This window comes from Scomber scombrus, chromosome 4, assembly GCF_963691925.1.
Source record: "Scomber scombrus chromosome 4, fScoSco1.1, whole genome shotgun sequence".
Taxonomy (NCBI): Eukaryota; Metazoa; Chordata; class Actinopteri; order Scombriformes; family Scombridae; genus Scomber; species Scomber scombrus.
The window spans coordinates 299,475-443,653 of record NC_084973.1 but is presented as its reverse complement, the minus strand read 5'-3'; the positions used below and the strand labels follow the sequence as shown (position 1 = coordinate 443,653).

The 144,179-nt window shown below is 39.2% G+C and overlaps 4 protein-coding genes across 7 annotated transcripts; 2 read left to right on the top strand and 2 right to left on the bottom strand.

The window, feature by feature from the left end:
- Nucleotides 1–45,309: 45,309 nt before the first annotated feature.
- Nucleotides 45,310–58,718, bottom strand: ydjc (YdjC chitooligosaccharide deacetylase homolog). The gene is made up of 6 exons (XM_062417395.1): nt 58,515–58,718; nt 56,993–57,168; nt 55,840–55,999; nt 54,722–54,821; nt 52,049–52,226; nt 45,310–48,122 (listed from the first exon to the last, which is right to left on the bottom strand). The coding sequence occupies exons 1-6, from the start codon at nt 58,656–58,658 to the stop codon at nt 47,792–47,794; spliced, it is 1,089 nt and encodes a 362-aa protein (XP_062273379.1). The 5' UTR covers nt 58,659–58,718; the 3' UTR covers nt 45,310–47,791.
- Nucleotides 58,719–59,779: 1,061 nt separating this feature from the next.
- Nucleotides 59,780–72,960, bottom strand: ak6 (adenylate kinase 6). The gene is made up of 6 exons (XM_062417396.1): nt 72,845–72,960; nt 72,690–72,765; nt 72,086–72,178; nt 70,864–70,922; nt 62,602–62,747; nt 59,780–60,416 (listed from the first exon to the last, which is right to left on the bottom strand). Exons 2-6 carry the CDS (start codon nt 72,724–72,726, stop codon nt 60,227–60,229), a joined length of 525 nt encoding a protein of 174 aa, XP_062273380.1. The 5' UTR covers nt 72,727–72,765; nt 72,845–72,960; the 3' UTR covers nt 59,780–60,226.
- A 30-nt stretch (nt 72,961–72,990) lies between these two features.
- Nucleotides 72,991–113,145, top strand: rad17 (RAD17 checkpoint clamp loader component). 3 transcript variants are annotated; one of them, XM_062417390.1, is made up of 17 exons: nt 72,991–73,028; nt 73,585–73,680; nt 74,112–74,342; nt 81,606–81,680; nt 82,075–82,213; nt 82,500–82,636; nt 83,084–83,136; nt 83,504–83,629; nt 83,924–83,993; nt 84,081–84,192; nt 87,724–87,921; nt 94,002–94,105; nt 94,191–94,337; nt 106,266–106,394; nt 107,270–107,390; nt 108,811–108,868; nt 111,853–113,145. In XM_062417390.1, exons 2-17 carry the CDS (start codon nt 73,639–73,641, stop codon nt 112,037–112,039), a joined length of 1,929 nt encoding a protein of 642 aa, XP_062273374.1. In that variant the 5' UTR covers nt 72,991–73,028; nt 73,585–73,638; the 3' UTR covers nt 112,040–113,145. The 3 variants fall into 3 exon arrangements, with proteins under 3 accessions (XP_062273374.1, XP_062273373.1, XP_062273375.1); XM_062417389.1 differs by lacking the exon at nt 72,991–73,028 and adding an exon at nt 73,037–73,162; XM_062417391.1 differs by lacking the exon at nt 72,991–73,028 and adding an exon at nt 73,100–73,116.
- Nucleotides 113,146–113,586: 441 nt separating this feature from the next.
- On the top strand, nt 113,587–133,043 carry ccdc125 (coiled-coil domain containing 125). Of its 2 annotated transcripts, none has more exons than XM_062417500.1 (12): nt 113,587–113,754; nt 114,429–114,681; nt 115,465–115,523; nt 115,614–115,700; nt 120,808–120,885; nt 124,907–124,992; nt 125,090–125,172; nt 125,280–125,392; nt 127,299–127,403; nt 128,093–128,267; nt 130,306–130,418; nt 131,343–133,043. In XM_062417500.1, the coding sequence occupies exons 2-12, from the start codon at nt 114,441–114,443 to the stop codon at nt 131,730–131,732; spliced, it is 1,530 nt and encodes a 509-aa protein (XP_062273484.1). In that variant the 5' UTR covers nt 113,587–113,754; nt 114,429–114,440; the 3' UTR covers nt 131,733–133,043. The 2 variants fall into 2 exon arrangements, with proteins under 2 accessions (XP_062273484.1, XP_062273483.1); XM_062417499.1 differs by having other exon boundaries at nt 115,462–115,523.
- The last annotated feature ends 11,136 nt before the right edge of the window (nt 133,044–144,179 follow it).

Below are 144,179 nucleotides of genomic sequence, written 5' to 3'. Positions count from 1 at the left end.
AAAGGAAGTTTTAAGCTGGATGTCTCCATTTGAAGTATACTATGGAAGAAAAAATAACATGGTGATGCATCCCCTGGCAGGGTCTCCATCCAGTGTCATTGGTGAACAATCCATAAATGATCCACAAAGTAATTAACCCTCCCTGAAACAGCGGCTTAGATTTGAAGAAAAATGAAGAAGACAAAGACAAATGGCAAAGAAAGCAACTGAGCATTGCAGTAAGCGAATGATCCGGCATGCATTTAAAAAAAATCCTCCATTTGTTTATCATGTAAGTTAAACTGTTTTGGTCAGAGTAAAAGATGGCGCCCATCGAGTTTCAAAAAGGTATCTTGTGTTGCCTGATAGGATCATGATACGTAACCTGAAGCTTTCAAAATACAAAGTTCAGTTTCAGATTCCTGCTAATGCTATAGTGCAGAAAAACGGTTCTTTGTGACTGATGTGACCAGTGTAACACGACAGCAAGAAAAAAGTCTTCAAAGTCAGTGCAACATTTACATCCACTTTTGATGCCATACACACATGAAGACAGACTAAGGGACTATAACTCCATGCAACTGAGTGTGCGGTTTGACCCAGCACCTGATGGAAAATTCATTAGGAAAATTCAGATTAGCAGCAACAACAGGGATGAAATAGTCCAAAACACAGAAAACAGTCTGTGTTAAAACACAGAGGCTCCGCTGTTTGAACAGGACGGCCACACATTTATTACTTCACTTTTCCGATCACACGTCATTCACTGCGCATCCACATCCACTCACTTCCGTTATACTCCTTCAAAATAAAATCACATCTTCACTGTTTGAATGCTCAACAGGAATAAACATAAATGTATTCTCTAACCATGTGTTTGTTATCTTAGCTCAGAATCACCATATCATCCTAAGCATCCGGACTTTGAAAAGACATGGCAAGAAACTGGGTCTGTTTCGGCGAAAACCCATACAATGTCAGAGAATATACGAGTTTATTTCTCATGAATTTGAAGGAGTATAACGGAAGTGAGTGGATGTGGATGTCCAGCAATTCATGTATGATCAGAAAAGTGAAGAGTAATAAATGTGTGTCTGTCCTGTTCAAACAGCGGAGCCTCCGTGTTTTTATTTTATGACCTATGTAAGTATTGGTGTCTATTTTATCTCCCTATTACTAAACCCAACTGAAAAGCACAATTAGATCAGTTCTTCCACGGCAGCATAATGCAGGAGCGACTTCTCTCCAGTGTTGTAGAGGTGATTGCTTGGCAGAATAAAACACCTTTTTTCCGATTTCTTTTCCCCCCTCCTCCAGGTCAGTATTAAAAAAAAAAACATTTTAAAAATACATATATGGCCCTAATACTCTGGTACAGATTGCATGTGTGTATGTCTTCCAACATTTCAGTGCACCGGTAATGTTCATGTCAGTAACACTCATTTCGTGCAGTTTTTGTCTCTATGAGCTTTCAAAAACATTCTCTATTATAATGAATACAGTAATATTTGACCAATGAAACATCCTACCAGTTTTTTAAATGAATTCTTATTTACGTTTCATGCTGGTATGCTTAAAGTTAAGTTAATGTTCTGATGGTATAATGTTTTTCCTAATTAATACATTCATTTTGGTGGTTTATTACATAATGCACCAAATTATTACATTTTCTTCATAAAAAAGTGCAACACCCGCATTTATAATAACTGATCCAATATGTAACAACTTATTACAAAATGCGGCAAAGTTTATTACATATTGCGTTCAAGAAGATTATTACAAAATGCATCATTATTACATATTGAGATGAACATTTATTACATTATTACATAATGTGGCGCTACAAACCTTCAATGAGACCCATAGTATAGATGGATCCACCTACCCATTGTCATTTTCCTCAAGGTATCTTTTGATTTCCAATTTAATGTCATTAACAATTTTCTTATTATTTAGTATATCCACATTCAATTGCCACAATGTGTCCCTCTTTGTATTGTCCATTTGAATTGTTAGATATATTGCATTATGGTCCTGCAGTCTTTTACCCTGTAGCAATCACCTTTCTGCATTAAGAAATAATCTATTCTAGAGTATTCAGTGTGGTATTGAGTAGTGTGATAATCTTTTTCTAGAGGAAGGTAATTCCTCCAGACATCAATCAGGCCAATTTCTTCACAAATTGTATTGATTAGTTTTGTTAACTGATTCTTGTTCTTCTTTTTACTCGTATTGAAATTGTGATTAAATACTAGATTCAGATCCGCTCTACACATACAAATTCCCTCTGTTTCCATTGCAATGATATCAAATAGGGATTTGAAAAAATGTTTATCACTTTCGGGGGGTGCATAGATATTCATCAATGTCTCTCTCCCCCAATACCCTTTGTAACCTGAGGGGGGAAGTTTGCCATCAGCTGTCGATTTATTTCTTATTTGAATTATGAGAAATCTGCTTTTAGTTGTGTTCTCAGGTTGCCAATTTGTGCACTTACGGTTTCCAATACCACACGAAGGGCTTCCGTTGTTCCATCTCCACCATGTTCTTTACCTTTGTCTTAATTCATGCTGCTTACAGCCATTGCTTCTTTTTCTTGATTTCCAAAGTTTGTCTAAAAGGAATTCAGGGTGGGTTTATTTTACCAACTGTAGGGAGCTCTCAGTCTAGCCAGCCATTTTGCCTGGTTGCTTACCTGAAGTCCCAACCTGCCTGGATAACATTTTGGCAAAGGTAGTGTTAAAACAGTTGCATGAACGTTTAGATCCATGAAATAATTTCAGTCTGTTTTTAGAAGAGAACATAGTACTGAGACAGCACTTAAATGATCGCACAGTGAGCGCAGATAATATGTTAAAATGCTTATTAATAAATAAAACATTTCAATCCTTGTTCTTCTTGATCTAAGTACTGCGTTCGATATGATCAACCATGAGACCATTCGACTCTGGAACCGCACTGAACTGATTTAATATTTAGCTCACTAGTAGAAACAATTTTGTTAGCCAAGATTTTCTCTTTGGTGTTGCTCAGGGTTCAATTATTGGTCTGCTACTGTTTTCTCTGTATATCAGCGCTGATAGTGGAAAAAAATCCTGAGCCTGAACTTTTTTCCGTGCCCCGGGAGGTGGGGAGGGGTGGGGGGTGCTGTGTATGCGGCACCATTTTAACACATAACATATATAACATTATTTGAAAATAACCCTTTTAACTATCTCGCCACACAACTATCTGCCATATTGTCACATTGCTCTTAGCATACTCTGACTACAGATTATACTACAGCAATACAAAGAAAGGTGTTTCTTGATTTTAGGCTGCCAACTCACATCTGGCCAGGGACAACAGATGAAAACTAGCCTTTGGGCTAATTCTGGCATATTTACAGATATATTTATTAATATGCACTGTCCCAGGCATATAAACTAATACAAATAAAAAGTAGGTGGCAATAGTACTCCAAAGTAGAAAAAGATTTGATTAGTAGCCCAACCATTGACTTAAGGGCATGAACAAGGACACTGATTCACTTTTTTAAACATAAGTGCAAAATATGCATCATTTAATTTAAATACAGTTTTTAAACAGTTACAGTGCAACAGTGAACTGTAGATAATACTGTAATCCTAAAGTTGTTTCTTCAAAACAACTAAAAGTTAAGTAAATGACAGGAAATCTATAAATACCTAAAAATAGAAAACTAACAAATATAGTTTACTTCAGAAAACGACCATTCAGTTCCATAAAACGTGAGGTGTGTTGAATGGCACAGACGGTTGCTTTATGACTACGGTCTGACTCGCGATGTGAGAGCACTTTTTTGGCCAGAAGGTTCTAGAGCATTACGAAAAGCAGGGATAAAGTTGCTTGGACGTCATCTCATTCAGTGGGATCATTGCTCTATATGGGTTCTTTTTCACCCGAAAGAAAGTCAGCAATTTTGGATTTCCTTTGTTAATTTAAATATTGTGATTTGATATCACAGTTGGGCTTGGGCGTTGCAAATCGACTCCATAGTGCCCCCTAATTACTTGGTTTACTTGGGCTAATGACTGGGTCTTCGACTCGTGTTTTGAAAAATTGCTCAAGAAAATTTCAAATCCCCCACCTTTAATTTTCATGTAGATGCAAAATTTGTTAGGAACCTGTATCATCAAGACTTTTAAAAAAGCTTCTTGGAACCCTCAGTCCACTAGGAAGTCAGCCATTTTGAATTTACTGTGCATTTTTTTCAAAAAGTGAAGCCAATGACAACCATTGTACAGGATTTTAATGAGATGCTCCTAGAGCGACTTCAAATTTGGTAAACGTAATGTCACTCATCATTACGTACATTCAACACTACACTCACTACTGCTATTATCAAAAAGAGTGCATGAAATTCCTGCATTTGCAACCCCATCTGGCCTGTATTCTGTGCTCCCAGCATGCAGGCCTACTTGTGGTTCCTAGTATCTCTAAAAGTAGAAAAGGAGGCAGAGCCTTCAGTTATCAGGCTCCTCTCCTGTGGAACCATCTTCTATTTGGGTCTGGGGGGCAGACACCCTCTCTATGCTTAAAACTTCCCATGATACACTGAGCTCCTCTCTCCCCTTCCCTCTCTCTATCCATTTACTTTTGTATTAATGTATTAACAGACTTAAACTTCTTCCCCAGAGTTCTCTGTGCCCTCTCGTCTCACAGGTAGCCTGGGGGCGTTGACGTCAGGATCATGGGGATGTCTGGATGTCCGATTGCAATCATGACTCCTATTATTTTTAATGTTGATTGGTTGTTTTGTCACTGTGCCTCTCTCTCCTCTCTCCTTCTTCCTCCTCTTCTCCCTCTCCTCTTTATTTCTCTTTGTCTCCCTCTAACCCTAACCCTCTCTCTCAACCCCAAACAGTCAAGGCAGATGTCGTCCACTTAGAGCCCGGTTCGGTCTGAGATTTCTTCCCATTAAAAGTTTTTCCTTGCTGCTGTTGCCAAGTGCTGCTCATGTGGGAAGGTTGGGTCTCTTTAAATAAATTAAAGAGTATGGTCTAGATCTGCTCTATGTGGAAAGTGTCTTAAAATGACTTTTGTTGTGATATGGCGCTATATAAATAAAGATTGATTGATTGTTGGTCATGCCTTTTGGCATGCACCAGCTACATTCCAGAATTTGTTTAGTATGGTGGAAGTTGATTTGGAAGGTTGTGCTGTTTATTTAGACATGTTTATCTACAGTGACCGTTGGACCAATCATGTTTTGTGCATTGAATATTTGGCTGCTGCACAACTGAAAGTTAATCTGGCAAAATGCGCATTTGCTCATGCAACAGTAACACATCTTGGATATTTTGTGGGACAGGGATAGGAAAAAAAATCAATCACTTGCTATTTTTGACAACATGCATACACTACTGATTTACTGACTGCCACACCTCATAGCATTTTGGACATTTTATTTCGGTTAATTCAAATGAATCATGATTTTCTTGTTTGAACTTGTGTTGCCTCCCTTAATTTGTCATGGTTTTGAGCTGGTCATTACTGGATTAACATTTATTCATTATGTTGAAAGAAAATTTGAAGAAGGCGTTTTTGCTGTTGCAGTTCAATTTATGAAGATGAGGTTGCGATGAGCAGCACTTTTTTGATATTTTGTGGAAAGGATTTATTGTAGGTAATGGTTTATAACCTTTTCAGAGCAGGGCTTAAAGTGACCATATAGCCCACTAGCCTTCCTATTGTCAAACATGCTGTTTTTTTGATACCCTTGCCTTTGGGCACCTTTAGTGCATCGTGCAACATGTTTTACACATCACTCTCATATTTGAACAAGTAATGGCTTAGCTGCTAGGGCTGTTGTAATAGTGTAATAGGGGACAAACTGAAGCATTCAGCTGAAGGTGCTATGCAACCTGGTGGCTTAATGGCATCCTGACAAACAGCTGCTAGTCCTCTGTCAATTATTTGCTCAGCCTTGCTATTTGCCATCATGTCCCCTTATCATTATTCAAACAGCTTATATAAACGCCTTTACCTTGACGCTCATCAGGCCATTACGCATGAGCTGTTTCAGGCAGGGATGCTTAATGGGTGCAGGTCTTTTAACAAATCAGAAGCAATATGAGTTCAGAACTTATTCACATGCAGTGGAGTGGGAGTAGGAAACAAAAAGGGACTCGGCTATGAACGCCAAGACAAGAAATGGCCAATTGATAAAAAATTATTATTTTATCAACAATTCTGTCATTTAGAAAACTGTCGTGTGTTAAAATATTATTATTGTTATTATATATACATATTTTTATAGAGCTCGGTTGCATAACCCATCTCCAAAGTTTCCCCAGACACCAACAGCATGTAAATACAAATGTACATGTAAGTCTTGTCAAATGGACTCTCCTGTTCCATGACATCTATAAAATTGTCTTCATTGCCAGAGAATGGCTATCCATTTATTTGCCACTTCATCCATGAAAAGGGGCGAGTCTATGAACTGCAGTCTTTGGTAGTAATAAGGCAATATTGACCAGTGAAAAATTTAGCATAGAATTTTGTCATTTAGTGCGCAACAGGAGATCTTGACACCTGCTGGCTAGATTGCCATGTGATACATAGATATTCATGGTCCCCAGGCCTTGATTCCTTATGATTTAGTTATTTTATACTGGCTACCTCGCTTAGCCTGCTGTCACATCAACATGGAGCTGGATAAAGAGTGGAAAATGGTAAGATATATTTGGAATTGGTAACCCACCTGACGCCTCCTCTATGCCACAAGGAAAATTGCCTCAATGAATAAAAAGGTGCTCCATCACTGTATAATAAACAGTGCCTTCCATGATCTTCACTTTAGATATTCATGGTCCCATAGGATGAATGCTGTTTTCTGGTGGTCCCCTGACTGTTCTTGTTGCCTCACTTGGTGCATTGCAGTGGAGGGGTGAGGCAAATTAGTTTTTAATTGCATTTTTATTTTTAAAATATTAGTCATTAAGAATGACCAACTGAATAAATAATTTCACACATTTTTGTAACTTAACACAATATTAGAACTCCTTCTATATGGTATAAATAATGTGTAATAGCAGTAGATCATTGTGTCTTATATTGTGGTGCACAACACTGCAGCTTCTGCCGGAACCTTATGTGGCTTTAGATTTTTAGCTTTATTTCTCTATTGATTTGTGGTGCCTCATCCAATACATCGAACGAGCAGTTCAACATGTATCGATGTGGTGTGTGCAGTCATTAGGTGGATATTTTAGCCCCTTACTTTTGCATTGTGAGGAATTTACCTGATTGTATCATCTACACAGCAGAGCTCTGTGGTTAGGAAAGCAGCCATCTGTTCGAGAGAAATCTGACCTGGACATGATGACCTGGTACCCCAGTCTCTGAGGTCTAGACTCAAAGCTGTTGCCACATTCTGAGGCAAATTTAAAAACACAATAGAAACACTGGGCTGCTGACATTTCATTTTATGTATGAAAGTCTGTTTCTAGAGGTATTTTAATACCACAAAAAACTGAAAGCAAATTATTGTTACATTCACACACATACACATATACACACACGTACGTTTACCAAATCCATCTATTGGCAATCTGAAAGAAAAGAAAAAAAGAAAAAACAATATCATAGTAACATAAATACATTAAAATAAATTCAACTAAATCAAACCATGTCTTACCTGGTTCTCAATCACTGTCTGTATCTGCTGTATACATAAGACTGGTTCAGTGATTCAAATAGGTCTGGTCCCCTATGCTTATTATGGGAAAACAGTTGAGCCAATAAAAGCGTTGCAGACAGGATTAAGAACATGAAGGTCATCTTTGTGTTTCAGAGACAGGGAAAAAAATGGCAACATGGATAGACTGATGCACCTGTGCAGGTTGTTGTATGTTAGCTTAAAGAAATACCAATTTTTCAATTATTAATAATTAAACTGCCTTTAATCAGTTTAATATATATATATAATATTATATATCTATAAAATAATAAAATAATATGAATATCCTCTGGCTACCACTACTCCCTATGAACGAATGTTTTGTGACAGAAGAAGATGGAACATTTGTAGTTTCATGGTTTTTATATATATGAACTACAGTTCATAGCCATGAAAATAAATCACTGATTCTTGAGACTGGAAAAAACATGTCCCACTAAGAATAGTGCTAATTTCTTTGAAAATGAATCACATTTTCTTATTTAAAATAATCAGAGTTGATCATCTGAGGATGTTTTGCACAAATGTAACTTTTTTTCAAATGTTTGTTTATAATTGTATAAATTATTTGATTATATGCAAGGCCAGTACCCACAAACGCATGTGTCCTCAGACAAGATCTTATCATTTCAATTTGATATGAAACTGTGAAAAAATGATTTAAAATGTATAATATATAGTATGCCAGATGAAAGAGCATTAAAAACTAAAATCAGTTCATTTCAAGAATATTTACTATAATTTTGCAGTTGCCAAAAATGTGTCCCAAGTTTTTGTCAACACTTTCAGATATTTATGAATAATCAATAAAATCAGACAACTACATGGTCAGTTATACTCCTGAGGAAACTCTTTCCATTCTACACATCTGATAAATGAAACAAGTTAAAAACAAGCTCCTGTAAGTTTGTTCTTTTTACAATAATTGTTACATATTTATTGATGTTGCTGGTGTCATAACCATGACGTGCCAACACTGTCTTTTTTGTATGTGGAGAATTCTTCTAAATTATGAAATAAATGTAAGCAATTTAAGAGGAAGTCAGAGGTAGCTAAGAACAGAGGGAAAACAAGATGGCTCCTGTAAAGAACTCATGCATGTCATCTAAAAAAGTGTGTTTTTGTCAACACTGTCAGGTTCTCTGTCTGACCATGGTGATTATTAGATGGTGATTTATTAGGAGTTACTCCTTGAGATATATGATCCAATTTTCAAGTGGCTTCTCATAAAGCTGATCTTAAGTTGTCTGATGTTTAAAACAATACTAGTTTATATTTTGCTGTTCATCATTGTTATTTGATACAGAAGGATAACATTTACATGGTTAATTGTTATTTGTTGCACCAAATTGGTAAATTAAGTTGGTAAACAAGGAAGCATGGATTTGAGTGGTGAAAAGATTGGAATATTTTGTTGACACTGTCACCACCGTCACCACTGCCACAGTCTCTGTCACCACTATCAGGTCTCAGTCACCACTGTTGGATGGAACTTTTTTTGTTTTAAAATAGTATGCTTTCAATCTTTTTCTCCAAAACAGCTGATTTATTAAAGTAATTGTTTCTTTAAATAAAAATGTGGCTTCATTTATGTTCAAAACTGTTATTTTTGTATATTAAATGCAAATGATGAGACTTGCATGATATAAGAATTTTCAAAAAGCACACATGAAACAGCATAAAATGTATAAAAGGGAATATTCAACATTTAACAACATATTTGTGTCTTTAAGGTGAAGACACAATGGTTTAAATGCTCCAAATCTATATCAGACCAAATAAATAGGTATAATTAGCTTTTTATTGTGTCTGACTGTGTTGACAAAAACTAAGTGATGACAGGAAAAACACACGTTTTATGAAAAGATTAGAGTCAGTAGGTTGCATTGAAATATTACTTGATTTCTGAGAACTTGTTCTATATAAGTCTATATAAGTATAGATTTCTTAATATTAGATTTTTTTTATCCAAATTCTCACGAATCAGTGAAATACAATATTCATTATTAAAAGTATTCACAATCATTCTCTTAGTTGTGATAGAAAAATATAGCAGTGAAGCACTTTAATGTTAAAGATATTAACTAGTCACATTCACATAGTGCAATTAAATAATTAAATAGCATATGGCATGAACAGTCATCACTATCCTTACAATAGAACAGGAATATGAACATGTCTACTGACTTCCTGCAGAGATGCCAGTGTAAACATCAAACCCAGCCTGACATTTCCTCTGCCCCTGATCTCTCCTAACCTATACAGCCACCAGCAACAGATGCTGCACCACTGTCAAATGGCCTACAAAGCAAACTGCACTACTTTAGTCCTATGTGTCACAAGCATTAAAAATTGGATTGAGACAGATAAGATTAGATTATGCCTACAGGATTTAAAAAAAAATGTAAAAGCCTCATTTAGGCTTTAACATAATCTCCTTTCACTCCCAGTGAGCATCAGGCCTCCCAGCAGATGCCAGATACTTTGTCTTGTCTTGTCTTATTTTATCTCTTCCTCTTTTTGGATTTGTTCCTTTTTTATTATATTGTAGGTATTTGTAGGTTTCCTTTTCATAAGGATTGTGAAATTTCATATTGGGAAAAGCTTTGGGTGCTTCATAGGGCAAATATTTTTGGAACTTTGACCTCTACAATGCAGCTTCATTGGCTGAGGCTAGTAGCTTTTATATTAGTTTATATTTCTTCACAGCTAGAAATCTGATTCATATCAAACCCAGCTACACCGCATGTAACCAAATAAAACAAAGTGCTTTTAGGAAATTGCCTTCTTTCCATCTAACATCAGTCTGCACTGCTGGGTATTATGTTGGACTACAATATATTGTTTATTTTCAGATAAGTCTGAAAGGAGCCACATTATTTAGTAGCATGGGAATCCTAAAAGAGAGGAAAAGCGACATAAAATAAACATTTATTTTTTTTACATACATCATATGGTGCAAGATTTTACATTAAATTAATCAAATGTTTAAAAAAATAATAATACACAAAGATAAATAAAAATGTAAAGAAATATAGCATTTCTACATTTTTCAGAAAAACTGACATTAAAGATGTTAAAAACTACTTAAGATGCATTGTCCATTGTAATAAACGTCAAATATTTATTATAAGTCAGCCAATGCAACATTCATACACATTCACACACCGTTGGAGCAGCGACGGTAGCAATTTGGGGTTAAGTATCTTGCCCAAGGACACATCGACATGTGGACTGGAGGAGCCGGGAATCGAACCGCCAATCTTCCAATTGACGACAGCTCTACCTCCTGAGCCACAGCCTCATCCACTAATACCTCTTTGTTTTAAAATATCATTTTTGTTGGGTTTACACTTAGCGTCCAACTTACTCCGGTGTTTTCGAACCCCTAAAAAAGAGACTTTTGAGGTTTTGAGTTTGAAAACTTCTGGACAGGCAGAAAACTAGACACCCACTTCCACTTCCTGTTTGGGTCTTTGCACTCATGACTTATGTGTAAAAGTTATACCTCATCATCAGCCCAGGCAAAGAACTTACTTTTTTGCCATTGCTGTTCTTCTTCTGGAGTATTTTATGCAACTAAGCAACCAACCCCAGAGTATAGACCTATATGCCTGCAGTTTACATGAATGGTCATGTAATGTGCATTTCAGACATATTATTATAATTTCTGAAATGGTGCTAAAATGCTCATGTGCACAGAGATTGTTTTCATTTTTAAATTTGTTTTATTAGTGTAGACATAGGATTAATCCATTATAGTTATATTCAAAACATTTTTTTCCTGATTTGGTTGAAACAAACACCCATTGTATAATAAAGACATGAGAAGGCTTCTTTTTTTTTTTTTTATGTGATTCAGCCTTATTTCCACATCACACAAGGGAAAGCAAGAAAGGGAGAAAAATCAGGTGTGAAGGGATTAAATAGTAAAGATGCATGCAATTTGATAAACTATATATTATATGGCAACGTGTGTGTGTTTGTGTGTGTGTGTGTGTGTGTGTGTGTGTGTGTGTGTGTGTGTGTGTGTGTGTGTGTGTGTGTGTGTGTGTGTGTGTGTGTGTGTGTGTGTTCATGTGTGTGTGTTTTTAGATTAGAGAACTGACAGATCTTAGGCAGCAACAAGCGGCACCAGCCGCTCTAAGTAGGACCCTGTTAAAGTGGCCTGCTGGTAATACAGTCAGTATACAGTCAAAAGACAAAATCTCTCTCCCTCTCAGACACACACACATACTGTATACATGCACCACACACCAGGCAGCCATTTGTCATTTAGGCCATGGCCAGAGCTCTTGGGTAACATCTTTATCCCTCCAGCTCAATCTGGCCTGCATCTGCCAGGGAGGAATTACACTGATCTAATGTCACACAGTCCCCTCCAAGCTATACTAGTATTTGCCCACCCATGATTTTTTTAGATTTTATTCTTCCAGCTGAAGCATTATCTTCAAAAACATGGGATAATATATTCAAACTGCAGTCTAAACTGAAAAAATGATTCATAGTGCTTGACAATGACGGGGTAAAAAAAATGTGTTTTATATACGAAAATCTAGTTCTACAACACAAATCTCCTGACAAAAGTTTGGATTTGAAAGAAAACAGGTTATGAATGATTAATGAAATTTGTGAGAAAGGGGGGAGGGGTTCTGTTTGATTTTATCCTGGGCACCCGGCCCGAAAAAGTATTCAACTTCTAACAGCAAAAAATGATCACAGTCTGGTTTAACACCACAAACGCTGAATATTGAGCAATGGAGAGAAATGGGTTTATGATCATGGCAAAATTTCCATTGAAAACAGAACTTTTCATCCACCCCAATCCCTCAGCCATCTGATAGCTGAGGGATTGGGGTTACTTTTGAAGAGCTTTCCTTGCAGCTCGCTATGAGCCAGGGATAAATACATCCACACTTTCTCTCTTCATCTCAGGCTGCTAATCCACCAGCAGCTCAGCCATTTAGCAGTAGCACAGGACCTCTCAACCTGACAAGCAAGCATACTGAGAGGCAACATGTGTGTGTGTGTGTGTGTGTGTGTGTGTGTGTGTGTGTGTGTGTGTGTGTGTGTGTGTGTGTGTGTGTGTGTGTGTGTGTGTGTGTGTGTGTGTGTGTGTGTGTGTGTGTGTGTGTGTGTGGTGGGGGCAGGGGGGGCATGTTAATAGTTGAACAGCTGCTTGTGGAACAAGACTCGACAAACGCACACACACACACACACACACACACACACACACACACACACACCAACAGACTCCACACATACACATACACACACCAACCCCCATATGGCAAGGGGCCAGATGACAAAACCTCAGCCAGGGTCACAGTGAATACTGCCTGATCTACTTTCAGGGGTCCACACACCAAAGGATTAAGACCACACTGTTTATGTTTTTGAGTATTTATTGGTGTGTTTTTTATTTCCAGTTCATGTCTGTTTTCCATGGGATGTAAAGTGAAGAAAGAGTGTCATTAAGTGAGTGGATGATATTGATCCTTTATTATTGCAAATATAATTCTACATCGTGAGCTGGATATATATGTTTATATGGAATCAAACCATTAGGAAACTTAAAATATAATACATCAATAACCTGTAATAAAATGATCAGGAAGAAATGTGGCCAATCCAAATAAGATACCTGACAAATCAAGTTACTTCATTAAATTGATGCAAAAATCATGTAAAAAAAAAAAAAAAAAAAATTGTCTTGTTATATTGTAATATCTGTGCAAAAAGTATAGATGCTGCACTATAAACATTATGGCAAAGTTGATGATGGGTGACAATTTTCCATCTCACAGTATATAAAGCCAAGCCATTATTTCTATAGTGTAGGTTGCTCATCATTTGGTTTAGACTAAGGAAAAACTTGACTTCACACCAGCTTTTCACAAACCAACCAAAAACTATAAACATGCAGTCAGTGAAAATTTTTATTTTTTAAAGTTCACAGGCATGAGTGTGGTAAATGGTTCCAGGTCAGCCCTTAGAATTTTGCTAATTAAATGCCCCGACCTTTAAATTTGATGTACACAAACAACATTTTTAACAAACTCCTCCTGAAGACTAACCCGACCAGCTTCAAATTTGGACAGTATTATCTAAAGATCTTTGTGATGAAAAGCTATCAAAATCTAAATCAAATTAGTTATCAAACGATGATGCTTCACCATAAAACAGGAAGTACTTTGTCCAATCTGCTCCAATTTCCCATGCTTGATGAGGGTCCCATCCTGAACACATCTATGTGTCAATATTGAATCATAGCCATGGTGCCACAGGTGTTACTTGTGCTGTATTTTTATGACCTATGCCTAGGAAGATGAAAAAATCCACCTGAAATTTGGTCAAAAAGGACGATAGAGTATTAGGGCAACATGAGGAAAAAACCGCAACAAGATTAAACTCGATATGACGACTCTAAAGTCAGCACTTCGACATTAAACTCGAAATGTCGAGAATAAAGTTGAAATATCATGCCGACTTTAATCTCAGCCTGTCGACATTTAAGTCGACATGTCGAGATTAAAGTCCAAATATAAACCCTCTGTACTGCACAAGGTGTAACCATCGATATTCTTGCATCTGCCAGGTTCCAGCTATTTCAGTTTGCAGGAATGCAGCCACTTCCTCCAAATGTGTATGGTTTATCCTTCTGAAAAGACACCGTTTTCAGCACAACCTTTTCAACGTTCTCACACTTATGATAACATTGTGTTTCGGCGCTAAAAGAGAGAGAATTTCTTTGTTGCTAAAACCAGTTCTGAAGTACAGTTTTACCAATCTACACAAGGCATTTCTGTGGGCCAGCTGCGTCTGAGGCTGACTGTCTGGATTCAGCATCTGAGGAGTGCTCGCGCTCTCTCCTAGTTTTGTCGAGAATAAAGACGACATATCGAGAATAAAGTTGACATGTCGAGATTAACGCCATATTGTGAGGGTAGCTAGTCTTCACTGAAAGCCTTGCCATGACAGCACAGTGAATTTCAATCTTTCGCCATGAAAGAACAAAGTGTGGTTACTTGACTCCATATCATCAGACCATTCCCAAATTCCACATACTTGATAAGTATCACTCTTGAATCATAGCTCCACCTTCTGGAAACAGGAAGTTATAGGCCCCATACTATTGCTTACTTCTGATTATTTTGGTCCGCTTGTTGTACCTTGAATATGCTAAACAGTGAAGCTTTTGTGGGGTCTCAGGACTGTGTGTCTGACATGGTCATCTGCAGTATGGGGGCCCCACAGGAAACTTTATAGACTGGGGCCTGAGGGACCATCTCCAGATCAATGCCGGGAAGACCAAAGAGCTTTCCAGCTTACCATTGAAAAACCAGGGAATGGACATCGAGATGGTGACATCTAACAAGTACCTGTGTGTTCACCTGAACAATAAACTGGACTGGACAGACAACACTACTGCACTTTATACTGTAAGAAGGGCCAGAGCAGAGTCTACCTGAGGTCTTTTGGAGTGCAGGGGGCACTCCTGAGGACCTTCTTTGACACTGTGGTGGCATCAGCCATCTTTTATGGGGTGGTCTGTTGGGGCAGCAGCATCTCGGTTGCGGACAGGAAGTATATCTATCTATCTATATACACATATATACAGTACTGTGCAAAAGTTTTAGGCCACCACCATCATACAAATGTTTTCTTTTTTTCTGTTTTTTTAATACTGCATACAAATTTCCTGTATTTTCTGGTATTCTAATAAAGACTGAGAAATAATTATATATGGTCATTATAGCGTTGTTAAACCAACAAATCTAATGGTGACCTAAGACTTTTGCACAATACTGTATATCTGGACTATAAGCAAAGTGATGAGGGACTTTGAGGTCTGTCAGCTGAAAAAGATGATGTGGAATTGTCAGATTTTTAACTGAATTTGACAGATTTTCCTGCTATTTACAGATAATGTGGGCTGAAGACACACATTCCTCTCTGACAAGTCTTAGGCCACCATTAGATTTGTTGTTTTACCAATGCTATAATAACTATATGTAATTATTTCTCAGTCTCTTTATTAGAATACAACAAAAAATACACAAATTGTTTATGCTGTATTAAAAAACAGAAGAAAAAAAATAGAAAAGAAAACAGCTTATAGGCTAAAGTGTGTAAGTATTCAGTATTCAGACACCCCCTTACACTTGAGCAACAGCAGGAACCTTGCCTCAATTAATAATAATATTTAATAATTCATGTTAAATGTTCTGTACATATTTCTTGTATTTTCAGTTTGTATGATGGTGGTGGCCTAAGACTTTTGCCCAGTACTGTGTGTGTGTGTGTGTGTGTGTGTGTGTGTGTGTGTGTGTGTGTGTGTGTGTGTGTGTGTGTGTGTGTGTGTGTGTGTGTGTGTGTGTGTGTGTTTCTGTGTGTGTGATAGATAGATAGATAGATAGATAGATAGATAGATAGATAGATAGATAGATATATAGATAGATAGATAGATAGATAGATAGATAGATAGATAGATAGATAGATAGATAGATAGATAAATAGATAGATAGATAGATAGATAGATAGATAGATAGATAGATAGATAGATAGATAGATAGATAGATAGATAGATAGATAGATAGATAGATAGATAGATAGATAGATAGATAGATTGTTGATTGAAGTTTTGTTATTTTACCTGTTACCAAAACATATTAAACATACAGCTATATAATATATATGAGTGTAAAGTGCAGACTCTCAGCTTTAATTTTTTTTTTAGGAATTACAGCTCTTTAATATGTACTGATTAAAACTGATTTAAAAGCTGTTTCATGGACAGGTGTGGACAATTCCTTTGTTATTTCATCATCAATTAAACAGGAAATTGTCTTGAGTTGATTCCAGGTGTGGTCTTTGCATTTGGAAGTTGTTCCTGTGAACCTACAACATGTAATCAAAAGAACTCTCAATGCAAATGAAAAATTGGACCGCGCTTCACAGTACAGATGGACAATGACTGGACATACTGTAAAGGCAACCCAGGAGTTTTTTTAAGCAAAGAAATGGAATATTCTGCAATGGGAGAGTCAATCACCTGATCTCAACCCAATCCAGCATGCAGTTCACTTACTGAAGACAAAACTTAAGGCAATAAGAACCACAAACAAACAACAACTGAAGACAGCTGCAGTAAAGGCCTCACAAAAGCATCACAAAGAAGGAAAACCCAGCTTTTGGTGATGTTCATGGCTTCCAGACCTCAGGCAGTCATTTCCTACAAAGGATTCTCAAGAAGGTTTTAAAAATGAACATTTTATTTATGATTATTTAGTCCATTTACTTTTGAACCCCTGAAATAAGTGGACTGTGTATAAAAATGCTTGCATTTCCTAACATTTTTAAACTATATTTTTGTTCAACCCCTTCAATTAAAGCTGAAAGTATACAGGGTACAGAGCCAAAATTGTGTCAAACTATGTCACTGTCCAAACATTTATGGACCTAACTATATATATATGTATACATATATACACACACACATATATATATATAGCAGCCCTGTCAAGCAATAGTACATAATGTTACGATTATTATATTATTATTATCACTGATTTAGCAGCCGGAAAAGCCATGCAGTCCTTTTGTGAATTTGGCCCTATGTTTTATGTGTAAGCAGAATATGTGTCCAAACACACAGGTAACAGAATACTGCGGGGATATACAGTGATCCCGATTTTAACCAGTGTAAGCCTTGTTGTCATCCATGGAGATATCAAACAAGCTACTCAGATTAATAACAAGCTGTCGGTGTGGCCAGATCCTGGATTTATGGGAGAGAGTTAGAGCAGTGTTGTTGCCTGTGGGCAACAGTCCACTGGGAGCACTGCCATTACTTTGAAGTCGATCTTGCAGAGAGATTAGTCCTGGAGAAAGACCAGCAACCAGCAGTGACACGCCCCACTGCTACCTCAGTTGTGACAGGCAGATTTCCCCTGTAATTAATCACTCCCTGTTAGCTGCTTGAATGAACTGACACACAGGCGCTGTGTGTCTCTGTGCAGAATACTACATATAGATTCCATCTGTAACAGTGACACACAGCCTCTCGTCAGACATTCTGGTCTCATACTCATATATTTGGACTCAGCTTGCTGATGGACAATTTTGTGGCAAAAAACAAACCAATAAATGTAATCTTTTTTAAATGTTTAGTCTTTCTACCTCAGCTGAACCATGTAGCATCATCAGAAACCAAATACCCATAACTAATTGTTATGAAGAAATGTGTCTAAAAGTCTGTTCAGCTAATTGCCTATAGTTAGTTGAGGCTACAAGACTGTAATGTTGTTACACTGCACAAAACATCATTTTTTTCATCTTTTCATTTATAATTGTATTATATATATTTTTACTGTAAGTGTCATTCATTCAGAAAACATAATAACATACAAACACATTGGAGCGCCCTGGTGGTGGAGTGGTTAGAGCGCATGCCACAATAATCGCAGCATCCCTGGTTCAAATCTGGCCAGATACCTATGCTGTAGATCATTTCCCTCCCTCTCTCTCCTGTTTCCTGTCAGCCTGTCTGCCAGCTAACGTCTGAATAAAGGCATAAAAAGACTATAAATAAATAACATAAAGACACATTAAGGACTTTATTTTCCTAAAATCAGGCACAGGCACAAACACAGATCTTAATTCCTGGCGCATAGCTTGTGATGGTCTGACCAACACATTTTTGCAATTTCTAACCCAGCAACTCAGGTGCAAAATGGAGGAGAGACTGAACACATCATTAGTGGGAGGAATCATTCCCTTTAAACACAACGATAGGTGAAACAGGAGAGAGAGACTGAATGAGAGAGAGAAAATAGTTCTCTGTTAAGCACCTGAAATTCCAGAATCCAAATTCAGGACACCCGTATTAATATACGTCAAAGTTCTATCACTATTTCATCCAAATGTTTAAATAAAGAATAAAGGTATTCACACTGCACCATACACGTGTAAACTGATGCCAAGCACTTCTCTCAAATGAGAGATTGTAGATGAAACATATCATTCCTGCTGCTGTGTGATTACTGCAGCTGTTTGATAAACACAGAAAAGATCCGACATTCTACAAGTTGTTGTAGTCACTTATTAACCTAGAACTTCAGTTATGACATTTCTTCATAACTCCAGGTCACCTGATTATGTTCATGTAGATATTATTGGTAAGAATCCTCCTTTAAATTTGTGTTTTGATTCCTATCATGATCTGCAGTCAATGGAAAAACGTGTGGCAAAATGAAAGGTGCAAAACTGTTTTGTGCTTCTGGAGATGTCTGTTTGCTTGCTCTTCTGCCAACTGAAGCCACGAAAATTGGGCAGCATCTGCCTGTGCAGTAAGAGGTGGTCTGAGCAGGTTCTATTACAAACCAAATGTCATGCTAAAATGCACCAAAATTGTTCTGCGCCACCAAATCCGAATAAACACAGACTCAACTGCGCCACTCTTTCCACATTGGCGCAAGTGCCCTCATTCAATGCCAGAAAATTACCAAACAAGTGCAGATGCAAAAGATAGACTTGCACTTGAGGAAAATTCCATAAAGACTGTGTTTAAGAAAAAAGGTGCCCTAAGTCTTGGTGCTGTGCCCAGCTGCCCTGCCAGCTGCCCTGCCAGGCTGGCACTCAAAGGAGAAGGCTGTGTTTATTAGACTATTAGACTGAATGAAAGACCACGGGGGTTTGTGTGTGCAAATTTAACTTTTTGGCACAAAAGTAATCACTTTTGTTTGAATTTGCACGTATTGAATTTGAGGGTCAACATAAGGGTCAATGACGTGACGCCTACATTTTCAGTCCGACTGCATTTTATTCAGTTTGAAAAAGGTTTAAATGGATAAAAAAAAAATACCATACATATGTAGTAGCTTTCCTTTATATGTACTCACTTTAAGTTTTCAAAAACCACAAGTTATTAGTAATTTTTCTGTTATTTAAAGTGACAAAATATCATGTGGTGTGACCGTCTGGCCATGACTGCTGTTATGAAAACTTATTTGAAATTACTCCAAATCTATTCAAATGTATTTTCTGCCCTGTTTGGCATGATTTCCAGAGTGTTTTATAGAACTGTACAACATTGCAAACCATTTGTATTTATTTTTCCATCATAATATAAAAACAAACTTTGTCTGACGATGATGATTTTATGAAATATCATATGGTGCGACCATCAAGAAACAACCACTCTGGGACTTTTATGATGAAAATCATTCAAAGGCAGGATGCTGCATCATACACTAGTTTGCCAAGGACCCATGGATGCAACAAGCAGGTTTGTAACTCTTTCTAAAATATGGAAAAAATTAAGCTTTTCAGTGGCTCGTATGTAGTTGCCATATTTGGATATCATGTGGTATGACCTCAAGAAAACAATAAATATTACATTATTTCTACAAATATATATTTTGATTATAAATTTCATAGTGACCTTTTGTGGCAAGCTAGCTTGTTTTATTTTGGTGGTCAATTATGTGCCTGTAAATTTTGACTGAACTTGAAAATATCATTTGGTGCGACCAAATATCATGTGGTGTGACCATTGCAGAGTGTTTTCAATGAAAGATATGTCCTAGATTAGAAACGTTTATATTCAGTCAATGATTTATTTAATTAATTCTTTTATTTTAGTATTATTTGGAATATATTTGTATGCAATTTGAGTCATTTTTTCTAAGATTTCAGAAGCAACAGTTTATGTTTAATTTTTTTTTTAATATCATGATTAAAATGCAATGTCACTATGGCAATTATGCATTTATTTGTAATGCATTATTTATTTCTAACTGTTATAATCTATTTTACCAGAATGACTCCCATGCAAGGTAAAAACTGCTTGCCATTGGCAGTGTGTTAATTCTGAGCCTGCAGCAGGAGCAGTGTACCCTGCTAGGAGAAGAGAATGATTCAATAATCAAAATTGACTTATTCCATTGTCAAGTTAAATGAAAAGTTTGTTCATGACAAAGCCATGAATGCGTGCTGCACTTATGTTTTAAAAAATGTTCATGAAATGTTTGAGTTTATTAAAATTCTGTGAAATTGTAATTGTAATACAAAATTCTATTTTGTATTAAAGTCATTGTTTTTTTATTTCTTTCAATAGATTTTTAATGATATGAGGTCTTTATGTCATTTGGTGCAACCATTCATCATGGGGTGCGACCAATAATACCAATAACTGTATTAAAGTCAGAGTGAAATATCACTTTTCTGTGGCAGTAATATTAATCACTGATACAGTATGCTTAACTGAATTGTATTTTTTAATTCTTAAAATCATTTTTAAGCAATTTACAGGAAAAATAAGTCTTGCATACATTTAAGAAGTCAACTGTGACATTATAGAACATAAATATGAGATTATTATTTACAAAAACTCAAAAGACATGCAAATAATTTGTTTCTAAACACTTTATATTACTCAAAACTTGTAAAAAAATATTTAAGCATGTTAAGGAAATTCATTTATTTTAAGATAGATCATGGTCGCACCACATGACTTTTTTTAAGATCAGTTCTAATTCATTGAGATGAAAAAACACATAAAACACCTAATTTACTATTTTAATATGAATTTATGTGTACTTTACATTCTTAATGTTTGAACTACTGCAATAGATATTCCCATTTTAGTTATTTTAAAATTGACCTGTTGAAAATCCTTATACGTCATTGACCCATATATCAGAATTCATCCTCTGGGAACCATGACTACCCATGGTAAATATTGTGGCAATCCAAGCAATTTTTCTAGATTATTGTTCAATGTATTGGTTAAGGGGAAGTTTTGACCTGAGGGTGGCACTAAAATGAAGGTCACGACAATCATTATACTTCATCCTCTTGGGACTATGAGTACCCATACTGAATGTCATGGCAGTATTTGAAAATATCTCAATTTGTCAAAAGATTGAGATAACAGCTAGATAGACTGATGGCCTGCTGCTAGTAGGGTAAAAGCACTGCTAAATTATTACTTGCAAAAAAACAGCTAAATTATTAAGGGCATGCATTATATATGCAAAGTTATCCAGACTTCAGCAGTCAGTGTGGTCAGACAGGAGCATCCATCTCATCAGAATGAATAACGTGCCTGGCCAGCATGTAACATTTAATAAAGGGCCAACTGCTATATCAGCACAGCACTGGTGAAAAGAAATGCAGCAGTGAGAAAGATCAATAATCACATCCACCCAACTGGAAAATTCTCTCATGTCACGTTCAGACAGGGCTTCAGACTGCCTTGACTAACTTGTCATTTCAATTTAACCTTAATCTGAAATTCACAGACAGTCATCCAGACACCGACTACTGCACAATTACTCTCAGAGTGAATGGTGAACATCAGTCACGTATGCATGTATATTTTCTTTGTTTATTTGTTTTATTTTTAGTGTTATGCTTCTCAATGAATCAAGAATTCAAGACCAAACCTGAAAAAACTGCTGATTAGATGTTTCAATACACTCCTCTACATATATACAACAGCATTTGTCCTAGTTAAAATATCTTAACCCTTACATACTGTTCATATTCTACACCCTCACAGTAAGTTCCATGTCAATTTTGACCTGGTCTAAGAACCCCCTCATAGAAAGTGTCTATACCAGATTTTGAACCACAGATCTTTTTAGAAAGCATCATAGCCTGTCTGGCTGATGAATAAAAATGTGATTAAACCTTGATTAATGTTTCAGAGAGCAGAGAGAGTGTATTTTTTTAGGTTTTACACCACTCCACTTTGGAGAAAAAACAGCTACTATCACACAATACCATGTCCTATTTTACCTAAGACATGAAAATTTAACATTATTTAATGATTTAAATGTATTTTTCTGTGTGAAAATGACAAGAACTTTATGGAACTGTGGGGTTTATTGTATAACCATGAGAGCCATCAGTCTTCACTGCTACATCATAAAAAGAAATCCTCATAACTACTATCTTATTAAAACTATTAACTATTCATCTAACTAAAAGACGTCAATTGATACGTCAATTGATACGGCTCAAATTTGACCCAGAACAGCCTCAATGGACAAACATTTGTAGCTCCTATACAAAAGTATAACATTTTAAAATACACTGTCGCCAATAATACCTCTTTTCATGAAATGATTGTGACAATGTGATGTATTCTTGATAGATAAAGTGTATATATTCTCAAAATTGTATTGATCAATCTCATTATACCTGGTCAAAGGTGATTACTGATGTGTATGAATAGAAAATAAAAAGAGGAATGTGTCTGAAAACTAAATTATTCCAACTTTATGGGCGACCGTGTATTTTCATTTTGTGCATTTTGGGCCACTTTAGGAAAAGTCATCAAATTCCAGGGTAAAAGATCGACATTTGGGGTGTTTTTACAGCAGTCAAATGTCAAAACAGGTCAAATTTGACCAGAACAGTATGTAAGAGTTAAACAGCAGAGGGCAATGGCCAGTCCATCCAGATTTTTTTTTTTTTAAATACCAACAAAAAAAGTCAATTCCAATCACATACATTGTGTTGGGGCAGAGGTAGAAAAACTTTTAAAAATGAACTAATATGAATGTTAATGTAAAATGTTACAACATTAGAATAGAATATTAGAATATATTGAGAGATAACAGCTTTTTGCAGAGGCAGTACCATGGCAAATTTCCAGCAGAAATTCTGTATTATGGGTAGAAACAAACATCAGGTTTGTGGCAAATAGAAGAAGAAGAAGAAGAAAGAAGAAGAAAATACTTTATTGTCATGTCCTGCATGAAAATTGTCTTTGGTCTCACTGGTAATAATAATATAAAACACAGAGGACCTGATTTACTAAAGGTTTGCGTGTGTAGAAACGTGTGCAAACTTGACATCATCGCAAAAAAAGTGCAAGCTGATCTACTAACGCAGCGCACTGAGGTTTGCGTCTTTCAACAGTGAAAATAGTACACGCTGTCCATTTAGTAGTTTACCATAATGAATGTAATATGAGACGTTTTAACTCCAGTGTGCAAAATACAGGGAGGAGAAAATGTTAATATGTTATTTAGCACACACATTGTGATTTACCAAACCTGAAGGTATTTTTTGTGACGCTAACTGCTTCTATAAATAAAACCTTTGAAGGACAGGTATTAACCTGCTGATGACTTCTGTCACAGTAGAGAGGAGGAGACGGAGGCACAATGACAGAATACACACAGGACGGAGTTTTTCCACCTGTGTTAATATTTTTGAAGTGGAATATTTGTGGTTTTACTAACAGCATTGACTTCATCACTAATACTCTCCCATATGTGGGTTTCTCTGGTAATATTAGTTGTTGTTATAACTCAATATATTAGTTAACCTCTTCCACTAGAACCTGATCACATTTCATTTTGTTCTTGCAGCTTTCTGCTCGTCCAAACTCTCCATAAAGACACAAAACCCTCATTTAAATACTGCTGTCTGCACCCTGTTGCACCTGTTTTCATTTACACAGTTATTCTAGTAGATCACCTGCAAAACACACGCAAACGAAACGCGCAATCTATTGCACTGTGCACGCAACTTAGTACCCACTATTTGGGATCTTAGTAAATCAGGCCCATAGAGTACATAAAATAAACACATTCATTCCATTACACATAGACATATGTCAGTGAGATGGACACAGCACATGTACCCCCTCCCTCCCAGCCCCCACACATATGCATAAACATCAGGTATAAGGCAGAAAGCACCAATTCCAGCCCATTTATAGTGCTCTTGGTTACACCTCCCTTTCATCTAGCTTTCCATAGTTTGTTGACCATGGAAATTGCATTTGGAATAAAAGAGTCTTTGTAGATTTTTTTCCCTTGCCATATGTACTTTATAGCGCCGCCCTAGGGGAAGCAGCTTAAACTCAGAATGGAGGGGGTGGGTGTCATCATCTAATATTTTCATCGTTTTTCTGTGCACTGCAATGCTGTCTAGGTTTTCTAGTGTTTTTTAGTGACCAAACATAACAGCAGGAGTTGTCTGTGAGAAAGCTGTAATAAAAACTTCCTGCTTAGAACCAAACACCAGACAGTCACAGTTACAGACTAGCTGGTGAGCATGGCAGAGCATTTAGTAACTAAAGAATCAGATATTTTTTTTAGGAGTTGGTAGAGACCAAAGCAGAGCTAAAAGGAGATTGAAGATTAGACTTAAATTCATGCTGTTTTAAAAAATAGCTCAAATGATATATTCTGTCTTTATGGATGTCCATGTCAAGCCCAAAGTTTTTAATAAAAAAGTGTTAAACATGAAATGTATAAGTTTACCCACTGTAGTATAAATAGAGCAGCTTGTGCATCCATGTGCACAACCTTGTCTATTTTTGGACTGTCTTGAGGCCTTGAGACCTGTTAACTGGAACAGTTTCTGGTTTGTGATAATGATGTATCTATAGTCATTGCTTCTATTTATAGCATTTCAGATTGATACTCCTCTTTTCCTTTTACTGTTCTTCACATCCACATGAATTATTTTAAGCAAACATTAAACTGTGCTTCCATGATCTGTACATTTGCTTCTTCATTATTATCCACATGATTCATTGAGATTCCAAATGTTGTCAATGTTATTTATTTCCATCAATACAGCTGATTTACAGAGAAACTGCTTTCAGTTCCACCACCTTTCCATCATGCTGCACCATCTGCTCATTGTGTTTATGAGTGATGATAATGGAGAGAACCTTGATGTGTGCTGTCATGGTTGACCTTTATGTTTACCAGTGTTTTAGCCGGAGCTTTTAGTGAAGTGGTATATTCCAAGGAGTAGAGCCTTGATTGATGGATTTACTGAAATAGTCAGTATAGATACTTTCAATTATGAGCATGATTCTGGATACTATTGGAAGCTCTCCAACTAACCAGTTTATTGATTTGAGAAAATGAAAGCTTACTGTCTGTGTTTTTGCATATTTAATGGGTTACTGTTGTAGATTTTGAGTTGTGGTCTTTCCACCTTCCAGGCAGCAATTGAAAATCAACTTACACAAACATAAAGTTCACTTAGGTTAACAGACAACAGTAAATCATCACAGTGAACAGAGACGTGCACACTGGTCACACATATGACCTCACAGTAGCAGATCTCTCTTCCCTTCTTCCTCACAACACAACATAGATGTGTATGAATGTGTGCATGAATGTTAGTTTTGTCCTGATGACCAGGATAGCACCCTGCACGGCAGCCCTTGCAATCAGTGTATGAATGTGTGTGCTAAGTGTGTGAAATGCGCTCTATAAGTACAGTCCGCTCCATTCAACATAATTAGTACAGATTAATAATTGTTTATTAATTTATTAGTCAACAACTATAAATAGTCCCATGGGAACCTTATAAGTGTTTACTGCTGTATGAACAGATAATGACTGATAATACAATAAAACATAAAATATGTCTTCATAGGAGAAGTTATAAATGTTGGCCAATACTTACATTAATAAAATAGAATTAAAACCATATCTGCTTACAATTACATCATAGTGTGTTATGAACCATTTTTTAACTTTTTAAATGTTAAATAGGAGGAACTGAAGTAAAGCATTTACCAAATATATACTATATATACACACTTGTAGAACAACAGGAGAGAGAAATTGCAAATGACATAGATTGACAGCAATGGAAAAAATGTACAGAATGTTTATGTTACAAAAAATGTTTTATGTAATATCTTTTGTTTTATTTAATTTTATTAGGTTCATCATGTTAAATTACAAGCATAGATATATGGAGTATGAGTGGAAATAATATTTAAACATTCAGTCACATTTACATCTTCATCTGATCCAAATGTTTATACATGGTTATAAAATCTATATGCCAATGATCCGGTCTGCAGATGGTCCAAAATACATCATTTTAAATCATTTTTAAAAAATGCAATCACATCATCCCTATCCTTATAACTAATTATGTTCAAGGGTTAACTGACTCTTGCTCCAAACTACATCTCTGAACTGAGCTGAACTGAATTGCAGCTGTTCCTAGATCAAGACTGGCAAATACAGACGACAGAGTTTTCACTGTCAAGGCCTCTTGACTGCAAAAAACACTGGTTTGGTTCTTAAACTGAGAGCTAATAGTCTTACAGTGACTGGGTACCTACTGCAGTCAGAGCAAGCAGTGCAGTAGGTACCCAGTCTTAAATTATTTAACATTTCCAGACTTTCTGGGAGCCGACTCTGCCTTGCCATAGACATTAAGGCTCACCACATCAATGTCAAACCTTAGTCACCTCTCAAAACACACTTTTACCGACAGGTATTTTCATGCTCACACTCTAAAGCCTGGTGCTGGCTTCTGTCATTTATTCTGCTGAGCTTTCCTGTATTTTATAGTTGTTTTTCCCCTTCATCTTTATTATGTTCATTCTAGTGTTTTGAACATTTATCCTATGTTTAATTTATTATAATATTGCGTTCTTTTGTGAAGCACTGTGTAACTATTCTTTAAAAAGTGCTATACTAATAGTTATTATTACTGTAATTATATATAAACCAAATACAGTAACAGTGCAAAAAAACTCAATATGGGGTACCAAGATGAGCATGAATGTTGATCTTGAGGAAGGCTGGAGGGCTGAAACATCATCGTCTGAATAAAGAAGTACACATAAAGCCACAGTTTGTGACACTTTTTTTCTGTTCTCGGGTCTGCTTCTGGTGATTGGCACCTCAGTACTTGCGCAATACTTATATATATATATATATATAAACAAAAATAATGCATTAGATGTACCTTGTATACTTGAATTGTTTTGTGTTTGTATAATATTTGAGAGTGAAACACACTTATCATCATAAAGTCTATAAGGAAGATCCACATAATTAATAGATGACCTGATGAATATCCAACTGGGATTAAGATGTTTTCTGTGTAAACACAGCATGCAATTGTTATTCTTGTTATAAAACACATTCTTTATTCTTGCCTCCCTTTTCCCCAGTGAATTCTTCCTTTTCTTCTATCCAGAAAAACAAACAGCAGTACAAAACCTAAGTGCATACAGTACATGAATATGTGCCTGTGTGTGTCTCCTGTTCCCCTTCATTACCCCAGAAGATGCTGCAGGGAGGAATCATCTCATCTCTTCCCTACATGGAAGAGGACATTCAAAAGAGAGATGCCTCCAAGGGAAATGTTTGAAATCCACTCAAACATACCCTGATACATTAGAAGATAAACATGTGGCAACCATCTCTGTTCCCTCACCTACCATGGCTTTATGAGCCGTGTGACCCTCTAAGGTGTGTGGTGCTACTGCCCCCTCTTGGCTAAAGGTGGGACTACAACACTTCCTGCTAAGGTGAGTAATTTGTTGATGAACAAACAGTACAATCACAAATTGCAGCTTGCCTGTATACATGTGACACTTGGTTTCTTTAATTACTCTGTTTATTAGTTTTTTCGCTTCAACTCATTTGAAAGCTTCATCAACAGCAGGACATGTCAAGGAAGGCCCAGCCCAATCACAAAACTCCAACTCCATTAAATGAATAACCAACAGAGCGTCTGGACTTCCTAATGAGGGGGACAGTTATATGCAGGGGGCCACTGTGTGTGTGTGTGTGTGTGTGTGTGTGTGTGTGCGTGTGTGTGTGTGTGTGCGTGTGTGTATGGTCTTAACTGATAAGTGGTCAATTTGGTTTTTGATGTGGATTGTGGATAAGTATTTAACAGCTTAGCCTCGTTGACCCTTTAGTGATAAATATTATTTGAGGTGTATCAATTAAATAATTACATCAAGATGTTTACAACAAATGCATATTTTTTTGTGGGATGATCATCGACTATATGTATATTTATATGCTGTGGTCATGTTTTATACACTGTCCTTCTTTGTTTGCTGTATTTAGTTTGAGGCATGATTGCCTTAAATTTTTATTGTGTATTTTTTGACAAAATTGCATATTTATTGTCCTCTCCAGTCTTGTTTCATTTGACGGACTCCATATTCTTAAATATGTCTATAAGTTATATATATATATATATATATATAATATGTCTATTAAATATCAGCAGCAAAAGTACTGTAGTGATTCAGTCCACATTTTTCTCTTCAGGTTTCTTTTGATGTTAATTACAAATTGGAGAGAACAGGACAAGTTGGATCAGTGAGTAAGTTGAGCCAACTTGTGTTTCTAGGCAACCATATAGAAAGATATTGGGAAGATTCTGAAAGGTCAACTCCATTATTTGGCTCAATCTGGGTCTCACTTATGTATCTGAATATGTGTTGAGCTTTTCATGATTAAAACATGTGTGCCAGACATTTATTACACCTGTTATAATCATAGATTTTGGACAGCTTACTAGCACCTTTTCCCCTCTGACACTCCCATTGACCTATGAGTGCCATTCAGATGTCTCAACCTGATAATATACCAAAATATTATTAAAACATTTTAAATACTTTGTGGGGAAAAACACATGACTGCATCTCCATGGCTGAGAGAAGAAAGGGAGAGACACATACAGAGAATGAGAGAGAAATGAGAAATGAGAGAGTTGCTGGCAGGCAGCAGTAACTTCTCCTACCTGCTTCTCTTTCAGCTCTTTGAAGAGAAGTCAAGACTCTCTCTGGAATTGTTTGATTCACTGGGCCTCTCTTCAGCTTACATTGATTTATTAATCACTCCACCAATGAACTAACAGATACTGACCTTTCTATGGTCCCTGAGCACCCCCCCCCCCCCCCACCCCCCCACCCCACCCCCAAACTGGCTGAATCGATCATTTAATGGAACATCAAGGCCACAGAGATTATTTGTCAGCATTTTGTCATGCATGCCCCCGTATCCAGATAGGTCAATACACTGACCTTCCCTAAGAAGTGTGTAAACAACTACAGACAGGATTGAGTGTCATTATTAACCTCCGTCATCACATTTAAGAGCTATTTAGACTGTAGGCTAATGAGGACAGACTGGTTCACTGCTTCATTACTGCACTGCTGTGGCTTTGTCAATATGGAAAACACATAGACATGAATAAACATGTAACACTCAGCAAAGTTATATATATATATATATACATAAAACGTTTTTTAAACTTGGCTGAGGCGGAAAATATGTTATATCAATAAAAGCTAAATGCGACAAATGCAGTGGGGATAAAAAGGTTTAAATCATTACATAGATGAAACATCTTATTTAACATCCACTGAAAAGACTTTTAAAAATAGCAGCAGACTTAAACATTAGATTTGAGTAATGATGATTCTCAGATTGATACATGAAACAAACAGAATGTTTTATACATGATATTTTTATTGTTTGAGGTTTGACTAGTGCTATTATGCCATCTTGTAGTGCCTGCTTCTTCTGATATAGTTTAATGGCCCTGACTGTTTGTCTTGATGGACCAACTCCTATTTGCAAACATTTGATGTAAACACACAGTAATTCTAATTGTCTTTTGCTGATATTCTGCAAAATTGGAATTTACAGTAAAAATTGGATGTGCTGCCACTTGTCAATATTCAATATGAATAAGATGTATATTTCTATTTTTATGTCAATTATACACTGATTTATATTTCTGTCCTCTCACAACACACTGATTAAGTCTTAAAACCTAAACATTCAGAGACATTTCTCTGTTTGGTGAACCCCCACCAAAGACTAGGTACTGCTCATGGACCGGACAAACAGTATGTAAAAGAGAAGATGACTGCCCACTAAGCTCCAATGATTTCATCGTATATACGTTTCAACCACACTTTTTCTTACTTAAGTCAAATGAATTTATAATATAGTGGGAGTTCTGATTCACCAATCTTTTGACAAAGACATCTTACGTATACTTAGAGAAACCTCCTTATTTTTAAATGTATACATTCTTGTATGGGCTCCTACATTTTTTTGCAAAACCTTGAATTATACAGACCCACGTGCCCCTGTTCTTTGTAGCCCTGCTTTTGGATTGTCTTCTTTAAGCTGGGGTATTAAGACAAGACAAGAACATTTTTGTAATGTACTCCAAAAGCTCCTCATGTTATGTTAATGCAAAGAAATGTTAAGTTATTCTCTTCATTGTTTCTATTGTTCACATCATGTGATGATATGGATTAATACCAGCGGTGAGATTACTATGTAAGGCTATATCTGACACACTTGCCTTGAGAAAGACAAAGTGCCATATTAATTCAATATCAATTTTAATTGCACTATACCCCCTTCAACTTCGATGGTAGTATTATTCCTCCAAAACTGCTGCCATACCTGTTGTGCTGCTATCTGGTTTTTCACACCGCTGTATTAAACAACTTTAACGTAGTTGCTAAAACTCTTACAAAACACATTCTGTCTTCATTTCACTGGCTCCCCATTTTGTGCAGGTCAGACTTAAAGCTGCTGATGGATTTAAAACCCCTCAGTCCTTACATTCCAACCCACCTCAGATCAAAGCATGTCATGGCTTGTCAGCTCATCTTGTTATCCTAAAGGTAAATAAGTAACCCATGCTTCTTTACTTCTGTGTAATAAAACAAAAACATGACTGATGAGAGGGATAAGCACTGTTTAGATTTTATGTAAACATTGAAAACCTATTTCTTCTTAGACTGCCATAACTGAATATTTATTTCTGAGTGAATAGTTGTTACCTTCTGAAATCCAATACTTCCCTGGTTCTTTCTAATCATTTCAAATCAATAAATTGGTACTTACTACATGTGCTGTCTCAGATTTTTTTAGTGTTCTTATTAGTTTCCTAAATGACAGCTATTTCCATTTTATGAAATTATTAAGAGTTAGTCATTTCCTTTCACTCAGTTGCCTCCAGTTTAATTTTTCCTAATTGTCTTCATAACTTTTTTAAATTTTATTTTTAATTAGTACCTTTTAAGATGTTGAAAAATGGTATTTAATTGTATTTAACTGCACGAGATGAATGTTTTAAATTGTAAAGTTATTTCACAATTGCTGAATCAAAGATATCAAATATACTCCACTAAGAATACTTGACAGTGTTTCAAAAATAAAAAATATTTGCAGTATGTAATACGTCTTTAACTTTCTCCTTTCTTTCCCTCTAAGTTATGTTCTTGACGGTTGAACCCTTTCCTTATCATGTTATTTGTCACAAAAGTGTAGATATAACTGCACATGTATGTATGGCTTATATAAGCCTGTAAACCTGCCAATGCCAGTATGAAGTAATTCCTTCAAATGGAGGTAACCCAAGTTCACAGTGTCCTAAAAAACAAACAAAGTGGTAACAGGCCAGCTGGAGCTTACTGTATAGTACAATGGCTGCTGTGAGGGCTTGGAGGTTGCAATATTGTCCCCTAATCACTGCAGGCATAAACTCAACTGGATGCACAAGAAAAAGAGAAGGGGGGACTGGGAATAAAACAACAATTTGGCTACATCCCAGTACAAGGACGCCATGCTGGACTTGTAAGCTGGCCAGTGTCATAAAGCAGTGGCTTTCTCAATGGATGTCAGTCATTGCTCCACTAATGGAGGATGACATGGAACATAATGCACCAACTAGATCCTGGGCGGACAGGAGTAATGGCTCATAAATTCAGCAGCCCTGGAGCAGGGATCTGTCAAAACTCAGCAGTGCATTGTGGGTTAATGTTTTTCATACACCTCCCCTCACCCCACAGTCACTGCAGTGTGTCAATCAGTGTGTGTGCGTGTGTGTGTGTGTGTGTGTGTGTGTGTGTGTGTGTGTGTGTGTGTGTGTGTGTGTGTGTGTGTGTGTGTCTGTGCATACTGCCCCTACCCCCCTCCCCTCACTGCTGCTGCCACTCTTCACCTCAGAGTGAAATGCAGCCAGCCATACTAAAAACCATTTTCTTTTTAATTAATCACGCCAATACTATGAAGCAGCTTTAGTCAGAGTCTGGCCGTGCAGCTTAAGCTCTAATCAATGGCACAGGGTCGAAATCTCAGAGAGTGTCAATATTTTCCAAAGTGCAAAAAATAAAAGTCCTGGAGGTTCAGGCTGCCCTATATAAAGTGCCCTGAGGATGCAGGCGGCCCAAAAAGCCCCTGACTGCAGCCTGCGACTCCACTCTTTTGTTCCTGATAATAGGGTATAGAGGCGAGAGGCTGTGACCCACAGAGCTGGGTAAGGTCTGCCTGTGGCATGCCATTCAGAATGTACCCATGGCACATTTCATGCAAAGAATGTGACAAAAGTTGCAAAAGAAAATTGCAGTTATTCAATTTCATTTGATGATGTTGGAAATTATAATATGTATTTATTTATTTATTTTAATATTATTATAATATTTGAAATTAATTAGATGTTAAACTCTTACTTATTGGTAAACATGTACAATGCAATCCTCCTAGACCCTACCACACCATCTGTAAGTCCATCATTAAAAAATCATGTTATGTAGACAAGCATTGTTTCAACAGATACATTACTGGACATATGGGAGCACCTTTACAATGTAATGCAAACCATTAAACAAATTTAGGAAATATATTTCATAAATATATTTGATCATATTGTTGACAACATGCCAGATATAGGGGTGGAGGGACACTTTTAATGTACTTTTTCTTAGTTCTGGGAAGTGTCTGTGGTTGAATGTGCTGAAGCACAGAGCCTAAATAACTGTATATTGAAGGGAAAACCACACACCAAGTTTAAATGATTTTATCATATAACCTATGTTTTAACCACACTTGATCTGGTCTGTCAAGGTTAGCTATTGAACCAGTTAAAAACACTGTCAGAAAGACCAACCTACTTTTCAAGATGATTGATTAGGATATCATGGTCAACCATATTGATTCCTGTGTTTAGGTGTTAGATAATACGAGTTGAGAAGTTATTTTCTGATGTTGCTGATTATTTTATTGAGAGCAGTTTCAGTACAGTGCTTTGTTCTAAAGCTGGATTGATATTCCTCCCGTTTTCTTTAAGAAAGGAGTTTATTTGAACCGAAACTGGAAGGTTGGATATGGGCCTGTAGCTGGACTTAGCGTTACAATCTAGGTTGTTTTTTTTTAGTAAGGGTTTAACAGCAGCTGTTTTAAAGGAATCTGGAAAGATACATATTTGAAGTGATGTATTTAAAATATTCATGACGTGACTTGAAAAATGCTTAAAAAATGCTGTAAATACAGGGTAAATGGATGAGGTAGAGGAGTTATATTCAATGACGGTCTTGCAAAGCTCAGTCAATAGTTAATTAATACGGGTGAAGTTTCCCATGGATACATAGTTTTTACAGAGATTTGTTGAGATCATCAGTGTCTACATCAGCAGCAGTACTGGCTCTAATTGATGTTATTTTGTTATTAAAGAACAATGCAAGCCCGTAACATATTGATGCAGAGAACTGTGGCAGGGTGGGGACAGAGTTAAGTAGCTGGTCAATAGTGGATATTAATATTCTAAGGTTTTCAGAATTTTCTGTAATCATTTTGGAAAATGAATCCTTTCTCACCAGAGATACTACTTTGTTATATGCAGTCATGCCTTCTTTGTATATATTACAGTGAACTGTGAGCCTAATTTTCCTCTATTATCTTTCAGGTGATTCTCTTAATCTCATTAACACTGTTATTTTTAAGCATACGGAGATTCTGTCACCCAACCTCTTTTTAAATGTTAGTGTAGTAATAGTACAAGCAGGTGATAATCCATCATTTAGTGAGCAGTCACAATTGTATGGCTGAAGTGATCTCATAATATTTGAAAACATTGTTTAAGTCGTCTCATCTAGGAATCGCTTTTGAACCAAAAAATGATCTTTTAGCCTTGGATAAGGTTAGGTTGGTATCAAAGAACACACAGTGATGGTCAGAGATAGTATAATGACTATAATGATTGTAGGGTGCTTTTGTAGGTGTTTCCTCATACATCCACTCAGTAATTCAAATATGGTAATAGAAGTGATTAATACAGAATACACAGTGCTTTATGATCAAGAAAGTGCCTAGCCTTTCCCAGAACTCCAATGACTCTTTTCCCACATATTTTATGTGCGGTTTCACACAGTGTTTATGGTCAGATATCACACCCATTAATATGCTCTTTCAATGTTGATTATTGTTATCATTACTCATACTGGTATTTTACAATTTCCGAACAACATAAGTCTGGTATTTGTTCAGATTTAATAATAATTTGTTTCTGTCAAACCACATTTTACATTTTTACATTTCTGCTGTGATCAACTCCAATAGCTACTATAAATTCTCTCCAGAACAAAAAATATTTGTGTTGTATGAATAAAATGAATTTCAATAGACTTGATACCATACATATGTCATTAATATACAGATCAGTTTAGGGCGTAATACTGACCCCTGTGGGATTTAACAAGTAATGTCCAGTCACCAATCTGCACAAATTGTTTTTTGTTTCCCATATAACCTACATAAATCTATTTTTTTAAGTAATATTTTGTGATCAGTCAACCGCACAATGCTTATCAATACAGTAACTTATTTATTCTATTAAATTCATTAATGCCATAGATGGCCTGTTACGGTCCCCCGGGCCTTCTCTAGGTTGTTCTCTTTCAGCAGCTTGTTATTATTCTGTTTTGATTTTTGTGCAGCAGGTATCTGGATGATCCATACCGACTAGTTTATAATAATTTATATTAGATTAAAAGCTTCATTATACTGCAGTGCAAGACAACACAAAAATTTTGACGGCACTCCCTGGGTAAAAAACAAACATTTTCAAGTGTTAGAACATTTAAAAAACTAAATAAATACACACTCATTGAAGTGCAATAAATACTTAAAAGTGAGGAAAAATATAGCAGGATTGAACATTGTGTAAACAGTCTAGTGTGTGTGGTGGTATAGTGACGGCTTTAACGGCAGTTTAAAAGTTTTTTAACAGTCTTGTTGTGCATGTGGTAGTGTCCCATATCGCCTGCCAGAGGGGAGTGAGTGGAACAGGTGGTAGGCAGGATGGTCCAGGTCAGAGGCTCTGCTCCTGTACTGAGCCTGGTAAATGTCCCCAATCAACGTATTCTCATTATCTATTCGTATGATATCGTACGACTACTTTTCGAAAAGCTTGACCCAAGCCATCCCGGGCTTAGTTTCTAAGAGCACTTTGAAGGACCAATTGATAAAAATTAAGCTTTTTGTTTATTTGTTTGTTTGTTTTTAAATGTTTTAATGGAACTACGGGAACAAAATGATTCACCTTCAGAGATTAAACTATTGTTGACAATCTAGGGCAGGACTACAGGCTTTGAAGAAGGCCTGAAGTTCTTGATTTATGGTTAGACTTAAAAGACCAACCCATTCTCAGTCATGCATAAGCAACCCTGGATATTTTTTGTATTTTTATGATTCTTTGTTTTGGGATTTCATGTCAGCATTACATAGCCCATTAAATCAGAATCTGTTTTATTAACCAATGCAAGCACACAAGAATGTTGATTTGGCATTCGCTCCCAAACAATGCAAAACGGGACAATAAAATAGACAAAGGTAAAACTACTACTACCAAAACTACTACTAAAAAAAATGGGCTGTGCTGGACAAAGAAAAGAATATATTATATATATGAATAGAATAGAATAGAATAGAATAGAATAGAAAGTCTTTATTGTCATTGTACAAAGCACAACGAAATTGAGATGCTGTCTTTAAAGTGCAGAAACAAGAATAAATAAATAATTGCCATTATTTAATGCAGTTTAGTGCATTTATGGCTTTAGCGTAAAAGCTGTTTTTGATCTCTATTTGTGCGTACTCTCAATGTCCTGTAGCGTTTGCCTGAGGGCAGCAGCTCAAACAGCGAGTGTCCTGGGTGAGATGAGTTCCTGAGAATATGGCGAGCTTTCCTGAAACAGCGGGAACTGTACAGATCTTTCAGGGAGGGGAGAGGGCAGCCGATAATCTTCTGGGCTGTGGTGATGACCCTCTGGAGCGCTATCCTCTCTGCAGCTGTGCAGCTAGAGAACCACACACACATGTAGTAGGTCAAAATGCTCTCTATGGAGCAACAATAAAAGGACACAAGCAGTTTTTGTGAGAGTTGGTTATTCCTGAGTACTCTCAGGAAGTACAATCTCTGCTGTGCCTTCTTAATAATAGCAGTGGTGTTGATGCTCCAGGTCAGGTCTTCCTCTATGTGAACTCCCAGAAACCGGAAATCTGTGACCCTCTCCACACAGTCCCCACCGATGAACAGGGGCGGAGTGTCCGTTTTATTTCTCCTATAGTCTATGACCAGCTCCTTTGTCTTGGTAGTGTTCAGTGCCATGTTGTTTTCTGTGCACCACACTGACAACTGCTCCACCTCGTCCCGATATACAGACTCATCCCCCCCAGAGATGAGCCCCACCACAGTAGTATCATCAGCGAATTTGATGATGCTGTTGCTGGAGTGGACGGGGGTGCAGTTGTGGGTGTAGAGGGTGTAGAGTAGGGGGCTCAGCACACAGCCCTGAGGTGATCCAGTATTTAGGCTGAGCGCTGAGGAGATGTGGGGGCCTACTCTCACCCTCTGGGAGCGGTCAGACAGGAAGTCCTTGATCCAGAGGCAGATGGAGTGAGATGTTCCCAGGTCTGACAGCTTGTTCACCAGTCTGTTGGGGATGATGGTGTTAAACGCCGAGCTGAAGTCCACAAAGAGCAGCCGCGCGTAGCTCCCCTGCTGCTCCCGGTGGGACAGAGCAGAGTGGAGAGCTGTGGCTATAGCGTCTTCTGTGGACCTGTTGACTCTGTATGTGAACTGGTGAGGGTCAAACCTGGGTGGAAGATTTGGTGTAAGAGCTACTGGTCGGTAATCACTCAGGCTGCTGGTGTTGTTCTTCTTCGGGGGTGGGACAATTGTGGAGGACTTCAGGCAGGAAGGGACGGCAGAGTGAGACAGTGACTGGTTAAAGATCTTGGTAAAGACTCCAGCCAGCTGGTCCGCACAGTCCCTAAGCACCCGTCCAGAGATGCCGTCAGGTCCTGCAGCTTTCCTCGGGTTCACAGCCGTCAGCGTGCACCTCACCTCATGCTCCTCCACCTTGAGGATGTGACTGTTGTGGGCTGGTGGATTTAGTGTGGCTGCCTCCGGTGACTCCCCCTCAAAGCGGGTGAAGAAGTGGTTCAGCTCCTCTGCCAGTGAGGCGTCACCAACAACAGACGAGATGTTACTGGGTCTGTAGTTGGTGGTGTGCTGGACCCCCTGCCACACCTGCCTGGAGTCGTTCCTCTGGAGACGGTCCTCAATCCTCCTCCTGTAGGCAGCCTTGGCCTCTCTGATGCCTCTCTTCAGATTGGCTCTAGCAGCACTGTACAGCACCCCATCACCAGACCTGAAGGCGGTGTTCCTCTTCCTTAGCAGGCACTGCACTTCTTTAGTCATCCAGGGTTTCTTGTTGGGATAAACCCGGATGCATTTGTCAACAGTGACAGTGTCCATGCAGTGCTTGATGTAACCCAGGACAGCTGTTGTGTACTGTTGTAGGTCCCGATGTTCGAAAACATCCCAGTTTGTTGACTCAAAGCAGTCCTGCAGCTGTGGAGAGGCACCTTCAGGCCAGGTTGTAACAGTTCTAGATGTGGTAAGAGCACTTTTTCTGAGGGGGGTATATGCTGGAATTAAGAGCAGGGACATGTGGTCTAACTGGCCCAGGTGTGGTAATGGCTTAGCCCTAAAGCCCTTCTTGATGTTAGAGTAGACCCTGTCCAGTGTGTTTGCTCCCCTGGTAGCACATTTAACGTGCGGATGTAATTTAGGGAGCACTGCCTTTAAATCAGCATGGTTAAAGTCCCCTGCAATGATGTGAACAGCCTCAGGATACATGCTCTGCTGACAGCTAACGGTGTCATGTAAATGACCCAGGGCCGAGTTAGTATTTGCATCCGGTGGAATGTAAACAGCTGTTACCATGACAACAGTAAACTCCCGAGGTAGATATATGGGCCTGCATTTAACAGTTACATACTCCAGGTCCGGGGAGCAATAACTGGTGACAGTCTTACCCTGGATTTCCACAGGGTCCGTCAGCGGCACCTTACAGCTGCGCCACAGTTTAGCTCCGTCCTCTGCCCAGCGTCAACTCACACCGGGAGCGTTACAGCAGCGAGGCGGTGCCTTGCGAGCCAGCAGTATTCCCGCGAGATCACGTGATAATCGCGAGACCGCGAGATCCTGCGAACTGGGTGTATAAAGTCAACAACAATAAACAACTGGTTTATTTGCTTCTCGGACGTAAAACGAGACCCTCTGATCTATTGACTGCTCACCTGGGGTAATGTGGATGTGAGGTTGTGATCTGCGCATTGTGTTTTATTTTGAAAGGGGACGGAAGTTTTATTATGCCGATTCTGTGTCTGACTTCCTGTCTGGTGCAATCTGCTCTGTTGAGCTTGTCGCGAGTTAGAAACGTGTCCGTGAAAAATAGAAATGCTGCGGATTGATAGCGCTGCGGCGCGGAGAGCCGCTGCTGAGACGTTGCTGAGACGTTGCTGACACGCTCCCTGTGGAAATACTCTCATTGATTATAGTGTTACCTATCAGCTCCGTTGACCGAGGCGCAGCTGTAACGTGCCGCTGACGGACCCAGTGGAAATTGGGCTTTAGTGTTGGTACACCAACTGTAGTTCACATACATGCATAACCCCCCTCCTCTGCTCTTACCAGAGTCCCTAGTCCTGTCATGACGGTGTACTGTGAAGCCCGCTAATTCAATAAATGCATCTGGAATGGATGAATGAAGCCAGGTCTCTGTGAAAAGCAGAATTCAGCTGTTCTTCACAATGTTGTTTGTGGCAACCTGTAGCTTCAGTTCATCCATCTTGTTGGAGAGGGATCTTGCATTGGTGAGGAAGATGCTGGCAAGCGGCGGTTTGTGTGGCCGCCTCCGTAGTCTCACCAGCACACCTGCTCTGCATCCTCTCTTCTGCCTCCTCTCCCTGCGCCGTCTTCGTCGCCTTACCTCAGGGATGATTATCCACAGAGAGCCGGGACGCCTGGCTATATCCACCGGGATGTCGTGGGAGCGGAGAAACTTGACTGTAACAGCTCGCTCGCTGTGTAATCCTATTTCAAGAAGTTCTTCTCAGCTATAGATGTTATTCGAGACGAGTAATACACACAAAAACAGCCAAAAAAAGCACCGAAAAGGGGAGCAAAAATTCCTGTGACAGGAGCAAAAATTCAATGTCAATGTCATGTCAGTAGGAGTTGAATGTAATGCCAAATATAAAGTCCAATTTGATTACATATATGAAAGTGACAAGTGCAAAGAGTAAAAGAAGGATGTGAAATGTAAAGTTCAGTTTGATAACCACATCTTGATCCCATTTATATGGCAATGGTTAAACATTTAATGCACACGTGCGTGGACACACCTTGTCCACGCGTGTCTCAATATTATTCAGGAAGACTTTTAAAGAAAGATGACTTCATATTGAACATCCTCATCAACCTAGTCTTTGAAATATGAAATTAAATGAGCAACTTCACACAGACATAGTGGTGTTTGGAGTCAGGCTGCGACAGAAGAATTTGAAATGGAATGAAGCCCACTGATGGAGTCAATTAAACAGTAGTCGAACATGCCCCCAACACTGCTCTTCTGTTTGAGTTCCACTATCAAAACCTGACAAAACATTTATTTTCCAGACAGAAATAATTTAATAGAATGGCTTTAACCTAAACCAATCATATTTGATCTATCAAGGACATGTTCATGTTTTTGTGGTGCAAAATGTTCAATATATCATTCAAATAAAATCTCACATTGAAAAAATTTGACAACATTTATGCGGTGGGTCTTCTGGAATTATACAATTAAAATACATGACTAAAAACAAGAATAAATTAAAGCTGCAAGCAGCGATGATTGGGCCCTCACGCACCGAGCACGTCGGGCTGTGGTGCTGTCGGAGGGCTTGCACACGTAGACGTCTTCATACGCATGCTATTATTGGATGTTGCATGAATTGGTTAAATAACACTTCATGGGTTCACTATGTGAAGCTGGAAAACAGCCACAAAGTAACACACACAGCCCCTAATCATAAGGGAATGCAGAGGGAAGTCACACCAGTCATGAATATGATGTGATAAAGGTGTTTAGTTTAACACTGAGGAAAATGTAGGGTAGCTGCTTTAAAGTGTGTTTTGAAATGTAAACCATGTTTCTAATCATGTAGCTGGTATGAAAATTGCCCAAATGTTGTGGAAAAATTGTGGCAATTGGCCTTAGCGTAACTTGTAATAATGTATATGTCTATGTTATGTTTAGGGTGTTGTGTAAGAATGTTGCATGTAAATAAATGCGGAGGTGACAAACATAAATGTGTATGATTGAGAAAAAGTAATGATGTAATTAACTGTGGGTGTACATGTTATTAACATTTGTAGTATGTAGATGATGATGGCATTAGTGTAGTGGCTTTGTAAGTTGTTAGTTGGAGTGTGGTCTAAAAACATAATAATAATACAGTCAATAAACTAGAACTAGAAACAGAAAACTGAGGCACCTGTTCCTTATCAGGTATCCTGAATCAATACAAGTTTTCTCCACTAGATGGTACACTAAGACCACAAATGATTGGAACATGTCTGTTAGAGTTACAGCAGCTCCCTGCTTCATGGCGAATGAACAGACTTTGGCGTGGCGTCACTGTAAGGGCGTTTGATGCAGAGCTTTTAATAACTTAAGATGACACAGAGTAAATTTGGAGACGGAATTGTTAAAAATGTAGGAGCAGTTTGTTAAAATATAAAGCCTGGAAATGGCCAAAAATTTACCAGTTTTTACAAGATGGACGACTTCCTGTTGGATTTAGGATATGGCTCCAAGAGGCTTTTCTGTGCGTCTGGACGTAATACATATACCTTCCAAATTTCATTCTTCTATGTCAATTTGGAAGGCGGGGCTTCAATTTTGACATTTTTAAGGGGGCGCTGTTGAGCCATTTAGCCATGCCCATGCAATTGAACTATATAGGACTGGCACCACTCCAGATGTGTGTTTTAAGTTTCGTGACGGTAGAGGCATCCCTTGCCCGTGAAAAACATCATTGTAAGTTATGGCGTAGAATGTGTCACCAAGGCAACGGTGTTTGATTACGGATCATGAGCTGCAGAATGTAACATCAACAAGGTCTTATGTCTTAGATGTTTCAATTTCAAGTGTATTGACTTAAGATTCTGGGAGTTATTAGTCAAAGATTGACGCATGTAACTTCCTGTCACAAGTAGGTGACGCTATGTCTGTCACTAAATATGAGGCTGTACTGTACATGTCTTCAGACCGCGTCTCTGAACAAGCATATGAAATTTGGAAAAGATTAGAGCATGTGGATTCAAGTTATAAGGCTAATTATAAGGCTTAAATTTTCATCTCCAAGGTGTGTAGATGATACTGACTGAATTTGAAGTCACTGAGGTCAAATATGAAGGAGGAGTTTGTTAAAGTATGCAAGCTGGAAATGGCCAAAATCGCAACTTTGAACCAAAATGGCCGACTTCCTGTTGGATTTACATTAGTACGTTTTTGGTGTGTGTGGTCATGATATATATGCATACTGAATTTCATACTTCTACGTCCATCTGGAGCGATTTTAAGTGTGCCTACGTAGCGCTGTCGAGCCATTGTAATGCATTGATGCATGTTCTGCTACATGGAGTTTTATAACAAAGTTCAGGAACAGAGACCACGCCTCATACCCTCTCAATTTCCTCCCAAGCAGTACTTAAGTCACACCCTATCAGCTCTATCCCCCTTCGTCTCACTCCGAATACCCCCTTAGTCTCACTCCGAATACCGTCTTACCTTAGCGTACTATGGATTCAGAGATCAGCCTGCATGCCTCCGACGACGACGACTTACTCGCCGCCCAGTCGGCTCTCCCGGTCCGGATCCCATCACCTGGAGTCCAGTCATTTCGGCGACCTCGGCAGCGCGCAGCTGTCCCAGGTCCCCGGGGCTCATCCGTCCCCACCGGCTACATATCCCCGTATATAGATAAGGTTTTAGAGTCCATGTTCCTATTAGCATTCTTCGGTTTTCTCCGCTGTTCAGAATTCACCACTTCCTCTTCTCACTACGACCCATCACAACACGCCACCATATCCGACATATCAATCCACTCTCCCGACACACTCATCTTCCACCTTAGAAAAAGCAAAAATAATCAATCCGGCCAGCCTCAACCTGTGTTTCTTTTTCGTTCTCATTCATTCCTGAGCCCATACGAACCAATCCATGCCTGCATTCAATTAAGACAGACCAGCCGTTCCTCCCCACTCGATCCACTATTCATTACTGAAACAGGTACAGTAACCAAACGGTTTTGGTTCCACTTCCACCTGCGACAAATCCTAATAAAATCCGGCATACCCCCAGAATCATACTCAGGTCATTCATTCCGCATTGGCGCAGCCTCCTCCGCTTCACGTCAAGGTATCCCGGATCATATCATCAAAATTCTCGGACGTTGGTCATCACCTGCGTACCGAACATACATCCGCCACAGCACAACTGATATTAGAAACGCACATCTGCTCTTGTCCTCTGGGAGTCTCTTTGGGGATCTGCAACACGGACCAGACGCAGAGACAGCTCCCCCACCCAGAGTCTCATCCTTCCCCGGTTCCCTTCCTACACTCACCTAGGAGACGGGTACAGCATCCTGCGCCTCCTCATCAACCTGGCACCCGGCTCCAACTCGCACCCACACTACATCCTAAACCTCTATTCTTTTCTTCTCCCCCTCCCCTACATCCCATCCCTTTCCCCATCCCCACGACCCTCACTTCTCCCTCCCTACCCTACAACCCCTCGACCCTAACCCCTACATCCCCACGACCCTAACCCCAATACATCCAACCGACCCTCACCCCTCATCCCACCTCTTCAACCTTTCGACCTTCATCACTTTCGACCCTTATCCCCTCATCCCTACCCACCTACCCTCACCCCCCATCCCTACCCTTCGACCCTCACCCCTCATCCCTCACCCCCAATCCTTCCTTCCCTATCCCTCAACCCTTTTTCTAATTCACACAATAAATACTTAAACTCATATCTCAGTTGGCGTGGTCTTTGTTAGTGAACTTGTAAATAAGGCTCCTGTCTATGTATAGCCACATCACCTCCTTTCTTTTTCTTCCTATTCATGTGATTTAAGTCATTTCCAATCAATCTCAAAATCCACCTAGCTCTCATTGTTGATTCAGGTCTCAGATTGCTATGATATTGAATGTTTTCTTAAATAGTTTTAAATATTTTTTATGTGTGTATAGACTTCTGCTGTTAAAATGAATGACTGATAAACCATGTTCTGACTTAATATTCTTGTTAAATTCAACATCAAGATCAAGACAAGCTTTATTGTTCCACCAAGTGGCAAATTTGTCTCAGGCTAACCACCCATGCTGCAGCCATTGAAAAAACTAATAAATAAAAACAACCATAAAAACCATAAAACACATGGAGCAATACAAAAGATACATAATAAGTACAATGCAAAACGATATTAAAAACAGAATACCTACTCAATACCAAATAGCAGCTCTAATAAATAAAACAAAAAAGAAAAACACACACACACCACCACACCAACAGTCACAGTGCAAATACACAGATTGTCAGGAGCACCAATTTTATCTGGCCTTTACTTGCTACCATTTAAAAAACCTAATAAATGCAGGGATAATATACTTATACTAATCATTTTATTGACCTGACGCAAGGTAGCCTGTTCATAAATATTCTGCAAGGATAAGTGCTCTCTAACACCCATCATTTTCAACATGAATTTCAGAACAGCAATTACTAAGTTTTGAAAAAATCAAATCACTGTCCAAAAAGTTTATTACAGTAGATAGACAAACGTTGATTACCTTGTTGATTTGGGAGTTTCTGGTACTTATCCAGTTATGCAATTTCTCTAATGTAGATTACCTTTGCCTCTTCTGTTGACCCCTTAAGCTTGATGACTACGTTGCAGCTGGTCTTCTATGTTGATTTAATTTTTTTCTGCTTTCTCAGCCAGCAAGCCCTACTGGCAATGTCAGTTTTTCTTAGTTAAACACTCATTTATGTATACATTAGTTCCCTTCAGTTTTCTTATGTGTCCGAGCGATGCATTTTTGTATTTTCTGTTCGTAATTTGAATTATTGTCGCTGGTTTGCCCTTCTTATCCTTTCATGGGGGAGTATAACACACCTCGAAGTCCTTTGTTGTCGAGATGCCCTTGTTGTCAAAAAAGCAATCTGTTGTTGTACATCATTTTACACAGAGAAGAGAACAACATTCAACTGTAGGAGCATGAAGAACAATATATTTATGAGTGGAGGGGTACATTAAGCATATCTTTTCAATCAATGTAATTTATCAGCCTAAACTACATGGATGACACTGCAGGTGATAGATCTGACCACCAGAGGGCCCTGATACACAACAGAAGGGAAACCTCTAGAGCAGTGGTCTCCAACCCTGCTCCTGGAGAGCTACTGCCCTGCATGTTTTAGGTATCTCCTCACTCTAACACACCTGATTCTAATAATCGACTCGTTATCAAGCCCTTTGACGAGCCTCAGCTGCTTGATAACGAGTTAGAGTGAGGCGATACCTAAAACATGCAGGGCAGTAGCTCTCCAGGAGCAGGGTTGGAGACCACTGCTCTAGAGCATACTGAAATGACCATCTCATATCCAACATGATGCACTATATTTCTTCATTAAAAACAGACAAAATCATGTTTAGGCATTTCTCGGTCTTTGTCTTGTGAGTCCTCTACCATACATCAGCTACTGTGTGTTTTGCTAAAGTATTCAGATGAATGAACAAACTGGATAAAATATGGTCCTCTTGGACACCACAGATAAAAGACATTGCATTTGGTATTGGTGATGAGGTTCACTGAACATCAAAACGTTAGAACTTATAAGAACAGTCAATTTTCACAAATTTGTTGCATTGAGATTACAGGAAGAGAAATATCAGACATCAGTTTGACTTAATTTATTCATGTAGTAGCTCACACTGTTCAGCCGTTCAGTTATATAAGCTCTGAAATGATTCAGATATATCAAGCCATAAAAGGTGTTTAAACAGAAACTTATAAAAATATAAGATTTCAAAGTCCGGGGCAGCAGCAATTGAGTTAAATCACATTCACTTAGAGACACACAGTCACCAGGTGATTACAGATGTTCAGTGCTATATATGTTACATAGACCTGAGATCACTGGAAATCATTCCTGCACTTTCTTATATAAAAACCATATGTGGGTTTATTAATCTGTAAGGGCCCATCTACCAATGTTATTATAACATAGCAGTTATAGTAACATTGTTCTCACCAAAGAAATCATTGAGATCTAGGAACATAGTGAGATCATACAGGAATCAAACCTCCAGGTTAGTCAAACTAACCAGCAGTGTTGAGGAGACTTAAACTACATGTAGTTGAACTACATAGCTTAACTACAATTAGCTGTAACTTGCTGGTAGTTAAACTACATTCATATTTTGTGCTGCATCAAGTATTTCAACTACTGTTTGGGTCATTTTTTGTAGTTTAACTCAATTTACAAACTACAATTTTGGCCAATAACATGAAATATTTTTTATAAAAAAAAGACCTATATAATATACATTATATTTTACCATTATTGTGTTCTAGAACTCTTGCCAGTCTGGTCATGACATGCCAACATTGTTGTTCAAGACACACCGATCTAGAATATGTCTGCCTCTTCGTATTTTTTAATACATTTTTTGTAGACTGATTTACATTTCTGATTTGCATGTGGGTATTGGGGTAGGATTTTCATTTTCTCTGTATACATGGTCGCCCATAAAGTTGGAATGATTTTGTGTTCAGACACATTCCTCTTTTTATTTTCTATTCATACACATCAGTAATCAGCTTTGACCAGGTATAATGAGATTGATCAATACAATTTTGAGAATATATACAATTTATCTATCAAGAATACATCACATTGTCACAATCATTTCATGGAAAGAGGTAAAAAATATTTTATTCCAACTTTATGGGCGACCGTGTATTACCCAACATGTCTATAGATTACCCAACATGTCTATAGATTACATGTCTATGGTGAACCTACAGTATGTTGACCAGCTTTTTTTCTTTAAAAAAATAAAACTGAGTTGAGAGGCATATTTCTGCTGGCATGTGAATTTTTTGTAGGCTATTATATTTAGTTTCATATACACCACATGTTGATTTATTTAACGCTGAGTTAAATGAGTATAATGAGTATAAGTAGTTGCTAAAGCTACTTTTTTAGCTGTAGTATAAACTACATTTCTCCAGGGGTAGAAATGTGATTCTTGATGAGAACAACATTATCATAACAAATGGAAATGATGGACAAAACCATCAAAATATAACCCGAGTTGTAATAAATGTGTGCAATGATGGTCACATGGGTAGTGCAAAGTATTGATCTGGATCAGAGTAATAAACAGCAGCTAGTATGGCTTCTATAAAGAACACACTTTTCCTGTTACATAGTGTCACTGCACTTTTGTAGTCACTTTTACTCTACAGTGATGAGGCTTTGCTCAGCTGCAAAGTGGAAGTCCAGATATCACTTCCTAGCTAGCCTTTGTAACTGACTCTGTAAACTTCTTGTTGACTGTTTTCTTCCGTTGTTTTTCAGAAATACTGAAACACGTTCCTGAATTTTTCATAATTTTGACAAAGTTAAACAATGATTTATTAGTTAGCATTTAAATGTATCAGCTTTACTTCTTTCTGTGAGGCAGTGGACATCACATATAATGGGAACTGCTCTTTCTTTGAAACAGCTGTGCTATTGTTACATCCATTTTACAAGTCCTAATGCTAATGACCTTTAACCTATGACTGTCTCAGGCTTCTGGGAAATGGTGTTCTGATAACAAATAAATAAACAATATTATATTGTTGTTGTTTTTTTTAAATTACCTTTCATTTCTAGACCAAAGCAGCACAACATACTTGTTGCATAAGGTTCTGTTGTAGGTCTGGATTCACACTAATCTGTGTTATTACAAACACTTCTGAATTATGTGTTTTTATTTCTTAAACAGAACCTGTAAAATCTGCTTTTACTTTGGCTTTTTACAGTATACGTAAAGGTTAGTCATTTTTAGACAATAGTGCTTAAATGTCTTTGAAAGAACAGAGCTGCACTCTCTCCTGGCCATAGAGGGCCAGCAGGGAGGGGTCAGTAAGCACACTCAGCTCATGCTGCCTGTCAGCTGACTGGGAGAAGTCATCAGGTCCTTCTCCACAGCCACCCAACTGGGGGTGACTGGGGTAACCGGGATGAACCATCAGCTCTGCCGTGACCACAGGCTGATCAGAGCTGGGCATACTACAGGAAGTAGTGCCTGAAGGTCCTGCAGATAAGACGTGGCTAAGGGCCCTCTGCAGGTTGGGGACGGACATGTTCTGGCCCATGGTGGTCAATCCCAGGTACACATCTGGCCACCTGTGGAAATGGAGAGAATTTAAACCTTTAGTGTTTGCCACCCACAAACCACAAAGGGAGCTGGTATTTTCCAGTTATCCTGGCTGAATTTAGCCGTGACTCATTTGCATGAAAGCAAGGGTACTCAAGTTACCACGGTGATTTATTCTGTTCAGCAAGTCTGCTCCAGACCAGGCCAACAGCCCGGCTTGATTAATCCTGGTGTCTTATTTGATTGGTCAGCTGTCCCTTTGATCAGAAATAAATGTGTTTTACAGTTTTTTCATGGTCTTCTGTATGCATTTTGCCTCATTTTATTAGCCTGCATTAAAATACCAAAGATACATAGACTAACTTAAGTAGGTCTACTGTTATGATTTTTAATTGTAGCTGACCAATATCATTTTTATAATGAGGCTTAATGTTATATTGTCTATATGAAGACAGTGGTTCATATTGCTAAGAGTACGTATATCACTGCAGTTGTTGAGATTAAAAAAGGCTGCATTGTTCACAAAGTTAACAAACTAGCATAAACACACATGGCTGAACTAAGTTAAAATGTAGTGAACGTAACAAGTTTAGTTGTTGTCAACTCTCCAGCTCCCCCCCCCATCCCCAAGACCTGAGCCTGCTCCCTCTGCGAAAAAAGGTGCAACAAAGATACAGGTAAAAAAATAACTATTTATTAACATAACATAACCTTGTTTTTTGGTCATTCAACGGAAAACGGCCGCTGGCCAATCAACAAAAACAGAAACATCAGCCACAATCCAGTAACAACAGTGTCAAGCTAAGCAATTTTTTTATAAAAGTAACAATCTCATTTCTTCATTTTTTTGGCCTGGACAAGCCGTTCCATGCTTGTAGATTTTTGGTCGATGATGTTGTCCATGAGATTGAATGACGATTCAACCAACGGACCATGGAAGATCGACATGGCAGCTTTTACTGCTTCCTCTTTAAACTCTCTCATTCTGGAAAAGAATTGAACAAATATTATCGGCTGGATCAGGGCTCCTTTTTGTTACCATAAACGTTTGTAAAGACTTACCCTAAATGCATCCATCCATGTTAAATGATCCGCCGGATGTGCAGTTTTGCTTTATTAAGGGGATCTGGGGGGGTCAGAAAACCAGTCAGTATCTGGTGTGACCACCATTAGCCTAACCCTAACCCTAACCCATTTCCTTTGTATAGAGTTGATCAGGTTGTTGATTGTGGCCAGTTCCTGCCAATATCCAGCAACTTCGCACAGTCATTGAAGAGGAGTGGACCAACATTCCACAGGCCAAAATCAACAACCTGATCAACTTTATGCCAAAGAGATGGGTTAGGGTTAGGGTTAGGCTAATGGGGGTCACACCAGATAATGACTGGTTTTCTGACCTCTCCAGACCCCCTCAATAAAGCAAAACTGCACATTTCAGAGTGGCCTTTTATTGTGGCCAGCCTAATGCACACCTGTGCAATATTCGTGCTGGCTTATCAGCATCTTGATATGCCACACCTGTGAGGTGGGATGGATTATCTCGGCAAAGGAGAAGTGCTCACTAACACAGATTTAGACAGATTTGTGAACAATATTTGATAGAAATAGGTCTTTTGTATATATAGACAATGTTTTAGATCTTTTAGTTCAGCTCATGAAAAATGGGAGCAAAAACAAAAGTGTTGCGTTTATATTTTTGTTCAGTGTATTTATTGATATTTGTAAATTTACAGTCCAATTGACGGATATCCGTCGTAGCAACAGAGAACAGTACGGATGCAGTAGAGATAGCCTTCCCACAATTATTCGCACTGAACCGACTGACATGAAAGGTTAACGTTAACACACAATTCACTGATGTTAGCTGACATCCTAGCTAGCATTACAAGCTGAAAAGCTTTCTATTATGGAAAAGGTTACATCACGACACACGTAATGTTGCTAAAGTAGTATTATCTTTGCCAAAGCAAGTTTAATTTACACAGCATATTACATCGTTGGCAGATAACAACACTTACCTCAAAACTGTTGCAAGTGTCCATAGCATAGATCTCTGAGTTAACTGACGCTGGTTGTACGTTCATCCGTGGGAAAGAAGGATGCTGTCTATCTTGATTGTGATTTGCCAAATGACTCGTGTGTGATTGGCCAAATACAGCTCTGGACTCTTCTATTGGTTTTGTGAAGATGGCAATCTCATGTTTCTCATCCTTGATCCCTTGATTCCCCCCCCCAAAAAAAGAAACCTCTTTGGATCTAGATGAATCATGAAAACGACATATTTTGTTTGAAAATCTGTGAATTTCGCCGAAAAACTACTAGTTTGCAGGTATGAAAGTCGAAAAGCAGCTGGACAGTGACTATAAATGACAGCAAAAGCCAGTAGACACTGTCTTTAATTTTGTTATTTACCAAACTTATGTGCACTTGTTTAATTTCAGCTCAGAAATTAAACAAGTGCAATAAGTGCATCACAAGGAGAGTAATGTAATTAAATAAAAAGGTGTTGCTTTATTTCTGCTATTTTTGGTAATATTCTAGAAATTAGGTTTTTGGGACGGTAGTTTACTGTAGACACTCGTGGGGTTGCATGTGTGGCTGGCGCTTGGAGTCATGTGTTGTCTAGTAAAAACAAACAGACGAAGGAGACGTAGGCAAGTGATGTACTTCTTGTAACCAAAACTCTTGTTTTTTATTAAATAAATGTTAAAAAAAAAAGGTGTGCAAGTGGGAGGGGGCAGCGGGGCAGAGGGGTTTCCTTCTGGGAGTGCATGATGTCACTCGGGATTCCCCGAGTCATCCCGTTTTTTTCTTTACTCCTCCCAACAATGACAGACAGCTGATCAAAAAGCGGTTATGATGCGCAAAACATGAGATATCAGTAAAGTTATAAGTCACACAGGAATTATAAATGAATCTATTCATTAAAATGAGCACGTCCAGTAGAAAAAAACAGATAATTTAATGTTATAACGATCTCAAATCACTTGTTAAATGTAACCTCATCAGCCTGTCACCAATATTACTGCTCTTCTAAATCTCTTCTCATCTCAGAATATTCACAGAAAAATAATAAAGACAAGAAGGTTGTTGAATTAATATTACAGCACGTAGCCGAGTTTATTGTAGGAAAACTAAATGATGTTTAATGGAAACGTATTTAGAAAACGTTCCCAGCAAACGTAATCCACAGCAAATGACAAAACGTTGTATTTCTACAATTTTGTGGCGACACTTGAAAACTACTTGGTAATAAGTGATAAACTAGACATCATATACATTCACTGAACAGAGACTGTGAAAACAAAATGCATATTTCTCACTAGAAATGTCATCAAAACACATTTTAATGCAGAAACTATCTTAAAATATTACATTTTACACTGAGAATTAAATGAATGGCAGCCATTTTATTTGTTTTCGCAGACATAAAATTGAATGTAACGTGATGTGAATGCAGTCCTATAGAAAAGAACAGGGCAGAAAAAAAGTAGCCATCTCACAATTTTTGAGCCCAAATTGTGAGATGGCTACGTTTTGCACTGTGGACCAACGTAGCTGTGATACGTTTTGATTTGAGACTGGGTTGGTTTCTCTGAGGTCCAAAAAAAAACCCTCAAATGTGGTCCAGACCTCTTGACTAGGGGAGACACTTGCTTGACTTACCAGTTATAATGAATTGAATTTGCAGTTTAAGTATGTTACCACAATGAATAACATTTTGATAACACCTGACACTGTAAAATACTTTCATATACAATATTCTCTAATGCATGACTGTCTAACTTGTGTGTTTTTGTCATTTAACTTGAAAAAACTCTGAACTATTTTTGCATGATGCCCAATGACTTCTCCTCTAAATGTGGCATGATGCAGAATACTCAACTCATGACTGAAACTCTGTGTGCGCACAAAGGCAGAAGCCTAAATTAAATATACACACATGCTCACATACCTGATTCCATAGCGTGTGAAGACAGGGATAGAGTCCAAAGCGTCTTTCTGCAACTGTGTGTAGAATCTTTGCAGGTGCGCTGGCAGCCATGGGCAGCTGTGTAAACCTGGCTCCACTGGAACACGAGTGTATGGAATCCTGAGTTGTGACAGGACCTGTCCAAACACCTCACGCACCTCTGCAACACAGTCACAACAGTATCAGTACTCACCTGAGCCAGGCATTCACATGGCCATTAAGCTGTTAGTAGGCAACTACTAACCACCTAATATTTTACTCTGTGATCTACCTTATAAGGTTTGGAGAGTAAGACGGTGAATTAAAGCCATTTATTTTGTTACCTACAAGCCCAAGCAAGATAACCCTGATGACGATTCTGGCAAATCTCCTCCAGAGGCACAGAAGACATCATACCACTGTTTTCATAGTAATACTGCATGTAAATGATGAGTACATAAGTAAACTGATCTTCATATGTAAAGTTATATGGTTCCTGTGTGATATTGCTGCTCAAAGTAATATCTGATCAATTATTAGAAGTATAAATAATTTTATCTCAGAGATTTTGGCAGAATGAGCTAAATGGCTTTTGGAACCCTTTAGAAGCATATTAGGACTTTGTATGATTCATTTCTCAATGGACATGGGGGCGAAAAGGTCAGGTATAGAGAAACCTTCATAACCCATCCTTGGGAGACCACAGGGACAGCCAAGTGACTCTCAATTTGTGGCGAGAAATCGCCACCACACTGGGAAAAGATGAGGCATTTTGCCAGTAAGCGGGGAGAAATATGAGGGATTGCTTTGTGAAAGTGATAAAAAACGAAACATGAATGGCATGAATGGGTGAAAACAGAGGGGTCCCGCCAATTCTGGTGGAGCTGGAATGGCTGTCCAAGTTCATCAAGCATCAAGAGACAGGAAATTAAGATTTGGAGGTAAGAGTAATTAAAGAACACAAATGCAAAGTTTGACAGTAGGTTTTAACACCTACTTTCCTTTACTTCGACTCTTTATTTTGTAGTTTACTGTGTCTTTACAGTGCATGTTTTCTTTTACTTGTCAGTATGTGACCACACAACAAAACAGCAAAATAACTCTTCCCATGTTGTGATATGCAGCAACAAGTTAGAGGTAACAGAGTCGCTGTGTTTCTGTATTTAGAGTTGGCAAAGTCTGATATAACATTGTCAGAAAACAAATTCAGGTCTACCAAAACACTGCAAAGTTTGTCGCAGTGCAGAGTTTTCCCTCCATCCCTTCCCTGTCTCCATTCTCCCTGACAATCCTCACTAGGTACTTGTTGATGCTGCAGCAGCTTCCTGTCTGGCTTAGATGTTGTACCATGTTTAGTTGTCAGGCAGATGAAAATATCAATAACCAAAATGTTTTGTGGGAAATATGCTGATTGCCAAATATATAAATAAATTAATATTGTCTTAAATAGTCTAATATTGTATGACCTACAGTATGTTGCCAAGACAACTTGAATATAAACCTGCTGTTAAGACATTACATGCTCTATTCGTAAGAATAAGTAATTCCCTCTCATTAGTGACACCTGTGGCCATTAATTAAGGTGCGGTCAACATCCAGTTGATTGTGCTTATGTGGATGCTTGTGGCACGGGACTGTTGCCAGTGATGTCTTTTACCCTGCTTACTCTTTTCATAATTACATAAAAGATCTCAAACGTTGTGTTTTGCACTGTCTTTCAGAAAAGCATCTCTCAATCCCAGTTGGTCAACCCCTCCCCGCACACTCACTCACACACACTGTGGCCAGGGATCAACACGCTGTAGCCGAGAAGCAACGCTGTGGCTGGGCATCAACACATTGCAGTTCTGTTGTGAAATATTCTTATTACCAACTTTTGACAACCAACAGAAAAAGCTAAACGGGTAAGCTATGTTCTGCCATCGCTCTGGAACATCTGAGCCGACAACTTAGCCAGGCTAGGCTTTGACTTAGTCACTGCCAGGATGTTTTGTTTGTTGTGTTGTAGTTGACGGAGGCAGCTAGCCATCTCATTTGCTGGAGAATTAATATCTTCAGGGTGTTTCTATTCGGAAAGCACCATTTTCGATCTGTTGTGTTGTTGTGTCATTATGTGTTTGATGATGTTAGTGGGACAGAGGCAAAGCACTGAGGAGCAAAAATCTAGCCCCGGTTCCTCACATAAAAATCACACACTGTTACAGAAAACTGAGAAAGTAGGAGAAGGTCTTGTTTTTATGGAACATTACAACCCATTCACACATTGGCAATAAAAAAATGGTTAATAAATGTAAATTGCTTCACAATTCTCCAAATGTATAGAGGGTTTGGTCATGTGATGGCGCACACTCTAGCAATAGTCCCACTCCTTGGCTCACTAGCAGTAAACACAGCAGTGATAAGTCTTACTGTTTCCCAGAAACTATACAAAGATAAGCCAAACATTTTGCACACTAGTTGTAGAGTACAATGATATTATTTACATCAAGTATGAAGCAAATCCAAGATGGTCTGTCATGAGGTCTCTGTTGTTTTAACATGAAATGACCTATTATCTATTCTGGCACTCTTTCATTTACCACTGATATTTCATAATATAATAAGTTGTTTTTGATAATCAGTCGACGAATGTACGGTATTATAGCAGTTACAGTTAGTGTTCTTTTCTTTTATTACCTGGCAGTACGTGGACATGTTGGTGTCCGTCCATGTGGTGGGGCAAGTGTCCCGTCAGTTCCCTGAACAGCCTGACCTGGGCCCTCAACTCCAGCTCCACCTGGGAAAATAAAAACCTCCTGTAAGATCAATGTAACATTCCAGTCTTACAACAATGTCCTCATTCACTATTAGATGTGTGGGCTTAATTTTTTGTTCCTTACTGTTACATTTCTCAAAAGTTCTAATTTGAAGTATTTGAACAAATATGATGAATATGGTACTTCATTTATGTACGATGTTTCTAATATAATTTACATATTTTTGCAGGTTACTGCCTAAAATTATTGAAAAATTACTTTTCTTTTTCAGTTTTCAAGGGAAACAGTGAATATGAAAATGTCTTTGGGTTTGAGTCTTCTTTTAGCTGAAAGCTGAAAAGCCTAGCCATACATTCATACTTGAAATTTAGACAGCAAATAAAAAAAACAGCATAAAGAGGATTGATCCCATGCAGTCGTCCTGTATACAGTAACCTTTTTGAACCAGACCTGACTTCTCTATCGTAATGAAAAATGTATTTTATACTTTTGTAAATGCTTTGAATAAACATACAGAAAGACCATGTCATTGTTCTTTAATTACAGATTTCCACCACACTATCAAATGCTGTGTATTTGCATGGAAATGCATTTATATTATCGTTTCAGGTGATGGATATGATGGTTATAACTCCAATTTCTAAAATTAAGCTATATATTTATATTTTAATATGATTGTTGTGCATTTGTACAAATCAATATTTCATCGCAGATATCTGATTTATGCGATCATTCTGATTAAAAGCAATTGGGTTCTCTCCCTATTTTTTTTCTTTTTTATTTAACAGTTTACGTTATATTTTGTGATGATTTCTATACTGAATATATTGTTGCATTAATTTCATTAACTCCATTGTTTTTCTTCCATGAAAGCATGCGCATTTACACATTTTTCATCCTAAAATGATACCTTATACAGGAATCATGGATGACTTGTGTATTTCAATTATTAACAGTTCTCTGAGCTTTTTAATAAATGCATGCAATATGACTAGATGAGTTCAAATCAGTCACAAAGTGGACTTTGGGGCAGTGTACCTGTTCCATGCTGAGTTGACCTCTCTCCAGGGCCTGACGAAAGCCCATCTTCCCATGGAAGAGGCCATGCTGGTTGACCAGTGATGAGGCCTGTCGGAGGCTCTGACACACTGGAATGCCCTCTGACAGGTTGGCATGGAGACCAATTGGGATATTGTGTCTAACAAGAACAGAGAAGTCAATGCTCCTTACTTTAATAATACAGTTATTAAATGAGCAAAAGTACAAATGATATGTGTTAACTTGAGTACTGTTCTATCTATTCATAAATGTTCACCTTTCCAACTTTTTTGCAATTGTGTGTCTTTCAATGTTCTCCATGAATTAATTTATTTTGTAATTAAGTATTTAGGCAACAGCCTGGCAACTGCCTACAAACCCTTAAGCAACAAACATGTAATAATGCTTACCCAGCACCCAGTCAAATATGTTAGTAAATATTTGTATTAATACAATAACAAAAGGGTTTGCTTTTCTAATGAGGTCATAATACAATAGCTAAACTAAGTGTCTCCAGCCCATCTTTCAGATGTACTTTTTTACTAACACATTTGTCATTACTAAAAAACATCCATTTCAGTTTATCATAAAGAGATGCCCGTAAGAATCTCCCTGGAACAATAGTCTCAATTACTGTTAGAGGTTGAATATGTATGCATTAGCATTTTTCATCACACTGAACCCAGCAGTAGATTTTACATGAAACTTAAAAAAAAACCCTGGCAGAGCTTCAACAAATACTTTGAAATGTACAATGAATCTAGGTATGATATACTATATGCAGGTATTTTAAGAAAGCGACTGCATTCGGAAGTTGTCCAACTGATGTAATGTCATATTCAAACAATCTTTTGAAGAATATAAATTCATTGTTGTATCAAATCTATACTTCAAATCTGTATTTCAATTTTTAAGCACTGGCACACAATTATGCCGCCACAAAAGTAATGTTTACTATTGATGTCTTACATGACTAAAATGGTATCTGCTTTCAATTCTAATTGGAGCTGAGCTGGAGGTGTCATTGTGGTCTGTATTAGGTCCATTATGAAAAAACATAATAACAACCAATGGACACAGGAATGCCAACTACATCATCACTCTGTTTTTACAAGATTTGAAGTGTATTTTTTTATTTCAGCACCCACATTACCTTTTGGCCAGATCTGCAGCTTCTTTAGCTGCATTGGCATTAACCAACAGTGACACATTGGAAATGCCTCCAGCCTGGAAGCATTCCACAATCCCCCGGTTCCTCCTGGGACAGTAGCCGAAATCATCTCCTGTCACCACCAGCATCATTCTTGGCTGTGGCATGATTGCTGGTTGCTGTAGAGGAAATACAGGAGGTAGATTAACACTCATAATGTGGGTCAATGTGTCTCAACAGGTAATTGCAGGGCTAGTGGATCGTTCCCCAACTCATTCTGTCTACATGTTTAAGTTTCCTTGAGCAAGACAATGAAAATGTAAATCAGCCATGTTTTTAATATGTCATTGTATAAAGTCATATTTCTTACATGCACAAGAAAACTCCACATTGCCAACTGCATTATTACACAGACGATAACAAATAAAATCACATGTGATGTTTTATTAATTGGCTAAAATTCAGTATTTTGTGTTGAAACACAATTTGGTTACTTCGGATTGGTGCAGTGGCCTGCCCTAATGCATGAACAAGTGCTTGGCAGTTTTTTCATGCCCCACTGAAAGTTGTTAGTTAGATAGGAAATGTTTCAGTCTCAATCCAAGAGCTCTACAGGACCCAGCCCATGACAGTGGGTCCCTCAGAACCTTGAAGGCCAGACTGAGCCAGCAGGTATTTAGTTTAGGTTATCAGTCACAGCTACATATGAACCACCCAGAAGTGTCTCCAGAGTGGATGAAAATGCCAGATTCCTGTTTTCGTATAGATGAGGAAGAACTGACTTTTTGGAAAACAATGACATATTGGTTGTCCATTTTTAGTAAGACGCCGTGTGACAACAAAGTTAAAAAAAATTTTTTTTAAAAAAGGGGGGGGGGGGCAACTATCTGTAAACATAAAAATTAACAGTAAGCAGGCTTAGTGTACACCAAGCAACATCCTATCAATAACATATGGTACACATAAAATAAGATTTAAAATTAAAGGGAATTTATCAGGAATAGGAAGAACTATGTAACTACTTGTTCAAGTGTATTGGAGGACAGCGCTTTGCTGTGTGTGTGGAGGACCAAGTATGTCTATGTTTAGGAAAGATAGATATTTACAGCTATGGTGAGGAACATCACCAGTCTCATGTCACACAATTGAAATCTATGTAGTGTAAAGTGACCTCAAATGCATGTGACTTGTAACTGGCTATGACTCATCGTCATTATTAGAGTAATATTTCAGTTTAATAGTCACACAAACAGTATTTTCTCTGGTGCTGATCTACATTATAATTCTGGCCAATCCCTACACTACAGACCGGTGGAGAAAATACAGGAAACACCTTAAGGCAAAAGATCATCACAGAACTACGGTCACAGCAGTTACCAGCTCAGTAAACTCTTCTATTAATTGCACATTTGAAGACGCCACTGTCTTTGTATCTTTGCTTTTCAACAATGACCGATCCGCTGTAACAACGCCGGCACCAGAAACTCTACCTTAGTTTACAAATCCAAGTAAAACTCCGTCTTACCCATGGTATTACACACGTCTGTCCATGTGGGTCCGAAGCAACACAGGCTCGGTGGAAATAAACTGCACTTCCGACTAGCAAACCGCATAGGCTGGAGTCGACTTTACTAGAATTGGGCGCCCTCTGCTGGAGCAAACATTGCATCTTTAATCACCCGGCTGGCAAGAAGTACTTCCGCAGTTCTTTCAACATTATATCAAAATTTAATAGAATTCAAACTTTACATTGATATGTCATAATATTTTGGTTCAATTATCAATTCAATTCCTGGCGTATGTATTCACATCATTAAAATTAAACATAATATTTTGTAAAATTATATTCCAGTACAGTATTTTTTGAAAACTGAGCATTTAATAGTGTGCTTATTATGAAAATCTTCAAACGGAAGTCTTTTTTTCCATCTGTTCGTAGATGGTAAAAGTGGACTTTTATATTTCAACCAACGACGGCTGGTTCTGGCAGGAACCTTAACCACAAATTTCCACTGTGAACACAAACGTGTCTAAAAGCATATTGTTACTTCCACCACCACCTCATCAATATACAGCGTCCACCTCACCTGTCTCTTGAAGTTTTCCTTAACACACCTCCCACAGTGAACAGCCTGTCAATACTGAACTGTGTACAGGTGTGGCTTCCCACAGTTGTTACACGTCATGTTACTGGTCGTCTGACCAATTAGATCCAGGATTCACAGCCAGAACTCACAGGTTTATAGTCCACGACTACCCACTGATGAAAATTCATATCATGTGGCATAGCGTGATTTATGTAACTTTAACACAATAGGTACATTCTTGAAACATGTTACTTGAGTATTAATATTAAAAATGATATATCATCATTCCTGATTGGTACTGCTTTTAAAGTGAGTATGCCACATAAAAGCCCATATGAACCAACACAGTCTGGGAATGTTTTGGTCTCTTTAAAACTAAACCTGACATACCGTTTAGACCTGCTCTATGTGTAAAGTGCCTGGAGATGACTTTTATTGTGATTTGGCGCTATATAAATAAAGATTGATTGATTGTCTGAGAGCTTCAACAAACTGTGGAAAGGGACAATTCAATAGCCAGTATGAACAGGAGCAATGATTACAGTGAGGAAAACTTCTTTCACTGTTCATATTGACACCTGACAGTTGTCTTAAGACACACTTCAAAAATCATGACCGTATCATTTAACAGTAGACTCTTGGTCTTACCAAGAGTCTACTAAGAGTCTACAGCCAAGAGTAACATTTGTTTGGAGAAGTTTAATGTTGTTATTACTGGTACTTAACATGTTGTCAACACTGTTGAAAGGAGATGTAATACCTTGGGAAAATGCTGTTTCCCAGTTTTTTTTTGTTGTTTTTTTTAAATCACATGAATGCAGCAGTACATGAGTACATGATTGATTTGACTTGATACTAGTTGCACTAATAAAAAATAAAATGTTTTACCCTGAAAGATATGCATGTTTTAGGCTGATGCCAGAAGCTTCTAGTGCTTGCTACTGTGTTCTATGCCTTTCAACTACTTAAGAGTCCAACCATTTCAGAGTGAGCAGAACCAAAAGAAAAACAGCCAAGTGAAGAAATCATCATTGAATCAATCTTCATGGTGGCAAAATCTATGGCAATATAAGCAGGTTGAAAAAGACTGAGGAATCATCTTCAGTTGTCCGAATTTCTATGCGACAGTCCTGCTACAGGAGTCCAGGATCTAGTTATGGTCCTTCATCCATTGCTCAGTCCACTGCGCTATCTGCTCCAGGTTATGTTCCAGGTCCTCAGGACTATTGCTGGGGAGCTGGTGGACAATCTCCTCTCTGTAGGCCTCCATGGCCTCCTCGAGGATGGTCTGGAAGATTTCACACTGTACATTATCCTGCAGTTTCTTCCCTGTGTAGCCCCTGTCAGTCACACAGGAGAAGATAGACAGTGACAAGTATGAATTACTTTTCACATCAAGTATGGTGTTTTTATGATTTAGTGATAATAGTATAAGTGTAAAAAGACAAACTAAACTTATCATTAATGTTAGACAACAGTAGTGAAGTAAACAGGGATTTATAAAGCAATACAGTCTGAACTTTCTATGCATGTATGTTCTGTTATACATAATTGGAATACTTATGCATTTCATTTACATAATATAAACTGTAAAAATGTAGTACCATAAAACAGTGAATCCTTGCCACCTTTAATGTTTACATTTAATGTGTTTAAACTCTACAATCTTGTTTTGTTTGGAACATAAAAAAATATGTACTGACTACGCTGGGTATCGTGGCCAATTTCCTAAATCGATTCGATTTCCATTCATAAGGTTCAGAATCGATTAATCGATTCGATTCAATTCAATCTGCTCTTAAATAATGAAAATGGCTCAACTGTGTTACAAAATACAAATGTACTTTATTTTTTCTCTTCACATTAAACAACAGGTTTTAAGTGCAAACTTTTAAATGGGACAGTTTAAATTTGAGCTGTAAACAAAACTGTCTCAAGTCTCAAAAGTGCAATATTGAAATTAGAAAGGAATTGCAAGAGACAGTGTTTGAACTACAACATTCCATCACTGCACATTACATTAAGGCATTGTTTATTAAAGTAACCCCTGACGTTGTATCTGTTTGTTTCCCTATGTTCATATTACTACTGCTGTTTCAAAACATATTGCTTCTGTAAATGATGCCAACCAATAAAGCTGTATTAAAAAAAAGAAAAAAACTTCATGGGGAAAAATCTATCTCATGCCCTATGAATCGATAACGCGTAATTTAAATGAAATCGATCCAAAATCGATTAAATCGTTTTTTTTTACCCAGCCCTAGTGCTGACAACTGAATGTTTTTGTACTTTTATTTGCAGAAAAATATATTGTAGGAATCACATTAAATATCTTTTCATTCTTAGAAAAGAAAGTTAACAACTGTGCCAGCATGTTTTTGTGAAACATTGAAAGAAGGCTGTTTTACACAGCCCTAAAGTATCAGAGATGTCATTTTGATTCTCTTAATGTATTGAACAAATTTGTGGTCATGCTAGATGTGTAGATTAGGGGTTGACCGATATTGTTTTTTGGGGGATGATACCAAAAATGATTTACTAGTAATATAGGTAATCAGTTTTTCTTGATTAAGAGCTAATATATATTTGAAATAAAAATATTGGTGTCAAAATTTAGAATACACAATTATGCTACATTTATTACAGCAAAACAGCTTTTAATTCCTTTAGTTTCAATTATTTATACTTCCCCTCACATAGTTTCAAATAAATAACTGTCCAAATAAGTTAAACTCTCCAATATTTCACAAAAATGCAAAGATGAAAAAATATACACATATATATATATATATATATATATATATATACACACATATAAATATATACATATACACATATATGTGTATATATATATACATATATATACATATATGTGTATATTTATATATACATATATACACATATATATACACATATATATACACATATATATATACATATATATATACACATATAAATATATACATATATATATACACATATAAATGTATACATATATGTGTATATATATACATATATATACATATATGTGTATATATATACATATATATACATATATGTGTATATATATACATATATACATATATACACATATACACATATATATACACATATATATACACACATATACATATATATATACATATATATATAGTTGTATGTGTATATATATATGCACATGTATATATATATATACTCAACCCACAACTACTAGCAACATTATTGAGATTGATCAATCTCAATAATATATATATATATATATATATATATATATATATATATATATATATATATATTCCTACGTTATATATATATATATATATATATATATATATATATATATATATATATATATATACACACACACACACACACACACACACATATATATATATATGTGTGTATATATATATATACACAGACACACACATGTATATACATATATATGTATATATACACATATATATGTATACATATACACACACACACAAGTTCAGTATACTTGACAAATGAGATAGAAGTTACCTGCTTTCTAGTCGTGTGTACAGCTGGGTGTTGTCCGTGCGGAGGACAAAGACAATGTGGAACCAGCGTTCAGGGAACAGGTCACAGCCATGATAGTCAATAATCATACCACCATCTACCATCTTCTCATCCAACTCGTCCACCACCTGTATGATCACAATATTTACATTTAAAATCCAGCCCCTCTTAAATCAATCTGTAGTAGGGCTGTGCAATATGATAATATACAATATATCATGTGACAATGAAAAACGTCTATCTAGGGGAGGGCGATATGGCAAAAATATCATGTCACGATTGTTTCAGGCAGGATCACAACCCACGATCTCATGATTATTTTTCATGTTGGTTTACTATTTAGCAAATTATTGAACAGTGCTCAAGAAAATATGATTGCCTATCACATAAAACAATTAATTTGTCTTAGGTTAGGGGCTAAAAACCTGTACCACTGAAAGACTCACATAAAATTATGTTAAAACACAAACAATTCCATAAATAAACAAGAGCAGGTAAGCAAAGCTACATCAAAAAGTAGTGACAGTCTGGCGTGTCAAATCCAACAGAGTTGGAGTTCAGAACCCTACCGTTCAGCCAGTTCAGGTTTCAAGTACCTCGGTGTCAATATAAATCACATCTGCCCCTAGCACTGTCAGGCAAGGTATAATCAATAAAAACTAGTGCAGTGCCTGTGCAAAATCTGTTTTTGCGTGTGTTTTTACTATATCATTGGTTTGATGTGTTTGAATGCTCATTGTTACAATTACACAACACATTATGTGCATGGTAGAAAACAAATATTGATACTGACATACAATAAATATGGAAAATTGAACTACATGGTTGCATACAAATTAGAGTAATGGGGGAAGATTCAGGGGGAGGTTTGGAGCAGGTAGCTACTACTTTTGGAGGGGGAAGGGCAATTAGAGTGGCAAGACGTTATTTGTGCTTATTTCAATCATACATTTCTTATTTCTTATCCAAACAACGTCAAACGTGTCACTGCACTGACTCGTGACCCTAGCACGAAACCTGCCAAGTTTGAAATGAGTCGGAACGAACAGTTCGAGAGGTATGGTAATAACAGAGAAACACAGAGACAGACAGACGTACCTGTAGCTTAATACATAGCTTATTGAATAAATTGATATAGAAGTCAAACCATTTTGTGGAATGATGCATCATCATATAAAATTTGCAACGATGTGACTCAAAAACAGTCTCTGGTAGCCTGCCTATAAGTGACATCACGTTCTGTCTGCCACTTGTTGTCTGTAGCTAGTGGTGCTTTGCATGTGTGGGATTCTGAAACGTCCTTAAATTTGGGACCAGTAGGCCTACCACTCGTTTCAATTTGAGACTTTGCAGTCGGAATTGTTGGTTGTTTATTCTGTCTAAAGACAATCCAAAGTAGCCTGGGCTATTCGAAGCGTTTTCAGTCTCAAGTGTATTTCACATCTCTAACTCAGGTCCTGTGCTGTGCTCAGTGTGTGAGAGGGGGGGTGGCCAGCGGCTAGAGCGGCAACAGCAAATGTCTGCTTGTTTTACCAATATATTTATCTATGTCTTTTACATTTCTTATCCAAACAATTTCAAACTTGGCACTGCACTTACTCGTGCCCGTAGCAAGACACCTGTCACGTTTGAAATCAATCGGATGAACGGTTCGAGAGATATGCGAATAACAGACAAACAGACACCTGGACAAACAGACAGACGTTACTATCATTTATAGATGGATGAATGTGCTCCGTACAGTCCTGTATGTGTACAGATGCTGACCCATCTTTTTACCAAAATCTTTTTTCTACTCTATTGACAAGGCTATCATGAACTTTAACTGGGATTGCTGGGGTATTTATCGTTTCAAGGGTTTTTTATTAGAGCACATCGAAATACATTTACAACTTTACAGTATACACCCATCTGTGTGCATAGAGTACAGGTCAAAGTGCACTTTTGTTTTCTTAGAACATAATAACTGAAAAAAACTGATAGAAAAGTGAAATGCAAAATACAAAGAAAGAAAAATAGCTAAGAATAAAAAAAAAAGTAAAAATACAGATACATAGATAGCCCTCCCCCCATCCTACCCAGTCTTACTCTTCCATCTGTTCACTATTTTGTTGATGTGAAGGGGATTATATCAATTACTGCTAGGAAGTGTGAGATAATGAGTAAGAGGAGACCACATTTTTTCAAAGTATGCAAGTTTATCCATAAGAGTATATGTTATTCTTTCTAAGTGGAGGGTGTTAGTAAGGTCATTGAGCCACATCTTTGTGGTGGGTACTGGGTAACTTTTTTGCAACAATAAGACTATAGGAGAGGAAACATCTTTGGAAGTTGCTTAACTTTACAACATCATCTGATGTTCCTAAAATAATAATGAATGGATCAGTTTCTAGCTGTATGTGAAGTATTTTAGATATTAAACTGAATATATTAAACCAATAGGGTCTTAACCTTGGGACATAGAACAAAGCTGTGGAGCAACGTGTCGTCTGCTGAGAGGCATCGGTCACATGTAGGAGAAATCTCAGGGTATATTCTATGTAACCTCTCCTTAGAATAATGAAGACGGTGTATGATTTTAAACTGGATTAAGCAGTGCCTAGCGTTATTAGAGCACTTATGGATGTGTTCTAAACTCTCTTCCCATAGAGCATCCGGGATCTCAGTGCCCATTTCTACCTCCCATTTTGTCTTTACTCAAGTGGAATTCACTGGATTGGTAGCTTGTAAGGTGTCATATATATAAGATATAGATTTTTCTGAGCAAGACATAGGCCGGAGGCATCTGTCAAGATGGGAGCCTTCGAAGGTCTCGAAATTTTGCAGATTCTTTACAGTTCTTACATAGTCTCGTATTTGCAAATACCTGAAGAAACTACTTCCAGGTAGATGGTATTTATTCTGTAACTGTGCAAAAGAAGCAAATATGCCTTTAATGTATAAATCTCCTATTGTATGGATGCCTGCCTTTTTCCAGAGACTAAAAGTATTGACCAGATTGGATGGTGGAAAGGTAGGGTTGCCAGTGACTGGTAGTGCATAAAATATGGGTTTAAAGTGTAACTTAATTTGTTTCCAAATGCGCACTGTACTGTGGATCATGACATTGGAATTGTATAAAGATTTTTCAATAGTGTAAGGTGCCAAAAGGATGGCCCCTATAGAATAAGGCTGGCATGCCTCCTGCTCCAATTTGGTGGAGTTACTGTGTCATCCAGCCAATATGCCATAATCTTGATTTGTGAAGCCCAATAATATGACAAAAAGTTTAGTGCCAAGCCCCCCTCCATCTTAGATTTGCAAAGGTGTTTCTTGCCAATTTTATGTGTTTTGTATTCCCACAAGAAAGGGAGTACAATCGAGTCTATTTTATTAAAGAGGGATTTGGTCAGAAACACTGGGATATTCTGAAATAAATATAATAGCTGGGGCAAATCATTCTAATAGCACTGACTCTGCCCAGTAATGATATCGGTATATTCGACTGTAATTTAGACAACAGTGGTGGGAAATTCTCCTTAAATAGAGACGAGTGGTGCCCTGTAGTTTGAATTCCTAAATATGTAAATTTCTCTGGAGATATGCTAAGAGGGAGGTTCTGTAACCAAGCATTACTTTGTACATGTACGGGCATCAGCTCGCTTTTGCTCCAATATATCCTATAGCCAGAGAAGGTCCAAATGAATTGATTTTATCGAATGTCTGCAGAATCGTGACTTGTGGTTGAGAGATAAATAACAAAACATCATCCGCATGTAATGACATTTTATTTATAGTTTTTTGTGTGTTATAGCAATGAATTAAAGGGTCTGAGCGGATACTCCCAGCAAGGGGTTCGATTGCTTAAGCAAAGATCAGGGGAGACGGGGTACCCCTGTCTCGTTCCTCTATATAGATTAAAACGAGGGGGATAGTATTTGATTCGTGAGTATTTGTGCACATGGGTTGTAATTAGGGATTTCCGATATTATCGGCCGATATTCACTTAAAAATGTAATATCGGTATCAGGTTTTTTATAACCGATATTTGTTCTGTAGGCTTCAGCATTTCCGAGCCTGCATGAACGCAGCATGGGACGTTTACCGGCGCACGCTTGATGACGTATAACAACAACACGCTAGACTCGTGGGTCTCTAACTGTGACTAACAAGTTCATAACGTCCACCGCCATGTACACGAACACACAAACAGAAGGTTTACCTCCTCGTTGTCATTTTCTCTGTTATGCTTTCCGCGAGTGGTCCCTGTGACGTCACAGTCAGAGTCCGGTGGGTCCTATCTGGGTCTTACTACTCTGCTATGGAAACACAACAGCTGAGAGGAGCGAGTGAGAGGACGTTCCTCTAAAGGTCCCGCCTCCAGAAACGGGGCTTATGTCTGTGGTTTGGAACTATTTCCAAGTGTTCTCTACGGATAGTAAATTTGTAATTTGCAATTACTGCAAAGCAGCATAATAAATATGGCAGTGCCATATTGGCACTTTTTTTCCATAACTTAAATTGAAGTTGTTCTCTTATTTTGCACAGACAGTGTTTACATTTGGAAAGCCATGTTGCATTTATGTATGCATCCAGTGGGTCCTCACAATAAAATGGCCATCAGGGATTGGGGTTTTATTGCTTTTGAGTGAAGAGACGGCCTTCCTCAATAGAAATTTCAGAGTTCAGCTGAGCTGACTCATTTTCATTTGCTGGGGTATTTATTAATGGGATATTTGTTTAATTTATGTGTGGGAGGTTGGTTCAAAAACATTGTGTAATTTAAAAACATTGCATAATTTAAACATTGTATAGTTTAAATATTTAATTATTGTTAAAAATGTAACATTAATGTTAAAATTCAGTTAATATTAAAATTCAGTAACCATTAAAAGGTATTAAAACTCATAACCTGATATAAAGCTGAAAAATGATGACAGTGAGTTCCTTTATTTGCACAATGAGTTACTTTATTTGCACTTAATGTTTAATTTAAGGGAAATAAGATACTTTGGGGGTTTTCAAATTTGCAAATGTGTAGATTTATTTCATGATTATTTTCAATAGAATATACGGTATTTATATTTTTCTTTGTTTACATGTTTTTTACTTAATGAAACGACAACTGAAATGACTAATGAAGCTAATGAGACTAATGAGATACAACATGCCATTCATTTGTCAACTAAAATGCACCTGCAAATAAAAGGAAAAAGGAAAAGCGGTTTGATTCATTGAGTGGATTCCAGTGAAACTCTGAGTAGATGGGTTATGTTTTTCAAGTGGAGAAGCTGCACAGAAACTAAAAGGGACTTATCAGCTTATCATTATAAGCTCATCATCTCTTCCTGCCCTTGTATATTAGTCTCTTTTAATTAGACCATCCTACTATTCTTCTAACCCAATTGTTCTTGCTACTCTTAGAATTTGGTCTCAATTTACAACTTTTTTTCAGTGGAAAAATAAGGAATTGAAATGTTTCAGAGACCTATATACTGATGATGGTGACCACATATGATCTGGCCCATTCAAATCTTTTCAGGTACTTTCAGATCCATCACTTTGTACAGAAACCCTTCATACCCCAACCTCCCCCGTAAGGCATTATGGGAGAGACTACTAGAAATGAAAACAACTCAAAAGGGGACTGACTTCTAATTTCTGATTATGACAATCATATTTTTTCTGGAAACAAACCTAAATGGGAAAAAAGAATTGGAGATTATTGGAGAGGATTTGTGGGTAAGTGCATTGATCAAGGTGAGCACCTCTACATCTTGTGCTAGATTGAGTCCAATTCAGTTTAAGATTATCCACAGGATGCCTTTTAGTAAAAAACAGGTTAGCTAAATGATTTACAGATCACGACTCAAGATGTGACCATTGTGGTTATCCAGAAGCAGACTTATTACACATGTTTGGGATTGTCCCAAATTTGGAGATTTCTGGTGCCATGTCTTTGGAAGTTCTGGAGATAAAAGTACAACCTTGCCCCTTCCTGGCGAGTGCCAGCAAAATCTACCCTGTATGGCACTAAAGAAAGGGACATTATTGCCTTCGCCACTCTTTTGGCACATCGTAGAATACTGCTGCATGGAAATCTCTTATCTTACCATCTCAGTCTGCCTGGCTAAAGGATGTGATGTTTTTCTTGAGTCTTGAAAAAAATTAAATACGCACACAGGGGATCGAAGGATCATCTTATTATGAAATGGCAACCCTTCATTTCACGTTTTAACAATCTGTCTGTGATGACACCTGAGTGAGACTCACCTGTCTGCTATATGTAATAATTTACCTGGTCCTCTGTCCATCCTGTCTAACTGATATCACACTGTAGTTTGTACACTGTAGCAGGGTGTACAGTACAGCTATTGTACCACACAACCCTACCTAACTGAATATGTATGCTACCTGGGTGGGTGGATGGATGGGTGAATGGGTTTTGTTTGTATATGGTTTGTTGTTGTTGTTTTTGTGTGTATTTTCTTTTGTGATGTGCTAAAAATGGGAAAAATGGAAGTACTAGATCTCTATGTTCTGTATGCCATAATATACACTTCCTTGAACAAAGTAGGTTTAAAAAAACAAAAGTAGTGACAGTCTAAACGGATATTGCAGTAAAACCAAACTAATTTCAGACCTGAAAGCAAATAGTTGATGTTGTATAGAAGCGTTGATAGTTTGCTCAATACAGCACACCGAGGTCTGTAGTACGAAGCTGGATTAACAAACCCTGGATATCTCTCCGTTACCTGGGTTGATTTACTCAGACATTCACAATCCTGATAAAACGGTAACTACGAAGCTGGTTATCAACTCGGTAATTCAACCCAGGTTTTCCAATCTTGATCAGTGCGCGTTCACATAAAAGGGTTAAAAGGTGTTTGCAGCGTCTGACCAATCACAAACATGGAGAAACCCTGCAGAGCAGCCTACTTTACCATGGAGGAGCAGACAATTATTCTTCACAAATATGAACAATTCAAACACGTCATCCAGGCCAAAAACAACACTGTTGCCGCAGCAAAAGCCAGGAAGGAATGCTGGCAGAACATTACCGACTCTGTTAATGCGTAAATTCGTGAGACAATATTAATTCATCGGACAATATAAACGGAGTCCAGACAGCACTCTGATCATTCAATTTCACTTTATTACAGCACAGAGCGCTTCCTCAGTGCCCTTCCTTTGGTTGTGACATTAAGTTAGTTTAATATTCAACATTCATTTGACATTCAAAATACAAAACTATTATGCGCTTCAACCATTTGAGTGAATGATGTCAAACCAACTGAATAACATGCAGAATAATATCCCTCATGTGCCTCAAGGATGATTTTTTAAATATATATTTTGGTCTCACGATCCGCGCACCAATGTGGACAGGATCTTCTATGATTGGGCCATTTTCCAAGACAACTAATTGGTCAGGAGGTGGTGCTTTTATACTCGTTGATCTCTTATCCAGAACATAACCTGCTCCAGAGCAGGTTAGCCGTTCAGCATAAGTTACCATGGTGATTTACCCCGGTAAGAAGTGAACCAGCGTCGTAGGACGGAAAACCCAGGATTAACCCTGAAGTTACCTCGATAAGAGAAAATCCAGCTTCGTAGTACAGGCCTCAGAGCTGATATCATGCTAGCTAGCACCATGACAGAAGTTAGTGCTACTAGTTAGCAGGAGAGCTAACAGCTAAACGATGGCGTTTAACTGCAGCCCAGCTGTCATGTTAGCATGTTGTGCAGCTGGTGAGGAAATTAAAACTGGAGATGCGATATGAGGCTCTTGCCATGTCAGTACTGTTATCGGTTAGCCGAGCTACAATGTGCACTGTACAACGATCCTAACGATTTCTCTGTAAAGGCAGATTGTGGAAACATTTTAATGGTTAGTTACTGATCAAACTGATCTAAACTCAGCTCACAAATGGACTTGCATGCAGTATATGGAGCAGCAGAGAAAATAAACAAATACAGCAGAGCCCCCTCTCTCAGAGATGTGAAGTGCATTAATGGTTAACACACTCTGTATGCATTATGGAAAACACAGGATCCTAAACCAATGGTTCTAAATCATACTCCATGGAACACAGTTGTTTCTGTTTTTGTACAGTACTGATAAGCATATTCATAGCTGATAATTATATCAGATTAAATTAAAGAGTACAGTCTGGACCATGTGAAAAGTGCCTTGAGATAACATTTGTTGTGATTTGGTACTATATAGATTGATTGATATTTTGCACGTGTGATATAACTCACCCTGTCCTCATCCAAGATTGGGCACTGGTACTCTTCATCATAGCCATCAAAAAGTTCTCCTAGGGAATGTGAGACACAATCAATAAAAATGTATCTGTATGTATCTGCATTTCCAATTTGTAGCTAATCGAAGAAAAAGTTCTCAGATACTTTAAGTAAAAGTATCAATAGAAATGCCTTCTGTATTGCCAGAACTGCCTATTACTCCTCATTAGTAGAGAAGAACAGAAACAGCCCGAGGTTCCTTTTCAGCACTTTGGCCAGGCTAAAGAGTCATAACTCTATTGATCCAGGTATTCCTGTAGGTCTCAGAAATAGTAATTTCATGAGCTTCTCTAATGATACAAATTCTAAAAGAGAAAGAAATCATCACCTCCTGCCCTCAACAGGCACTGCTTTAGCCCCAAACACAGCAACCTTTGCCACAGCTGTAAAACCTGATATATAATTAGACTGTTTTTCTCAAATTGACCTCCCTGAAATAACAATATCTATGTACTCGTCCTGTTAGATCTTAGTGCTGCTTTGAGACCATTGGCAATCACACCCTATTACAGAGACTGGAACATTTAATTGACATAGAGGGAACTGCATTATGTTGATTTAAATCTAATTCATCAGATTGATTTTGTTTTCTTCTATATGCTCCAAAGTTAGACATGGAGGTCCACAAGATTCTGTGCTTGGACCAATACTACTCACTTTATATGCACTTCCTTTAGGTACAATTATTTAGAAACACTCCATAATTTGTTAATATGTTATTGTGCTTCTCTGTGTGTCTCTGTCTCTTTCTCTATAGCCACACACTGATTTTTAAAAAATGCATTGTAATTGATAAGACCATCATTATGTTACTTTATGTCAATCTTGAATGTAATTAGATACTAAAGCTGTCAAATAACTCTAGTAGAGTAGAACGTACAATAATTACCTCTGAAATGTAGTGCAATGTAAATAACATAAAATAAAAATACAAGTACCATAAAATACAAGTACCATAAAATTGTACTGAAGTACAGTAGTTGAATAAATGTACTTAAATTCCACTGTTGGCAGCCCATTCAAACCCTAAGCGAAGACCTAAAACAAGGCAAGGAAATGATTGAAAATATTTTGCTTTCCAGCTGTGATTCAATAGATGGATTAAGCATGCTCCATCATCCAAAGCTTTTAAGTCAAATGAAATCTAACTATTATTTCCGATCAGAAGTCCGTTTACCTTCCCGAGCGAGGTCACCTATGTTAACATAGGTCAGCCCTGTCCGCTGGGCCAGCTCCTTTCCTAAAGTTGTCTTTCCTACACCTGGGGTTCCTGCAGAAGAGAGGAGAAAACATTCCATTCAAGAACCAGGACAGTCCATGTTACTTTGTTTGTTTTTAACAGCATAACTTTGGTCCCATTTTTAAGCAGTGCGCAGGATCCACACTAAACGGGTGCGTGCACACAAAAGTCGAAGATGGGATGTGTGAAAAAATAATCAGATTTATAAAACATTGCATATACGCGATAGTATAATATACATAAATATATGTAAGTAAAAAAAAAAAATGTTAACAGTAATTATGTTTACGGATATCGTGTACATCACAGTTTACTTATGTTTGGCAATAAATGGATATTGTGTACATTCATATCTAAAGCTATAACGTTATGCATCTAGGCATGCTGATGCATGGCGTTTTGTTTTACAGCTTTAATCCCGCAAAATGACTTTCAATGGCAGTTTGCAACAAGATACGACTGTAATGAGTTTCCTGATAGAAATAAAGGTACATTAACTATTAGAAAGACAGAGGTTGTGGCATAACTTTAACTACATCACCTGTTAACAGGATGTTTGGTCGTTTAGTCATCTTCATCGCCAGCTCGCAGTCACCACGTGTCCAGCTGACGGCTGCCTGAAAGATAAAGTGGTGCTTATTATCTCTCTGCGATTCACACCACCAACATCCCCAAGTCTACATGTTAGGAACAAACCTGAAGAAGACGAGGCTGGTAGCACGGAAGACTTCAATAGCTAACTGGATGTTTGCTATGACCCACCACACCAGCTCAGCCGAGACTTTAACAAACACTGACTGCAGTGAACTGGCGCTTCACGTCAGTTTTACGTCAATTGGGAGTCTGATTGCGGCACCTCAAGTCCCCGGAATTTAAATAGGTAAAAGTAAATGTGTAAACTTCACTTTGTCACATGGTTTAGTAGGTTGGTTCAACATCTAGAAACGCTACTCTCTCTTTCTCTCACGGTAACTCTTTAGACTCTGCTTCTGATATTTCAAATGTTCAAACGTGGTAAGTTTACACGGTCCGTAAACTTAGCCTTCTGACCTAACATTAGCTTAGCGTCACTTATCCCATTCTACCAGTCTGTAGTTATTACTTATAATTAGTTAATGTGAATGAAGTAATATCGCAGTATATAAGGCGATATATCTTAACGCCAGCAGCAGAGATGATAAAATATACTACAAATGACTTTTATCAAGTAATCGACAATCCAAAAAGTTCTCGGCTGCATGTTTGCGGATTGGGAACACCTGCACTAATTTACAAAGAAAAATAAGCTATCTAAATTAGAAATGATGCGCCATAAAACCTCAAATGGCCACCGACCCCAATTTTAATGTTAATCTGTTTACTAAGAGAACTACTGCTGTCTTCTGTAGCTACATCTAACAACATCATCACCAATGACTGTTTCTGCTGCTTTTCAGATTCCAAGTTCTTAACGGAACTGTTGCCCTCAATGTGAAGCACTACGCCTGAGGATGAACAAGCTTTCTCTGGGAGATCAAGCTCCTTCAAGCAAAGTGAGCCCTACATACCGTTTTTTAATCCAGGAGATACTGTAACTGCTGATGATATGACCCATTAGGAACATCATTTAGATGAAAACAAAAACACTGAAAATGTAATGCCTCACTTAAAAAAAACCTACCAGTTGTATTGTTCATAACCACTGATTGAAGTGTAAAGGCTTTTCTGAGGGGGGCACTGGAGGAGAAACCATAGGTTAATTAAGGGTCAGCAATATAGTTAACACTGGGATATCATCACCAGATATCATTGTAATGTCACCAGTAGTTGTTGAAGTATCCTGCTGCGATGGGCAGATGGATGGGCAGCTAGGTTCCATGCTCAGGCACCACTGCTAGTACTGTAATATGTAGTTGAATTTAAGGGTCAATGATGGTAAATATGTGAATTGGAGGTCTTCAGCCTGTTGACTGTTTTCTTGCAGGTGAACCGCTGGGTGAATCCATCCTTCATAGATTTGTCAGGGAAAAGCTTTTCTCCATCTGAAAGGACAAAGGACAGCCATGTTTTGTGCTCCAAGGCTAAGCCCAAGAGGCCCAGGAAAAGGAAAGGAGAGACTGATAGCTCAGACTCAAATTCGTCCTACCTGCCAAAAGAGACAGCCCCAAGGGACCAGGATGTGCCATGGGTGGATAGATACTTGCCCTGTTCTAAGGTCAGCATCATCACTGTCAATAATTGTTCTGATATCCATGAAAAACTTAATTGAATCCAAATGCCCACTCTCTAGACTTGCAGACTTCGGCCGTAAGTACTGTGAACTTTCTGAACAGCTCTATTGAGTTTTTTTTAACAGTTATGAGGAGATTGGTGTTTTATTTGTAATATCAAGCCTCACTATGTATTACAGGACATTTTCTGGACATTAGTTTGAGAAACCATTTATGAATAGAATGACAGATGTTTTTGGATAATCTTATAAATGAACTACCTGAAAAATCTATATTTATTTTTCATAATATTATTATAATAGTTGTATTATTAGTAGTATTACAACCTCATGCCTATATTGCTATAAATGATGGTTATACTTTTGAACAAAGACTTGAAAGCACCTGCAGGCATTATTAACAGTGTCATTTCCGGGAAGTCGGAATGTTTTGCTATCCAAATCCACATTTCATTAAGTCCACCAGGGGCCTCAAACTGTCTTTTTGCAGACTTAGGGTTAGTGTGCAGATTTCAGGCTTGGATGCAGACTATTGATGAAATGAGGTTTGATAAAGCACAGACTGAATTAAAGCTGCAAGCAGCGTTGGGCGGGACCTTGCACCCTTGCGCACGTCGGGCTGTGGCGAAGTGGAAAGGTTTCAGTCAGGGGCATTTAGATGCATTCAGACCCAGGCATTTATCGGACACTGCAATAAGTAGATACATTACACACACACACACACACACACACACACACACACACACACACACACACACACACACACACACACACTCACTCTTACCAGGTATCAACATACTCCTTATCAGGAATCTAGTTTTCTCCACTGGGTGGCACACTAAGACCACAAATGAATCTGGATGACTGCAGAGCACAAATGAGCCAGCTGAACACACACACACAGTCGTTGCCATGGTAGTTAACGACTGCAGAGCATGACAACAGAGCATGCACAGACAGAATGGAGATTCAGGATTGAATGGGAGAGGAACAGGGTGCACATGTCGGGCCACAGATCAAAAAGTATAAAAGATAGCCAGACCAAATTACACACATCTATAGATGAGACTTGTGGCTACATTTTGACGTTTGAATGGAGTCTGTAACTGAAAGTATGCAGGAATAATATATATATTTTGAAAAAACCTGAAAAATCGTCGAAAAAATCATACATTTAAAGGGCAAACTAAAGATCATTGTCTTGTTTTAAAATTATGTGCAACTTATTTTTCTGCACTTCATATCAAATAAGCCTATTCTCCAGAGCACAAATGTTGCTTGATGCAGCTTGAGTTTTACTTCTATTCAAGGTGCTAGCGTGCTGGTGGATGCGCACAAATGCACCTTTCTTTCCAAGCTGCAATTCAGGAAGAAACACAGTTGCTTGTTCAAGTTCATCAAATAAATAGTGTATCCCCAAGCAATTTTGGACATTTTTTGCTCTCACATTTTTACTCACTGTGGGTTAATTTTTCACTGCACATGCGTCCTGCACCTCTAGCGAGCAGTACAATCATGGTTACAACAAGTAGGAAGAACCCAAGATGTCTTATTGTGCAGTATAACACTGTGATAATGTAATAAATCACACAAAACAGAAGTTGAATTTCTTGTAGAAATTATTTTTTTAAAACAACAACAGGAATCTGTTACAATCTACTTCATAACAATGCAATACAAACTATTTACATTTTCCCTCTTCACCAATCATTTTTCAATTCTCTCTTTTTATTTTTTATACTAGTACAGCAAATGTGGCAAAATTGTTTAGTTTCCAACATCAGTGGGACATAAAAAGTGGGCATATGTGTATCTGTGGATGAATAAGTGGCAACTCAGCTTACTTGGACAGGGATTGAGAACACCAATACCTGCTTGTTCCCGCAATTCACTCGCATGTTGTTTTCTTTTCCTTTTTCGTGGCCTGAGGGATAGTTGCGCTTCATCTTGCCTACTGTTAGCAGTAAATATGAGCACGCTTTGTCAGGTGCGGACTTGGCGGTGGGCGGGGCCTTTTCGGATGCACGGGGCCCTACGCAGCCTGCATAGTCTGCGTATAGGCAGGACCGGTTCTGTATGCAGGTCATGTAAAGGGAACATTTTTACTGTACAATTGGCCCTGTCTGTTATACTATGTAAAGCAGCAGACCAGCACATAGCCTGCATAAGTCTCACTGTCTCATAGCACATTTCATCTCTGTGTGCCTCTGCACCTTACTAAGGGTGTCACGATTCTTCAAATCCTCGATTCGATTTCATTTTCGACTTTAAGGTCACGATACGATTCGATTCGATTCTCAATCTTTTTTGGGTCCTTTTTAGCACAGATGCCTATGCCATTTTTAGACTACTCATGAGTGATATAATCTCCATCAGTTGTTTGCAATGTATCACACTAAGGCCTTACTCTCAAAATTCTATAATTTATTAGCAATATAATGTAACAATTACTTGTTTCAGCAGTCAGTTGGAAACTTACTGTAAACAAAAGAATCATCTATTGGCCCTTTTGTAACTGCAGTGTGCACTCTTCAAATTAGATGATATCAAAGTTCACAATAAAACAAAAACTAAATTAAGACATCACTTAACAATTAAGTGTTTTAACTGTCCTAACAGTGTCCTAACTGTATCCTAACAGTAGCATCTCTGGTGCTACAAATACCATTATAGCGCTAGTTATTGCTTTAGTGCAGACTAAAACTGTCCCGGAAGTTCCGAGAGTCTCCCGCATATTTATAGCGGCTCCCTGATGCCCACAAATATATATATATATATGATTTATTTGTAGAAATTTCAATACAAGACTTAATGTACAACAGTCCTCACAGATAAGAAGTGAGAGGATTACATCACAGACAGGTAGATGGTGAGGATACACAATACAGCCCCCCACCCCCCTCCCCTCGCCTCCCCTTCCCAAATCAGACAGACAACTAAAGAAATTTGATACGCAGACAGAAAAAAAGAAAAAGAGAAAACAATAAAAACAAAACAGAACACAACAACAACTGGCTGTTAAATGCTTGCAGTGGCAGGTAATGTTGCAGAAACATATGCTTATGCTCATTCACACTATCCCATCTTCTCTGACCCATCAACTCTCTCACTCACAACTACTCACAGAGACATAGACACAAACACACGCATATCCACTTGCATTAATTGAGCAATGTAAAGACCATAAATAAGGAAACAAAAACAATACTTAATAACTTAAAAAAAAAATTTAAATAAAATTAGTAGTGCTGCATGCTGCTGATATGTGCTACCAATAAGGCTAGTTGAAACAGGACCTTGGTGTGTTGTTGGGGCGAATCAATCAATGGTGGCGGTATCTAGTTGAAGAGACCTGACGTGATCTAAGAGGGGTTCCCAGACCTTACAGAACTTAGTAAAGGTGCCACGCAAAGAGTACTTAATTTTTTCCAGTGTCAGAGGTCATCCGCATACAGGTACACTTTATGTTCGACGCCGCCCCTTGAGATACCTGTTATCTGACTGGACCTTAGGGCCACTGCCAATGGTTCAATGGCAATGGCGAACAAGAGTGGAGAGAGTGGACACCCCTGACGGGTCCCACGCTTGAGGGGGAAGTAGTCAGAATAATCATTGTTTGTGTGAACACAAGCTTGGGGGGACGTATATAAAAGCCTAATCCATGATATGAAGGTATTACCAAAGCCAAAATGTTTTAACACAGAGAACAGATAGGACCATTCTACACGATCAAATGCCTCTCTGCATCCATGGAAATAACCACCTCAGGGGTGTTGGTGCATAAACAATATCAAATAACATTCGAACATTATGAAAAGAATGTCTGTCTTTAACAAACCCTGTTTGGTCAGTACCTATAATAGTTGGTAGTACAGTCTCTAGACGCCTAGTCAACATTTTGGCCAAGAGCTTAACATTTGCACATAGCAGAGAGATTGGGCGGTAGTTACCACAAGAAAGTGGGTCTTTGTCCTTTTTTAAAAGGAGAGAAATGGTGGCCTGTCTTAACGTGGGGGGAAGATTGTTACATGTTAAGTAAAATTGGAGCTAATTGATCTGAGAATGTCTTATAAAATTCTGCCGGAAGACCATCAGGGCCTGGGCATTTACCGCTCTGCATCAAAACATTACTAAGTTCACCAATTGAAAAGGCTTCATCCAGACTAGATGATGTTGCACTGTCAATGGAGGGAATCTCCAAAGAGTTAAAAAAAAATGTCATACTGTTTCTCATCAGCCACGCATTCAGAGGTGTATAATTTGGCGTAGAAGTCTCTGAAATGGTTGTTAATTACCTGTGGATCAATAGTTGTCCGATCAGTAGTACTGATCTGAGTTATATGCTGTGATGAAAGATTCTTGTCGGATTTGGTGTGCAAGCAGTTTACTAGGTTTATCCCCAAACTCATAATATTTATGACGTGATTTTAACAGTGACTCTGCAGCTTCATTTGAAGCCAGGAGATCATATTCCGCCTTTTTCATGAGTAATTCTTTGGAAAGATCTGCCGTGGGTGAGTCCACACATTTAGACTGAAGTTCTAATATATCTCTAGCCAAGGCTAGCACTTATCTCCGAGCTGATCCGTTTCTGATAAGCTGAGTAAGATATTACCTCTCCTCTCAGGTAAGCTTTGCATGCCTCCCGGATGGCTGCTGCCGATGTATCTTGGTTTACATTGGTAGAGATATAAAGCTCAATGCGGTTCTTAATAGTCAAGACAAAGTTTGGGTCAGAAAGCAATAAAAAATTAAAGCGCATGGGGGAGCGTGTCATAGATCTACCAGGAAGACAGATGTCGACAACCACTGTTGCATGGTCAGATATCACAATGGGATTGTAGGAGCATGAACTGACAGATGGTAGGAGTTTGCTATCAATGAGAAAGTAATCAATACGGGAAAATGTGCCATGGACAGGAGAAAAAAAAATAAAACTGTTTAGTACTAGGGTTGAGGAAGAAGAGAGAAAAAAAAAGTTTAAAAAAAAAATATTGTTGTCCCAGTTTGGGCCATACACATTTGCAAAAATCAGGCTATTACCTCCCATTTTGCCTGTGATGATGAAAAAGCGCCCATTTGTGTCAGACACCACTTTGGTCACAGATAATGGCACTGATTTGTGAATAAGAATTGCAACCCCCCCGGGCTTTACTTGAAAAAGAGGATTGAAAGAGTTTGCCCACCCACCCCCTCCGGAGTTTAAGGTGATCCGAAGGCAGAAGATGAGTCTCCTGTAAGAAGGCTATTTTAGTGTTTAAATGTGTAAGATAGTTAAACACTTTGTTGCGTTTGACAGGGGAGTTCATACCCTTAACATTCCAACTAACAAATCTTAAAGCACCACCAGGTGTACGCAGGGTATTTGTGTTCGCCATCATGTGATAGGGTAATTTTGAGGGTGTGTGCCAATAACAATCACTGATTCGTCTACCAAAGACAACGCCACCTTCTCCCATCCCAGCCCCAGGGATGAGAGGTAAAGCACTTGACTAAGTTGAGCACATAAAGTTATAAGAGCAGCATGCACGTAAGAGAAAAAAAAATACACATAAAACACATAGAAACGAACTGAGAGTACATTAACCCGAGGCCCAACCCCATCCCCCCTCCCCATAATTCCAGCTACTGCATTGACACGCAGCAACATGGAGCACTCTGATTCACTGATCAGCATATTTCCCACACTTCCTAACGTCAACACGCTGCTCCCACAGTAATTGAAGCATAAAAAAACTCACGTATCTGATTATGCTAATGTAACAAAAAAAAAAAAACGTTGCAACAGGCATAAACGGGCTCACATTTAGCAATTGGTGGAAAACTAACCAGGGACGTTTTCCGCGGAGGAAAAAAGATTGGCAGAGTTTATAGTCTGTCCGAAGCACCTGCCTCTAATCTGGCTGCGGACATGTTGCTGGCTGCTGAAATGTGAACTGACACATACTGATCGCTCTTTTAGAGTTGTGGTTTAGTTTTTGTGGAAAAAAGCTGGTCAGGATCTTCATTGACTTTTTTTGAGGCCGTTTGCCATGGTGCCGCTTGCATTTTATTTGGAGGGGTGTGTGCTTGGGCAGAGACAGACGTGACAGGGGAATTTAAAAATAAACACGCATCTTTAAGATGATGATCAATGTCTGATTGATGTTTTCATTTTGCATCAATTTTATTGGCTTGTTGATAATTTAATCAATGTATCGATGTAGATGTATCTTAACATCCCTAGTACCTGGGCTCGTCCATAACACAGGACAGAAGAATTGATTAATAACCCAGTAAATTGTAATGGAAACTCACTGTAGGAGCATCAACTGGCCATGAGCCAGCTGCTTTGCACTTGACGCAATTTTTGACAAGCATGCTTTGTGGTACGATTAATGGAGTACTGTCCTAGGCAGCAGTCCCATCTGGGATCCCAGTTGCCTGAGGGTAGAAGCTCCTCTTAAGCCTCTCAGCACTGGTACCTCCTCAACTGCAGCAGGGAGAAAGGGCCACCATCCAGGCAGCTAGGATCCCCAGAAGATCCATGTGGCCAGGACCGCAGTCAGCGTTTAATCTCTCCACGTTTACCCTGGTGTTTCCATTAATGTTGAGATGGATGTAGAGATGGTTTTACTTGTCCATGTGGTTGGGATCACAGCTGGTGTTTATACTCTCGACCTTTTCTTTGTTTAGAATGTTTACTCAAATTTAAACATTCTAAACAACAAAGAAAAGGTGGAAAAGGATAAACACCAAATCCAGGTAGCAGAGTCAGCAGGAGGGTAAGCTAACCATTTACCTAGTGAGTGACTCATAGCTATATGCTATCATGGTCCAACAATGTCCATTATTCAAAAAAAGTTCATAGAAGGCACAAATTTAGAGGAGCTGACTGAAAGGTGACTGTATAGGCCCGCGCATGCCTGAGTGTATAGAGAGGCTCCAGCATGTTCTGAAATTATTCTGATTACCAGCAAAGATCCTTTTAATTTGAATTGTGCAGATGATATTCACACACACACACACACACGACCCCAGCAGCAGTGACCAGACATTGAATCACCTCATGTATTTTTAGAGTTGTGATAAAGGTTCAAAACAATAGTGTCTTGTCCCTAGTAATTGTAACTCTGTGTGTGTGTGTGTGTGTGTGTGTGTGTGTGTGTGTGTGTGTGTGTGTGTGTGTGTGTGTGTGTGTGTGTGTGTGTGTGTGTGTGTGTGTGTGTGTGTGTGTGTGTGTGTGTGTGTGTGTGTGTGTGTGTGTAGGCTGAGCTAGCTGTCCACAAGAAGAAAATAGAAGAAGTGGAGAACTGGATAAAGGTTCACACAAACACATTTAAGGTATGAACTTAATTTTTAATTTAAATAAAATTAATAATTGCAGTAACTGAACACTGACACCCAGTCTGCTACCATTTGTGTGACTTTTTATTTAGACATGTGACTAACAACACAACCATTTAGACCATTAGATTTGCTGTTATGTCATTTGACCAAGAGACATTAAGAGCTGATCTGATTGTAGCCTGGCCTATTTCAAGATTCAAGATTCCTTTTATTGTCATTCAGCACAACATCACAGATGCAAAGTAGAACACAATTTTGAGTATGGCTCTGTTAAAAACACAAATAAAATAAATTGAAATAGATGTGTATTGATAAAATGTTGATTAGATTGTGGAGGTCTTCAGTGAAGCTTTGGTTTCAGGTTTATCCTGCCTGTTGTCATTCATAGGGTGGTATCTTACTGCTGACCGGACCATCAGGCTGTGGAAAGACTGCTACAGTCCAGGTTTTGTGTCAAGAGCTGGGCCTGAGGGTTCAGGAGTGGACCAACCCCACCAGCCTAGAGCCTTACACCAGCAGTCAGCATGGTAAGGAGAAGCCCTTAGTATACTTTCAGCCTCAAACACAGCATCATTGTTAATCAATTCTGCTTATCAATCCTATTAGTTGTATGTTGCTTTAATAAACATTGATGAGTTTCAAAAATTGTTGAGACTGTCAGGGCCCGAGAGGACTTGTAAATGAGGTTGTAGTATTTGGTGATAACAGTTATCTCAGATACCCATACTACTATCCCAAGTCAGTGTCCAAGCTTTTGCAGTCCACCCAGTTTCAAGCTCTGACTTGTGACCCTAATTTTCTGTTATATGTCAGAGTGGAGGATGCCCGGCTTGTCCTGTACTTCCCAGTTAGACCAGTTCCAGGAGTTCCTCCTCAGGGCCAACAAGTACAACTGTCTGAAAATGGTGGATGATGGTGACGTTACAGACATCAAGCTCATACTCATTGAGGTATGTACTACACTTTGAATTTAAATCCAGTATTAACCCCAACATAAACCCAGTTCATTTAACTGGCACAATACAGCGATAGTAAAACAGTGCCAGGTAAAAAAAAGTAGTAATATAAGTGCATAACAGATTTTAGTTACTATACTAAAACTGCATTTTTTTTAAATGTATATAACTTTAAAAATGGAATTTAAATCATGAATTTAACTATAGTTATCTATTTGTTCTTAAACCTTCCTGTTTAAGATAAGATACACTGTTCCTGACATACATGTACTTATCATACATATAATTGCAAAAGAGAAATAAGGAAATGGCTCAGAATTGTCTAACTGAAACTCAACCAACAACTTTATAGGCTTAGATACCGGTCAAGGCAGACCGCTGTCAGACTACATTTAATGTCAAAGTGATACATTGGTCTGAACCTGCTTTGTTCCTCCTCAGGATTTCCCAAACCAGTTCTACCGGCAGCCGGGCAGCCTGCATGATATCCTTAGGTGAGGCCTGACTGGGTTTGACCCTACATTTCTTTTCATGCTTCCACACCGGATACAAGGAAAAGTTGCTACGACAACACACCGCTTTGAAGCCACAATTTAAAAGTAATGACAGAAGCATTGTGACCAGTGTCTGCACTCCTGTTTTAACTTTGAGTTTAGTGTTTCTAATTTTTAAAGTGAAAGGAGAGATATGGGGTTTTCTTGTTTGTGTTAGGCCTTCCTAAGCATCAGGACTTTGTGGGGCTGATGAAAGGCTTTCTACAAGACAGAAAGGTCCACTGATTGTGTTTGGTACCATACATGAAGTTAATCTCTACATTTCCATGCTAATATAACTGACTGTGTCATGATGTGTGTCTTCCAGGCGCTTTGCAAAGACCAATCGATGTCCCCTGGTGTTCATAGTATCAGACAGTCTGAGTGGAGACAGGAGTTCACGCTTTCTTTTTCCCAGAGAGATCCTGGAGGAGCTGGACATCAACAGCATCAGGTTCAAATAATCCACAAAATTAAATATTTCTATAAAACAGAAACTCTGAGCAGCAAAATGACTGTTGTACTGTACTCAGTCTCTCATCTCTTAATGTTTTGGCCCTAATGTGTTTTTGTTGATATGATTTGTGCCCCTGATTACCATTATTTGGGAATTTACTGTAATCAAATATGGATTAACAGGAAGTAGAATAAATCAGTTCCTTGTCTTTTTCTCTAGATCCACTAAAAGATTCCATTCAGGGACAACTGCATAGTTTTGAATATTGTGTTCTGTGTTCTGTGTTTCAAGTTTTAATCCAGTGGCTCCAACCACAATGATGAAGGTCCTGACTCGCATTTCAACCCTGGAGGCAGGAAAGGTGAGAGCAAGCCTTACAGTTGATTTCACATTTTGGTATGAATTTTAGGTGTTTTTCTACAATATATTTCCCCATAATTCTAAGCAGAGCTGTGGGAGGATGTGTGTGGCAGACCAAGCAGTACTAGAGATGCTGTGTTCAGGAAGCTCAGGAGATATTCGCAGTGCCATCAACAGCCTGCAGTTTTCCTCCCTTCCAGGTCAGGAGTAAATCCACACACCACACTGCAACACACAGAGTGTACACATGCATACCATGAAATATGTTATATAATTTGATTTTAAACACCCCATTGCTTTTCCTTAGGCAAAATTCTAGAATGCGCTTCAACTAGTAGCAGCAAAGTCTGGTAGCGCTGTAATTTTACTCAATTTAACTGAATTTATATTTATTTTTATCATATTTTTTGTCATATTTTTGTCAACAAACTGTGGATACTTCTGATGGATACTTCTGTGGAGAGAAGAGTTTATTCAAGAGAAGAGCTTTTTTCATTGAAACGCAGTCTGAAGGACACCACCCTATTCCAGCTGAGTTGAAGAGGTGTTTTCGTGGTTGTCGTGCTGGTGAAAAAGTGAAGGCTTGGAAATGGAGATATAAGCCCTTTCTGCCATCAGTCATCATGGGATATGTCAACTCTCTGCCCAACAAGAGTGATGAACTGGAGATATTGATGAAGACTCAGAAAGTATAATGAGTGTAGTCTCATGTGTTTTACGGAAACGTGGTTGAATCAAAAGATCTCAGAATCCAATGTGGATCTACCTGGCTTCACTCTCATACGATCGGACAGAGATGCTAAAGCTAGTGGCAACAAAAAAGATGGGGGCTTGGCTTTATTTGTGAACCAGAGATGGTGCAATCCTGCGCATGTTACTGTCAAGGAGAAGATGTGCTGTCCAGATATTGAATTATTGGCAGTAAGTATGAGACCATATTATGTACCAAGAGAATTCAGTCATATCATAACAATACTTGTGTACATCTCACCCAAGGCAACTGCTGGAGTTCCATGTGAAGTTCTCCATGACCTTGTTGCTAAGATACAGACTAAACATCCTGAGGCACTTTAGATAATATCAGGAGACTTCAATCATGTTTCCCTCTCCTCCCACCTGACTGGATTTACACAGTTTGTTAATTGTCCCAACAGAGAAAATAAAACCCTTGATCTGCTGTATGCCAATGTCAAAGAAGCTTACAGAGCCACTGCCTTACCACCACTTGGCAGGTCAGATCACAACTTGGTTCTTCTGGAGACTTGTTACAAACCCTGTGTGTGGAGGCAGCCTGCAACTAAACTCACAGTCAGGAAATGGACACCAGAGGATACTGAGGCTCTAAAGGACTGCTTTGAATGTACAGACTGGAATGTGTTGCTGGAAACAGAGGAGAACAGTATGGACATTGACAGACAGGTTGACTGCTTTACTTATTACATCAACTTCTGTAGAGACACAGTCATACCTACAAGGACTGTACGCTGTTTCCATAATAACAAACCTTGGATTACTAGTGATATAAAGGCAATCCTCAATGAGAAGAAGGCAGCTTTTAGAGATGGTGACAAAGCACGGCTCAAACATTACAATATGAGTTGAAGAAGAGACTACAGATGGCAAAGGTGGACTACAAAAAGAAATTGGAGAGGAATCTACAGCACAGCAACATCTGTGAAATGTGGAGAGGAATCAACACCATCTCTGGTTACAACAACAAGCAAAGACAGCCAGTGGTAGGTGATGTAGAAAGAGTTGATGAACTCAACCAGTTCTTCAACAGATTCAATACAGCGGCCTCACCCAATTCCAATGCTGCTTCTCCTCCTCCACCTCCTCCTCTTCAACATGTGTACATCTCCAATGCAGCATCCATCCCCCCTCTTACACCTGAGCCTCCACCCTTGTTTGTCACAGAGACGGTGAGGTTGGAGCTGGGAAGACTTTGCTCTGAGAAGGCTGCTGGCCCAGATGGTGTGTGTCCAAGGCTGTTCAAAGATACCCCTTTTCCACCAAAGAAGTTCCAGTGCTGGTTCTGGGCCAGTGCTTAATTTGGAAACGGTTTTCCTGTTTCGACAGACAAAGAACCGGCTCTCTGCCAAAAAAACGGTTCCAGAGTGGCACCAGTTCTTTGCTGGACTAGAAGAAAGAACTGCTTACGTTAGGGGGCAGGGGGCGGGGTTATTGAGACCAACCACAGCAAACAACACTGCATAGTGGTGAATAAATAAGGAGTGAATTATCCCTTGAACATTTGACTGATGGTGAAAATCGTACACATTTGCGTTGTGAGTTAACTGTGCTCTGCCGGCTAACGTTAGCTTACAACAAAGGCTAACATAACTATCTCAGCAGCACAAATACGTTGTATCTGCCGTGTTTGGATGTCAATGAAGCCTCATAGAGCCAGGAGCAACAGCTGTACAAATGCATAGTCTGCCATCGTTGTTGCTTCTTCTTCTTTGTATTATTGTTTCTTCGAAGTCGGCGCCAGTCTTTATGGGAAAGCAGCGACGTAACTGACGTATACGGTGACGTATTGAAGTGGCTCCCCAACCACCTTGAGCCGTGGGAAAGCAAATTGTTTCTCAGCTGGTTCACAGTTGAACCGACTGAACCAGCACTAGCACTAGCACTAGAACTGCTTTGGTGGAAAAGGGGTAAGACTGTACTGCCCAACTGTGTCAACCTCCACACAAGATCTTCAACCTCAGTCTACAGTTGGGGCGAGAGCCGGTACCAAAAATACAATGTCCAGCGGAACTTAATGACTACAGACCAGTAGCCCTCACTTCTCACATCATGAAGACCTTGGAGTGGCTGATTCTACGCCTACAAAGAGTTGAGGTCAAAGACAAATTCGACCTCGAGAATCATGTTCTTTGATTTTTCAAGCGCATTCAACACCATCCAACCCAACATACTCAAAAACCAGCTTACATAGATGGGAGTGGATCCTTCCTTTATCTCCTGGATCACAGATTACCTGACAGGTAGGCCACAGTATGTCAGGCTGGGGAACTTTGTTTCTGGGACATTAAGAAGCAGCACAGGGGCTCCACAAGGGACTGTCCTGGCTCCATTCCTGTTCACACTGTACACAGCGGACTGCAAATACAACTCTGAGTCCTGCCACATCCAGAAATACTCGGACGACACTGCTATTGTGGCGTGTATCAGGAATGGACAGGAATCTGAATATAGGGATCTGATAAAAGCCTTCAGTGACTGGAGTCACAAGAACTATCTCCTACTGAACACCTCAAAGACTAAGGAAAGGATAATAGATTTCCGCAGGTTCAAGCCCCCTCTTCTGCCAGTGAATACTTGTGGGGTGGACATCGAGGTGGTGCCAAGTTATAAGTATCTAGGTATATAATAAGTTGGACTGGTCCCTAAACATAGACGCTCTATACAAAAAGGGGGTACACTGGAGGAGGTGGTGGAGAGATGCACTGTGAAGATGTTCGAGGCCATCTTGAAATACCTGGATCATCCGCTACACAATACCTTTATGGACCAAAAAAACAGCGGTGGAAGGCTCCACTCTCTCCGTTGCAGGACGGCGAGATCTAAAAGATCCTTCACTCCTACATCCATCAGGCTGTCTAATTCTTCAATAATTTACAGACGAGCTTACAGACTAATTGAACTTCCCCTAGGGGATAAATAAAGTAATTTTGAATTTAAATGTTTTTGAATACCAACTGACTTCTCTTATAACTTTCTAGACATACCATTGGAAAAGCAGTGGTGGAAGGTAATGAAGGACAGACCTGTGGCTTCACTTGGCAGAGATGTTTCCAGGACAAACCAGAGAAAGAATAAGGCCAAGCAAGCAAAGGAGCAGGAAGAAGGGCAGGCTATAGGAGGGAAAGATGCTTCTCTGTTCCTGTTCAGAGCATTGGGAAAGATCCTGCACAGCAAACGTGAGTCATATCACCTGGTTTCATCTGTTTTGTTCCTTGTAGCATTTCTTCAGATGTTTCATCTTTCTCCTAGACTAACCCATAACACACGGACACAAACACAACACAAAATTAAAGTTGCAAGGGGGCGCTACTGATCTGTTGTGCTACGCCCAGGGTCAGATGTGGTATCAAATTAAAGCGCTCCTTAGTGTGAACCTATATGGGCAAGTTGGTGATTCTGTGAAGATCGGAAAGTCCTCTAAACAATGTCGGAAAAACAGCAAATTGACGCAGGAAATACATGATAACCGACTTCCTGTTGGAGCGAAAAATTCCAAAAAATTAATTTGGGGGTTTACCAATGAAAGCTATGAGTCCTGTACATTTCACGAATATCAGACAAAGTTTTTGGTCACATGACCTGCTGTTAGGGGTGCTATGGAGACCCCTTGCCACACCCACGCCCAATGATGTTGAAATTGAAACGGCTTCACCAGATGTGACATTTCACGCGCTGCATGTATAAACATCCGACAAAGTATGGAGGAGTTATAAGGAGTTGTTTGTTTATATTAACAAACGACTGCCACGCCCACCTGGTATAACGCAGGCGAATTGATCAGAACTAGTTACAATTTGTTGTCTGACCACATCAGAAATCTGAATGTTTATAGTTGTTCCAAACAACAACAATGGAAGGCAGAGTTAAAAGCCAGTTCTCATAGTTGGGGGGAGACATGATATTGTTTAAATATGGTGGTTGGTAAATGGACTGTACTTACATAGTGTTTTTCTAATCTTTTTGACCACTCAAAGTGCCTTTTATACTACATGTCACATTCACCCATTCACACAGTGATTGCAGGGACCTCAAGACCAACTTCTTCTCTACTCCCTTTAATAACGTATGTGAGGCTTTTTCCTCCAAATATAACCACATTTTTAACATGAGTAGCCATGATTTGGATAACCAATAAAAACAGAAATGGAGATACTGGACAGCCCTGTCTAATACCACAATGAATGTTAAATCTTTCTATCTATCATACAATAACTTAACAGAGCTACAACAACCATTATATAGTGTTTGAATTGCACTTTGAAAGTATTTTGAATGGTTTTAAAAAATAAACTCATGCTCTGTGGTGTCAAAGGCCTTGTAGAAGTCAATGAACAAGATAAAACTATTATCTGGTATTAGGTAATTTCAATCTATCATGTCCAGTATCAAGCAAATGTTATTACTTATATGTATTTTCTTTTTAAGCCTGTTTGCTCTTCATCAATCACTTGAACTAGTCCTTGTTTTATTCTTCTGGCAAAAATGAAGGCAAATAATTTGGCATCATTATTAAGTAAGCTAATTGGTCTCCAATTTTCTATTTTGAGTCTATCTTTGTTTGGTTTAGGGATTCATGTGTTGCTTTAATGTAGTAGGAAGCTCCCTTTTGTTAATAGATTCTTTAAACATGGCTAGTAAGAAAGGTGCAAGTTTTGAATAGAAGGTGTTATACAATTCTCCTGTCAATCCCTCATTTCCTGGGGATTTGTTTTCTTTAAGATATGTAATGCACTCAACCATTTCAGCCAGAGATATTTCCTTTTCACAAAGATCTCTAAACGTGTCTGTAATTTTATTTGGATTTATTATAATGTTTTCTAGAAAGGATTCAGTTTGAGAGGTTGCAGGATTTGAGGAATATAACTGTCGATTAAAATTGAGAAACATTGGAGCGCAGGTGGTTGAGTGGTTAGAGCGCATGCCACGTACGCAGTGGACCCCGGTTCGAATCCCGGCCGGTGGACCTTTACTGCATGTCACACCCCCCTTCTCTCTCCCATGTTTCCTGTCTGGCAACTATCAAATAAAGGTGTCTATGCCCGAAAAAAAATCTAAAAAAAATAAAATAAAATAAAATTGAGAAACATTATTATTTTAGGGTCATTTGTTTCTGTTCCATTTTTTCTAAACCACATTTTTTTTTTGTATTTTTCTCAACTTTTTAAATCCATTTATGTCTTGATATAATAAAGGCAGATTTTGTATACACCTGCCATTAACAGAAAAGATAGAAAGAGATTTTGAACAAATGGAAGAAAAAGAAGAACAAATGTATATGGATTAAGGTTAACTTTTACCTTGGTATTAACAACTGTACAACATATTCAATACATTTCTTGTCACTTTTGAACTTGAAATGTTTGAGGTTTGAACAAACTCTTTAACAGAAAGAACAAAATGTTAGTTATAAAACTTTATCATAACAATGATAATATTACATTTATTCATCTCTATAAACAACCTGAGGTTGAATTGGCTTCATTGTTCAGTTCTCTCCACGATGAATTTCTTTACCATCAATGAATGGCGTGGCTCCACTAAAGTAGGCACTTCTGCCCTCCTTTCTTGCCTTCATCACCACCGGCCTCAAGCAGCTCCTTGCTTCTCTGTCACTGGCAGTGAGATCCTCCTTGAAGCTGTATCCGTGACTTTTCAGAAAGTCCCTTTTCTTGGCATGCTTCCATGTAAGATCCCTTGCTGACCTCGACACAAATGATGATTGGACATGGTTTCTCATCTGAAATCACTGCTTTGTAGATTTCTTGGACTTTGGTTTTCTGTAGGATTCTGTGCCACACCATATAGACGTGGACACAATCTTCAGCTGTATCGCTCTTGCTCATTGACACTTCTAAATCTGCCACCTTTTTCATCAGATCCATATATTTCGCATCTCTGTCCATTCACAGACATGTTATGGTGTTAAAAAAAGATGCTGATGCACTGAAGATTAAAAATATGGAGCTGATGAAAAAGGTGGAAGTAAGAGCATCACTCATAATCTCAATTTGTCTTGTGTTTTCCTGACCTGAAGAAGTGTTTTTTTATGTTTAGGTTGGATTCACAGTCCCCTCCAGATACAGCCATAAATGCATAGGAGTGAATGTCACTAATTGTTCTTTTATCTTTAGAGGGATCCATTTCAATGTGTTCGACAATATCAAGTAACTTTTGGGTGTGCATCTTAGCTAGCTGTATGCAGGCAGACTTACGTTAGCAGTTGAAAACTTGATCCCCCGGTCAGAGACAATTTGTTACCAATACAGCATGTATATTAGTCTGTCAGGATAAGATAGAATAGTCTTTTACGGTACAGATTGTTGTTTGCTTGACTTTTGCAAGAATTCCTTTTGCTGCTCCTCCGCTGTAGAAAACACACCTCCTCACAGCACCATCCTGGCGAGGACCCTGGTTTAATTTAAACTGGGTTGGGGGGGAAAAAAACAATAGGCACTCTGCCACATGTGCTAGAACAGAACAGGTACTCCTTACGGTCTGCTGAATGCAAATTGTTTTGGCACACTGCATCTGCGAGAATCTTGACAAAAATCACCTAAGAAAGCTGACAAAACTGAGCGTGCAAATAGGAAGATTCAAATGCAAACCCTGTGGCGCAGTTTTGCAGATCAGAAGTTACAATTACAAACTTTGAGATGAGCTTTCACAAGTTGTGAATTACAGTTGCAAAGTGCAATTACAAGTGCAAATCATAGTCTGCTCTTCTTTGGATATTGGCACTATTCTATCTTCATAGTCAAAGGACTAGGAAAATTGCTACAGAAGTATAGTCCATTTAACATAATTTTAGCTAGAAAGGGTTACGGAGATTTTGAAATGATGTCTGTTGCTTACTGGGTAGCCACACCAGTCATATAAAACTGCACGTTCCATTTGTGGGTTGTAGTAGCTAACAGAGCAATATAGAGAGAGATAGGAAGAGGTGTGTGTGGATATCAGTGCGCAAAAACGTTTACATTTCCAAACAATGTGGCTGAGGTCTAAAGCATTCATCTGTCTTTTTCTCCTACTCCTGATCTAGCCACAGGTTAGGGAGGTGTATGTGGAGCCAACCATCCTCTGTTGCTCTGTTTCTCTCTGCAGCTCCACATCAATCAATCAATCAATCAATATTTATTTACATAGCGCCAAATCACAACAAATGTATTCTCAAGGCACTTTACACATAGAGCAGGTCTAGACCATACTCTTTAGTGTATTGAAAGAGACCCAAAATTCCCACATGAGCAGCACTTGTCGACAGCGGCAAGGAAAAACTCCCTTTTAACAGGAAGAAACCTCAGGCAGTCTGTGTTTGAGTGTTGTCTACATTGTCCAACCACAAAATCAAATTAAGTTGATCCATATTTATGCACTGATTCTTAGAACCACTAGAAGCACAATTTCCAGTATGTGATATACCATGAAGTCAGTTTATGTCAGTCGTCACTACCGATTGACCTACTAAAAGACCTATCAGCACCAAAAATCTGGTCAGTGAAGAGGAGGACTGCTGCCTTGTGGCTAGGCATGGGCCGGTTACCGGTTTCAAGGTATACCACGGTATGAAAAAGTCACGGTTTCAAAACCACTAAAATTTTAGTTTTTTGTTTTTTTTTTGTTTTTAAATACAGACATTTCAAAATAACACATTTTAGAGCTGTAATCATAATACTGTGAAACCATGATATTTTGCCTAAGGTAATCATACCGTCAGAATCTCATACCGGCCTAGCCTACTTGTGGCTTTGGTTGACAAAAAAAAGTCCAAGTCAGCTTTATTGTCAATTCAATCACATGTACCAGACATACAAAGGAATCGAGAAGACGTTTCTCACTATCCCACAGTGAAAACAGATAAAGTGCACAGGCACAACAGATAAGACATGGACATTTCCTAATACTAAAAAGTAAAAATTGAAGTGCAAAAAAAGATAAACAATAAGATATAAAATAAAAACTACTATATATATGTGTGTGTGTAGGAAGTAGCTGCATAAATTCCTGTATAGGTACAGTTAACAGTGCAAAAAAAAGAACAGTCAGTGAATAGCAGCAATTTCAGTCTGTATGGTATGTAAGTGATAGTAATAATAGTAGTGCGGGGGGGGGGTTCAGTTTTCTGACGGCCTGGTGGGTGTGGCTGAGGGGAGAGAATTTAGCTTCCTGACAGCTTGGTGGATGAAGCTGTTTGTAAGTCTGGTGGTGTAGGCACGGAGGCTCCTATACCGCAGGAGGCTGAACAGACTGTGTGCGGGGTGGCTGGCGTCGCTCACAATCGAGGTAGCTTTGCGAGTGAGGTGTGTGATGTATGTGTCTTGCAAGGAAGGGAGTGGGGCACCAGTGATCTTACCAGCTGTATTCACTATGCGTTGCAGTGCTTTCCTGCTCTATTCCGCCCCACACAGTGATGCAGTTTGTCAGGATGCTTTCAATGGTGCCTCGGTAGAATGTGCACATGATGGGTGGGGGAGCTTTTGCTTGCTTCAGTTTGCTGAGGAAGTTGAGGCGCCGCTGGGCTTTCTTCGCCAGTGATGCAGTGTTGGTGGTCCAGGAGAGGACCTCACTGATGTGCACCCCCAGGAATTTGGTGTGCTCACTCTCTCCACAGCAGCACCATCGATGGTCAGTGGTGGGTGTTCCGTGTGGTCTTTCAGGAAGTCAACAACAATCTCTTTGGTTTTGCTGACATTCAGCAGGAGGTTGTTGTATTTGCACCGAGTGGTCAGAAGGTTGACTTCCTTCCTGTAGTGGGTCTCGTCATTCTTGGTGATGAGACCCACCAGAGTTGTATCATCCGGAAACTTCACCATGTGATTGGTGCTGTACGTTGGTGTGCAGTCGTGAGTCAGCAGGGTGAAGAGCAGGGGACTGAGCACACAGCCATGGGGGGCCCCTGTGCTGAGTATAATGCTGCTCGAGGTGTTGTTGCAGACTCGTACTGCTTGTGGCCTCTCAATGAGGAAGTCCAGCAGCCAGTTGCAAAGGGAGGTGTTGAGCCCCAGCTGGTCCAGTTTACAGACGAGTTGTTGTGGGATTATGGTGTTTCATGCTGAACTGAAGTCTATGAACAACATTCTTACATATGAGTCTGTTGTGTCCAGGTGGGTGAGGGCTGGGTGGAGAACAGAGCAGATTGCATCCTCGTGGAACGTTTGGCTCGGTATGCAAACTGAAAGGGGTCTAGGGTGGGGAGAAGATGATAAACACATTGTTTCCGCAAAGGCAAATAGTGTTTCTTGTTGTTTGTCATCAACAGGTGAGAATCCTGAAGGTGCTGAAGGAGCTAAAGGTGCCGGTGTGCCTGGTCTACCAACTCACCTCGTTCAACATCACAGAGAAGCATTACTGGTACACCCTGAGGTACAAATGCTTTAACTTCCGCAGGTAACAGGGCACATGCACATGCAACTTCCTTAAACTTATCTCTCTGTGTCTCTTCGTCCAGTTGGTTGTTGAACGGTCACACATGTCTGGAGAGACCTTCAATCTGTACCTCCACCAGAATTACCTGGACTTCTTCTCTGAGGTGGAGGATGTGGACCGAGCCAGCGAGTATCTGTCTGATGCTGACCTCCTTACTGCTGACTGGATGGTGAGGCTTCCCCAAGACATTAAGAACTAATACACTGAGACTATGAATATGTCGCCATTAAGCTGTCTTAATTATAAAATGCTGTTTTCATGTGAAAACGACTTTCATCCACACTTATGTTTATCTTCTAGTGTCGTATTTGCAAAGATATCTGTCCACAGTGAAACACTTTAACAACAGAACAACACAACAAAATTGCACATCACTACCAACATCTAGTAATGAGTACAACCGACAAAAATAAAAATAAACCCAGGCTATGACAGCAGCTGTACTGTAACATCAACTTTTAAAATGAGTGCTCACAGAGAAAGTTAAAGATGTTCGAAAGTTGTCTACTTAACTTTGCTGCCACATTTACCCGGGATTTCCACCGGGTCTGTCAGCGGCACTGAACGGCTGCGCCAAGGTTTTGATCCGTCCTCTGCCTGGCGTCAACTCACACCGGGCGCGTTACGGCAGCGGATCGCTGACTTGCGAGCGTGCAGTATTTGAGTATTTGCGGCAGATCACGCGATAATCCCGACACTATGCGAGACCGCGACATCACGCGATAAACGTTGTGTATGAAGTCAACATCATCACTTTGCTTCTCCGGTGTGAAAGAACTGTTCATCTTGTCATCTCTCCTCAATTTTCTGCTTCTACCATGGGTAAGTTTGCTAGTCAGTTTCTATATTTGTCTGGTTTTATGATTTTTATTGTAGTTTCATTATGTCCTACTTTGTTGTGCTGTATTGACAGTGTAATGACATAGTTAATACTGTTAAAAGTCCAGTTATGAACGACAAGACATGGATCAATGATTTGTGGCTTTTTGTTTTTGTTAAAATACAATAAGTTTCATTCATCATAATTATTTCATGTGTATTGTTCACATACAATGCCTGTTAGCAGATGGAGAACACTGGCATTATTTCTCCTACTTGAAGGACTGCAGAGAAGGGGTAGAGAAGGAGCTGATTTTGGGTGCATCCCCTCAACCAGTAAAGAAGACAACAAGTAGATTTTTACCATCTGGTGGGTGAACTGAGGCTGGACAGCCAACGCCACCATCAGTATTTCCGAATGAGTGCAGAGCAGATGGACAAACTTCTGTCCCTCATCGGCCCTGAAGTGACCAGGCAAAGCACAAACTACAGAGCTGCCATAGAACCTAAGCAGAGACTGGCTGTAGCACTAAGGTAAACCACAAACAAAAAATAATCACAGACCACAAACTAAAGAAACATTTTTTTGAATACTTGTTCAATTAACACTCAAATATAAATTTTTATGTATACACGTAATACATATATAAATTAACTGTTCAACATTTTAAAAGTAGCAAAAGTTTAAAAAAAAATGTTCAAAACTGAAAAACTTTAAAATAGTAACATAATATAATAATAAATGTTCAGTGGTAAAAAAACAGGCAAACAAATAATTTAAAATTTTTCACAACTATTTACAATTTACATCTACTACAGGTTTGTGTAGTAGGGCCCCCCAGCGTTTGGATCTTCCCACTCAGGTTCCAACATTTGTGTAAATGACCCTGTTTGTGGGGGGGGTTAATGGGCAGAAAATGGCTAGTGGGGGGAGGTAACGGTGTTCGAGGAGGAGGAGGACGAGAAGGTTGAAATTGGGTGTGAGATGATTGTCCCAGAGTGGTGGGAGGTAAGGGTGGGTGATGTGGAGGTTGTTGCCAACTTGTTCCCAACTTGTTCCCTTTCAGTCGATTCACTCGGTACAACACATATAGTATGGGATATTGCGCCCCCGCGTGCCCCTGTTGGTGTTAGCCATCGGCTACCCGCGGAGCGCTAATTCCGTTTCGTTGTGTTATTGATCTGGGTTTCGTGTCTCGGTATGAGCACAAGCCCAAACAGGCAAAGGGGAAATCTACTGTTCGCCCCTGTCCTCTGCACGAAAAGGACCAGCACGAAGCCTGTCCTGTCTGTCTGGGAATCCTCCATGCTAAGAGGGCGTTGATTGAGCCAGGGTCTTGTGTGCCTTGTCGCCAGCCACGGAGCTCAACCCTGGAGAGGCGGGTCGCGTTTGTGGAGAAAGTACTGGGTAAGACGGCCGTTTCACGGCAGGACCCCCTCCTCTCTGAGTCGAGAGACCCAGCTTTGTCTGAGTCCGAAGGCGAGGAGCCTTTCTCCCAAGTCCCCCCTGGTGACTGGGCGACCACTTGGAGTATGTTGACGGGTTAGCCGAGTATGAGCCAGACCCCTCCGAGGGCGCTAGCCATCCGCTGCCTCAGCGAGCCGCTTGTCATGATGACGATGATGTGCTGGACATCGGTCTGGACATACATGGCTTGTCGGAGGATGAACAGGACGCCTTGTCGCCAGGTCACTACACTGCCGCGTCGGTTGACCGGGACGACGCATCCTTCCTCTCGCTTTACTGCCATGCGGCCGAGAAGCTGGAGGTTGAGTGGCCCTCCCCTCCGCCGGCTCAGAAATCGTCGCGTTTGCGTGATTTTTCCTCCCACCCGAGCCGACTACTATTAAAAATAGCCTGCCCTTGTTCCCAGATTTTGTCACAGAGCTTACTTCGATGTGGAACAAGCCGCTGTGTACCTGCGTCACGGTGCCCGGCTATTGGCTGCCGCTTCACCCCAAAAGGGCAACGCCAAATGCGAGTTTGGGCTCCCAGCCGGTGAAGCAGCGCACGCCGGGCCAAAACCCACACCACTTGGCTTGGAGCAAGGGTCCGCCACCAGGCCTCCAAAGCGGCTCAGTGCCTAGGAGGAAGAAGCTGCACTCATCCTAGCTCCGGGAGTGGGCAGGGAGTCTCCCAAGCACAACCCCCCCACACACACAAGTGCCCCAGTATTGATACCTACTGTTTATTGTGTGAATGTTCAAAATGTGCAGGCAATAAAAGTTCTGTTTTGTACTCGAAACAATACCGAACAAATAAACCAGGTCAAACTCGTGGTGTCGTTCCCCTCCGGCACACCAGAGGGCGGCAGCTCCTTCCCTACAGTGCTGCAGGTTGTAGGCGACGAGGCAGCTGCAGTACTGAGGGAAGAAATAAACAGCTTGGTGAACAAGAGTGCAATACGAGTTGTTCCCGCTTCGGAGACTAACAAGGGTTGGTACAGCCGCCATTTCGTTGTTCCGAAGAAAGGGGGGGGGGACTTCGCCCTATTTTAGACTTGCGAGTGTTAAACAAGTAGCATTCTGAACCTGTAAGTTTGTAGAAAACACTCAGACAGCTACTGACCGCGATTGGACCGGGATATTGGTTTACAACTATCGATCTTACAGTTGTTTACTTTCACGTAGCAATACACCCGGAACGCAAGCAGTTTCTAAGGTTTGCATTTGATGGCATGGCCTACGAATACCTTGTGCTGCCTTTCGGCTTGTCACTCGCCCCCTGCACCTTCAAAAAATGTGTCAAGGCGGCATTAGCGCCGCTCCGGGAGAAAGGTGTTCGCATATTAACCTATCTGGACGATTGGGCTTTAATCTAGTGCTCCAGAGAGAGGGCAGCGGCGCAGCTGTCCCTGACTCTGTCGCACGTCCAAGCACTGGGCTTCTCGTTGAATTTACGGAAAAGTTCACTGACCCCGAGTCAGCAGTTTTCTTTCCGTGGGCTGGAAATATGTTCGATTTCAAACCGTCCACGTCTGTCAGAGCACAGGGTGGCTGCATTTCACCGCTGCCTCACTCAATTTCAGTTGGGACGCAAACTATGTTTTCGGACGGTCTTACAACTGTTAGGCATGATGGCATCTATCATTGCTGTAGTGCCACTAGGGCTGTTAAAGATGCGAGCGTTGCAACGCTGGACTCAATCCCATCAGCTATGCGCGCCGCGTCACCTCCAGAGGAGGCTGACAATATCTCCTTCTTGCATGTCGGCACTCCTCCCGTGGAGGAAACCCGGTTTACTACAACAGGGGTCCCCTATAGGGCGGGTGTCCTTTCGCAAGGTGGTGTCCACAGATGTCTCCCTGAGGGGGTGGGGGGCTCTGTGCGAAGGTGCAGCAGTGAGAGGGGTGTGGACGTCGGTACAATGCAGGCTCCACATCAACCACCTGAAGCTGTTAGCGATTTTCTTGGCTCTAAAGCATTTTCGTCCGATTCTGACAGGCCATCATGTTCTGCTCAGGACAGACAATACGACGGTGGTTTCCTACATAAACAGGCAGGGAGGGACCCGCCACTTTCCCTGTTTAAAACTGTCTCTGTTGCTATGGTGCAGTGCTCATTTTCTGTCTCTCAGAGCCACTCATGTCCCGGGCCACCTGAACCTGGGACCGGACCTCCTCTCCAGGGGAGGTGCTCTTGTGAGGGAATGGAGGTTACACCCATTGGTCCCATATATGGGACCGTTTCGGCAGGGCAGAAGTGGACCTTTTTGCCTCCAGATAAAAATACACACTGCCCCCTGTTCTTTTCCATAACGGACCACAACGCTCCCCTAGTGATGGACGCGTTAGCACACACATAGCCCGACACGCTTTTGTATGCGTTTCCCCCAGTGGAGATGATTTTGTCAGTTCTGGAAAGGGTGCGCCGACAGGGTCTCTCTCTGATCCTGGTTGAGCTTCTGTTCCCCTCCGTTTACTTCGGAGGAGCATTTAAATTTCTTGTGCCCCGTGCATGCACTACGTACTTACATAGACCGCACACAGAGTGTGCGTTTATGTGACCTATTGTTTGTCTGTTTTGCTAATCCGGCTACAGGTAAAGCTCTGTCTAAGCAGCAGCTTTCTCACTGGATTGTGAAGGCTATCTCCCTAGCATACAACAGCAGGGGTCTTCCATTGCCTCACGTTGTGAGGGCACATTCAACCAGGGCCTGGCAGCATCATGGGCTTTATTTGAAGGGGTATCGGTGAGTGATATCTGTGCTGCAGTTGGTCATCGCCACACACTTTTGTCCGGTTTTATCGTTAGGATGTGACAGCCCCTTTGGTGGCTCACTATATCCTTTCTGCTGGGTCTACGATGCACTAGAGTGCTGGAGGTGGACTCCTGTTTGGTGGCTGCTCTGCGGGGCGTGTATACATGTCCCATACTATATGTGTTGTACCAAGTGAATCAACTGAAAGGAAACTAAATGTTATGACTATAACTTCTGTTCCCTGAAGGAAAGGAACGAGGTCCAACACTAGATTGCCCCACTGCGCAGTGGGGCTTGGTGAAGAGCGGCTATCGAACTGAAGAATGACTGTGGCGAAGCAGGTATATATGTGCGGGCGAGGCCTCACATGCGTCACCACAGATCATCTGCCTTGAAGGCGTGAATAGAGGTTTCTTCAGTCAGGCCACTAGGGGGCGTGATATAAATAATAATAATAATAATGCATTTTATTTAAAAGGCGCCTTTCAAAGCACTCAAGGACACCTTACAAGGCACATAAAACACGACAACAGTACATCAAAAAATAAAAATCAGGTAACGTTTAGTGCAAAGATAAAGAAATAAATATGAATGTGACTATAAAGTGCATCAGTACAACAAATAAGCAAGAACGTGATTGCATAGTTAGTGTGAGACAGAGTATGCCACTTTGAATAGGTGCGTTTTCAGGTGGGATTTAAAGGTGGAAACAGAGTCCGAAGTGCAAATGTCTGGTGGGAGAGAGTTCCAAAGGCGGGGGGCAGATCGGCTGAAAGCTCTTGACCCCATGGTAGTTAAGTTGGCAGATGGGGCAAAGAGCTGGTTGGCAGAGGAGGATCGGAAAGTTCGGGAGGGTGTGTAGATGTGAATCAGTTCCGAGAGATATGATGGTGCCAGGTTGTGAAGGATCTTGTAAGTGAGGAGTAGAATCTTAAAGTCAATGCGGGATTTGATAGGGAGCCAATGAAGTTGCTGCAGGGCACGAGTGATGTGTTCAATAGAGGGGGTTCAGGTTATGATACGGGCGGCTGCGTTCTGTACCAGCTGGAGTTTTTAAAGAGATTTCCACGGAAGACCAAAGAGGAGAGAGTTACAGTAGTCCAGACGGGATGTGATCAGGGTGCTTACCAGGATAGCGGTGCAGGTTGGTGAAAGTGAGGGACGGAGACGGTTGATGTTCCGTAGATGGAAGTATGCAGTCCGAGTAATGTTATTGATGTGGGCTTCGAAAGATAATGTGCTGTCCAGGATAACACCCAGGCTCTTTACCTGAGGGGATGTAGGAACAGCGGAATTGTCGATGGACATGGAGAAAGTGTTGAGTGTTGCTAGGGTTGATCTGGGCTGCAACAGTTCTTTCTAGTATTTTGGAGAGAAATGGCAGGTTTGAGATGGGTCGGAAGTTGTTGAAATCATTCAGATCAGCGCCAGGTTTCTTGAGTGTTGGTGTTATTGCAGCAGTCTTTAGTGATGATGGGACAACACCAGAAGTCAGTGAGGAATGTATGATGTCAGTTATTAACGCGGACAGGGCAGGTAGGAAGATTTTTACCAAGTGGGTAGGTAGGGGGTCTAACTGGCAGGTAGATGGCTTGGATTTATGAATGAGACCAGTTATTTCAGAGACAGTTGGCAGTATGAAGCTGGCGAGCGGAGAGCTGAAGGACGATGTAGGCCAAGAGTGCGGAGAGGATGCAGATTTATTTGAAGCAGTCAGTGTCTGGTGGATATTTTCAATTTTGGCAATGAAGAAGGTCATGAAGGCATCACACTGTGTAACTGTGAGTAAGTGAGGTGGTAGAGCGTCAGGAGGTTTCAGAATATTATTGAGAGTTGAAAATAGGCTCTAGTGTTCCCATCAGCTGTCCTGATTAAGGTTGAGTAGTTAGCTGAAGAAAGAGCATCCTTATATTGAAGTATGTGATTATAATACATTTCTTTGTGAACTGCAAGGCCGGTTTTTGCTTAGAGGCGCTCCAATCGACGACCTTTGGTTTTGAGCTTGCGTAGTGCTGGTGTGAACCAAGGAGCAGAGTGGGTAAAAGAAACAGACCTATTTTTCAGAGGTGCAAGAGTATTTAGCAGTCCATGAAGTCCATCATTATAGTGAGATACCAGTTCATCTGTGGTGGATCCATTTTCTCTGCTAGGGAAGTCATCAATTCCATTGGAGAGGGCCGACAAGTCAATATTCTTAATATTTCCGAATGTGATAGAGCGATGCATGTTATTCTTAGATAATCTTATATTGACATTGCAGGATATTAACTTGTGGTCTGAGATAGGCAGGTCTGAGGCACAACAGTTATGAGGGGTTGCACCAGAACGGCAGATTAGGTCAAGAATGTGTCCTTTGGAGTGTGTCGGAAAGTCAATATATTGCTGTATTCTAAAGCTGTCAAGTCATGAAGTCCCAGCTGTCAAGGCATGAATATCTCATACTATATGTGTTGTACCTCGTTCCTCTCCTGGAGCCAGAGATGTTAGAGGGTTATTGTAATGACCCTGATAATGACTGAGGGGTACCAGACCTTTCTTCGTCATCTTGTGACGACTCAAGTTGCTTTTTGAACTATATAAAAACAAACAGCATAAACAAAGAACAAAAAAAAATGAGTGTGCAATTCTATCATGTCATAGGAAAAACTTGCATATGAACATAATAGTTTCATATACAAGTTCTCACCACTATAACACAGTACACTTTTAAAATAAACGTTTTACAGTAGTCACCAATACTGTTATCAATATTGTTTGAGGCTTCAATAATTTATTGAAATGTACTTTTGTTGTGATTTATACAGACCTTCTTGGTTGGATATAGGGCAAGAGGAAGGACATGATCAGTGCATATTTCCATTCCTTCTGTGTGCCACCTGCCGATCCACTTGGAAGGGTTTTTTTTCCTGCTTTTCACAAAAGCATCCCTTAAAACCTTCCACCTCGCTTTACACGTGTCAGCTGAAACAAATGAGAGACACAGGTGATTAGAAAACGTTCACATATAACATATTTTTTTGTTTCTTCCCTCACAGGTACTTAGCTTCTGGGGATTCACTAGTGAGCCTGGCATATAGCTACCGCCTGGGGCACTCTACAGTAGTGAACTCTGTCCATATGTGTGCTGCCATTGAGAGAACTATGATGGTGAGGTTCCTATCCAGGCCAACACAAGAGACATGGGAGGAGGTGGCTGACGGCTTCTGGTAGAAGTGGAATTTTCCAAACTGCCTGGGAGCAATAGATTGGAAGCATGTGACCATCCAAGCCCCACCACTGACTGGGAGTCAGTATTTGGACTACAAGAAAACTTTCTCCATATTGCTTTTGGCACTTGAGGACTCGAACTACAGTCTCAGGGTCATTCAAGTGGGGGAATTCGAAAGGACCAGCGATGGAGGTGTATATCTGATCGGATCAGATCTTGGGAAAGGAATGGAGGCCAAAACCCTTAATGTCTTACCCAGTTTCTCTGCCTGGCGCTGCTCACTTGGGTGATGTGCCAAATGTCATGGTGGGTGGTACAGCTTTCCCACTAAAGCCATACCTAATGCAACCATACCCTGGACAAAACCCCCCTCACCAAAAGAGGATGTTTAACTACCGACTTTCAAGGGCAAGGATGGTGGTTGACAATGCTTTTGGCATTCTGTCCTCCAGGTGGAGAGTGTTACATCGCAGGATCATCCTGCACCCACAAAATGTGGACACCCTTGTTGTGGCTGCATGTATTCTGCATAACTTCCTGCTTGCCCCGAGAGAGAATGTGAGGTTGTTGGAGGAGGCAGAGCAACAGGGGAAAAATCTGCCACCAGTACGGAACATGGGAGGAAACAGGGCCTCAAGAGAGGCCTGTAATGTGAGGGAGATCTTCTCCACCTTTTTCAACTCCCCAGAAGGCAGTGTGTCTTGGCAGGACAGGATGGTGTGAAAGCTTGTTCAGAAATTGTGGAAAATGTATATATTTGTAAATAGATGTCTTTTGTTATTCAGATGTTGTTTTTTGTCATGCTCATGACATATTTATTGTTCTCTAAAAGTGTTGTATTGGTAAGGATGTCATCATTCATTGTAAATAAAACATTTAAAAATCAGTCTGTCTGCTGTGGTATTCTTTTCAGCTCCCTCACAAAATGTAAGTGTGAATGAACTACCACACCCCATGGTAAAAGCAGTGCCACTCTGTCAGCAATTAACATTAGCATAACAAAGGTAGAGACTGCAAGTTCATGCACTAGCTGACTATTTGAACAGTATTTACACTGGGTATTTACATTATTTTCACTGGGTAGTTATAATAGTATTACATATTTGTATACACCTTTAAAACCATAGCTGTGTGAAATATTTTCAATGTATTTCTGTTTTTTCAGAAAGTTAAAAATAAAATTTAAAAAATTGGTTAAAAGTACACATTTTAAAAGTTATACAGTAAAGTACTTGTAAAGACTTTTACAAACTACTTTTCAACTCATTAAACATGTTCAGTAACTTTGCACTGGTCAGGACAGGGCAATAAATATATTATGTGCTATATTAATAAATAATTAAACATTTTACAGATACTCAAAGGTAGTTTCTGTAAAGTTCATTTAAAATGATGTTTTTATAATCTTAAGTAGTAGTTTATACTCACCATCCACTCCCAAAGCTCCTGCAATTGAATGCCAGGCTTTGTCCTTTCTGCCATTGTCCTTATAAAAAGGATCTGTGGTGTCATAAATAAATGTGTGTTTTTCAACTTCCATGATGAATCTCTCGTCGTCCATGGTGCCAAATCTCCAAGACCCTCTGATCAATTGACTGCTGACCAGGGGCCTCTGGTTATGACGTAATGTGGATGTAAGGTTGTGATATATGATCTGCGCAGTTTTATTTTGAAAGGGGCGGAAGATTTATTATGCAGATTCTGTGTCTGACTTCCTGTCTGGTGCAATCTGCTCTGTTGAGCTTGTCGCGATTTAGAAACCTCTCCATCTAAAATAGAAATGCCGCGGATTGATAGCGCTGGGGTGCGGAGAGACGCGGCTGGAACGCTGCTGGAAACACTCATTGATTACAGTGGCAGCGATCAGCTCCAGTGACCACGGCGCAGCCGTTCTGCGCTGCTGACGGACCCGGTGGAAATTGGGCTTTACTGTGAAGACATTGCAGTGTAGTGTGGACATATTTATAGGGAATGCTTAGATTAGTAGAATCTGAACTAAAATTATTTATATTAATGGAATGATTCATATAAGTGCATGAAACTTACCATTTGTATTATTGAGGCACAATTCACACTGCTCATTGACTAAGGTCAATGCTGTGAACACACCAAAAAGCGGTGAAAAGTGCCCTGCAGCAAGCTGCAAAGCAGTCTCTGTGGAAAACCTGCAGCAGCAACACTTAACTTCAACTGCTGCCGTCTGCGTCAAAGTGCAGCCATAAAAAAGTTGTTATAGTTCAACTTTTTGTGAGAGAGAATTGCAGCGAGAGGAAACCTTCGACACACAGTCGTCTGAAGTGTCGACCTACTGTATGTCTCAGTTAATCTCTCCCCCCCAAACACATTAAGCAATAGAAGATGAACTTATAGTGGCTGTTTCTTCACAGACACAAACACATATACACAAAGTGGTGAAATGGCTCACCTGTGGTTGGTGACTACTTGCTGATACGTGGTCCCACCGTCACCAACAGATCATTAAACTGCATAATACTGAGTCTGAAGTACATCTGGAAACAGTCATTATCCAGCCTCAGCTGCTGGACCAGCCAGTGAAACTCTCCATGCTGCTCCCGGGTCTGAAGGATGGGATGCATCCAAAGATGATGGGCAGAGCAGTGCTTTTTCCTCCTCAAATATACCAGGGCAACAGCAAGAGCAATGTTTTTTTCCATGGCTCAAATAATCTTGTATCATTTTATATTTATAAGATTTATAAGATTTCCCACTGAAAAATTAAAGTTTAGCGGGATGACATCTCATTGTCAACCTATCTCACTTTAGAGAACATAGCAGATATGTCAACAATTTGTGAGAAATGTTTTTTGTTCACATTGGTAGTATATAACTGTGGCACACAGACAGAAAAATAATATTTTTTAATTTTTTATTTCACTTTTCGCCACAATTTGCAGTTTAAGGCTTGTCGGAAGTACTGGATCTTCAGATTTAAAGGACCAATGTGTAAGGTTTGGCATCTAGCATTGAGGTTGCAGATTGAAACCAAATTAATAACCTCCTCTCACCCTCCCCTTCCAGTATAGAACAGTATTCAGTATAGAACCTACAATGGCTGCCAAAACACAAAAGGCTCTATCTAGAGCCATATTTTGGTTGGTCCATTCTGGGTTACAGTCGAAACATGGCAGTGCAACATGGTGGCCTCCATGGAAGGGGACCCATGGAGGCCATTGCAATGGAGGCGGCGCGTACTGACGCAGGGGCTCCAAAGAAACGTGTTATTTCAGAAGGCCATTACAATTATCAATATGAATTAATCGCTGCCGCTTTTATGTCTGTCTTACTTTAGAATCTTTTGAAATTAATGTGTATGTCTTGTTTTGTTTTTTTTGCTGTATTTAACTTTGGCACAAGGATCCAGAGTAACACAATTTTGTTCCTCTATATGTATTGTTTATATAGATGGGTGGAATGACAACAAACAATCTTGAATCTTGAATATATGTAGCTATGAAGGGCTAATTTTAAGGTAACAAAAACACAATGATGCTTATTTTCATGAGATTACACACAAATGAAAACATACTCATGAATATTATATTCCATTTCGGCCAAGTCTGTTCCATTACATGCCATTAAATCTTACACACTGGTCCTTTTAATGCATTTAAGGCGTTGTAAAAGCATTTACACATTCAGATCTGTGATCCCTAGATTTAAAAAATAAGATCACATAAGTTACCAGTAAAGCTTTGGATGTGCTGCCTAGAATGGCTCCCTTCTCAAAACTGGTTTCACACAGGACCAGCGACTGTATTTCATAGCACTCTATGCTTGTATCGTGGTGGATTCACTGCCACTAATAATCTTTGCTGTCTATATAAAGTTGTGTACTGTGCTGTTCTCAGAGTCGCAGCACCATGGGGGATTATGGGTCTTCAGTGGGCACCAGGGGGCTCCTCCACTCAAATTCTCAACAAGTTGCTGTTGGCTTCAGACCACTGCACAAACCCAACTGGCTGCTGGTCAACAAGAAGGTAAGACAGAGCACTGTGGTTAAGATCATATCCACTGTGGCACACAAACAAATTAAATTGGTGCTGTGGCTTTGTTTTGCTTTTTACTGGAAGATGTTCTTATCAGACTGGCACAAAATAAGACAAAACGAATTAAATCAACTAAAATTCAGAATAATCAGCTTATGGCTTCAGTAGCTGCGCGCTGCATATACTGTATACACTATATTGCCAAAAGTATTGGCTCACCTGCCTTGACTCGCATATGAACTTAAGTGACATTCCATTCTTAATCCATAGGGTTTAATATGACGTCGGCCCACCCTTTGCAGCTATAACAGCTTCAACTCTTCTGTTAAGGCTTTCCACAAGGTTTAGGAGTGTGTTTATGGGAATTTTTGACCATTCTTCCAGAAGCGCATTTGTGAGGTCACACACTGCTGTTATTCCATTTCATTTAGAAAAGAGCAGCAATGGTTAGTGGGTTAAATATATTATGTTGTGCAGCAGGAGAACAATTTGCCGTTGGACTTTGGTGTGACAATTCAGCGGCTCTCCACTTAATTTAAATAAAAACTAAATTATTAAACATTTAACATTTCCATGACATTTACATCAAGTAAGTATCATGAAGGATGCAGTGAGATCAAGCAAAAACAAAAGGGTCATTAGTCCTGGAGTGAAGTTGATAAGATCTGAAAACACAGTATTGTTATAACGCTCACCAACAACACCCTTAAATATGTATAAAATGAGATTAATAATGAATTAATCAACAAAAGCAATGGTCAGAGCTGTTGTTCAGCCTCTTCTAATGTGTGTAGCTTGTAGAACTAGACCTGAAATGTTGCAGACACTAAGTGAGACTGTAATGAGACTGATGTTGTTCCTGTCAGTACCGGGAGAACTGCCTGGCTGCTCAGTGCCTGTTCAGGAGCTTCTGTTTGATACCAGTCAGCCTCCAGACTGAACTGCTGCCATACCTAGCCAAACTCACCAACCCAATGAGGAACCAAGGTAACACACACGCACGCACAAACACACACACACACACACACACACACACACACACACACACACACACACACACACACATACAACCACACACACACTAATTCATTCATTCACAAAATAGTTTCTGAATGTAGTTTGGTCAAGAGTTTCTCATCTTACTTTTTATCAGTTAAGTTGACAGTTTGCATCAACTGATGTGATCCAGTGCTGCTGGGAAGGTGTGACATTCTGTTTTTGTATTTTATCAAAGGATAGCTTTTATCATTTTTTCAAAGTTCTAAAACAACAGTGAGGTTCCTATATGAACACTGAAACAGGTTTAAGATCCCTTCATAATGTACAATGTAACTGATGGAGGACAAAATCTAGTCGTCCTTCTGTGCAAAGATGTATTTTAAGGTTTTCTGAAGCTGATATTAACTTTAGCCATCCAAATGACTCAAATAAATCTTTAAAAGTTAGTCTTTTGAGGGCCACATTCCCTATTTTTGTGATTCCCACTGCAGCTAAACAGGAAAACACAATCCACTGAAAGACAAAGATGAAATGATTTACTAAAAGACTAACTATGGAAGACTAATAGTGACTTATTTTATATTCTATATTATGTCACTGACTTCGATGGCTGAAGCTCCTCAGATCAAGCAATATGTCATAGCATATACCGTATTGCCTAACCTGCTGAGTGGCTGACAATACTGTAACCACTGCTCAAACATGATTTGTTGCTGATCGTATTTAGACTCTACACACGGTTGAATAATTCCCTCTTATAGAATAGTCCAAGTGATATGAGCCAAATTTGAGGTGATATGATGGATCCATCACAAGAACGCCTCATTGTGGCCATAGTGGCAAATCATCTGTTCTCATTTTGTCATGTTTGTTTCAAGAGATATGATACAAAATACATAATTTGGTTGAGGCGGAAACTAAAATGGCCGCCATTGCATCCACAAGGCATTTTTGTGATGGCTCCATTTCTGAAAATGTTCAGGGCTCCAAACTGTACAAGTGTACCAAGTTTCATGCGTTTATGAAACAGTGAATATAATTTTCACATATCACCTGGACTTCAAATGAAACAAATTTATATTAGCTGTGAGATTGTTAAGACATCTCACCATATTAAATAGAGCTTCATAATGTGTGTTTGTTGATAAAAGGTGCTCTCCATTTGGCTCCTTGCTTTTTGCACTTACATCTCTTACTTAGGACATTCAGTGAAAAGAAAAACACTTATACTGATGGTACAGGCTACTGAGGTTTAAGGCATCCTTGATGATGGCAAATTTGTTTATTTCCAAGTCATTAGCAGGAGGATGGAGGAGTGATGATGATAGGGCGCTGAATGGAAAGCACCCAATGTTCATATATAATGTGTCGTTAATAAAACTGCTCTGTACTACGCTGTACTTTTCAGCTCAGATAGCTTTTATCCAGGATGTGGGCCACATGTCACTGAGGAGGTTCCCTGGCAGGTATGGCACACATTTTATGTTCCCATAAAACAGTTAGATTCAGGTGTGTATGAGTCAACATGACCCAGACTGACCAACAGGTGGTCATACTGTATACGTGGGAGATGGCAACCTTAGCTTCTATTCATGGTTTCATTCATATACCTACATTTACCAACACCTCACTTTCAACCTACTTTGAAAGACTACTGACAGAATGACAGATGTTTTAAAATAATTATGCTACATGGTGGTTGTGGCTCAGAAGATTGGTGGTTCGATTCCTGGCTCCTCTTGTCCGCATGTTCTGGGCAGTGTACTTAACCCCAAATTGTGTGTGAATTGTTAGTCTCCCTCGTGATGAGCACCCTGCAAGGTAGCTCCTGTCATGTGTGTGAATGGGTGAATTTGACATGTAGTGTAAAAGCACTTTGAGTGGTCGGAGAGAAAATACTAGAAAAGCGCTATATAAGTACACATTAACAGTATATTTATTTCACAATTTTACTATACATCAAATAAATAGGTTGTCATATAGGTTTTAGTGACTTGAAAACATTTAACAATGTGAGAAGAGCTTGTGCTTTCATTCATAAAAAGAAATGGCTCCACCTGTTGTTAAAAGTCTGCACTAGGTACATTTTACTTTCCCATATGTGGAGCACCAGCAAATCCAAAGATTAAAGGACGAGTTCACCATTTTTCAAGTCTATCTGAAAACAAAAGTAAGGTGCTCAAATGAATTGGAAACAAATTTTTCTTGCTGTAATCATTCCTCCTGTTCATCCTGACCATTGAGAGATCCCTTCATAGTGCACAATGGGCCAGATGCAAGAAACACTCCTGCGCACAGATTCGTTCTTAAATCAAGTGTACAACAGATTCACCAATTTTCTCGTATTCAGGAAATTCTCTTAGGTACGAACAAAATGTATGAGTGCTGCAGTCACATACAACGAATCTCCCCATTAGATCCCCTGATGTTCGCATCCTGACGAATGGATTGGGTCCCGTTCATTAGGCAACCTTGAAGACATTTTGAGTTGTAATATATAAATTCCACTTCTGAATCCATAATAAATTTGATATTACCCTGTTTGTAGAAGAAGTATTTTTGTATTCAAGTAGTCGGTTATTTAACAGTGTAGCCAGCTATATCAGTAAATTGGCAATTGAAACTATGATATAAAGCTTACAATATTAATATTAACAGCTGAAACTACAAAGCGACTTGTCCACAGTTGCTTTTCCACAATGCAAACTGATTATTTGTTATTTATTTTTATTCATTTAATTGAAATGAAAATGATGAGGGTCTAGTTTGCCTTCTTGGATGATGACTTCCCCTAGCCAGATGTGTTTTGGCATCCAATTAATGCCAAATGCATAATTTTGTGACGGTGCAACAGCTGAGACAGCATTCACAGCACAGGTCATTTTTCCTCATTCTTTGTCTTTCTCAGGACCTTTAATTCCACCACTTACACTATTAAATAATGTGTGTTTGTTTTGATCTGTTTCTGAAAGCAGGAACTCAATCTCAGAGCTCGTAAAGTTCCTCTTCTTGGTGCCATTTTCATGAATAGAGCTTCTCTACAACCTGCCAGACACCTGACCTTATATGGTATTTTGAGGGCGTCATTCATGCTAATTTACTGTTCTCGGGAGCACATGTTCATTTAGAACTGGTGGGATTCATCATGTTTATGCAGGTCATTTGCAACTGATTCCTGGCAATATGAGTGTTTGGTGAATCTGATGTGGCTCACTCAAACAGGTGTGAAATTTAAGATAAAAATACGAACATTTAGTAATGTGGTTCTCCTCCTCCGCAAAAATGTATTTAAAAGTTCATTTGAAGCTAATATGAAGCGTCAGCCGTCCAAATGAGTGAATCAAGAAGATGCATTTCAATGTTAGTCTTTTTGGTGCCAGGTAAGGTGAAGGGAATATAGTTTAGTGGGGAAAAATTTGGAAAATAAATATTTATTTAGATAGCGCCAAATCACAAGAAAAGTTATCTCAAGGCACATTACACATAGAACAGGTCTAGACCATACTTACCTGTTATTTGGTAAATAACACAAGTAAAGACAGTCTCTACTGTTTTGCTGTCCTTTAGTCGCCATCTTCCTGCCTCTCTCCTCTTCCATTCAGTTTATACAGTTTTGTTTGTATAGGGCCAAATCACAATAAAAGTTATCTTCACATAAAGCAGGTCCAGAACGTACTTTTTACTTAAATACAGACCCAACATTCCCCTACAAGCAATCACATAGCAACAGCAGCAAGGAAAAACTCCCCTTTAGCGTAAAGAAATCTCAAGCCAAGCCGGGCTCTAGAGGGGGAACCATCTGCCTTGACTGTCAGGAGGAGAGAGGAGGAGGAGGAGGAGGAGGAGGAGGAGGAGAGGGATAGAGGGCAGAGGGAGAGAGGCACAGTAACAACAACACTGAAAATAATAAGAGTATGACTAATGATGATAACAACAGCAGCAGCAGCAGCATGGCTGTCTATCAGGACCTGAACATCCATGGCCCCAGGCCTCTGTATCTACCTGTGAGGCAAGAGAGGACAAACACTACAGGGAAGAAGTTAAGTTAGTGAATGCATTAATAGTGCATAAATGTAAATGGATAGAGAGAGGGGGGAGGAGAGAGAAGCTCAGTGCATCATGGGAGTCCCCCAGAAGTCTAAGCCTATAGCAGCATAAACTAGGAGCTGGTCCAGGACAAGCCTGGCCGGCCCTAACTATAAGCTTTATAAAAACAGGAAAGTTTTAAGCCTACTCTTAAACGTGTCTGCCCCCCGGACCCAATCTAGAAGATGGTTCCACAACAGAGTTGTCTTTTTTCTATCTCTGTTTTGTGTGTGTGTGTGTGTGTGTGTGTGTGTGTGTGTGTGTGTGTGTGTGTGTGTGTGTGTGTGTGTGTGTGTGTGTGTGTGTGTGTGTGTGTGTGTGTGTGTGTGTGTGTGTGTGTGTGTGTGTGTGTGCTCACATGTAGGTTAAAACTGGAGACCCTAACAGACAAAGAGCCAGGCCAGCTGGTGTTAAACAGTGGGGAGGAGGAGGACAAAGAGGAATGTCAGGAAGGAGGTGAAGAGGGTCTGCCAGCCAGTCAGCCCCAACCTACTACAAGCCAAAGTCTTCAGGAGGAGGACCTGATGATAGAGGAATACAACAGTGACTAGCACACACAATCATGCTTTACATCAGTCATACTGTGAGACCGTTTCATCATTGAGTTTTTTGTTGTCTGAATTTACTGAGTTATGGGCCTGCATGGAGGAGGATTGGAACAATTTAATATATTCAGATCTGAGACTAATGTTAGAAATCTGAGGAGAAAAAAAGTCTGTTTTAAATTCTGAGAGTTATATCACAATTCTAAGAATAAAGTTGGTACACTGTCAGTCTTTTGAAGTTTTCTTCATCGTAAGATTAATGTTAAGAGAAAAATGATTTTTACATGGCCCTGATCCTCCTCTGTGGTGTAATGATGAAGCTCTGGTGTCACCAGTTTTGTTGCCTCAGTGAGGGGTCATCTGCATCCAATATGATCATTTTTAAGCAAATTCATTTTGTTTCTGAACTGAGTCATTAATGTGACTCTGTAGCTCTACACAGGATCATAATACTATTAAAGGATGGGTTTCCATTTTTTCAAGTGTATCATATGACAATATAATATTTTTATTTTGGTTGCTGTAATCATTCCCCTTGTCCATATTGACTTTGAAGAGACCCCCAGTTCAGGTAAAGCTACTGTGGCACTTTGATTTTACTCATTCAAACTGCTAAAGCCTCATATTGGTATCATATCATATTATTCTTTTTTTGCTCTGTGCATTTTGTTCCCCATCACTTCATGGTAATTGTATTAGGATAGGATCTGTTCAACTCGCTTATGGGTGTGTGAATGTAGTTTTTAAGGCTGGATAAAAAAAATGTGACCCTGTGAAAAATGGGAATTCCTTGTAATAATTTGCCAAAGTGACCCTCACATTTCAGTTCTACCAGCTGAAATATTGTTAGTATTTATTTGTTTTAAGTGTACAGCAGGCACTTGTTTTTTCCAATTCACGTTTTTTTTTTCTTTTGTTGTGCAGCTGTAGAGAAAGGCAGAGTTCATTGAACCAGGAGTAAGCTGTGATAGAGTGCTCAGCATTTAATTGATATCCTTTTTGTACTGTTTCCTGTGGTTGGAAAATAATAATTGTTACATTGAATGCTTATTGAAGGACATACTGTGTAAATCTAAATAAGTATGTGAATAAAACTATGTGTGTAAACCTGATCACTGGGATCTACTCGAACGTTACCTTCCTCCTCACACACCTCTTCATCCAATATTTACCCAACAGTTTGTCATGAAGCTTTTTTAAATATTCCCTCTGGGGACTGTTTGCAGCCACCACTCACTAAACTGCTTTGTCCTGAAACACAGAAATGATTCTTCCGTAAATACTTTACTACTTTTTGTTCCATCAATGCATACGCAATCATCAATAAGGAATATATTGTGAAGAGTAGGTTCGGAAAAGGTTTTTGTACATTTATTTGTAAATGTTTTTGGATTATCTAATTTGTAAGAAAAATGATGTAATATAAAAATATTTACTGGAGTATATTGTGGAGTAGGCTAGATGAGTTTCGGGGCGTGGCGCTTTGTTTCTGCTTGTGTCAACATAGATTTCTTATCGAGCCTATAGGCGGAAGTAAGTTGGTGTATGTCGCTTGTAGCTCGGAGGAACCCAGCTGAGTTTGTAATGATTAACATGTTAAACTTCTAGTTCTAACCTAGAAGGAAACGCTTAAATAATCATATCAAATTCACTTTCTTTATATTTCTGCGTGCCGGTGGAGGCTGTACTGATCGAAGGAAATTATCTCTTCAAAGTTGAAGGTAAAACGAATTATTTTTCTATAAGTGGTTTAAACAGACTACCGTGATGAACAGTGAGTACAGGAAATCAACACCATGACTAAGAAGTTTCAATAGGCTTCATTATGAAATTAACATTCAGCGTTATGCTTTACATCACCTAAAATTCCTTACATGTGTAAAACATCAAAGAAAGCAAACTGAGAAGGAAAAAATAGTCTGTCCAGCCCCCTCTATGTATCCTATGATGAGGGATTGAAATATACTGTTTTGTTTTAATAGATCAACAGTGTGCAGCACCTGTTATTCTGCTCTATGAACAATGTTTTAAATGAGTTTTAGTCTGATGGTCAAGAATGTATCCTGAACATGATTTCCTCATGTATGAAATACAGTTATGATGTATGTCAGGGAAATTTGTCTTGGGCATGAAGTGTGTCAGTGCATACATAAATTATACATATACAACATACATTTATTCATATATAAATATATATATATATATATAAACAAGAAGAATGTTTTCAATCTCTGACAGTTGATTCATTTATCATCTCACACCATGAAATAACACTATAGAGGTAGTCTACATGTGTTTTGGTAAACTGACCACTTTGAATGAATTCATATTTGGTTTGACACGTTTAGTAGATCCATATTGTGATGAATGTAATGCAAGGTTTGACCTCGTGCAGACACAGCAGGTAATGGAAGCCAGCAGCCTGGATGATGACATGATGGATGGAGACCTGGGTGACGGAATGGGAGTCATAGCAGCATCCAGCTCCACCAGAAAGAAGAGCCAAAGCTCTGCTGGGGTGATAGGAGCCAAGCTGCCCAGAGCAGAGTTGCTCAGGCGCAGCAGCCAGGGAGGAGAGACTACTTGTATCCCCAGACTGAAGATTACAGAAAGGCAGCTAAGAATCCCCTGGAAGCTGCCACACACTGGTAAGAATATCTATATACTGACCTTTTAATAATGGAGCTAAACAATGATGAAGAAAGATACCATAAAATCCCTTCACTACAAATTTCATTTCACACAAATACAAAACAAAATGCACCTATACTTAGAAAGATTAGAAAACAAAGACACGGAACATAATGACCATAGTTTATTGCTTTGCTCTCCACACAGCTCAATCGCAGTGCACATTACCTACTTCCATTCTTACCCTTAAGCATAAAAGTCCCAGATATTCAATGCATTACCGCTTTACTAGAGGACACTTAAGTCACTTAGAGCCTGTAGCTAAGAAACAAATAATAGGACATACAAGTTGTTAGGAGCACTGCAGTTTCTTTATTGTATTGTATTGGTTTTGATTTTACAACACATTCCTTGTTTGGGTTAATTTCCAGTACTCTGGTCATCCTGGTTTCCAGCAGCAGCAACAGCAGCAGTAGTTTTCACTGTACACTACCTGCTTAGCACCAGACAGCAGACACACAACTAGATGGTGAACATAGCAGATATTTTTCTTAAAAGTTGATGGAGACAAAACCAGAGCTAAAAGGACAGTGAATATTGTCAGGTCTTCTGGTGGAAACAAACACAACAACCTTTTTGAAGCCTTCTGAAGATGTCAGTTTTTGTTCTTGGTCTGAATATATAAAGCTCTAACAGGTGTTAATAAATCCCAAACTACAAGAACACACACACTCCCACACGCAGACACACACACTTTTTATGACATCTAATCCCAGAGTTCACCTTTTGTTACTCAGCAGGCTCCCTGGTTGACATGTCCAAAGAGGAGCTGAAAGACAGACTACAGGAAGCGAGTGAGGTAGGAAAGAGAAAGTATAGTTGACATAACTTTGTCTTCTTGGCAAATATACTGAATATACTGAAGTGTATGGTTCCACTGTGCTGACAGGTAATTGATGTTCTATGCTGTGAGCTGGAGGTGGCACATCGTTACCTAGAAGGCAAATATGAAGCTCTGAAGATCTTACAGGGGAAGGTAGAGCAACACACACACACACACACACACACACACACACACACACACACACACTGCAAGTAGTGCATCTTACACCTCACTGTTCTGTAGTGCTGTTGTAATCACAACAGGATGAGGAAAGCAGATGAAACAAGTATCCATCAAGAATATTTCCCAGTGGTCAGGCAGTGGTTCCTTCTCAACCTTTTTGTCTTGTGACACTGTACACTGAGAGAGAAATTACAATGTCCCTTGTGTCCCTCCATGTTATTCAAAAAAGTCTGCAGCATAACTAGGGGATAGGCCGGCCCTAATGAGAAGCCTTTTCAAAAAAGAAAGTTTTAAGTCTGCTCTTAAAGGTTGAAGGGTGACTAACTCCGAACTATACTATATGCTCTTTAACATATGATGGTGTCTGACTATTAAGAGCTTTGTAGGTGAGGAGAACGATTTTAAGTTCTATTTTGGATTTTACAGGAAGCTAGTACAGTAAAGCTAAAATGGGAGAAATATGATCTATTTTCATAGTTTTTATCAGAACACATGCAGCTGCATTCTGGACCAGCTGGAGAGTCTTTAGAGATTTGTTAGGGTAGCCTGATAATAAGGAATTACAAGAATCCAACCTGGAAGTAACAAATACGTGGACTAGTTTCTCTGAATTATTTTGAGATAGGATGTGATTTTTGTTACATAGGTGAAAAATGCCTACCTTGAAATTTGTTTTATGTGGGAGTTGAAGGACAAATATTGATCCTGATCAAAAGTAAAGTGGTGTTGGTGGCCAGGGTAATGCCATCCAGAGTAGTTATATCATTAGATAATGTGTTTCCAAATTGTTTGGGGCCCAGCACAATAACAGTTTTTTTTTAGAGTTAAGTAGAAGAAAATTACCAGTCACACAGGTCTTTATGTCCTTAAAGCATGCTTGGAGATTACATAACTTATTGGTTTCATCTGGCTTTATTGATAAATATAATTGGTATCATCTGCATAACAATGACATTTTATGGAGTGTTTCAGAATAATATTACGTAAAGCATTGGTCCAAGAACTGAACCCTGTGGAACACCATGTGTAACTTTTGTGTGCATGGAAATTTAATCCTTAACGTGCCCAAACTGAAATGGATCGGATAGATAGGACTTAAACCAGTTTAATACAGTTCCTTTAATGGCAATTAAATGTTCTGTATCTGTAATAGGATGTAATAGTCAATAGTGTCAAATGCAGCACTAAGATCTAACGAGACAAATACAGAAGACGTCCTTTGTCTGATGCAGTTAGGAGGTCATTTGTAACTTTCACCAGTGCTGTGGAATGGATCACTAGATGATGAGCTCTAAATCCAGACTGGAAGTCCTCAAATAAACTGTAAACCTCAAGGATTTTAGAAAGAAAAGGAAGGCTAAATATAGTTCTTTGGTTGGCTTTCACTATTATTTTAAGGGTGGTTTATGATTAAAACCGTTTTTGTACAATATCTAAAACATTGAGATTACATTGATCAGGTTTGCATACTTTCAGCAATAAAAAACCTTACCTGTTACCTGTTTACCTGTGGACTGGGAAAAAACTATTTTTTTTTTTTTGTATTATCTTTTTATTGAAGATAATGCGAAGACAATCATATAAGAAAAGACAAACATTTTCTTTTACTGAACACAGATTTCCCATCCCCCCACCCTTAACCAAACAGAAACCTGAGTAGTGTAAGATACACATAAATAGAAGTTACAGTGTATTTAGGAAAACAAATTGTACAAGTGTTTAAACAGAGAGAAAAATAAAAAAATAAAGTGGAGGTCATGTAGAAATAAAAGAAAAAAGAAATAAAGGAAATAAAAGGGGAGTAGATGAGGAGGCTGCACTAGACATGCGTTGTCATGTGTATATATATACATATATATATATCATCCCACAAAAACCATAATAGTCATGATGTCATGGACTGTCAGGGAGGGTTTTTAGTTCGTTAATGAAAGAAATTACTGGATCCCAGGTGGTATAGAACAGATTTTTTGACCCTCTAAGAGTGTATTTTATCTTTTCCAGACTTAAGTAAAGCATTATGTCACTCAACCATAAGGAGATGCTGGGCGGTTTGGAGGACTTCCAGAGTAACAAAATCCTTCTGCGAGCAAGAAGGGTGGCAAATGCAATAATGTCTTTATGTCTGGTCAAAATCTGCTCTTCCATTGGTACCGTACCGAAGACGGCAGTGCAAGCGTTGGGTTGCAAATTTAGAGATAGTGCCTGTGAAAGAATACTGAATATTGCCGACCAGTACTCTGAGAGACAGGGGCACGACCAGAACATGTGTGTTAGTGTTGCTTCAGCTGCCCGACATCTAATACAGGTCTCATCAACATCAGAATAAAATTTGGCCAGTCTAGACTTGGAAAGGTGGGTACGGTGTAATACCTTGAACTGAATAACACCCAGCCTTGCACATGAGGTAGTACTGTTAACTCTCTTTAAGGCTTCAGTCCAGGTCTCCTCAGGTATATCCCTCCCCAAATTCTCTCTCCCATTTCTCTTTAATTTTATTGAGAGGAGTTACTTTGATAGATGAAATGTTGGAGTAAATTCTTGAAATAAAACCTTTTGGTTTGGAGGGGATTTGGAAGATGTCATCTATGGCAGTAGGTTGGGGAGCATTGGGGAAGTTAGAGTCTATATTTTGTATAAAATGTCTGGCCTGGAAGTATCTGAAATGACTGGAGACAGGAAGGTTGAATTTCTGAGAGAGATGGTCAAAAGTAGAGAAAATACCCTCACTGTAAAGATCTTTGAATGTGGAGAGGCCAAGTCTTTTCCACAGGGCAAAGGTATTGTCAAGTCTGGATGGGACAAAAAGATGGTTATTGCAGACAGGAGCCAGATGAGAGAAGTCAGATAAATTGAAATGGTTTCGAAATTGTGACCAAATTCGTAGAGTGTTGGTAACAACAGCGTTGGAGGTGTAGAGAGAAGCTGAGAAAGGTAAACTCGACATAACCAGGGCAGGGAGTGAAGTCGAAATGCATGACTCATTTTCAATATCACACCATGACATCTCTGGCGAACGAAGCCAGTATAGGATCTTCTGAATGTTTGAAGCCCAGTAATAATGAAGCAAATTTGGTAAACCGAGACCACCTTGGGAACGATGCTGTTGCAGAAGTATTTTCTGTATTCTAGGAGCTTTTCCCCCCCAAATGTATGATGATAACATTTTGTCAACAGACTGAAAAAATGACTTTTTGAGAAATATAGGGAGGCACTGAAAGAGGTAAAGGAAGCGGGGCAACACATTCATTTATAGAGTTGATCTTACCAGCTAGGGAGAGATTAATAGATTTCCAATTCTGCAAGTCAACTTTTAGTTTATCAACGAGGGGTACAAAGTTTTCGTTGTACAATTTAGAGAAAGTCTGTGTAACATTGATTCCTAAATATCTGAAGCCAAGTTTGGAGAGGCGAAATGGGAGGTCTTCTTGCGAGATTGCTAGGGCCAAGTCGTTCACTGGAAAGCACTCACTTTTTGTAAGGTTAGTCTTATAACCCGAAAAAACACCAAAATTTTGCAATAAATGGACTATGTGAGGGACACACTGCAGCGGCTCAGACACATACAAAAGTAAGTCGTCAGCATATAAAGCCAGCTTGTGCTCCCTCCCCCATCTTGAGATCCCTCTTGTGTCCAAGGAGGATTTTAACATGATTGACAGAGGCTCGATTGCGAGTGCAAACAAGAGCGGACTTAGAGGGCACCCCTGGCGTGTCCCTCTTGATAGTGAGAAAAATTTGGATCGCTTGCCATTCGTGACCACTGAAGCCCTCGGTAAAGCGTACATGAGCCTAATCCAGGCAATAAAAGTGGGTCCAAAACCAAACGCCTGCAAACATTCAAATAAATAAACCCACTCCACTCTATCGAAGGCTTTCTCCGCATCCAGGGAGATAACCACGGAAAAAACTATTTTAAAGAGAATCAAAGCTGTTATTAAAAGATAAACCTCAAAAAACAGACAAAAACAAATTTGCACGCCGGGTTAGCAACTCATCAGACTCTTTTTAAACTCACTTTTCAGCAAAAGTAACTTGTGTTTTATTCTTGAAACACATTGCAGTGCAAAAGCTGTTGTGTAATTACTAAATTATGTGACAATTTATGAGGTGAGATAGGCTACATTAGAATTATGGCTGAAAAAGCATGCATTACATTATCCAAATTTGGATGTCCCCCACTTCAATTCCGGCACTGCTGATGGAGGAGATCTCTTTCACTTCATGCATGAGCAGATCCATTTCTTCTGCAGGAAAAAAACACTCATTTTCCTATTTGGCAAAGGCACCATTATGATACCATTGCACCAAAGTGTAAGCGCATCTGGCTTTTAAAGATAGAGATAGAGTGAAATGACACTGTAATTGGTTTACCGCATGTTACACCAAAAACACTCATGATTAATTATGAGACTAATTACAAACACTTTGAACCATGGGCCTGGCACAACGGCCAGTTTTTCTGCCATTAAACTAGGAAAAGTGGATTTGGATATGACCTAAGTGCACTTGTCCCACACGCTTCAGACCATGCATTTAAATTGTTAAAATAGGGCCCATTATGTTCTTAAAATGCAAAAGTTTAAGTGCTGGATACAAAGGTCTCCCACTTCACGGTAAAGTCCATTTTCTTTTTTTCTTTTTTTTTTTAAAGATTTTTTTCAGGCATAGACACCTTTATTTGATAGTTGCCAGACAGGAAACATGGCAGAGAGAGGGGGGGTGTGACATGCAGTAAAGGTCCGCCGGCCGGGTTTCGAACCGGGGTCCACTGCGTACGTGGCATGCGCTCTAACCACTCAACCACCTGCGCGCCCAAAGTCCATTTTCAGTCAGTGGAAGCTTAGGGTTTCCACATCACACTTGTGTAAGTCTGACTTCTTATTATACTATAACGATGGTAAAGTAAGTTAATCACTAAGACCAGTCCTTATATTTGTAACAGCTCTGCCTTTCGTTGCCTTCAGTCAGAGAGATGCGAATAACTCATTTCTGTCATTGATGAACTGAAAAAAAATCTACAGACCCCTGGCTTTATTGAATTGATTACTAAAAATCACTCTTGTTCTTCACACAGGCAATCCTTGACAAGGCCACGAGTCACACTAAAAGTCTACTACAGAAGAGTGAGGAGACGGCCAGAGCTCTTGAGAAGGTGACTTTGTTCCTTTGGTCTGTTGCTCATAAAAGCACAGCCTGCTCAAATAAAGGCTTGGTCTGTTTGCTTTGTTGAAGAAATTCACTCAAGTCCTTGTTCAAAGTTTGCTGTGGTGTTGGATGTTTATTGATACCCTGGGATATCGGTGAGCACACTGACACAGAGTGGGTCTGAGACAGTGGACTGACCCAGAGCAAATGAAATGGAGGCATTTTATACAGTAAGACCAAGGCAGTGATCAGCAAAGAAACAAAAGGCAGGAAGGGAGAACATTTGCATTCAGACCTTACAGTGTGACACCGAGGCAAGATCAAATGATAACTTGGTGGGGGGAGGTGGTTCTTAGGTGGACAGTTGACAATGTTAACTGCAAGGAGTCACAACAGGAGGACAAAAGCCATAGATGAAATCATCAGGGGACAGTACTGATCCAGGGCTGTGACATCACTAGCTCAAGGTGTTGTTCTCAGATGTCACTTGATTACATCACATCTCTGGCCATACATGCATTTCTTCTTCAGCATTTACATTGTACAGCAGGTGTCTGCTCAACAGTCAGGAACTAACTGCTCCTCTCTTGTTTATTAAAGACAAAAGGAAACATAACTGTAATGCCACAGGAACAGGTGCTTTAAAGAGACACTTTTCTGTTTAATCTTACTTCCGAGTGGATGAGAACTGGTCAGGGGTGCATTGTTGACAGAAATCTATCCTATGAGAATAGTCCAAAATTACAATTTGGGTCAAGAACAATGAATGAAGGAAGAAAGAATTTAGATGTATATTTAAAAATGTAAAATAGCATTTAAACATAACTACCTAGTATCCTGTTTTTGTACTTCGATAATGGATTTAAGTTGATTTGTATTTTCATACGTATAAAGTATGAATCTTTGCATTGTGAGATTGTTAGCAGAAAGAAGTGATTTTTGTGGGTGATATATAGTGCATACATTTCATACTCAAAAGAAATCAGACACAAATTGAACATAGAGCACTATACTGTATAGTTTATATAAAACTGTTGTGAATACAAGTCCTAATGCTCCATTATGCTAAAGTAAAGCTTATAGCTAAGGTCAACTCCATACATCACCTCATTTTCAGTTGAGAGCGTAACATTTCTGAGAAATCATGAACATAACACAGTATTATATATACAGAAACAACTATAAGTTGAATAAAAGTTTATTTTGTTTTATTTTAAAGTTTTATATTTATATTATCAAATCACAAAAACTGGTAATTATGATATGTTGATGGGAATTTGTCATTTAAACACTAAAACATACTTAGTATACTTACATTATAGGTATATAGAGCACACCTGCATTGAAACAATCAACTAGTTTTAAATGTGATTCAGTTTGATGAATTTTAGTTCATTTATTTAAGCAAGACTCATTGCTAAACTCTTCAATCATTCAAGTTGACTTAATTTAATTTTTCTAACAATTCTTCAACTGTTTTCTGAATGTGACAAACGCTAACTGCATGAAGTCAGCTTGATCATTTCTCAAACTTAACAGTGTTAAAACTGAAATCCTCCTCATTGGCACAAAATCAACCCTTGCCAAAGCCGACAGTTCTTCCTTCACCATCGACCACTCCTCTGTCTCCCCCTCCCCTCAGGTTAAGAGTCTGGGTGTCGTCCTCGACAGCACATTATCTTTCCAATCACATATCAATAACATCACCTGGTCTGCATATTTCCATCTACGTAAAATCAATCGCCTCCGCCCCCCCCTCTCTGCCCACTCCACTGCTATTCTTGTACACAGCCTTGTCATCCCTCATCGACTACTGCAACTCCCTTCTCTTTGGTCTACCACACAAATACCTTCAAAAACTTCAACTGGTTCAGAACTCTGCAGCTCGGATCGTCACCAGAACTCGTTCCATCCACCACCTCACCCCTCCATCCAACACATCACCCCTCCATCCACCACCTCACCCTTCCATCCACCACCTCACCCTTCCATCCACCACCTCACCCCTCCATCCAACACATCACCCCTCCATCCACCACCTCACCCTTCCATCCACCACCTCACCCCTCCATCCAACACATCACCCCTCCATCCACCACCTCACCCTTCCATCCACCACCTCACCCCTCCATCCAACACATCACCCCTCCATCCACCACCTCACCCTTCCATCCACCACCTCACCCCTCCATCCACCACATCACTCCTGTTCTGCAGCAACTCCACTGGCTTCCGGTCAAGTTCCGAACAGTCTTCAAAATCATCCTGTTTAGATTCAAGACCATCCACAACCTTTCCCCTCCTTATCTGTCTCCTCCACATCACCACCCCTTCCCGTTCCCTCACATCTGCCTCCTCCATCCACCTCTCTGTCCCCCCCACCCGCCTCCTCACCATGGGGAGCAGGGCATTCAACCGCTATGCCCCCCGACTCTGGAACTTACTTCCACCAGACATCAGTAACCTGGGTGGTATTCCAGGTAGGAGGTTCAACAAACTCTGAGTCTAACCCTGAACTCTGAGTAGACTTACTCTGAGATGGGAAACTCTGAATATCCGGTTCCAGAACAGCTGATCTGAATTAGTTCCATCAACTCTGAGTATGTTCACCTTTAGTTTAGCTCGTGCTCGACCACTATACAAAGCCATCATCAATGGAGCCCCGATACCTTGATTCACCATGGCAACTACTGAGAAAAAAAGATCAATTTACGTCACCTCACTGTAACTGGAGCTCCCCCTGCAGGCCTGTGGTGAATCAGAACATATATTTCACAAAAAGTAACACCGCTGCAGACGCTAAGGAGAGAGAAGCAGCATGGGAGAAAACTGCTGCCCGAGTCAATGCTTCAGTTTTAATGCACCACTCCACTGACTTAACTTACCTCACTTAAAATTGTAGCATACAGGTGAAAAAGTGGTGTAACGTAATTGGAAGCAGCTAAAAATGAAATAAAAAAACATAATTCAGAAACGTAAGGCACATTTTGCTGGGCTATGATTGTACCTTGCTTTGATTTTATTCATAGTTGACGTAGGATATTAAACAAAGTAAATATTAATTCAGTGGCTATTTCAACATGTAATAATTTAAACCTCAAACAGAAAGCTGCTTAACACATATGTCCTCTCATCTAATATCCTGCTTAGTAGATTAACATTTTACACAATTTTAACACTTTTATTTAACACAATTTTACATATAATACATATTGGAGTCATTGATTATAAGACTAACATGTGACGATGTGTACATGAATATTAGATAAAATACTTCCTAAAAATAAGATTAACAAGAAGGCAGATATGGCCGGACAATGTTAAGAAATGATTGAGTGTAATGAACAGTGATACCGTTCTAACAGATATTCATCTCAGAATGAAAGCACATCTAATTGAGCCCTGAATACATCTCCAGACATAAGGCATTGCAAATTAATTCTGCCTCGATATCTATCGGATTGCGAAGAAACGGACAACCCATGTGTGGCAGCTTGCTTCAGGTGGGAGGAGACAGGTAGAAACTCCGGGTTTCTTATAGAAAACCTGCCAGCGATCAGGTTATATTCACAGAGTCAGTTACCATGGTGACTGACTCTGAGTTTCAGTTACCTCTCTTTCTGGAACTGATAACACAGAGTTTCCCTCATCTCAGGGTGAACTTACTCTGAGTTTTCACATAACATGCTTTCTGGAATACCCCCCTGGACTGTCTCCCTCTCTTCAAATCAAGGCTAAAAAATCACCTATTCAAACTTGCATACCCCACTTAACATGAACTGCACTACCTCACCGTACTCTGTTGTGTCTGTTCTACACTGTCTTTTATCTGTTTTGTTTATTATTTACTGTTTTGTTTATTAATTGTAGAGTGTTATTATTATTATTATCATGTTAGTTTGGTTAATCCAGACTATGCCTGTTGGAAGAATAGGTTTAGTTGTGTGTTAGGGTTTGTGATTGGATTATAAACCTGTAAAACTAACTGAAATATGCTAATCATGATGTACTACATCCAACCCCTCCAGGAGGTAAACAGCTTGCAATGGGAGCTCAGCTTCAGCCAGGTACAGATGAAGAAGTCTGATCAGTCCTGGGAGCAGAAATACAGCAGGTCAGATTTACTCCACATATTGTGTCTGTGGTATTTTCATTTGATTGTTTTATAACTTCACTGTTGTTGTTGTTGTTGTTGTGGTGGTTTGAACCAGAATTTTAAGCGAGAACAAGACTCTGACTGACAACCTGGAGGAAAGAGAGAGTGAGACCCAGCAGCTCCGAGCAGAGAACTCTGGTAAATGCTGACTAATAATCTTTTAAAGACTTTAGTCTATACATATGCAGCTTCTAACCCTCAGCATTTGAGTTAGTCACCAGCAGTAAGACCCTTTTTGTGTGCAGCTCTCAGTCAGCAGTTCTTGGAGCTTCTCTCCATGTTGAATGTGAAGGAGCAGAGGACTTACCAAGGAACCAAACCTCAGTACTGCCCAGAGAGAGACACAAATGTTTTGGAGGTGAGAGAGCACCTTTAAACATAACAGACAGAAAGGGAAGGTAACAATATTCATGGTCAGATCAAGAATAAATATTTTCTATTAGCTAGTAATTTGTTTTTCATGCTCAATATCATTCAAATTAAAAATAGGAAGGACGTGGGCTACTGGATTGAGTTTGGGACAGGTGGGGGGGGGGTCCATCATGTCCATAGCTGTCCTTTGAGATAACCTCACCCAGAGGGAGTGTTCCTTCGTACATTCACTAAGTTCACTTTAAAAGTCCCAGTGTGGAATTCCAACTGGAGCAAACATACTGTAATACATTCATCTCAAATCCATGTACCATCGCCATTTCTTCCAATATCTATTACTCTTTGCCATATCATATTTTGAACTGCCAGGTTGGGAAAGATCCTACAGCATGGCAAGTGCTTTTTCCCATGAGTAAAAATTAATAGAAAACTTAATAAAACTTGATAGATAATAATTAATCACTGTTAATAAGTACTTATAATAAGTCTGAAGTTATAAATATCAATAAACAGATTTTGGTCCAGATGCTCTTCAACTTTTTCTAGAAGCTAAGTGGTTGAACAGGTTGTTTGTATATAACGTCACTATCGTTCTACGCTGTGGCGCCAACTGCAGATGGAGGGCAGGAAGTAATTAATGAGTAATTCGCCACAGATTGTTTACTGGGAAGAGGCGGTCATTTTATCAACCTTAGTTGTTCATTTGCTCCAGCGATGGCATTGTCCAATTTTTTTATTTTTTTTTATTTTGCTGAAGAGAAGTCGATGAGAGCTACTGGAGCAAAAGAAATTTGAAAAATATGAAAATCACAAAGATTATTAAGACCTGCTCTACCAAGGGAAATCACTTAACAGACCGCACCAAACACACCTTTTTTTGGTCCATAGCATTTAAAACTAGGGCTCACCGCAAAATAAATTATATATATTTTTCCTCTGGCCCATTGTACTGATTATCCATCTATACTGTTTTGTTGTGAGTAACAGGACTAAATGGCACTAATCATTGAATTTTTCATCAAAGTTTATCAAAACATACATTTTGAAAAGCGTCTTTTTTTTTAGCACTGGGAGAAACATGTGACTTGTGTCTTTTAGGCTTAATATTAGTTTGCATCCAGCGTGCTGCGTTGACTTCATTACATCTGCTGCACCGCTGCTACCACAATTATGAAATGCTAAGTTTATTGTCTGTGACTGTGACCTTCATAAAAGTAATATTTTACTAATCTGCATTATATAAACTAACGAAATTTGTTAAAGTCATTTGGTGACTTCTAAGTCATTAAACTAAGTCTTACTTTTACTGGAGTAAAGAGTTGAATCAGGACGTCTGCTTTTACACAAGTATCTAGTACTGTATACTACACAGGCATGACTCAGAAGAACAAGCTTGCACTTTTTAATCAGTGTGTTGTGTTAACTGATCGGCTGTGTTGTGTTTTACCGGCACACAGCACGCCAACACACACCTGTGCATGTTTTATGAGAGGAAACTGTCTGCCTATATATTTCACCAATGTTCTGTGTTTATATACGGGTCGCGTCCAACATATTTAATTGTCTTCTCCCGATACCTTTCCTTGGAAATAGGATCTAAACTTTCGCAATACCGACTTTCCTCCATCTCTGTCATAACTGCTGTTTACTTCCTGCCCTCCAGGTGAATTTCGCGCGTCATCAGGTGACGTAACTCCAAACAACCTTTAGCAGTACAGTACAGTTGCAGTAAGAGTATTGAGAGATTTTTCAGCCGTTGTTATTAATCATAGATTGAACTCTGACATGTGTTACATACATGAGGTATGTTTTACTTTTACTTGTGTATAATGTATGAGTAGTTTGTAGTCAGTTGATGGAGTGGCAGTCTTCATCCCCTGTGTATTTTCCAGCTGGCAGTGTTGGGTGCCTGCAGGTGTCTCAGCGTTACTGAAGCATGTCCATGTAGTCGCACAGCAGCCGCCACTAGGAAGCAGCTTGTCCAGCTACGACAGGAGGTAAACTAAATCCAACCTCTTCACATGCTAAATCCAACTTTTGGTTCTTTCATCACCATGTCAGTACTGATGCAGGGAGTTTTGAGTTAGTATCAGCAGTAGCTTAATGCATCACTCTTAATTTACTACAGCAGAACAACAAATTCATTTCTTCCACATAAACAATTACATGGCATATGTGTGGTTTTTGTGTGCATGCATCTGGCCCCTGGTGTAATATCAACAAAACCTGAATATTAATAAGTAAAGTGACTGATATTAATTGTTGTCCACTTGCATTGTAGATTACATTGTACAGGTGTATCTGTGTTTATCACATTCCACTCTGTCTGTACTAACTACAAGTATTAGTAATGTATGATCAAAATTCAAATTGAAAGTAATTACTTACAGTGCTTTCTTTCTTCATTAAAATGTTCTAAAATTCTCTGAGCTAAGGACTCAAAGGAAATACTGTGAGTACTTTGGTTCATTTGTATATTAGAATTTCTGAATAATGTAAAAAATGTAATCCTAACTAAACCCGCTTCCACCCACCACGTTGACAGGTACTCTCTGCTCCTCCTGTCTGACTGTAGTCTACAGCTACTACTGAGAAATGCAGAACTAGTTATTTTGAAGTATTTGGATACCTCTGTATCTGATTGTATTGTTGTTGTTGTTTTTGTATATGTGGTTGTATTTTCCAGTTAGATGCTCAGTGTTCAAAGAGAGAGGAGGCACTGATGGTTGCGGATGCTTTTCGCATTGCCTTTGAACAGCAGCTGAGGAAACGAAGTGAACACTTTCTGCTGATGGCTGAAGCCAACATCCTAAAATCCCATCCTTGCAAGCCTGACAACAAGCCAGCATGCTACAATAAAGGTTGTGAGTAGTCCCAAATCAGTGGTTTTTCAGGAATTAGAAAATTGACAACTAAGTTTTTTCCAGACAGAAGGATTAAAGCTCTCATTTTTAATTTCACAGACATTATGACACACATAGGGTTGCCAACCGTTCCTTGAAAAACGGAATGGTCCCGTATTTAGAAACAGAATTACGCATCCCGTATTGAGCTGAAAAGGGAGGCATGATGTCCTGTATTTCCGTGAGAATCAAAATAGTCTGTAAAATGTCAATGGAATCAATGAATGACAGGGCGTTTTATATGAACATTTACGGTAATCTTATTGCCAGCCCTCTCCTGCTCTGTGACCAATGAGCTGACAGCACACTCACACACGAGAATGACAATGCAGAATCTGGCTCTTCTCATTGGTTGATGTTCTTGTCCGTCTAAATCATGAAATGTCTTGCTCAGTTTTACTCTGCAACACTGAGAGACAAACAACTCGTTACTGCAGCAAAAGCTCAAAAGAAATACAAATAGAAAAAAGAGGCTGTCTCCACATGATATAGCATTGAGCTTTTGAGTTCAATCTTTTTTTTTTCTTATTTACTACAACTGTACAGTCATGGCCTTTGAAGCACAAAGTGTTTATATTTACAACTTTTCCACAGACTTTCTGTTTGAACTTATTGCACTAAATGTGCACTATTACAGGAATTTGCTTTCTATAGTTTTCTGTTATTTTATACTGTTTTCAGTTAAGCAGGACAGCTCTGTTAAAGATGTATTTTATTCTGTTAATTCAAGCAAGACTGAGTTCTGTTAGAAGAAAGATTTGTTTTATTCTGTTAAGTTAAGCAGGACAGATTTCTGTTAAAAAATATTTATTATTTTGCACTAAAAAATAAATTGTTGAATAATAATTTGTTTTCCATGTATTCGTATAACTCAAAACATGCATCGAATTAAATTCAAGTTCGAGTCAAATAATTTTAAAATCGTTTCACACACACAAAATAGGCAAAAAATTTCAATAGGGTGAATGCAATCGGGTCAGCCGGCCCTGCCATTAGGTGTCCCTTATTTATTTTTCAGGGAGTTGGCAACCCTGGACACACATGAAACCCTAAAATACTTAAGCATTTTGTTTTTGTATCAATTAGTTAACAATTAAGTTTTCTTCAGTCCTCATTGAGGATGGAAAACACTAACTGTTGTCACTAAAGCACACAGGTAGTACACAAGATAGATTTAGGTGAATAGTTTTTTTGTACAGGAATGGTTCTCAGGCAGGAATGAGCACCTGTCTGGATCAGGGATTTACTGTAATATCTATGGACACCGTAGTGGTGGAAGGTCAGTCTAATCTGTGGTGGTCAATAAAACTATGTTTAATTCAATTCAGTTTTATTTATATAGCACCAAAATCACAACATAAATTATCTCAAGGCCCTTTTCACATAGAACAGGTCTAGACCATTTTCTTTATTTAGACCTAACATTCCCCCATGAACAAGCACTTGGCAAAAAAAAAAGCCCCCTTTAAATGGTAAATGAGCTGTACTAGTGCTTTTCTAAGCTCTTTTACACTACATGTCACATTCACCCATTCACACACATTCATACACTGATGGCAGGGGCTACCACACAGCATGCCAACGTGCTCATCAGGAGGAGACTAACCCTTCACCCAAATATTCACACACGGTTGTCGCAGCCATCGGGAGCATTTTTGGGTTAAGTATATTGCCCAATGACACATCCTCCAATTGGTGGACGACTGCTCTACCTCCTGAGCAACAGTAACGGGAAGAAACCTCAAACAGAACCAGGCTCTAGGTGGGCGACCATCTGCCTTGACCAGTTGGGCTGAGAGAGAAAGAAGGAGGGAGATAGAGGAGAGAGAGACAAAATAAGCACAATAATAACAACACCAACAACAACAACAACTATAATAATTATATTATAATACTAAGAAGTATGTCTAATAATAAATATATTTAATCCTTCACCTGAAAGCCTCATAATTTCCATTTATTGGAACCATTAGAACAATCTGTCCTTTCCTTTTAGGTGTTAACAGGAGTCCTTTAATCAGTCAGAAATTGAGAGATTTGCTGCCTTCCAGTTTGGAGACGAAGATGTCTGATGAACTTTTAGAGACTCTCTACAGACTGCTGGACTTGGTTAGTATCTCCTCTTACATCAGCAGGTTGTCTGCACATCACAACTCCTATGAGGTCCTTGTCTGTACCATCCCCATGAACTAGAAAGTAAATGGAACATCCTCCCCTCTCTGTTTTGTTAAGGCCTGACACTAATTTAAATGATAAGTGTTTATGTTCTGACTGGTCACACATGTGCAGGGGGCAGCCATCATAGAGTTTGTTAAGAGACAGTTCAGTGAAAAAGTCTCAGAAGTTCCACGCTCCTTCCTCCACAGTGACCTTTTTTCAGCCTTTGATCAATCGTAAACTTTCATTTTATTTTGGCTTCCACCTGTCTGCATCCCACTGCCTCTCTGATCTCTCTCTAACAGTGCTGAGTCTTGACACAAGTAATTATACAAAGATAGCAGGCTGCCCTTAAAGCCATTCATAGTGTTGTTCACATAATAAGTGATAGACATAGTTGTGTGAATAATGTAAAAAGAAAGAGAGGTTGACCCTCTCTTTCTACTCTTCCATACACAATGCCTAATTCACACTGCATTTCAAACTGCACAATTTTAGAAAGTTTCAGAAAATTACAAAACCAGTCAGACACTGTTAGACAATCCAGCAAACACATTGTTTGAAATATACTTAGGTCTTTAGTCGGAAGCCTGCACAAATTCCTGAACATTCATGTTCATCTTGAAGTGATTTCTCAAAAAAGACCAGGGCAACAGAGTCCCATTGCAGACCTACCTGAATGTAACTTGTTCCTCAGTCATCTGTCCATGATCTGAAACATTATTTATGCCTGGCTTTGTAGCATGAACTCTAAACCATTGTTTAGTGTGAACATTGGTGCACTGCAGCACATTTTGTGTTTGTGTTGTTTGTATTGTTCTTAGGATTTTTATCTCCAGAAAATGTAAGTTACTGATTGTGTATTTCCTGCTGTAGTTGAATGACAAGGAAGAGGCGCTGGCACACCAGAGGAAGGTGAGCATCATGCTAGCCCACAGTGCTAAGGAGCTACAGAGACAGCTGCATCTAGATTCACATTACTGGCCACCAGAATTGTCAGAGTCCAGGATCTCATCAAAGCAACCACAAGAACCATCAAAAAACCAGAGCCAACCTCAGCAATCATCTGATTTGTCAGTGTTCCAGATCCAACCACCAGTCCTGTCAAAGTTCAACATTCAAGCTCAGCAACAACTAGAGCTGTCAGATTCTCAGCCTCAGTCAGGACAACCACTGCAGGGGCTATCACAGGTCAACAGCCAGCCGGTGTCTAACCACAGCACTCACCAGTCTGAAATTCAACAATCAGACCTATTAGAATCCTGATCCAATCATGGGATCTACCAGACTACATGACTCAACAACAGGAGTCAGCATTGACTGAGAGGCACAGACAGAAACGTCAAAGTTTGATTTATGAAAATTTGGATCCAGGGATTAAATTGAGCCGGGGCCCACCAAAGCTGAGCTACATCTCCTTCAGTATCAGAGTGTTGCCAGCACTTACATATGTGACATGAAACATCCATTTTTAGACACTGTTTCACGTTGACCAAACAAATGTCACCTTTGACTTCATTAAACAGTTGTGACCATCACACAACAGCAAGATTGACACACAATCTCCTGATTTGGCATTGGGATTTTACAGTAGCCTTTAAGTTCATACAGTGAAATAATTATGAACAAAGCAGCTATACTCAGGAATGTAGCATCATTGAAGCGCCCCGACTTCTATAGTTTGAGATTGATTTTCCCTCTCTGACTGTCCAGCCAACAAAATCTAGATGAAAGAAGATCTGAGCTGATAAAAATGTTGATATGCTCATCTGGGTTGCTTTCAATCATTGATGTGCTCATAGCATGAAAATTAGCAGTGAGTGCATGACAGCCTGAAAAGGAAGACTGCAGACACTACTCATGGCTGGAAAACTCTTCTACGTTCTATCTGCATAATATGGGTTGAAAACAAAAAAATCAAGTGGTTAGTGTATTAACAATATAGAGGCTTAAATAGCAAAACTATCTTTGTTATATTAACATTAATACAGAGAGCAGTAGCTAATTACTGATGCCATTTTTTAAAAACTTTATTGACATTCACACAATACTGTGTGCTGTATTATGTGATATAATACAGGACTGGCCAGATGTTCTATTCTGACATATAACTTGTGCTTTAGCAATCAAAGAGGATGTTTACACTGACTGACTTACTTGTTTTCTGTCTTTCATTAAGCTAGTATGACAATTAAATGTGACATCACACCTCTTAAAACTTTGTTAAAATAATGTTATCCTCTGCTTGTGTTCTGAATGCTAGATGTATATTCTGATGGTGTGCAAGAATGCAAAATCAAAGTTTCATTTAGACTAAAAAGAAAAACAGTTACTCATTCTATGCTGCAAATATTTTTATTCCATCTTTATTTCGTGTTTACATTATTGTGTAATTTATTGGTCACAAGCAGCTTCTAAAATAATAAAGCCTCTGAGAATGATATACTGTATATTGGTACAATTATTATTATCATTATTATACATTTTGGATAGGAGACATTTTTACTGGATAGACTGATCAGGTTGGCAGTAGCGAAGATGAAGAAATACTTATTTTGTAATTATGAGAATACCTAAAAATTCCACTAATGTCCTATGCAGCCTTTTTGTATATATTCAACTTACAACACAGGAAAATGAAAGTACCCAAATGAATGACCTGTACATTTATTATTTATGTAGGTAACTAACATGCTGTTTCTAAGAGCAACAGATTAGCCATGTCAACAGTATCCACCACTTTATCATTTAATCAATATTTATGTATAAGGTACCGTATCACAACAAAATTCATCTCAAGGCTCTTTACGCATATGGTCTGATTTACTAAAGGTCTGCGTGTGTAAAAACGTGTGCAAACTTGACATTACTCGCAAAAAATGTGCAAGCTGATCTACAAACGCAGCGCACTAAGGTTTGCGTCTTTCAACTGTGCGAGATAATACACTCTGTCCATTTAGTAGTTTACCATAATGAATGTAATATGAGACGTTTTAACTCCAGTGTGCAAAATACAGGGAGGAGAAAATGCAAATATGTTATTTTAGCACATGCATTGTGATTTACTAAACCTGAAGGTCATTTTGCTGACGGTGACTGCGTCTATAAATAATACCTTTGAAGGACAGATATTAACCTGCTGATGACTTCTGTCACTGTAGAGACGAGGAGACGGAGGCACAATGACAGAATATGCACAAGACAGATTTTTTCCACCTGTGTTAATATTTTTGGAGTGGAATATTTTACTAATAACATTGACTTTGTCAAAAATACTCTCCCATGTGTCGTTTTTTTCTGGTAATATTAGTTTTTGTTATAACTCAATATATTAGTTAACCTCTTCCACTAGAACCTGATCACATTTCATTTTGTGCTTGCAGCTTTCTGCTCGTCCAAACTCTCCACTAAGACACAAAACCCTCATTTAAGATAAGATCAATTTATTGATACCACAGTGGGGAAAAGTCATTGCTACAGGAGCTCAAAAAATAGTGATATAGAAAAAAATGTTTTTTAAAAATAAATGTATATGTTAGGGGTCAGTTATTTCAAGACTGTTTATGTTTATTATTGTTGGTATTTCATATTGTGAATTTAGAGACCCCCCTTGATTTATTTTTGTGTGTAAATCTGTTCATTTAATGGTTCAATTTACAATGCAAAGTGCAACTATAGTGCAGTATTGTACAGTCTGAATGCAGTGGGAATGAAGGACCTGCGGAAGCGCTCCTTCTTACACTTGGGGTGTATTAATCTGTCACTGAAGGAGCTGCTTACCTTCACAGTCAGATGCCGAGGGTGAGAGTTGTTGTCCATGATGGAGGACAGTTTGGCCAAAACCCTCCTCTCTCCCACCATCTCTATGGAGTCGAGGCAGCCACAGACTGAGCTGGCTCTTTTAATCAGTCTGTTCTTGTCCCGCTAACATCCCCCTACCCAACACACCACTGCATCTGATGCCACCAGAGAGTCGAAGAAGGATCTAAGCAGTGGTCTGCACACACCAAACGATGCAAGCCTCCTCAGCAGGTGTAAACGACACTGACCCTTCTTGTAAACAGAGTCAGTGTTGTCTGACCAGTCCAGATTACTGTTGAAGTGAACACCCAGGTACTTGTATGTCCTCACTCTCTTGATGTCAAGTACCTGGATGTTCACCAGTGCAATTTTGGAGGGTGATATGATACATCATATCAATTCTTCCTGAAACATCTAGCCTGATAAACTATTCTCTGTGCTCAAAAAACACCCTGATCGTATACTGGGATATTAAATAATACATTCACAATCAGAATGTCAATAAATACAGACACAAATAATCAATAAATAACATAAACACACTCTAACAGTAGCAATGGTTCATACAGTCATGGCCAAAAATATCAGCACCCCTGCAATTCTGTCAGAAAATACACCACCTCTCCCAGAAAATCGTTCCAATTACAAATGTTTTGGTATTCACATGTTTATTTATTTAGTTTGCATTGGAACAACACAAAAAAACAGAGGAAAAAAGTCAAACTTGATAAAATTTCACACAGAACTCAAAAAATGGACTGGACAAAATGATTGGCACCTTGTCAAAATTGTAAGAAGTAATTGCATTTCAAGCATGTGATGCTCCTGTAATTTATATTTAAACTTGCCTGTGACAAGTAAGTGGTGTGGGCAATACAGAAATCACACTTGCAACCAGTTAAAATGGAGAAAAGTTGACTCAACCTTTGTGTTGAGTCAACAATCCACAATGAGCATGGAGAAAAGAAAGAAGAGCAAAGAGTTGTCTGACAATTTGAGAGCCAAAATTGTGGAAAAACATGGACAATCTGAAGGCTACAAGTCCATCTTCAGAGATCTGAATGTTCCTTTGTCCATTGTGCGCAATGTCATCAAGAAGTTTACAGCCCATGGCACTGTAGCTAACCTCCCTGGACTTGGACGGAGGAGAAAAATCGATGAAAAATTACAATGAAGGATTGTTCGAATGGGGGATAAAGAACCTTGATCAACTTCCAAACAAATTCAAGCTGACCTGCAGACCCAGCGTAAAACAGTGTCAGCTCGCACTATCCGTCGTCATCTGAATGAAAACGGATGCTATGGTAGGAGACTGTAAATATATGCTACGAATTGACAAATGCTTAAGTATCAGCTAATGGGATTCATTTCTTTATTGTTTGTTTCATATGATAATGTGGTGCTATGTGTGACAGTTTGAAAGCATTATGTGTGTTGTGTAATATGAATGCACCCAAAATGACAGTAGAAAAGTACTGAAGACAGTTGACCTTTTGTAAGACATGGTTATCATGTTGCAGAAGTAACCCTTAAAGACAGAACAGAATGTCTATCAATAATGATGATGAGGAAGTAGTTATCTCAGAGGGTAAAGAAGATATGAAACAAAAGGGGGGCTACCGCTCTGTAGCCATAGATACGGGAGGTCTTGTGATTCTGTAGTTTCAGAGATAGGAGGTCACATGGAAGTCACATACTATCACACTACACTGGACGTTGCTTAAGGGGGTCACATGGAAGTCACATACTATCACACTACACTGGACGTTGCTTAAGGGGGTCACATGGAAGTCACACACTATCACACTACACCGGACGTTGCTTAAGGGGGTCACATGGAAGTCACATATCCTGGAATGTGAGAAGGTGGAGGATGGAGTCAGATCAGCAACCAATAAGGAGAAGACAACACATCACACATTGCATAAACATTCTGTATTGTATATAAGACTGGGTCAGGGAAAGCATAGTCAGGCAGACTTCGTGAACTGACACACTCTGTTGTTCGCCAGGGATAGGAAGATCTCGAACCAGAGCTCTGTACGCTTTATTCATTTACTGCTAAATAAAATAGCGTATTGAGACCGAATATTTTCTCCTATTGCTATATTAAACAAACACGCGGACTGAGCTCACACATAGTGTAAGATTAGCAAGTAAAGAGAGCTCAAGTCCAACAAGACCCAGGAGGACACCACTGTTGACACAAAGGCATAAAAAAGCCAGACTGGAGTTTGCCAAAACTTATGTGATGAAGCCAAAATCCTTCTGGGAGAACGTACTGTGGACAGATGAGACCAAAATAGAGTTTTTTGGTGTACATCATGGTACTGTTTACAGAAAATGAAATGGGGCCTTAATAGAAAAGAACACGGTCCCTTTGGTCAAACATGGTGGACGTTCACAGATGTTTTCAGGTTGTTTTGCTGCTTCTGGCACCGGATGCCTTGACTGTGTGAATGGCATCATGAAATCTGATGACTACAAAAGAATTTTGGGGCACAACGTAATGCCCGGTGTCAGAAAGCTACCTGAGGTCAGAGGTCATGGGTCTTCCAGCAGGATGTAACCGACACAGCTTCAATACGGCTCAGAACATCATCTGGTCAGGGTCACCTTTGACCCCGAGATGAGTCAATTGGACCAGGTTTGATATAGAGACTGACATGGTCTCTCTCTTGGACAAACAAAGATCCATTAACATTCCATGGAGCAACCCAAAGTGACAAGAACTACATAAAAGTAACATAAGACAGATTTTGGTGTCTCCTTCGGACGTCATAACTTCTCGGACAGACTTCACTCCCCTTTTCTACCATCAGATTGATGTCACACAGACCACCGTCATAAATTAAAGGGCACATTCCTAAGTTCCACCTCTCTTTCAACACAAAGTGTGAAAGAGAAAGAAAGTGTGTTAAAACTCTTGGTCAATAGTGTGGTTTAAACACAATACCAATTACTTATATCAGTATCAATTACCTAAAGAAAACTCCATTATTACAGCTATTACAGTGATCACAGATAAATGGGTTTTTGAAGAACTGTCATTATACTTTCTCCTTTCATAAACATTGGTATGAGAATCTTTACTTAATGTGAGAAAGTATCATGTTTACATTATGGTGATAATCAATCATCTATCATGGAATAAGTACAATAACAATGTGTTATGCTGGATCATATTAATTCTTTTCAGGTTTTAATGAATGGCAGCTTTATGAATCAAGCTGATGTTATATTAATGCCAGAATGATACATCCTGTGTTCTGTGTTACTATGTTATAGTATGCATTTTATAATCAGGATTAAATACTGAATGAATGATGATGATGAAAAGTTTCGCGGTAAAAAGCTGGAAATTAGATCCTCATAGTAGCTGTGATGAATCTGATTGGCTGACACACAAGCCCTCCCCAGGAGAAAAAACAGCTGCACACCTCCGAAACTGGCTTTGCTTTGCTCTTTTTCTTCATCACACATTCTTACTTTTGTCACCTTATCTTATTCTTTTAATCTTTAGTTATTCTTTATCTTAGTTTTCTTACATTTTTTTCAGCAAACGTACAGAGAAAAGGCCTTTAAAGTAAACACATCAGTAAGTTCTGCATTCAGCCTGTTTTCAACATTTTTGAAGATTTTGACGTGTGGCCAACGCGCTGAGTTCACTCCAGAAAGTTATTAAACAGTGAACTAGTTAAATTACACTTTTTCCTCCATCTGTCTTCAACCTAAGAGAGCTTTTTGGCAGATAAACGGATGTCAACCCTACGACTCATCATAATCGAGAGGGACAAAGTCTGCAGGCAGACTGACAGAAGGCCAGCCGACCGACCCGGATCCTCACAGCACCCCGCCCGGACCAGTGAAGCTCTCTGAGATCTTCCACTTGGCGTCTGACGCGTGGTTCTGAAGGACGGACAGCTGAGGCCCTCCGACCAGATAAAAGTAGGATCCAAATATTGCCTTAATCAAGGGTTGATGTCAGATCGAGTAATTGAAATTTTCTTTAAAGGTAAAACTCAGTAAAACTTGTAAGTTTCCACATGATTACATATCTTTCATTTAAATTCATCATTCACCATCATCTTTCATTCATGCCGCTATATCTAGTAACAATCTGTTAAATTCATATTCAATACAAATTCATTTATTTATACATCATTTATTAGTAGTGTGTAGTTAATAAAATCCATAAAACTCAATCAATTGTGTATGTCTATTCTTTGAAGTGATACAGGGGATCTATTGAACCGTTGAGCCACGAATTCAGAAATTTGACTGATTTATCAAAATGTATTGATTTATTAATTGATTAATCAATTCACCAATTAAGAAAAGCACAATCTTTCCTTTGAAAGACGAAGGTGGTGCCCCTGATAATGACCAGGCCTCTATAACCCTGCCTCGCGTCAGACAGGACAGCTGGTTGGAATCGACCCTGTCCCAGAATGCAGATCCAGCAACTCAAAAAACCAATCTGCCATAGCAGGAAATAAAATTAATTATCTATCATCAATTACTGTACAGTATCGTATCTCTCTTTTTCTCTTTGACTCAAGTGCAACTTGTAATACTGACCACAAAAGGAATAATGAGCTATATCCTGAGTCCTTAAAACCTTAGACATCATTGTGTTTTTTTTTCCTTTTTTAACAGTATTAATAAATCATGTTACACAAATGATCCCTTATCTCTAATCAATCATGTCTTTCTCACTCATATTCACCCTTATGCATTTTTAATCATCTCAACATGAACTGTGACACATTATTTATATCAGGAAAAACCCATACGTAAATTAAAAAAATAAGAAATGACGCAGTAAAAATTACCGTTCCTCATGTAGATATATGCTATGAATTGCAAAGCTAACATATTTCAGATAATGGGAATTATTAGTTTATTGTTTGTTTCATTTCATAATGTGGTACAATGTATGATAGTTTGAAAAACATTATGTGTGTATCATGTCAGAGGAATGCACAGCAGGAGATGGGTGGAAAAATACAGAGGCAGTGTTACACGGAGGTGTGATTGAAGGGGGTGACTGTATTAGCATAGCCCTAAGTATTCGTCCAGGATCAGCTGACTTTGAACCTATATGTCTATATAGTATTTTGTTACAACTTAAAGGTTGCCTTTTAGCACGCCCGCCGATAGGGGGGGACAAACGGGTCTGTTGTCCCGGCCCCGGATGGGGGGGTGGGGTGGGGGGCAGAACTGGGCCCACATTAAATTATGGAATAATTTTTTCAAAATAGGCCTATTTGTGGAAAAAAATTGTAATATTTGAGTTACATAAAAGCTTTTAATTGTTTTCTTCCTAATCCCTCTTGAAATAGTGGTCAAGAACCCCCCCACCCCCAACACAAAAATGGTTTGGCCACTGATCAAAATTTGATGTTGTCATTTGAAGTTCAGTACGCTAAAAATGTCCGGTCAGCCCAAGTCCGTTGCTCAGAAAAGTGAAGAAAAGAGAAGAAGAGAAGAAAAAGAAAATAGAGGCCTTAGAGATTTTCTAAACAAATATTTTAAAAAAGGTGGTGACAGTGAAGCTGGAACTAGTAAAGTCAACGTAGAGCAAGGTAAGAAACAGCGCAGCCAACGTTTACCGGCAGCCTTGTAACGTTACCTAACAGGTCAGCTCTAATGTTAACGTCCATTAGCTTGTATAAAAGCCTGACACAACACGTTATCTTTGACAGAAACAGCTGAGTTTGGTAGCTCCGTCAGAGAGGAGAGAGATCCAGCTGCAGTCAGGTGACAGAGAGAGTGATGCGGCAGAGCTGCCCCGCAACGGAGGGACAGAGTCAGGCTACCAGTGAGAGAGAAGAGAGAGAGAGTCACAGTGGAGCGGGAGGGGCTCACTGCCCCCCGCAGAGAGTCTGAGCAGGATGGATCAGAGACTGTTCAGACATTTAATTTCAGCGATACTGCATTATGGCCAACTAAAATGACCGAGTCTGATAAAGTAGGAGTAGGAAGAGCAGAGGAGAGGCAGTGTTGGGGAGACTTAAACTACATGTAGTTGAACTACATAGCTTAACTACAATTAGCTGTAACTTGCTGGTAGTTAAACTACATTCATATGTTGTGCTGCGTCAAGTATTTCAACTACTTTTTGGGTCATTTTTTGTAGTTAAACTACTCAATTTACAAACTACAATTTTGGTCAATAACATGAAATATTATTATTTTATTTTTTAAGATTTTGTTGGCATGGACGCCTTTATTTAGCAGCGTATATGGCATGTGCTCTAACCACTCGACCACCTGCACATGAAATATTTTTTATTAAAAAAAGACCTGTATAATATAAATTTTAATTAAAAAAAATGTTTGAAAAAAGGCATGAATCATGTCATGACATGCCAACATTGTTGTTGAAGACACACCGATCTAGAATATGTCTGCCTCTCTGGGTTTTTTATTACATTTTTTGTAGACTGATTTACATTTCTGATTTACATGTGGGTATTGGGGTAGGCTTTTCATTTTTTCTTTATATTACCCAACATGTCTATAGATTACCCAACATGTCTATAGATTACATGTCTATGGTGAACCTACAGTATGTTGACCAGCTTTTTTTCTTTAAAAAAATAAAACTGAGTTGAAAGGGAAATTTCTGCTGGCATGTGAATTTTTTGTAGGCTATTATATTTAGTTTCATATACACCACATGTTGATTTATTTAACGCTGAGTTAAATGAGTATAATGAGTATAAGTAGTTGCTAAAGCTACTTTTTTTTAGCTGTAGTTTTACAAACTACATTTCTCTAGGGGTAGAAATTGTAGTTTGTTCAACTACATGTAGTTTTACAAGCTATGCTTGCAAAGTAGCTTCCCCAACACTGACGAGAGTAGAGGAAGAGCAGAGGAGAGGAAGAGCAAGGGAAAAGGAGAGATCCGGGTGCGTGGGGGCCCATCTAAGATTATCTCGTCCCGGGCCCAGGCAAGACTGTCAGCTGGCCTGCCTTTTAGTGCAAAGTTTTGTCTGATTGAAGATATTTCGGTTGATGTTAACTTTTCTGTCTTAACCTATTACAAACATAATTTTATATGATGTAACCAATCCATAGTGTTTAATTCCTAACGCCTTTAATTTGACTCCATAACAGTTGTGGGGGTTAAATGACCTGTCCAGTGTGTTTTATTTTATTTTTAATTATTATTATTATTATTATTATTTATTTAATTTTATGTGTGTATGTGTATATATGTATACGTATGTGTGTGTGTGTGTGTGTGTGTGTGTATATATGTGTGTATATATATATATGTATATATATATGTATATATATATGTATATATATATATATATATATATATATATATATATATATATATATATATATATATGGTTTGGTTTTCATGAAGTGTTCGATGGGAGCCTGAACAGTTGGCTCTATAGAGTTCCCCAACACAAACACATATGTGTGTATTCGTTCTTGAGGGGTACCATGTTCACCTCGTTTTTCCAGGCGGTAGGCGGGGTGGGAGGATTGGGATTATACCAGACTTGTTCACTTCTTGGATTTATTTTTTCTATGTCTTTCTTTCTCTCTATTTGTTCAGCCAGATGTTAATTTCAAGTGCATGGCATCTCTTACCCAGTAGGTTGTGACAGATCCTAATTCTACCAGAGGGCTGGATGGATTCTCAGTCAACTTTGCGAGTTGGAACGTGAAGTCACTTAATCTTCCAATAAAGCGAAAAAAGGTATTTACACACTTAAAACAACATTACATTTCTTCAGCAGACGCACTTGCGCACGACAGACCTGTTCCGAATAAAGAGAGGATGGTCAGGACAATATAATCACTAATTTCCACTCAGACTAGGGGGGCAGCCATCCTAATTGATAAAAATATACCATTTACAATGACTAATGTCGATTCTGACTCTGCAGGGCGCAGAGAACTTTTTTCATTCCCAGTCAACCTGGCCAATATTTATGCACCAAACTGGGACAATCCAGAATTCTTTTCAAACTTTTTTTCTCGTCTACCAAACATGACATCTCACCATCTTATCCTCGGTGGTGATATAAATTGTTTGCTTTCCCCGCCTTAGATCGCAGCTCCTTCAAAAATACTTCTTTGTCTAAATCAGCACACACTATCCAGCTTTTTCTTAAAACATATGGTGTAGTGGATGTATGGCGTATGTCTCCTCTCCAAATCTAGACACGGATGCTATGAACATGGGGAAAAAATTGGACGAATTCTCGCTCATCAGTTACGACAAAAAACTGCCAATCAGACTATACCTGCAATCAATGATGATCAATTAACTCCTATTTTCAAAATTTCTATCAATCATTATACACATCAGAACTTCCAACTACACCTTCCGTGATTGAGGATTTTTTAAGATCCCTACATGTTCCATCTGTAGACCCAAACATAACTGATACATTGGAGAAGGGCCTCTCAGCCCAGGAGGTAATATCTGCAATCAGATCTATGCAAAGTGGTAAGTCCCCAGGGCCGGATGGCTTTCCAACAGATTTTTTCAAAAAATTCTCACACCAACTTGCCTCTTTACTACTGTCAGTTTTTGAAGAATCACTCTCACTTAAGACCTTACCTCCGACCATGCGCCAAGCAGTGATCTCTGTAATTCTCAAAAAGGGGAAAAACCCTCTGGAGTGCAATTCATTTCGCCCAATTTCTTTCTTAACACGGATGCAAAAATCCTTGCCAAGGTTCTGGCATGCCGACTGGAGGGTGTTCTTCCTTCCATTATCTCACCTGACCAAACAGGTTTTATCAAGAATCGTTACTCTCTTTTCAATGTCAGACGCCTTTTTAACATCCTTTATAGCCCCTCTCCACCAGGCGTGCCAGAGGTAGTCCTCTCACTTGATGCTGAAAAGGCATTCGACCGGGTGGAGTGGGGCTATCTTTTCAGCACACTACAAAGGTTTGGATTTGGCCATAAATTCATATAGTGGATCAGACTTTTATATACATTCCCAATGGCTGCTGTTCGTACTAACAATAATTTGTCCCCTTTTTTCGAGCTTAAGCGTGGCACAAGACAGGGATGCCCCATGTCACCACTTCTTTTTGCGGTCGCAATGGAACCACTAGCTCTAGCTATAAGGCAAAATACTTACATCAAAGGAATTCAACGAGCAGGGGATGAGCACAAAGTCTCGCTTTATGCGGACGACATGCTACTATATATATCACAACCCCTTTCGAGTCTTCCTAAGCTAATGGTCTTGCTAACAGAATTTGGCAAACTATCCGGCTACAGGGTCAATATTCAGAAAAGCGAGCTGATGCCTGTCGGCACTACTACTGACTAGACATCCTTAAATTCACTTCCCTTTAAAATTAGCCCTAAAAAATTCGAATACCTCGGCATATGGATTACAGATAAACATAAAGATCTTTATGCTGCTAACTATCACCCCCTGTTATCAAATTTAAATCAGGATATCGAGCGATGGGATCCCCTGCATCTCTCTTTGGGTGGAAGAATTAATACAGTAAAAATGAATATACTGCCTAAGTTTTTATATATATTTCAGTGCCTACCGGTCTTTTTAACTAAATCTTTTTTTACCAAATTAAATAATCAGATATCAAGTTTCACAAAAAAACGCCCCGGATTAAAAGAAGTGTACTTCAGAGACCTCACTCAATGGGAGAGATGGCACTCCCTAATTTCCTGTATTACTATTGGGCGGTTAACATTCGAGTATTGCTATATTGGATGGGTAATGATAATGATAACACTGACATTGAATGGCTAAATCTGGAGGGGGCATCTGTAAATTCCACTTCTTTAAAAGCCTTACTGTGTTCTAAGTTGCCATTTACACAGCCCATTTCTAACTTTACCTCCAACCCGGTTGTTTCACACTCAGTCAAGATCTGGAACCAGTTTAGAAG

Coding starts and splice junctions, on each gene's coding strand:
- ydjc (XM_062417395.1), bottom strand. CDS start 58,658: ATGCAATGTTTGCTCCAGCAGAGGGCGCCCAATTCTAGTAAAGTCGAC. Junction 57,169..58,514: donor AGACGTGTGTAATACCATGG/GTAAGACGGAGT, acceptor TTTCCTCTACAG/CAACCAGCAATCATGCCACA. Junction 48,123..52,048: donor TTCACACGCTATGGAATCAG/GTATGTGAGCAT, acceptor CCATTTCCACAG/GTGGCCAGATGTGTACCTGG.
- ak6 (XM_062417396.1), bottom strand. CDS start 72,726: ATGAAGATGACTAAACGACCAAACATCCTGTTAACAG. Junction 72,179..72,689: donor ACCAAACATCCTGTTAACAG/GTGATGTAGTTA, acceptor TCTCTTCTGCAG/GAACCCCAGGTGTAGGAAAG. Junction 60,417..62,601: donor TACACACGACTAGAAAGCAG/GTAACTTCTATC, acceptor TGTGACTGACAG/GGGCTACACAGGGAAGAAAC.
- rad17 (XM_062417390.1), top strand. CDS start 73,639: ATGAACAAGCTTTCTCTGGGAGATCAAGCTCCTTCAAGCAAA. Junction 82,214..82,499: donor TTACACCAGCAGTCAGCATG/GTAAGGAGAAGC, acceptor GTTATATGTCAG/AGTGGAGGATGCCCGGCTTG. Junction 83,994..84,080: donor CAACCCTGGAGGCAGGAAAG/GTGAGAGCAAGC, acceptor AATTCTAAGCAG/AGCTGTGGGAGGATGTGTGT.
- ccdc125 (XM_062417499.1), top strand. CDS start 114,441: ATGGAAGCCAGCAGCCTGGATGATGACATGATGGATGGAGACCTGGGT. Junction 128,268..130,305: donor GCCAGCATGCTACAATAAAG/GTTGTGAGTAGT, acceptor CTTTCCTTTTAG/GTGTTAACAGGAGTCCTTTA. Junction 130,419..131,342: donor TCTACAGACTGCTGGACTTG/GTTAGTATCTCC, acceptor TTCCTGCTGTAG/TTGAATGACAAGGAAGAGGC.